Source organism: Mus musculus, chromosome 16, assembly GCF_000001635.26.
Source record: "Mus musculus strain C57BL/6J chromosome 16, GRCm38.p6 C57BL/6J".
Classification (NCBI taxonomy): Eukaryota; Metazoa; Chordata; class Mammalia; order Rodentia; family Muridae; genus Mus; species Mus musculus.
Window position 1 is genome coordinate 18850256 of NC_000082.6, and position 144179 is coordinate 18994434.

The 144179-nt window shown below is 42.8% G+C and overlaps 2 protein-coding genes and 1 pseudogene across 9 annotated transcripts; 2 read left to right on the plus strand and 1 right to left on the minus strand.

Moving 5' to 3' along the window:
* Positions 1-21762: 21762 nt before the first annotated feature.
* Positions 21763-26382, minus strand: Mrpl40 (mitochondrial ribosomal protein L40). The gene is made up of 4 exons (NM_010922.2): positions 26216-26382; positions 25069-25152; positions 23282-23440; positions 21763-22407 (listed from the first exon to the last, which is right to left on the minus strand). Exons 1-4 carry the CDS (start codon positions 26266-26268, stop codon positions 22083-22085), a joined length of 621 nt encoding a protein of 206 aa, NP_035052.2. The 5' UTR covers positions 26269-26382; the 3' UTR covers positions 21763-22082.
* A 112-nt stretch (positions 26383-26494) lies between these two features.
* On the plus strand, positions 26495-120054 carry Hira (histone cell cycle regulator). Of its 7 annotated transcripts, none has more exons than XM_006521799.4 (26): positions 27015-27264; positions 44519-44581; positions 45648-45672; positions 46199-46309; positions 47443-47533; positions 49108-49202; positions 60393-60488; positions 61791-61951; positions 66185-66352; positions 68721-68834; positions 72062-72132; positions 72599-72704; positions 75393-75608; positions 77183-77268; positions 82613-82807; positions 84763-84924; positions 96091-96292; positions 97159-97263; positions 98881-99029; positions 100920-101081; positions 101402-101460; positions 101809-101914; positions 103740-103862; positions 104355-104518; positions 105914-106002; positions 119185-119901. In XM_006521799.4, exons 4-26 carry the CDS (start codon positions 46231-46233, stop codon positions 119299-119301), a joined length of 2916 nt encoding a protein of 971 aa, XP_006521862.1. In that variant the 5' UTR covers positions 27015-27264; positions 44519-44581; positions 45648-45672; positions 46199-46230; the 3' UTR covers positions 119302-119901. The 7 variants fall into 7 exon arrangements, 6 of the variants coding, with proteins under 6 accessions (NP_034565.2, XP_006521862.1, XP_006521863.1 ...); XM_006521800.3 differs by having other exon boundaries at positions 27175-27264; positions 45648-45791; XR_003951761.1 differs by lacking the exons at positions 27015-27264; positions 45648-45672 and adding exons at positions 27508-27608; positions 96889-96987 and having other exon boundaries at positions 119185-120054.
* On the plus strand, positions 93317-95612 carry Gm15798 (predicted gene 15798; annotated as a pseudogene). The gene has a single exon (NR_165271.1). The product of NR_165271.1 is annotated as a predicted gene 15798 (transcript).
* Positions 120055-144179: the final 24125 nt, after the last annotated feature.

A 144179-nucleotide genomic window follows, 5' to 3' on the forward strand; every position in this document is an offset into this window, starting at 1 on the left:
AAAAAAATTCAATCTTTAAAGGCACTTATAATAAAACAATAGTGAAGCCGGGTGTCGTGGCGCACGCCTTTAATTCCAGCACTCGGGAGGCAGAGGCAGGCGGATTTCTGAGTTCGAGGCCAGTCTGGTCTACAAAGTGAGTTCCAGGACTGCCAGGGCTATATAGAGAAACCCTGTCTCAAAAAAAAAAACAAAAACAAAAACAAACAAACAAAAACAATACTGAAAGAGAGCACGTGGATCCATACACCATACTAAAGCAGAGATAGGATTTGAGTATATGGGTTATGAGCATGCCAAAGTTCCAGGAGGCATAGTTTCCTTGAAACTCTTAGCCTCACGAGTGCTTCCAGGCCTCTTGTCCTGTCAAGTGAAAGATTCTCGAATTCCCGGCCAATGCACCAAATGAAAGACCCTCGAGGGGAGACCCTTACTCAGACACTCAAGTCCCGGGACAGCCGCGTACCCAAGAAGACACTGAGACCATACATAAAATGTAGAAGGTAAGATTTAATAAAGTAGCAACATGAAAGCACACAGACCAGAGCTCTGGGGTCGAAATAAAGCAGCAACATGAAAGCACACAGAGCTCTGGGGTCGAAACTCATACACCTTAGCACAGGGTAGAGGAGTCTCGACGACCAGCCAAAATTTTTCACAGGCTTATATAGTAAAACTCAAAGGGGGAGAACTGGGCAGGGAAAGTACAAGTTTACATCACTAGGGAGTTCTGCCAAAGGAATCTACGTAACTAAGGAGTCATGTCCTATCAAGGAATCTACGTAACTAAGGAGTCATGTCTTATCATTTGGCAATGTACCCGGTTCATTTTGAGGTTGTTCCAGGAGGCCTTTATCTCAAAAATGTAGGGTGAGGAGTTTTGGGGTGAAGAAGAGTTCAGTAAAAATTTTTATTCTTCACAAGCAGGCTTCACTGGAGTGATTGTAGCACTCCACTATCTCCTGTGTTGCTCTTACACGATTAATTTTTCATACTGAGATCAAGGCCTAAGTTTCTACTGTCTAAGATACGTTAGGTTTCCTATCCACTGCTTTTTGACCTACAATTTAGGATCAAAGGCCTCAATTATTTATTCCTCTATGTCTGTAACTTTAACTAAATTCCCTCCTACTTACTACCTGAACCTAGTTCCAGGCTCTATTTTTGTCACACCAGGCTGACCAATCCCAGAAATCCCATGTAGACCATGTTTGAAGATCCCGAGAGCTGTCCTGGCATAGACATTTTAATTTTTCTTCTAATTCATTTTTCTCACTCCTAGTCTCCCTCCTTGCCTTTATTTCCTACATTTGAGATCAAAGGCCTTGATTTTTTTTTATTCCATGTATACTTAAGAACATTTTTAAAAATTACCATTATACTCCCTTCTATCCTAAGAAACAATTAAATTAAAATTTATCTCTATTCTTTGATTATTTGCTTGTAGGAAGCAGGCAGTGTCTACTGTCTCTCTCTGCCTTGTGCATCCTGTCTCTGCATAATAGGGGCTCCCAGTACCTCCGAGACCAAACTCTCTAAGGCAGCTAGAAGGGCCCAGCGAAAATCCTGTGTTCCTTTCTTTTACTTTCTCAGGTTTCTTGCACAGGAACCACTTGACTCACCTCCCCTTGCTGAGAAACTAGTTTTCTCCTCCTCCTAATCTTACATCATGGCATGTGTGTATTCCATTCGTGAATCTCCGATTAATTTTTAAAAGTGAGTTCTTGTCTACCATGTTGCATGCCATCTGTAGTGGTTGAATAATTAATTTGCTCTATGCTCCTGCAGGGTCGTATTTCTAGGCACCTGCCAGAGCTCTCTGGATTTGTGAATGAAAACACACACACACACACACACACACACACACACACACAGAGAGAGAGAGAGAGAGAGAGAGAGAGAGAGAGAGAGAATTATTTTTAATGTGCCTTCATAGCTCAATGGTTGGGCACTTCTAAACCTTCCTGTGGCTGCTAGCACACACTCCCCTCTGGTGTTCCTGAGTCAACATTTTCTAAATCTTTTTTTTTTGTTGTTGTTGTTTTAGATTTATTTACTTATTTTATTTATAAGTGCACTGTATGTCTGTCTTCAGACATACCAGAAGAGGGCATCAGAGCCAGGCATGGTGGCACACACCTTTAATCCCAGCGCTGGGGAGGCAAAGGCAGGCAGATTTCTGAGTTCGAGGCCAGCCTGGTCTACAGAGTGAGTTCCAGGACAGCCAGGGCTACACAGAGAAACCCTGTCTCGAAAAAACAACAACAACAACAACAAACAAAACAAAACAAAACAGAAGAGGGCATCAGATTCCATTACAGATGGTTGTGAGCCACCATGTGGTTGCTGGGAATTGAACTCAGCACCTCTGGAAGGGCAGTCAGTGCTCTTAACCACTGAGCCATCTTTCCAGCCCACTAAATCTATTTTTTATCTTTAGTTCCCTAGACCCAGGTTGGGGAGTGGCCCCTGGGATTGCTTCTGAGGATTTTGTTTTTGTTTTTTGTTTTTTGTTTTTTGTTTTTTTTTTTTTTTTTTTGAGATAGGGTTTCTCTGTATAGCCTTGGCTGTCCTGGAACTCACCCTGGAGACCAGGCTGGCCTCGAACTCAGAAATCCGCCTGCCTCTGTCTCCCAAGTGCTGGGATTAAAGGCATATGCCACCACGCCCGGCGCTTCTGAGGATTCTTATATGTTGGTGGGCTTTTAATTCTCATCTCTCTGTTCCTCCATCATGGGGATTCTCTCTGTCCTTCTACCCTTCAGTCCCCTGCCTGTGCAATCTAAAAGTCCCACCTCTATTTCCCTGCTCAGCCATTGCTGTACAACAATTCTTTATTACCAGTCAAAGCCAGCTGGGGTCAGGGACTGTCAGTATCTGGAAGAGTGTTTTTTGGTAGTCGAATTAAGACAAAGTATTAGAACTAATCCCCATCAGGGCCATTATAGCCTTTACCATAATTGTCTGGTGCTGGGAGCCACACCATAAACTTAATTTCTGTCTTTCTCCTGATTTGTGGTTGTTAGCAAGTGAAGAGTCAGGGGCAGGCTTGTAACCTGGAGGTACAGATTTGTTGTGGAATAACCTGGAAACTGGTCCTAGGTACAGGTCTGTTAGTTAACTTGAGTTCAACCTTAGTTCAAGTTCTCTAAGATGGACTCTGAAGTCAAAAGTTCTGGTATCTTAGTACCAGTTTATGGTACAACTTTATTCTGCTGGAATTCAGAGAAAGCCTGTGGAAGGAAGTACAGATGTGGAACCTGGATCTAAGTTATAACGGAAATAAGAGCTAAATCCTTGAGGAAATTTAGATAAAACCATGAATTTGGTTAAAGTTTCTTGCCTTTTTTTTTTTTTTTTTTTTTTTTTTTTTGAGACAGGGTTACTCTACATAGCCCTGGCTGGCTTGGAACTCATTATGTGGGCCAGGCTTGGCTTGAACTCAGAGATCCATCTGATTCTACCTCACAAGTATTGGTATTAAACGTATGTACTGCTATGCCCGTCTCTTCTTGCTTTTTTATAATGCTACTTTGTAGATACTAGCATAAAATTGAGAGAAGCAATCTTTAATTAAAGTGTAGCTGAGTATGGTGGCTCATGCCTTTAATCCCAACAATCAAGAGGCAGAGGCAGGTGGATCTCCTGAGTTTGAGGCCAGACTGGTCTCTAGAGTGAATTCAAGGACAGCCAGGGCTACACAGAGAAATCCTGTCTCAGAACAATGACAACCAAATTAAAGTGTAAATTGTTCCTGGGAAGCCAATCCCTTAATCCCTCTTTTTTGTCTACATATTTAATTTTTGAGTAATTTGTCTTGTTCAGTTATGGTATTTCCTTAGGGTTATAGGTATATCATGAAATATGTGAATTTTCCAAAACTGACAACAGGAGTTAAAAATCTTAGGTGCGCCCGGTGTGGTGGTGCACGCCTTTAATCCCAGCACTCGGGAGGCAGAAGCAGGCAGATTTCTGAGTTCAAGGCCAGCCTGGTCTACAGACTGAGTTCCAGGACATCCAGGGCTACACAGAGGAACCCTGTCTTGAAAACCAAAAAAAAAAAAAAAAAAAGAGTACTGAGATACTCCATAGTTAACCAACTAAGTCTGGAAAGTCATTGAGCCTAAGTTTTGAAGTTATTTTATTTAAGAGATTCAGATAAGTTTGTTTTAAAGCTTGAAGATTTATATCATTAGGAACAACATGCCCATCCAAATATTTCTAAATTGCATCCAAATTTATTCTAAAGCTAGAATGTTTTTCTAAGGTGAAAGGGATCTTTTTCCTATGGCTGGAATGGCCAGGTATCCTCAGTTGAGCTGGTGGAGGCCTGCTATCTGCTGTAACAGCAGGCAGTAGAGATGCTGAACTGTCTGCTGAAGATGGCCTGGAACAAGGAGGCTGCACAGGAATTGTGCATGCATGGTGTGCCCAGAGATGAGTTTACAGGGTTGTTTCAATGATGTCTTAGTTCTAACTTGTTTAAGTAAGGTGCATCATGGTCCTGTATGCTGATGAGATATAGGAGGCAAAGAATCCCTACATTGTGACAGCTGATAAAGAAGGTAAAATGGAAAATTATACACTTTCCTTGTGCCAGAAAAGCAATTCATACTGGACTTGATAGAGAGAGAAGCAGGGAAATAGAAGAGCCAGTATAGGGGAAGAGCTTTCCACACCGCTGCTCATGAGGCTGACAGTTCTTACTGAGAGGAGAGTTAAGAAAGTAGTTTTGTTCTTATCAGAGGAAGAGAATAGGCAATAAACCATTTTATTTTTAAAACACCAGGCTTTGTCATAAGTGTTATTGAGACTGATGTTTTCACTGTCGTCCATTATCAGATGTAAGGTCATTGGCTTGGTGGGGGTAGCATTTGATATTTTCTTTGGCCAGCATAAATTCAGAATCAGTCATCCTCTACTACAGCTTTGTGGGGAACACTGAGACAGTTAATGAGGAAAAATCTTTTAACATGATTAATATGAGTTTTGCTTAGTAAGGTGAAATGTAATAGTATAGTTGTCTGGACCATGCACCAGAGCACTGTGGAAGGAAAAAGGTAACTGTGGCGGTCAGCTATTTCCTTCATCAGAGTCCTATGAAGGAGCAAACACCTGGAAGCTCTGTAAGAGAAGTCAAAGCCCTAGGGCTATAGAGGCAGATTTATTCCTTCTGAGGAACCGCCACACTCACTTACACTCCCACCAGCAGTGAATAAGTGTCCCTGTTTCCCCAGGTCCTCAACAACAGAATGGTCATTTGTTTTACAGATCTTGGTTATTCTGACTTGGATATGATAAAATCTCCAAACAGATTTAATTTGTATTTCTTGATGGCTAGGGATCTTGAACAGTTTTTGTTTTTGTTTTTGGGTTTTTGTTTTTTGTTTTTTGTTTTTTTTCCAGACAGGGCTTTCCCTGTATAGCCCTGGCTGTCCTGGAACTCACTCTGTAGTCCAGGCTGGCCTCGAACTCAGAAATCTGCCTGCCTCTGCCTCCCTAGTGCTGGGATTAAAGGCATATGCCACCACGGCTGGCTTTGAACAGTTACAGTTTTAAAGTGTTTCTCAGCCATTTATTTATTTATTTATTTATTTATCTATTTATTTATTTATTTATTTAATGTGAGTACACTGTTCCTATCTTCAGACACACCAGAAGAGGGCATCAGATCCCATTACAGATGGTTGTGAGCCACCATGTGGTTGCTGGGAATTGAGCTCAGAATCTCTGGAAGAGCAGTCAGTGTTCTTAACCATTGAACTGTCTCTTCAGCCCACTGTGCCCCATTTTTAAATTGGGTTATTTGTTTTCTTGATGTTCAGGGTTTTTTTTTTTTTTAATATTGAATTTCATGTGTATTGCTCTTTTGCTTTGGTGTCTGTGTGAGGGTGTCAGATCTTGGACTTACAGAGAATTGTGAGCTGCCATGTGGGTGCTGAGAATTGAACCCCAGTCCTCTGGAAGAACAGCCAGTGCTTTTATCCACTCCAGCCTTGATGTTAAATTTTTTGTTTTTTGATTTTTTTTTTTAGTTCTTTTGTTTGTTTTGTTGTTCAATACAGGGTTTCTCTGTATAGTCCTGGCTGTCCTACAACTTGCTCTGTAGAGCAGGCTGACCTTGAACTCAGAGATCAGGAGCCTTTGCCTCCAGAGTGCTGGGATTAAAGGCACTGTCAACACTGCCTGGCTATTTTTTGAGATCTTTATGCATTTTATGTATTATTGACCCTCTATAGGATAAGCAATTGGTAAAGACCTTCTCCAATTCTGTAACTTGCCACTTTGTTCAAGTGATGGTGTCCTTTGCCATACAGAAGCATCCCAGTTTCACAAGGTCCCATTGAGAGGCCAAACCTATTCCATCCTGGGACTGGCCTCCATCTTAAAGAAAAGAAAAATAAAAAATAAAAAGAGCCTGAGAACTTGACCTACAGCAGAACCCAAGCTGCATCGAAGTACCAGGAAGGACCCCACAGCTTGTCCCTGGCCAGAGTTACTCCCTAGCTACTTCCTAGCAACAGTTTTTTTTTCCATTTTTTATTAGGTATTTAGCTCATTTACATTTCCAATGCTATACCAAAAGTCCCCCATACCCACCCACCCCCCACCTAGCAACAGTTAATCAAAGATTAGTCTGATTGTTTCAGATGGCTTGTGACTCTATACACTCTTGCTTCAGAGCACCCACCTGTTGGCTTACAGTCATTCTATGAGATGCTTGACAGACTGGACACCACCTCCCTCACCCTCTCACTGTAATATCCAAAATGAATTGAAGACCACCCAGTACCTTCCCCCTTCGAAAAGGACTTTCCAAACTGCACAAGCAGGCCAAGTGCAGAGCCAGATAAGAAAGCTGGCTGACTAAACAAATGTAAAAACATAGTTTTCGCGGTCAAAATGATTAAGCTTGCAACTACCAAAACAATAGCTGTTCTCTGAGAAATAACCATAACAAGATTAGCAATTCTCCTGCCCCCCCCCCACACTGAATTCTCACAAAGACCATAAACCACCCTGACCTTGTTGCAAGAATTCCCCTGATGTTAATAGCTGATCCATAAGTTCAAAATGTACTATTACTTTGCTGACCAAATCATAATAACCCACCATGGGGGCAAGCAAAGTGAGTCATTAGGCCAAAGGGTTACTTAGTCATCCTATACAAACCAACCAACGCCTGAAAGGGTTACTTGCTACACCAATGAGAACCCTGTTGCTCAAATATGCCCCTTACAAAGGTATAAAAAATGTGTTCTTTCTTTGTTCTGGGTCTCTCCTCTGGCCTGTGTGCTGGGAGGGGAGTCCCCAACATGTTGGATCAATAAAAATCCTCATGTGTTTTGCAGCGATGGCGGCTGTCTCTGAGGTCGTTCTGAGTAAGGGTCTTCTGACGAACTCCAACATCACTTGCTCCTATTTTCCTATAAAAACTTGTCTTGTTGAGGGTTCAAGGTGGCTCCACCTTCCCTTCCTGCCCTCTTGTGTCGGGGTTGGGTTGGAAGAGAGCCCAAGCCTGAGCTTGTAATAAAGAGACTCTAATGCTATTATGTCAGAGATGGCTCCTTGGTGGTCTTTTGGATTCATAAACACTTCCTGGCACATCACCATTTATTAATTGTTGATCTTAGTGCCTGTTTAGAAAGTCTTTTCCTGTGTCAATAAGTTCAAGATTATTTCCCCACTTCTCTTCTATCAGGTTTAGTATATCTGCTCTTATGTTAAGGTCCTTGACCCAATTAAAAGTTCAGTTTTGTGCAGGGTGATAAATATGGATCTATTTACATTCTTCTATGCAATTTCTCCTGACTCAAAATGCTCCTGACTCAGCCTTCCAAGGTTAGTGTTAACAGCTGGGTAGTGGTGGCATATGCCTTTAATCCCAACACTTGGGAGACAGAGGCAGGCTGATCTCTGAGTTCAAGGTCGTCTTGGTCTACAGAGTGAATTCCAAACTGGATCCAGCCATCCATTTTGACTAGCACAATTTGTTGAAATACACAGTGTGTATTTTTAGCTTTTTTTGTAAAAAATCAGGTGTCCATAGATATGTGGGTTTATGTCTAGATATTCAATTTGATTCTATTGATCTGCATGTCTGTTTTTATGCCAATACCAAGCTGTTTTTATTACTATACCTCTGTAGAAGAACTTGAAATCTGGATTGGCGATACCCCCAGAAATTCTTTTATTATTCAGTGGCACAAAAGCTTGTGATCTGGGTGGTGCCTAATTTGTCTGAATGTTAGAAACTTTCTGTGAGATCTACAGATCATGACAAACTTGTGTATTATAAATGACTTATGTTGCCATAGTGATTTTTCCAGGTCTGAGTAAATATTTGTGCAGTACTGAGGATTGTTGTTGTTCTGTGTGTGTGTGTGTGAGAGAGTACCATCTTCTGGTTGTTTCTTGTTACTATGGGCTGTATCCCTTTTTTCCAGGTCTGAGTGACCACATTAGTCTTCTGTGAGCACCACCTTCTGGTTGGTTCTTGTTACTACAGGCTATATTTTTTTCTGGTTTTGGTTTTTGTTGCTGGTTGCCTCTGTTCACAGATTGAGTGGCACTACATCCATCTGCTGTGAGTGCCACCTTCTGGTTGGTTTTTGTTACTACTGGCTGTATTTTTTTCCCCCTGGTTTTGGTTGATTTTTGTTTCTGGTTGTACCTTTTTCTGTTCATTGATTCTAAACGGTGTCATATCCTTCTGGGTACAAGGCCTTGAATTTGTTTCTGTGGCAGGTTGCAGTTAGGATAGATGTATCTGAGAGCCATGGCTTATGGTGGGGCCAGGAGACATCCTGAGTCTTGGTCTGGGATAGGTGTGGGCTCAGAGGAGCTGAGAGACTCCCACCAATCAGGTTAATTTTTTGTGGGTGTGCATCACTTTCTGGTTATTTCCCATTTCTGCCTGGTAGAGAGAAAAGGTTGGACTTGTGTTTTGGGTGGCATAGAGAGGTCTTTTTCATGAGTGACACTTTCTGGCTGTTTCTTCTTTCTGCTTGAAAGACAGGAAAGGTTTTATTTGTGTTTTTGTATGTTGTGTTTGTGTCTCTTGTTACATGACTTTGATGAGGTGACTTTGACAAGATGAGCTTGATAAAATGATTTTGACAGGTGACTTTGATGAGATGACTTTGACAAAGTGGCTTTGACGGACATATTAACATGAGACAGGCTATGTCTACCACATTCTACAGGTTCCCTTCACCACAGAATAGGCCAGGAAGCGGGTTCCTGGCCCCACAGAAGACCCCCCCCCAAATGCTTGCTTTCCACTATCTAGCTCAGACTGGTATTTTAACTCTGTTGAAGGTAAGAAGAGGCTCTTAGTCTACTGTCAGGCTTTGCTGGCAGGTCTCAAGGTGGCCACAAGACAGCCCACAAATTTGGCCAGAGTGTATGATATTAGACAGGAATAAAACTTTTTTAGAGAGGGTCATGGGGACATTTTGACAGTACACCCCCATGGACCCTAAACCACCAGAAGCAAAGGCAGCCATCACTCTAGCTTTATTAATCAGGAAGCACCAGATATTTAAGAAAAAGCTCCAGAAGATTGAGAGGTTAGGAAAAAAGAAAAAGTCTGAGAGATCTAATGATAGTGGCAGAGAGAGTATTTAATAGAAGAGAGACTGCAAAGGAGAAGCAGAGGAGAGGACAAAAGGAACAGACTCTAGACCTAGCAAAGATCTGTTAGCAGCCAAAGCCAAACCAGAAGACTGTAAGAGATGCCTAAAACAGAGAAGTAGATAAGAGGGGCCATAAGATCAAAAGTGCCCCCTCTCCAAGGCCAGGGTAACCCTAAAAGTAAAAGGGAAACCTACCAGCCTTTTTGTTGATAATTAATAAAGTTCAACATTATGTCTTGCTAAACCTGAGGATAAAGTCTCTTCATCAGTTTAAAATAACTTCCTAGTGGCAACAGAAATAAAACAAAAACACAAGACCTCTTAGAGGTCTTGGACTATTTGAGGCTCCACTAAGAAGGCTTTACTCTGCCAACTACAGCTGACATTGCTTGGCCCTGAGGATGCATACTCAGACTCCAGACCTTGGCATCAGCCAATGGCCAATGTGTCACTAATTGGCAGAAGCTGACCTGTTTACACATCAGTGCAGCAATGACCTCCTGGTTAAAAATGATGCCAGAATGACTCAGCCCCAGCCTCTCTTCTTGAATGCCCCCAGGATTAGCTGCTCTGCTGCCTGACTCTGAGCTCAATTGATGGGCCTCTGCATGATTGTTCAGATGGATGCAGAGGTAACACGGTTTTCCAATGACAACAGCCTCATTCAGGATGGACAGAGGTATGCTGGGGCAGCAGTGGTCTCAGACTCCAAGATCATATGGGCAGAGCCTGGGAGGAATGCCAGCCTAGAAAGCTGAACTGGCAGCTCTGATCAAGGTGTTAGAGCTGAGAAAAGACAAGAGACATGGATAGCCAATGTGCCTTTGCTACTGTACTGGCTAGTTTTGTGTCAACTTGACACAGCTGGAGTTATCACAGAGAAAGGAGCTTCAGTTGAGGAAATGCCTCCATGAGATGCAATTGTAAGGCATTTTCTCAATTAGTGATCAAGGGGGAAAGGCCCCTTGTGGGTGGGACCATCTCAGGGCTGGTAGTCTTGGTTCTATAAGAAAGCAGGCTGAGCAAGCCAGGTGAGGCAAGCCAGTAAAGAACATCCCTCCATGGCCTCTGCATCAGCTCCTGCTTCCTGACCTGCTTGAGTTCCAGTCCTGGCTTCCTTGGTGATGAACAGCAGTATGGAAGTGTAAGCCGAATAAACCCTTTCCTCCCCAACTTGCTTCTTGGTCATGATGTTTGTGCAGGAATAGAAACCCTGACTAAGGCAAATTGGTACCAGCAGTGTGGGGTATTCCTGTGACAACCTGACCATGTTTTGGGGAGGACTGTGGAAGGACTTTGGAACTTTGGGCTTGAAGATCCATCCGTTGTTAAGAGCTCTGTCGGATGTTGTGTAGGAGCTTGGAAGATAATGTTGAGAACAGTGCAGAAGATGGAGGCCTGGCTTGTGAAGTTTCAGAGGGAAAATTAAAGACTCTTTTCAGGGACATTGCTATTTTGGAGTTTGATTATTCTGTGGTTCTGGTTAGCTGGGGCTGAAGAATCAGCTGTGATTAACAAGATACCAGAACTACTAAAGCAAAACCTTTGCATTACTGGGACTATTGATGCTGGTTAGCTGGAGCTAAGAAATTAGCGGTGATTAAGAAGAGACCAGCATCATTGAGGTGACAACTTCTGGGAAGTGTTTTCTGAAAGCACAAAGAGGCTGTGTTCCAGAGATGGCCAAGGTTGTACTCCTGCTGCAGCAGGACTTGGTAATATGTAAGGGTCACCTAGGTGGTACTGGTTTTGAAGGCATGAAGGGGTCACGCAAAGCAGCTGAGGCTCGGCACTGTGAGAGGCCATGGAAGGCCATTGGTGAGGGTGCAGCCTCAGTTGCAAATGAAGGCCCAGGACTGAAGGGGTCATGCAGTGTTTTGGAGATGCCAGTACCATGAGATGACCACCAAGAGCAGCAGCAGCAGTGGAGTACAGGCATCTGGAGCCTAGAGGACGGCGTGTGTGCTACAAAGGGCCTGGCTGGAGAAGTGACCCAAGCCCTTGGAGGAGCCCAGAAGATTGTGAGTTGGATCCCAGACATTGGACGGTTGGAGATTGACTTTTGCTTTTGATTGTGACTGTGCCCTGATATTTTCCCTCTTGAAGGAAGAAACTGTTTTAGTGGAGCCCACAGTTAAGAGACTTTTAATTGTAAAAAGACTTTGGATTTTAAAAGAGATGGATATTTTAAAGAGATTGAAATTTTAAGAATATGTAAAGACTGTGGGACTTTAAAGTTATTTAGAATGGGGATGAATAAGATTGTAAGGGTTGAGGCTTACTAGTGATGTTTTTGTGTGTCAAGTTGACAAGGGGTCAATTGTACTGGCTAGTTTTGTGTCAACTTGACACAGCTGGAGTTATCACAGAGAAAGGAGCTTCAGTTGAGGAAATGCCTCCATGAGATGCAATTGTAAGGCATTTTCTCAATTAGTGATCAAGGGGGAAAGGCCCCTTGTGGGTGGGACCATCTCAGGGCTGGTAGTCTTGGTTCTATAAGAAAGCAGGCTGAGCAAGCCAGGTGAGGCAAGCCAGTAAAGAACATCCCTCCATGGCCTCTGCATCAGCTCCTGCTTCCTGACCTGCTTGAGTTCCAGTCCTGGCTTCCTTGGTGATGAACAGCAGTATGGAAGTGTAAGCCGAATAAACCCTTTCCTCCCCAACTTGCTTCTTGGTCATGATGTTTGTGCAGGAATAAAAACCCTGACTAAGGCAGCTACCAATCATATCCCTGGGGCTATTTATAAAGAGAGTAGCCTTCTGGTGGCAGAAGAAAAGACTAAACTCATCCCAGAGGACAACATGACAGCCCAGTGGGTGGCCTCTAGATATTGGGCCCCTAATGTCCTTGATTGCACTAGACCCAAGAGATCCCACACTCTCTGATCAGACAGAAGATGTGATCTGCGCCAAAAACATGCCCATGTCTCAGTGTCATAAGAGATGATGGAGGACAGCTGACTGCAAACTAATTGTATCAGAGAAAATGGGACTGCACACACTAAAAAAGATCAATCGTTCTTCACACATGGGATCTCTGTGAATGCAGGACTTAGTCTGCCAGGTCCACATCAAAATTAGAGATGCCAATTTGAAAATAGCTGAAATTGTTAAAGACTGTAAGGCCTGTCAGTTGAGTAATGCAGTTACCAATGAAAAGAACCCCTGTACACAATTCCAGAGCACCAAGCCAAGAGTCTATTAGGAAATACACTTCATGGGGGTAAAATAAAAAAATTAGATACAAATATTTATTGATGTTTATAAATACCTTTTTAGGATGGATTGAGACTTTCCCAATTAAACATGAGACTGCAGATGATAACAACAACAACAACAACAACAACAAAAACTACTAAAAGAAATTCTTCCAAGGTTTGGTTTTTCTAAGTTTATAGGATCAGACAATGGACCTACATTCATGTCCCAGGTAAGTTAGAGATTAGCTAATATTCTGGAGATTGATTGGAAACTTTATTGTGCTTACAGAACCCAGAGTTCAAGATACGTTAAAAAAAACCCTAAAAAGAGGCTGTAACTAAATTAACTTTAGAGACTGATGGTGACTGGGTGACTCTTCTCTTCATCCTTTATAGAGTACAGAACTCCCCATACCAGATGGGATTCACCCCTTTTAAAGTTATGTTTGGTTCACCTACTGATAGAAGTTATTACAAAAGCAGATGACTGCTAATTGTTACACAATTTCAAGGGTGTCCAATGGGTATATAAATGTGTTTGGCTTAAACTTTGTGCTTCCATAAAACAGATCCATCTCCAGAGCTCTACCAACTTTAGTCTGGAGATTGGGTCCTAGTCAAGAGACACTGCAGGAGGAGAATTCAACTTCAAGACTCCTTCCTGTCTCCCACCTATGGGTCTCTATCCATGCCCCAGGGACACCACAAAGACATAGCCCTATTACTGCTTTCATGAAACTTTAAAAAGTCTGATGATTGGGACTTCTAGTCACAAGAGAAAGGGGGGGGGATCTTCTAAATTCAGACTCCATTTTAGAGAACCTGACTTAAGTTTAAATTTAGGTAAACAAACAGGCTGGTACCTAGCATTAGTTTACAAGTTGGCCCCCAACAAAACCTGAGCCTAGGTCCAGTCTCTAGGCTAATCCCCAACAAGACCAGCGTTTCCAGGTTACACCCTCAACAAGACCAGTGTCTCCAGGTTATTCTCTCAACAAACCTGCACCCCAGGATACAAGTCCACACCTTCCCTAATACCACCAATGCAGAGGGGAACAAAAGTTAAGTTTATGATATGACTCCCAGCACCAGCCAATTATGTTAAAGGTCACAATAAATTTCTAATTAGGCCGGGACCTAGCAAACACAGAAGTGGATGCTCACAGTCAGCTCTTGGATGGATCACAGGGCCCCCAATGGAGGAGCTAGAGAAAGTACCCAAGGAGCTAAAGGGATCTGCAACCCTATAGGTGGAACAACATTATGAACTAACCAGTACCCAGAGCTCTTGACTCTAGCTGCATATGTATCAAAAGATGGCCTAGTCAGCCATCACTGGAAAGAGAGGCCCATTGGACTTGCAAACTTTATATGCCCCAGTACAGGGGAATGCCAGGGCCAAAAAGTGGGAGTGGGTGGGTAGGGGCGTGGGGGGGAGGTATGGGGGGACTTTTGGGATAGCATTGGAAATGTAAATGAGGAAAATACCTAATAAAAAATATTAAAAAAATATCAAAAAAAATTTAATTAGAAGCTTGTACATGTATTCCCTGCTTGTTGCTTACTATAAAGCCTTGCCCCATAGACATTCTGGGCTCCCCCACTACCACCAAAAACTCTCCTGTGTGACGGTGGTGCATTGAGTGTGGGGAGCAGAGCTAGCTCAAATAGAATAAAGACCCTGCTATGAGTTGCATCAGATTGGCTCCTGTCTGTTTTTTTTTTTTTTGGGGGGGGGATCACTAACCTTTCCCTGGCACAACAAGGACACAGGGTGTCATTATTACAGGTGTAAGAAGTGCTCTTCTAGAAAGAAATATTGTTACCAGGAAGAGAATCATTACTTAGAAACCGTTGTCCAAATAATGCCTTATATGGTTAAGTAATGTCTAAGGACCGTTAAAGAAACATACATGTAGGTGCCAAAATTAATCATTTTTACTGTCAGGGCCAGTTGAAGATCTGGTCCCCAGGGGTCACATAGGAGGGGATCTCTAGAGCCTCTAATTTGTCTTTTGCCTCTTAGTCCTATGTGAGTGTGGAGAACTTTTATTCCTCTTTGTTAGCTTTCTTCTTTTCAGACTGAACACTGCTTAGTGTCTATTCAGTGAGGGTCTCCATAGAACAAGAGAAAAGGTGGTTTTCCATAGTTATGGACATTTTGAGAGATGTCCCACAGTTTTCCAGGACTTAGTTGATCTTGGAAGACAAGGGGGAAATACTTTCCATTTTAATTCCTCTGACCACATCAGTGTAGGCCTCCAAGTGGTTACTGAACACTCGGTGGACCAACTGCACCAGTTTGGTATTTTTTTGTTGTTGTTTGTTTTTTGAGACAGGGTTTCTCTGTATAACCCTGGCTGTCCTGGAATTCATTTTGTAGACCAGGCTGGCCTCAAACTCAAAAATCCGCCTGCCTCTGCCTCTCGAGTGCTGGAATTAAAGGTGTGTGCCATCACCACCCAGCCAGTTTGGTATTCTTAACTAATATACATTGTTAAGTGAAGCTTGAGTGGAAACTAAACACTTTAAAATAAGCCTTGATTAGACATACCTAACTGTACTATTGCTTGACCCTCTGGAAGCACTCATGGTGATTTTCTATTAAGAAGAAAGTACTATCTAAATTAGGAGATCCTATTCACAATTCATCATATGTAAATTAGGTTTAAGTCCCTATAATCTAGAGGGTAGTCAATTAAAAACAAGCAGAACAAAAACATTTAAAAACATTTAGAAGGTGATTGTATAAACTGAGGAAAACTATACTCCATGGTATAGCTTATTGTAGATATGAGAGAGAGACAGACAGAGACAGACAAAGACAGAGACAGAGAACGAACAGCCAGAGGCATCTAGAAGAGTCCGGAGCAGAGAGAGAAAATAGTAGACTAAAAATGGCCAGCAAACTGGGCTTGGCCATGAGAGAAGCCAGGAGCAACGCACAGAGAAGGAAAGAAAGTTGGGGAGAGCAAGAGATGAAGACAAAGAGAGTGGCATAGCCAGAATAGCAGGGTTACAAGGAAAATGAGCAGCTGGGGGGAGGGAAGCCTATGAGCTGGAGAAGTTTAGGATAGGGAAGGAGGTGTGAAAATCTAGGATGCTAGCATGAGTTTTGAAAAGTATAACGTACTTGTGATACTTAGGGACTCTGGAGGCCACCATGCACTTTGGTTTGCTAATAGGCACCATAGATAGATAGCCACTTATCCCTTCTGTCAGTAAGTAGAGAAATGGCTCCTTTTGGTAGAGGAGAAGAAACTTTACAAGTAATATACCCAAGTGAAGAATGTGCCATTTCAGCCGGGCGTGGTGGTGCATGCCTTTAATCCCAGAACTTGGGAGGCAGAGACAGGCGGATTTCTGAGTTCGAGGCCAGCCTGGTCTACAAAGTGAGTTCCAAGACAGTCAGGGCTATACAGAGAAACCCTGCCATTTCCAGAAACCAAATAGGCCCACAAAGTGTTGTGCTTCTGTCTTGGTGGTGGGAGGAGCTAGGTGTAATAACTTATCCTTCATCTTAGAAGGAATATCTCTCCTTACCCCATACCACTAAACTAAGAATTTTCCCAAGTTGAAATTTTTACCCTCTGGCCCTTGAATTTGGTTGGATTTATTTCCCATCCTCAGATGTGCATGCATGTTACCAACAAGTCCTACCTGGTTGCTACCTCCTGCTCACTTGGTCTAGTCAGCATAATTTCATCAGTATAGTAAGTAAATCAATGTACTATTTTGGAAGAGACACTAAGTTATGCCACAAGGATTGAGAGTTAATATATCCTTGAGGTAAAATTGTAGGTATACCGCTGGCCTTTCCAACTGAAAGCAAATTGCTTCTGGTGATTCTTATGGATAGATACTGAGAAAAAGGCATTTGCTAGATCTACAGCTGCATACCATGTACCAAGAGATGTGTTAGCCTGTTTAAGTAAAGATACTACTTGATTGAGTTTTCAACAGTCAAGTGTCATTCTCTATGATTCATCTGTCTGCTGCACTGGTCAGACAGGAGAGTTAAAGGGAGATGTGGTGGGAACCACCACCCCTACATTTCTCAAGTCCTTGATGGTGGCACTAACTTCTGCAGTGTCTTTGATTCACTAGTTTCCCTGGAAGAGACAATTCCAATGGTTTCCATTTGGCCTTTCCAACCATAATACTACTCCATATAGGATGGAAAAACCAATGTGGGAATTCTGCCAACTTATTTATTTAGTTAGGTTTCTCTGTATATCCTGGAACTCATTCTGTAGACCAGGTTGATTTGTAACTCAGAGACCTGCCTCTGCCTCCTAAGCGCTGGGAACTAGAGGCAGGTACCTCATAGCTTCTGCCAAATTCTAGCTATATTTATCCCAATTATACATTCTTCAACTGGTAAAATAACTACAGATTGAATTTGTTGACCCACTGGATCTACGGTGAATTAGATATCAGCCAAAATTCCATTAGTCACTTGACCTCCACAAGTTCCTACTTTAACTACAGGGCCTGTTAAATGCTTCTTCAGGTCTCATATAATCAGTGTAAATTCTGAACCAGTATCTAGTAGACTCCAGAATGTCTGATTGTTTCCTTCTCCCAGTGTTGCAGTTACCCTTGTGAAAGGTTATAGGCTGTAGGTCTACTTGGGGAAGTACTGGATAAAGACTTAGTAAAACAGGGTCCTTCATTAAAAGGGCTCTGGGTGTGCAAACTGGTTCAAGTCTGGAAACTGGTTCTTGTTTGTCAAGATCCAATATAGTCTTTCTTTCATTTGAGAATTTTTTCAAACAGAAATGCTGGTAAAAACATGATTGATTAGCCAGTAACGGAAGTTTTACGGAAGTCATGCTACCATAAAATTAATTGTACCTGTGCTGCCCATTATGGGTCAGGACATTATGGACTGTTTTCCCTATGCTGTCTATTAAGAAAACAATCACCTTGACTTTGGACACTCACTGATGCCACTTGACCCTGCAACTTCAGGGCCCAACTAAACCTATCACATTGAATTCATCCAACTGAGAAGCAGCATGCCTGACCCTACTGGACCAAAGATGACAATAAAGCCCTTCAGATGTGCTGTTACCTCTCTCACCATTTTGTGTTTTATAGGATTAGTGAAGGGCACGTCTTCTGGGCTTTGCCTTTGTGGAGGATTAGGGTTTACACAGCATACCCATGCTAGCATTGCAGTTTCCCTTAACCTTAAAATCCCTTCATCAACACCTTAGTGTTAGCTAAGGGATATCAAGCATCACCAAGTCCTTTTTAGCATGCCCTTTTTTGACAAATGTTTCAGCTAACCCTTCAAACAAACTTTTGGCAATCTCGTCTCTGCTCCGGCTTTTTTGTTTTTTTAACTGTGTGAGCTTCCATATTAAATCTAGAATTTCTACTCAGTGGGTCCATATCAACATACTTAGCCTGATCAAGTGCCGAGTCTTACATGGCTGCAGAAAGGACAGCATGACACAGTTTCTGCCCCTGGAGCAGGGCCAGCAGGGTATGGGCCTCCACAAGAGTTAACAGTTGCTGTAGGCATAAGGCTTGTTTGCATAATAATGTATTTATTTATTTCACTTTATGTTCCTCCTTTGGGAAATGTTAATGACTCCCAAGGTTAATGACTCAATGATAATTAGAAACAGCATGAATCTGGGAGGGGAGACTGTGTTCCTCAGCAAAATGGTAATGCTGTGACATTCAAGACAGCCCTTTAGGCTGTGGGAAAGAACTCTGAAAACATGGGATCAGAATATATAATTTCTCAACTATGCAAAATATAAAGATGCATTATGAATTGCATGAGGGGCTTCATGGACCTGAAAAAAACAAAGGCAGCTGCACTAGTGAGTTGACAAAGAAATATTAACTATTTTTTTTTTTAAACAAAACAAGGTTCATAGTTTAAGTAATAGAGAGGCACCAGGAGATAAAGGAGTAGTGATCTTAGGGCAAGATTCCACCCAGCTAAGCTTATTGTTTGTTCTTACAAAGGCAAATAGATTTCTGAGTTCAAGGTCAGCCTGGGACAGATTTAATTTAGGTTAGAATACAGACAGAAAACCCAAGAATTTTTCTAGCAGATTTTCTGCTTTTGGTCGGAAAACCTATGAACTATCTAGAGACCTTTTAGAATTTTTCTAGCAGGTGGTCTGACTTTGGTTGGAAAGTCACTACTGGTTTAGCAGACAATGAAGGAGTAATTTCCTCAGTCAAAGGGAGAAAAGGCAAGATTTCAGGTGGTGGAAATGGGTGGAGGGGTACTTCCTCCATTGATATAAACACTTGAGAATCTGGGGTTTCAAAGTTCTCAGCCTAAGTAGGGTCCTCCCATACATCGGTATCCCAAGGTACAGGATCCCATTTGTCTTTGTCAATGCTCTATTGCTGTGAAGAGACACCATGACCACAATGACTCTTATAAAGGAAATATATAATTAGGGCTGGCTTACAGTTTCAGAGGCTTAGTCCATTATTGTCATGGCAGGAAGAATAATGGTGTGCAGACAAGTGCTGGAAAAGGAGCTGAGAGTTCCACATCTGGATTGGCAGGCAGCAGGAATAGAGAGTGAGCCACTAAGTCTTGAGCTTCTGAGACCTCAAAGCCCACACTGCCAGTGACACATGTGGTCTAACAAAGCCATACCTTCAACAAAGCCACACAACCAAAGAGAGCCATTCCCTAGGGGCCTATGAGGACCATTTTTATTCAAACCACCACACCATTCTTTACCAATTAATGATATTACTTCGACTGCAAACACTGTCTGGGGCTGGAACTTGAATTTTCATTGTAATTCAGACAATGTTACAATGAGGACTTCAGTTTGATTTTCCACAATTTAAACTCCTTAAATTCTCTTCCAGAGCACACTTAGAAACTTATAGACTGTCCATGTACATCTAGAGCCTAGTTTTATCACTGGTTTCATTATTGTCCTTCATTGCCTTATCCTGAGATTCTAGATCTTGGCTAATTTTTTATCACAGTGCTCATTCTTTTTTTAAGATATATTTATTTATCATATATAAGTGCACTGTAGCTATCTTCAGACATACCAGAAGGAGGCATCAGATCCTGTTACAGATGGTTGTGAGCCACCATGTGGTTGCTGGGAACTAAACTCAGGATCTCTGGAAGAGCAGTCAGTGCTCTTAACCACTGAGCCATCTTTCCAGCCCCACAGTGCTCATTCTTTTTCTTTCTTTCTTTCTTTTTTTTTTTTTTTTTTGCTTTTTTGAGCCAGGTTGCCCTGGCTGTCCTGGAACTCACTCTGTAGACCAGGCTGGCCTCAAACTCAGAAATCTGCCTCCCAAGTGCTGGGATTAAAGGTGTGTGCCACTACTGCTTGGCCAGCAGAAGTTATTAGGTAGTTTTCCATTTCACAATAGAAAGTCCTAGAAATACTCAAATGGTAGCATTGTATTTTAAATATGCTTTCAATATACTATACACTATAGACACATACCACTCACTCAGTTAGAAATGGTCAAATGAGTAAAATTTGTCTTTAGCCACAATAAAAAGAGGTTTTTTTTTTTTGGTATGTGATGCTGGGAGTCAAAGTCAGAGACTCGAACATGCTAGATTATTCTATCACCAGCTGTGATGGTTTGTATATTCTTGGACCAGGGAGTGGCACCATCTGGAGGTGTGGCCTTCTTGGAATAGGTGTGTCACTGTGGGTGTGGGCTTAAGACTCTCACCCTAGTTGCCAGGAAGTCAGTCTTCCACCAGTAGCCTTTGGATGAAGATGTAGAACTCTCAGCTCTGCCTGTGCCATGCCTGCCTGGATACTGCCATGCTCCCACCTTGATGATAATGGACTGAACTTTTGAACCTTAACCAGCCCCAATTAAATTTTTGTTTTTTCAAGACAGGGTTTCTCTGTATAGCCCTGGCTGTCCTGGAACTCACTTTGTAGACCAGGCTGGCTTCGAACTTATAACACTTGCCTTGGTCATGGTGTCTGTTCACAGCAGTAAAACCCTAAGACACCAGCCCTCAATAATCTAAGTTCATGGTGAGACTAAAATTTCTCCTGGCTTGTTTGCACCAAAGAACTTAGGAAGCCAAAGCCTTTCTAAAGTTGTACCTCAAATCACTAGGAAAAATGGCACTATATTGCCACTGGGCCAAACCCTCCTCACTAAAATTCACATGTTGAAGTCCTAGCCCTCAGCATCCCAGAATGGGGAAGCAGGGTGTTTAAGGAGGTAATCAGGCTACAGTGAGACCATTACATTTGTTGTACACTAACATGAATGTACCAGAAGATGAGAAAACAAAGACTGATAAGCAACCTCTCTGGACCTGTAAACCAAAGGGGTAGCTTTGGAGAAATGAAGCATGCTAAAATCTCAGCTTGGGGAGTGCTAGAAAGCCTTGCAGGTGTTAGGTAAGGTGCCCACGCTATGGTATTTTGTTATGGCAGAATACTATACTCACTACTTCAGAGTTTTGGTTTTGTTTCAGAGACAGGGTCTCAAACTGTACCTTAGGGGATAGCCTTAAAACTCCTGGCAGTCTTTTTGCTTCAGTCTTCCAGGCACTGGGATTTCAGTAATTGTTTCAGATTAATTGTAGCAAATGCAAGTCTTGGGCCTGACTCGTCCTCTTCTGGAGGCCACAGCAGATTTCTGGCTTGTCCCACTCTCGAAAGGCCCTCTTCATCTTGACAATCCAAGGGGAAATTTTGCAGCTGCCTCCCAGCAAAGGTCCAGTTTCCTGTCACACTTACCCAGCATGCTTTTCACCTTTGGGTTATTACATGCCTTCTGCAAATTGTTTAGAATATAACTGAAATCTTTAGTTTCCAGCCACATCCCAACTGGAAGGTTCTTCTTGTTTTTCTGTCACTGTTTTACCAGCATCTGAAAACCTCAGTCAAACTTAGGTGAATTCATATTGATTAAAATAAACGACAGATACTTTTGATTACCCTTTATTTGTTGATTACAATAAATGACAGCCGGGCATGGTGGCGAATGCCTTTATTCCCAGCACTTGGGAGGCAGAGGCAGGTGAATTTCCGAGTTCGAGGCCAGCCTGGTCTACAGAGTGAGTTCCAGGACAGCCAGGACTACACAGAGAAACCCTGACTTGAAAAAAACAAAACAAAAGACAGATACTCTTGATTACCCTTTATTTGTTCCTAGGATGACTCACTTGTCTGTGGAAAGTAGACTTTAGATCTCTACTCCAGACTCCTAGGGCCAGCATGTTCCCAGGACAGCAGTTTTCAGTCTCTTATCTTTTGAATTCTACTTGTGTGTACACCTTGGTGATATCATTGTACCTGCCTTCAGGGGCCTGGTAGTTAGAGATAGGTGGTGTGTAATGTGGCCCTTCTTTCTCGAAGGGGAATAGGCTGGTATCCCGCTTTATGGCCTCGGCATAGAGCTCTGCAGATTCAAGTTTCAGCTCCTCCAGGGCTTCCTGCTGGGCTTCTAGCATGGATCTGATGGCGTCCCTCTCCATCTCATGCTCCTGCTGCTTAAACAGTGCCCACCTCTTCAGCAGAAGAGCTCTCCGTTCACTCTCCTCAGGTGAATGCTCCTCCTGAGGTCGCTGTCTGTGAACAAACACATAGAGCAAACATGGGAGGCCAAAGAGTACTGACACTATTGCAGAGGGACCCTTGTGACTGCACATGACTTAAGTGCCCTACTACCAGCACGGCCAGGCATAACCAGGGCTCAGGAAAATAGTAAATTTGAGGATATATTAAGAATGTAATGTCAGGGCTGGGGGGAGGATTCAGAGGTTAAGAGCATTTACTGTTCTTAGACACCAGAATTTCTTCTTAGCACTAGAATTATGTGGCTCAAAACTGCTTATAACTCAAGCCAAGAGCATCTGCTGCCTGTAAGGGTACTTGCATTCATATGAACATACTCCCAACACACAATTACATATTACAAAAAAAAAGAAAAAAAAAAAACCGCTCAGCATAGAACATGGCAGCAGCTGCTTTCCTCCGGCAGAAGGAGCCTGCTTGCCTGCTTGGAGAGAACTATACTGTTTCTGCCCCAGGCAAATTATCCTTTTGGTGAGCTGGGGGTACAGTAGAAAAATGAAACAAACACCAACTAGAGACAAGAGCTTGTTTAGTCCTAGAACACTAGAAAAACACTGGTGCTTCCCAACTTGTACGGTTTTATAAACTGTGCACTTTTGATAGGATGAGGGCTACAGAGCTAGGGTCTATGTCAAGGGTCAGAGCCAAGGCTCATGGAAATAAATAACACGAACCCTGGAGCAAAGCTGATCTAAACTCCCTGAGAATCTCCCCCCAAAATCCCCAAAAGCACAATCAAAATGAAAAGGATTCAGGTCAGGGCCAAGTCAAACCTACTCACTTGTTCCTACCACAGACATGAACTTCAGTTAGAACTACTTGAGGAACTCCTTTGCATTAAAGATGTCTCCCAGAGGAGAACTCTTACCTTGATTTATCCAAGAACCTCACAGGGGTAATAAAATCTTCAATAGGAATCAGTTCTTGGGAGGCTTTTTCCAGTTTTCGGATCCTCTTTTTCAAGCGATCCTTTGCTGCTTGATCCTTTCTGGGGTCTACCTTCTTCTTCTTCCGCAGAGGTTCTGCTCTAGTGGGTACAAGCACTCAACCTCAGGACGGATAGGATGCTAAATAAAGTATCTCATACTTGTGCTATATGCTAACAAGAAAGCTGTCCGCAGCCCTAACTCCACGAGCTTAGTCCACTGTCTTCCCGAGGACGGTATGGGTCCTATCAATTCCAGGAAGGACAGGGATCTACTAAGAGGAACTGTTGATTCTTTCTTTTTGTTGGTGGGGTGGGGTGGGTGGTTCTGAGACAGGGTTTCTCTGTAGCCCTGGCTGTCCTGAACTCACTCTGTAGACCAGGCTGGCCTTGTCAAACTGTCTCTGCCTCCCAAGTGTTGATATTAAAGGGGTGTGCAACCACTGCCCAACTTTTTTTTTTTTTTTAACTTTTATTCTTACACAGTCCTAGCTTGCCTTTAACTGGCTATGTTGTCAAGGATGTCCTTGAACTCTGATCCTACTGTCTCTACCTCCAGACTTCCAGCCTAGTTATTTTCTACTACTCCCAGTATTCTGGTGCTGGGGATTAACTTAAGGCTTTGTGCATGCTAGGCAAGGATCCAATAAACCAAGCTACATTCTTAGCTTGGAAGTGCCAGTCTGTGATTCAGGTGTATCTTAAAGCTGCCCTGAGAAGTGAACGTGCTGAACTAAGGGAGTAAAAGCTCATTCACATTTGAAATGAATTTGTGATTTACAAAATGCTTCAAGACTAAAAGAGACAGGACAGTAAAAATGACTGCCAGATTTTTTTTTTTTTAAATCAGTTTCTGGGGTGTTGAGAGGGCTCCGTGGTTAAGAACACTTGCTGCTCTTGCCGAGGATCTAGGTTTTGTTCCCAGCACTCACATGGCAGCTTACAACCATCATTGATTCTGGTTCCAAGGGATCTGGGACCCTCTTCTGGCCTTTGTGGGCACCATGCATGTAGACATAACACATTACAAAATTAGCCATGTCCTAAAGCTTTGGCAAGTATCTGATTTACTTTTAGGAACACACTTCCCAGGCTAAATGTGGCATTAGGAATAATCAAATTTGAAGCTGGAGAGATGACTTAGGAGTTACAAGGAGTGCTTGCAGATCTTAAACACTGGAGTTTGGTTCCCAGAACCCACATCAGGGGCTCACAACTGTTTGTAACTAGGAGAGCTATAACCCCTGACTGGCTTTGGGCACCCCAAACACATGTGTATACATATGTCAGGAACATAAACATTAAAAAAAAAAAACCCTTAAAGCAAACCTTTTAGCAATAAACTAAATAAAGCCCCAAGAAAGCATCCAAAGTTCCTAGAGTAACTATTATTAGTCTTTGAACCTTTCTCCCACTCAGTGAATCAGAATGAGCAGGGAAGAGCAAGGCCTATGGAAATACAGAAGTTAAGATATGCCCTTTGAAACACATAAGACTCCTTAAATCTAGCTGCTACTTATTTAAACTACTCAAGTAGCAATACATATATGCTATGCTATCATAGTACAGAGCTCCTTCAAAGGACAGAGGCATCCACTTAAATTTAACTATTAGTTCCACAGACTGAAATCTGCTTGCTAACCCAAGGTTGGGCACTCTTGCTTTGTTTTGGTCATATGCATACACGTGTTTCTCATACCCCAAGAGCTAAGGGTTATGCTGGATTTTACCTCATGGGGATGAGATCCCAGAAGGCCAGTAAGGAAGCTCTCTGGTGGGTGTGTCTGACGTGTGCCTGGCAGGTTCCAGGGATCCTGAAGGAGAGAAGGGTATGTATAAAGATCTGGGGAAAGAGAAGGCACATACACATAACTATAGGTCTTCCTAAAACCCGGAGGATGTTTGTAAGTATCTATTTTGTATTTTTTTCAGACAAAAGTCTCCCTAATTCGGGCTATCTTGCAACTTGAGACAATTTTCTTGCCTCAGCTGCTCCACCATGTCTAGTTCATTTGTATTAGGCCAGCAAGGTCAAAGTGAGGAATTTACAGAACTCTGTTTCTCACTGGGGCAGAGCCTTTACTTGCTCTGGCAGGATCTTCTTCTTCTTCTCCTTCTTCTTCCGTCTCTCTGTTTCTTTCTGTCTCTCTCTCTCTCCCCTTCTCTGTCCCCTCTCTTTCTCTGCCTCTACTCTCTTCTCAATTCCCCTTCCCATACCCACAAATAAACTCTATTCTATACTAGACCTGTCTAGTATATGACTGGTACCTCGAGGAAGGAAGGAGGGATGCTTCAGTGTGGACCACTGAGTAAAGTACCCCCTCCCACTGTACTATACGTCCCTTCTATAAAACATATCCTTGGATTTTTAAAAACACATTGCTCTTCTTCCTTTTTTTTTTTTTTTTTTTTTTTTTGGGTTTTTTTGAGACAGAGTTTCTCTGTAAAGCCCTGGCTGTCCTGGAACTCCCTTTGTAGACTGGGCTGACCTCGAACTCAGAAATCCGCCTGCCTTTGCCTCCCAAGTGCTGGGTTTAAAGGCGTGCTCCACCACGCCCGGCGTCTTTTTCTTCTTTTTAAAAATGGGGTGTAATATAGCCAGGTTTGTATGCAGCTGTTACGACCTTGACTTTCTGACCTAGCCTCCACCTCCATAGTGCTGGGGTTGCAGGAGTAGGCCACCACTTAAGCACGACTTAGGCTTCACACTTGTTAGGCAAATAGCCTGTTAAGTGAGTACACTTCCAGTTCGGATTTTCATCCGCAACAGATGCGGTAGGCTCATGCCCAGAAATAATCTGCGAGCACTAGCGAGCAGCTACGGGGCAAAGCCCGCGCACGCGCCCTGGGTATTCTGCCACCCGCGGCTACACTCACCAGCTCCGAGGCCGCAGAGCCCGCGCAGCACACAGCATCACCCCGGTAGCCATAGTTTTTCACGCCACCCGCTGGCGGGCAGCTTCCGGGAGCACGCCCCTGGGCGGTCCGACCTGAGGTACCCGGTCGGGTCTGGCAGGCCTCGGCCCGGAACTCGCGGGTCTGGGATTCCGAGAGGCGGGCCCGCAGCTGGCCCCGCCCCCGACGCAGCCCCGCCCCGGGCAAGCAACGGTGGCTTCGCCGCGCCCTTTTGCGGGCGTCCCGCCTTCTGTGGATGCTGCGGTGTTTTCCTGCTCTCTGCTCCGCCTGGCCTATGTGTTTACATCTATGAAAACGCCCCGCTCTTCTAATAAATGCGCCCGTCTGGCCCCCTATCCTTCACCAGCCTAGTTCTTTTATGCATGCAATCGAGCTCAGGGCCCGCTGCCGTCTGCCGCTAGATGCATGCTGGCGCCCGCCCGGCTGGCGCTCGCGAGATGCCCAATAGCGCGAATTGATGGATGGCGGAAGCTAGTTACTAAGCTGGACTCGGAGCCGCGGAGGTAGAACTAGAGATCTGCACACCACCCTGGTTCTGCATCGCCGGGCGGGATCTCAAGGCTTTGCCAGCCTGCTCACACCGACCCTCATCGGCGACCACATCAGTGGCAGCGGAGTATCCCCGTCCTCCCCCCCCTGTCTACCGAAGAACCGAGGCGGCCCGGTCCGCGTAGGGAGCGGTTTCCCGCCGGGGCGATTTGGCAGGTGCGCGCCGTGACTTCCGGCGTTGCCCGGGAGCCGCCGGAGGAGGAGCGGCGCAGGGGATGCGGCTGTGGCGGCGGCGGCGGCGGCCGAGCGCAGGAGGCGGCTGTGGCGGCGGCTGGGGGCACGGGCCGGCGATGGCGCGGCGGCGCTGAGGGCAAGGGTGGGCGGCGGCCGGAGGGCGGGCGGCGCGGGAGGAAGCTGCGGCAGCTCCATGGCCCAGGCGTGCTGAGGGACACGGCTCTGGCTTCAGCCCGGCAGCGGCCGAACAATGAAGCTCTTGAAGCCAACCTGGGTCAACCACAATGGTGAGTGCACGCAGGAGTCGTGGGCGGCCGAACCTGCATCGGGGTGGGGTCTGGGATTGGCTTGCGGCGGTGCTCAAGTCCTGCCCACCTTGTCCAGACGCTGGTGCCGGGTGCTGGAGCTGCAGAACGGGCAGGAGCAGACTTTGTCCCCGGCTCTGGGACACCGGCGAGCCCGGGCACGTGCTTCGGGCTGGTTGCAGCGAAGTCCGCCTTTGCCTCAGGCAATGGCGCTGTGTCCTGCGCCGCCCACCCTTAATCTGGGATGCCTGGCTCTGGTGAGCCGGCTTGGGTACCGACCTGGTGCTGCCATCCGGCTTCACCATCCAGTATGTGCTCAGATGGTTGTGAGTATGAAACTGGGGCGACATCCCCCTTGTGGCCTTTCAGCGGCTCGGTGAATCTGCATGAGATACTTACTGGCTGTATTGCCCTTTCTGAGGCCTGGAGTTTGTGACAGTGCCCCCACTCGGGCTATTGCGATCCTGGAATGGGAAGGGCCTGGGCTCAGGTCCTACGGAGGACCACGAAAGAACCACGTTTAATGTAAGGATTGGGGCTTCAGATGACTAAGATTGGGGCCAGTGGTGCACAGGAGACAAGCGACTTTGGATCCGTGATAGTGACTTCAAATAGCAGATTCCTACACCCTGGTGGAGAAAGCAGCCGGTGGCATCCAGTTTTGTCGAGAACTACTGCAGGAGGTTGTTTGCTCTCTGCCGAGCGAGTGAGGAAGAGCTAGAGCCTTTCCCCCCAGCTAGTACTTGAGTCTCTGGAAGGACCCGAAGGAAGCACGAGGAAGCAGCCAAGCTCTGCTGAAAGAGGAAGGGTCTTTCCTCCTTTCTACTTTGTATTGCATCTAGAGGGAGCTACAGTTGTGTGTGTGTTTTTGTGTGTGTGTGCGCGCGCCCGCGTAAAAGAAGGCAAGTAGATGCATTTTTCTCTTTTTAAAAATCCACGTGGCCAAATTTAAAAAAAAATTGGTCCTGGGTGCTTTTTATTCACAGCCGAACTTTTTTTTTTTTTTTTTTTTTTTTTTTGGAGGGGGAGGGGGCGTTCACAAGGAAGATCGTAGACGTAGACTGGGTACGACATGCTCTCTACATTAAACAGTATGATTCTGAAGTTCAGCTAAGAACAGATTTTAAAGTTTGGAGCCTAGTCCGAGCAGTGGTGGAGCACACCTTTAATCCCAGCACTCAGGAGGCAGAGGCAGGCGGATCTCTGAGTTCAAGGCCAGCCTGGTTTACAGAGTGAGTTCCAGGACAGCCCGGGCTACACAGAGAAACCCAGTCTCGAAAACACACACACACACACACACACACACACACACACACAAGTTTGGAGGCAAGAAGGTTCAAAGTTCATTTGAAATCTAGGTGATGGGGAGGGGAAAGAATATGATAGAACCATACTGTATGAAAAAATTTTTTTTGTTTTTGTTTTTTTGTTTTTTGTTTTTTTTTGAGCCAGGGTTTCTCTGTATAGCCCTGGCTGTCCTGGAACTCACTCTGTAGACCAGGCTGGCCTCGAACTCAGAGATCAACCTGCCTCTGCCTCCCAAGTCCTAGGATTAAAGGCATGCACCACCACCACCTGGCATGAAAATTTTTTTAAGTAAAAAAATCTAAGTGATGATTATTCATGATAAAAGATGTTGAGACTTAAGCAAACTTCTCTTTTTTTTTTTTTTAATTTAAAGGCACCCTCTTTCTCTATATTGCCTTTACCTTGGAGATGGTGTTATTACATGTCACTGCCAAGCATGCCTTTAAAGATGATGGTAATGAGAGGTGGGGAGTGGCTTCCTAGCCAGGTCCTGAAGAGTAGTAGCTGGTAGAGTCAAGTTTCCTTTGGATGAATAAATAGAAGCCCTACTGCACTGGAGGGGATCGTACTTCCTGGCTTTCTCACTCAGCATTTCCTGTCTCCTTATATATACAGCATGAACTCTTGGGGTCTGAGAGTTCAGAGAGGGGAGGAAAAGAGAACAAGGCAAGGTAGGCAACTAGAAGAGTTAAAAGCAGAAAGAGAGGTGTTTGTTGGTCTTCAGATTTTGGCCCAGTACTAGAGAAACCTCTCAGAAAGGATATCTCAGCCCCAGCATGATTGCCATTTTTAGTCACAACTGTTTTAGGGGCTGTCCTGTGTATTGTGTGATCTTTACTTAGATGTCAGCAGTATCTACCACCATAACTGTCCATTTACCTCTACCAAAAATATCTGGATATTGCTGATGCTCATTGATAGGCCATATCATCTCCAGCTGAAATGTTCTGGTTATCAGCATTTTTGTTTGTTTGTTTTTTTTCGAGATAGGGTTTCTCTGCATAGTCCTGGCTGTCCTGGACCTCACTCTGTAGACCAAGCTGGCCTTGAACTCAGAAATCCACCTGCCTCTGCCTCCCAAGTGCTGGGATTAAAGGTGTGTGCCACCATGCCTGGTCTATAAGATGCAATCTTATTGACTATATTTTACTTATTTATTTTTTGAGACAAGATCTCACTGTCTAGCCCTGGTTTTCTTGGAACTCTCCCAGTAGACCATGCTGGCCTAGAACTCACAGAGATCCTCCTGCCTCTGTCTTTCAGTTGCAGAGATTAAAGGCATGCACCATCATACCTGGCCATACACATTTACTTTAATCATGGCCAAAATAAGTTTCACTGCTAAGTAAGCTTATATCCTGGGCTCTAGTTATGGTGGCATACACCTATAGTTATGGTACTTGGGGCAGGCTGAGGCAGAAAGATTGAACTACAAAGGGCTTATCTCCAAGTGTAGATGAGTCTCTGCAGAGAATGTTAATAACAGAGATGGTGTTCTTGGACAGTCAGGATCAAAAAGCTCAAGCATTCCATTTGGAGACATAGTGTATGCTGCATAAGGTAAGCTGAGGAAGGAGAGGAAGAGAATGTGGCTGAGGGATGCATGGAATCTTGAACACCTTGTGGGGACTTGAACTTTCCTTTTTGGGTTTTGGGAGGGGTGCATTGAAGTTTCTGAGGGGTTTGGACACCTAAAATGTGTTTTAGGAAGTCCTTGGACTTAGAAGGTGAACTCCGGATCTTGGTAAGATGTGCTAAGAGAGTGAGGAAAGGTGGTGGCAGAGATGAGAAAGAGGAGGAAGCACTGTAGATAAAGGAAGAACTAGTGGGACTTGGCCATTACATGCAGGAAGTGTAGATTTATATCATTTTTTGAGTTTATAAGTGTGCTGGAGAAAGAATACAGATGAGAGATGGGCAGTGCTGTTTTCTTGTGTATGTGTGTGTGTGTGTGTGTGTGTTTGGGGTGTATGTACACATGTATGCCTACACACATTTGGAGACTAGGAGAGGTTTGCAAGTGCTCTGCTTTATCATCATTCTGTTCTGTATATCCCTGAGACAGATCTACCCTGGCAATCAGGAAGTGATTCCCTTCTTGCCCATCTCACTCAAGCTGGAGTTAGAGGTGGAGGAATAGACATTGTTGGGTTTTTATATGGGTGCTGGGGGTTAGTAGGTTCTCATGTTTGTGTTGCAGACTCTCTACTCACTGAGCTATCTCCTGAGCTCCTAGTGGAATTCTCTCAGACATTTACATATTTGTTTGTTTGCTCATTATTTCTATGTCTATGCCTGTGTGTACGTGTGCCAGAGATGAATGTCAAGTTTCTTCTGTTGCCCTCTCCCTTTTTGAAACAGTGTTTCTTACTGAACCTGGAATTCATTGACTGGCCAGTGATCCCTCAAGATACTCCTGTCTTTTGCATCCCAAGTGCTGGGATTACTGGTGTGGTGTTACACCTGGCTTTTTGTGTAGGTGCCAGAGACAGAATTCAGGTCAGTTTACCAACCCCTGACCCCCAACATTTAATCAATCAGCTGTCCATGATGGTCCATGACTGTAAATCCAGAACCCAAGAGGCAGAAGTTTGAGGCCAGCTGGGCTATAGATTGAGATCCTTTCCCATATATCACATACACACATTTTTTTTTTCATTTTAGAATTTTAATCTAGTAAGTGGTTGAACATACACTTTCAGCTTATGAGGAGATTCATGTTATACAGCTGGGAGGCACACTTGCGTAGTCCCTGGCTCTGACCAGTGAAGCCAAGTGGAGGGCCTGGTGTTATCATCCCAATCTTGGGTCTTGTGGGTATCCATAGAAGGTATATGAGCTGTCTTCATTGACCCAGATTTGTTTACCCAGATATTGCTAGTGTAACCTAATTACTTTAGTATTTGCTTATAGACTAAGAGAAGCCTAGCAAATGACAAATCTGGATCAAGACTTGGGGTCTAAAAATTGTGGCAAACATATTTTATGATCTTGGCAAGACCAGCAACTGCACCCAGAGGACTGGGTGAGGCTGTTAAATATCAGGAAAAGGTGCTGCTGATCCTCTGGGTTGCCTGCCCTTTTTGCTAGCAGAATTCCAGGGTTTCTTTGGTTTTCTGTCCACCTTTTTCTGTAGGCAATCTCTTGGTAGGGGCATGTGTGCTGATGTTCCTAACCTGGTCTGCATGTGAGTGTGAGTTTTTAAATTATTGCCGATGTATTACTACCTCTACCTAGCAAGATGTTTGCTGGGGGCTTCTGGGTCCAGTTTCTTCTGTAAGACTAAACTGGGTCTGAATGTGGCAGCCAATTTGTAATGAAAGGACAGGCTCACAGTGAGGATGACAAGAGAGGAAGATAGAGGGTTTTCAGCTCTTTAAGTTGCTAAATTACATTAGTATACCCAGAAGAAGATCTATTTCAGGACTTGTCCTGTGAGCTAGTGACCCACTCTTAAGATTCTATGTAACTTGGATCAGGAGAGAACATCTGTAGTAGCGCAGTTTGCTGCTGGAAACTGAGGCTGAGTTTGTGGTCCTCTCCAAGATGTTACAAGCTATGAAGGATCTTAGGTGGTAATCATACCTAGACTAGCTTGGGGATTTCTAACTTGACAAATAGTGGTCTCAGAGTTGCCTCTGACCACCTCTGTCTTCCTGGAGGAGAGCTTGAGGACCATTCTCTTCTTCAGAAGGACACCTTTCGCAAACCGCTTGACACTTGGAACAACAAGTATTATTATGCTTGGAGATTGGTACCTTGGAATTTCTGATCTAGTAGATTTCATTTGAGTTGCTTGGAGAAACTTCTGGTATTTGGTATTTGAGAATTCTCTGGTCACGGGGGAATCAAAGCCCTGCTTTCTGGGAGGAACACGAAAGAGGGACCTGTACTCTAGCCTTGTGACTTGAGTCTTCCCTGTTAGCCTGATTGGACCATCTGGGTTATATGCCTTCTCCTGCACTGGTTACTGTTGCCTACTGGCTTATATGAATGAGAATAGATCCCCCCCTTACCTCGGGACAGGGTGTGTAGCCCTGGCTGTCCAGGCTGGCCTCGAACTCAGAAATCCTCCTGCCTCTGCCTCCCGAGTGCTAGGATTAAAGGCGTGTGCTACCACGCCCGGCTTGAGAATAGATACTTTAGTAAATTAAACTGGAGTCCCACTAGAACCTGTCTACAGAAAGGTATCTCCTAAAGACAGAGGCTTTGCCTTTGCTAGTGCCTTATTCTCAAAGAGAAAATGGTGCCTGGAATATACTAACCACTGAGTGAACACCTATGTGTACAGAGGAGGAGATAAAGGGTAACTGGTGGGTGGGTAACACTACCCTTGACTTGCTTCTTGTTTTTGTTTGTCCTAGCTATGTCTTTTTACAGATCAGATTTTCTGGTGGAATCTGCTGGAGATTGCTGTAATAAGAAACATTATCAGGGCTTCTTAATGAATTTGAGTGTGTCTGTCTGTCTGTGTATGTTGGGGGGCCGAGTTACAGGCACAGGATAACTTTTTTTTTTCCTAGCCCGGGTTTCTCTGTGTAGTCCTGGTTGTCCTGGAACTCATTCTGTAGACCAGGCTGGCCTCAAACTCTATAGAGATCTGCCTGCCTTTGCCTTCTGAGTGCTGGGATCAAAGGTGTGTGCCAGTTGGCACACTACACTTGGCAACTTTTCCACTTTTGACTACTTTATACCCAGAAATCTTTTTAAATGTGATTTTGGCTATATAAATATATAACATTTACTGATAATAATAAATTTTATTTTCAAACAATCTTACGATAAATAATTTTGCCATTTATTGAAGACAAGCAAATTTACATACTGAGATGGTTATTTTTTTTTTTTTATTTCTTTTTCTTTTCTTTTTTTTTTTTTTTTTTTTTTGGGTTTTCGAGACAGGGTTTCTCTGTATAGCTCTGGCTGTCCTGGAACTCACTTTGTAGACCAGGCTGTTCTCCAACTCAGAAATCTGCCTGCCTCTGCCTCCCAAGTGCTGGGATTAAAGGCGTGCGCCACCATGCCTGGCTGGTTATGTTTATTTTTACATGAAGAATTGAATCAGCTGAATAGTTGATATTGTGTAAAGAATCTTAGACTTTTTAGAGTTGTTGTTTTGATTTTATAATTGCCAGTGCTGAAAACTACTTTCTATAAATACATACTGCAGAATACATAGTGCAAAAGTATGTTTAAGGACATTTTAGGAATTGTTGGAAATACTATATTAATGCCAAGCCAAAACTGCTTGAATTGTTTTTTGTGAAACTGAAATTAGAAACTCAAATAACAACTTTAAAGTCAAACATTCTAATACAACACAGTCCAAACCAGTATGTTTCTATAAGCCAGAAACTGTCTGCACAGTAAAAGCACTGTGGTTCATAATTGAGTAATCTTGAGTGTGTGCTGAGATATTTCAAGCAGTGCTGCTTTGCATTATTGCATGTGCAGTGAAAAGTATGCATGTTGTATGTTTAGAAGCTAGACTGTGGGCTGGTGAGATGGCTCAGTGGGTAAGAGCCTTCTTCTGAAGACTGCTCTTCTGAAGGCCCTGAGTTCAAATCCTAGCAACCACATGGTGGCTCACAAACATCCATAACGAGATCTGACGCCCTCTTCTGGAGTGTCTGAAGACAGCTACAGTGTACTTACATATAAAAAAAGAAGCTAGACTGTAGTGAAGTTGTGCAGTGCAACACAGGCAGGAACTGCCAGAAACATGCAGAACCGCTACAGGGTTGGTTCTGAGCCATTGAGCCATCAGAAACTCTTCATTGTTGCTGTCACACACGGGGCTGTGACCCACAGCTTAAAACCCTGAAGCTGGGTCATATCCTTGTAGCTTCCTTTCCTTTCCTTTCCTTTCCTTTCCTTTCCTTTCCTTTCCTTTCTTTCTTTCTTTCTTTCTTTCTTTCTTTTTAATTCTTTTCCTTTTTTTTTAATGGATATTTTCTTTATTTACATTTCAAATGTTTTCACCTTTCCAGGTCTCCCCTTTGGAAACCTATCACATCCCCTCTCCCTTGCTTCTATGAGGGTGCTCCCCCACCCACCCACCCACCCACTTCCGTCTTCCCTCCCTGGCATTCCCCTTCACTGGGGCATTGAACATCCTCAGGCCCAAGGGCTTCTTGTAGTTTTCTATTTTTAAGAAGGGAAATAGAATAAATAGAACAGATAGGAAGGAACTGACAAACACCCCTCCCACAACAAAAAGAAACTAATATCTGCCTGATGTATTAGCCAACATAAGACAGACTAAGGTTATAGGAAGGTTGCCCTGGAAAACAGCGTGTATGGGGGTAGACAAAAGGGGCAGCAAGTCTCCTTTGAGGACCGAGGATAGATCTTTGTTGGAGCAGACTTCAGGGCTATGGCACTTTCCAAAAGACCATCTTGCAGAGAATATAATAAATCTACCCATTTGAAAAATACCAAGGGCTAGCTATGTGCCAGGGTCTGAGCTAAAAGCTAGAAACAGTATGAAACTAAACAGCTCCCCAGACTGAAGCCATCCATCTAGAGAGCTGGAGTGGGTTTCTTGTTCACAGGAAAGAGGTGATATAGTGGGAAAGCTTCCAGAGTAATTGCTTAGCAAGTGACAACTGGGAAAAGGATGGAAAGCCACCAGTATGTGTGTCCCTGGCAAGTTTGATGATAGCAAATATGTTGTAGTGTGAAAATGGCAAGGACAACAGCATTGCAGGTAAGGCCAGAGAGCAAAGAAACATCCTGAGCAGGAACCATCAACAGAGAGCAGGTAGGTCAATATGGACAGGAGCAACCGACAGAGACTAAGCAATACTATGGAGAGATAGGTATAGGAGAATCTCAGTTATTTTCTTTAGGCTAATTGGGTTTTTATTTTGTTTTGAGACAAGGTCTTGGTCTTATACTAAGGCTGGTCTTGAACTTTGTAAATTCAAGAGATCCTCCTGCCTCCCATGTTTCTGGGGGGAAATTTATAGTGTGTGTGTGTGTGTGTGTGTGTGTGTGTGTGTGTGTGTGACTGTAACCTCCTAGAGTAGGACAGTTGTAAATAAAACATGCTTTGAGAAGCCTGAACATATACTTTGCTACAAAAGTTGCCTACTTGAGAGTTTTGTACACAGGAGGATTATTGGGGGGGTACTTTTGGGAGTAGCCCAGTATGAATTTGAGACAGATGATGAACTAGAGTGGAGGTGGAGCAAGAGCCACATATTGCCTTGTGAGAAGGAAATAGCTATACCAAAACAGGAGGAAATAGGAGCTGGGAGACTCTCATGAAGCTGTTAAGGTGATCCAGGCAAGAGATGATTATATCTGATTGAGCTGGTAATGGCCCTGATAAATTACAGATGGTTTCATGTGGGTATGTATGGAGCTGAATGGTTCTAAATCGGACTGAGGGGTTAATGCCTTTGTAGTCCCATGCATTGGATTCTCTAGGCTGGAATTATAGATGCCTGTGAGCCACCATGTGGATGCTGGGAACTAAACCCCAGTCCTCTAGAAGAGCAGCTAGTGCTCTTAACTGCTGAGCCATTGCTCCAGCACTCCCTTTTGTTTGTTTTTGGGACAGAGTCTTGCTTTATAACTCAGGCTGGCTTTTTCTCAAGACTCAGTTTTCAGCTTAATTTAGTAGGTTCTCAGAAGTAGAATTGCTGGATCATAATATTCTATTTCTTTTTTTTTAAAGATTTATTTATTTATTTATTATATGTAAGTACATTGTAGCTGTCTTCAGACACTCCAGAAGAGGGAGTCAGATCTCGTTACGGATGGTTGTGAGCCACCATGTGGTTGCTGGGATTTGAACTCTGGACCTTCGGAAGAGCAGTCGGGTGCTCTAACCCACTGAGCCACCTCACCAGCCCAATATTCTATTTCTAATTAGCCCTCAAACTTTCATGTCATGGTGATACCATGTTTTACATTTTGAGATCCCAACAAAGTTTTGATTTTCTCCATATTCTTGCCAATATTTGTCATTTCATTTCATTGCTGGCTAGTAACCTTCATTTGACTAAAGTGATGTGATTTGGATTTCAGGATTGAAGAGAAAGAATCTTTTCATTGCTTCCTGGCTATTCATGTTTTCATAGGAAAAATGTGTACTTAAGTCCTGTGTCTATTTTTTATTTATTTATTTATTTATTTATTTATTTATTTATTTTCTAGACAGGGTTTCTCTGTGTAGTTCTGGCTGTCGTGGAACTCACTCTGTAGACCAGGCTGGCCTCGAACTCAGAAATTTGCCTGCCTCTGCCTCCCAAGTGCTGGAATTAAAGGTGTGTGCCACCACTGCCTGACCTTATTATTTAATTTTTAAAAAGTTTGTTTTTAAATTATGTGTAGGCATGTGTCTGCATGAAGGGAGGTGTGTGTGGATGAAGATCTCCGGGGTGCTCTTACAGTTGGTTATGAGTTGCCTGACATGGGTGGTGAGAATTGAATTCAAGTTCTCTCAAAGAACAGCAAGTGCTCTTAACCACTGAACCATCTCTTCGGGTGTCTGTCCATTTTTTTGTTGTTGTTTTGTTTTAAATGTTTTAATTCTTATTTCTGTGTATATGGTTGTTTGCCTACATGTATGTCTGTACACCACATGTGTGTTGCTGCCCACAGAAACCAGGTGTCAGATTCCCTGAGACTAGAGTTATAGACAGTTGGGACCTGCCATGTGGGTGCTGAGAATTGAACCTGGGTCCCCCAGAAGAGCAGCCAGTGCTCTTAGGGACTGAACTACCTTTCCAACCTTCCCATGTCCATTTTTTTTGAGGTTTTTGTTTCTTTGTTTGTTTAGTTTTAGGATTTCTCTATACATTTTGGATATCAGTCTCTTATATCATTTTCAAATGCTTCTCTCATGTCTTTTCCTTCATCCCTTGATGCACATACACACATTTTTAATGAGGCCCAATTTGTTGTTTTTGTATATTAGTTTTATCCTTATTACATTTTTGTGGGTAGAGGTGTGCATGTATGTTTACCATGGGGTGCACTGAAGGTCAGAGGACAACTTGTTGGATTCAGTTCTCTTCTATCATGTGGCTGTTTGACACTATTCCCTGGAGAAGTGAACAAATTATCTACTTACCCCAGCTAGGGAATCAACAACAGACCACAGTAGGTGTTCCACCAGAGTCCACCTTGGTAAATCAGTGAGTTTATTGGTGCTACTTAAAGGGGTATAGATGAAGGGTTGCATATTTGGAGCAGGAATGACTGAAAGACTGCTTAGTTTTCAGAAGCCTGTGCTAGGCGAGTGCCAGCTCTCAAAAGCCTAGGAGCTAACTCACGGCAGTTCTTACCTATTTAGTTGTTTGGTTTCAGGGACTTGCTGAAACTTAGACATTTTTACTTCCTGAAGTTTTTTTTTTGGTTTTTCGAGACAGGGCTTTTCTGTAGCCCTGGCTGTCCTGGAACTCATTTTGTAGACCAGGTTGGTCTCAAACTCAGAAATCCACCTGCCTCTGCCTCTCAAGTGCTGGGATTAAAGGCGTGCTACACCACACCCGGCACTTCCCGAGTTTTAAGGAGTCTACCTTTATAGCATACAGCTCATTCTCCATCACTTTTTCAGAACTGTTAAGTTCACACTATCATATCTAGCTTACTGGGAAGATTAGACTGAAAACATGGTGTAAATGTCCTGGGAACTGGACTTTGGGTAAGTTTAAGGCCTTCACTCATTGCACTTTGCCTCAGGAACTGCCCAATAGAGCTTGGCTCAATAAATACTGATACATTTAGAATTAAGTGATGATAAGCTAGGAGTGGTAGTACAACTATAATTCTTGCACCCAGGACACAGAGGCAGGCAGAGCTCTGTGGTTCAAGGCCAGACTACTCTACAAAGTTTCAGACCCACCTGAGCTACATAGTGAGACCCTGCTAACCAACCAACCAACCCACCCCCAATCAACCAAACAAAAAACTACCCAAAACTACTTTAGTCTAATTTCTTATTAAAACTTTGAGTGTTTTCTGCTAGGAGAAAGAGCCATTTCTAAAAGTTCTGAAAGAATTTTAAGGATTTCCTTTTTTCTTCTTTTTCTTTCTTTGTTTTGGCCTGGAACTCAGAGATCTGCCTGCCTCTGCCTCCTAAGTGCTGGAATTAAAGGTGAGCTCCACCACCTTCCAGCCCTAAGGATATCTTAATAAAATAACCTTAAAAGAATAAAGTTGGCAGTCTCATACTTTTTGATGGAAATAAAACAAAGCGGTATGGGCTTGGCTGGCATAGACAGGCACAGAGAATAATGGAATAAAGTGAGGAGCCTAGGGGATATGCTCAGTGATTTATTACATTTGTTGTTGGCACTGGGGATTGAACCCAGAGCATTGCTCATGTTCAAGTGCCCTTTACCTCCTGAGCTACATGTGTGTTTTAGTCAAGTGACTGCTGACCAGCTGGTCTCAAATTTACAGCTACCTGTCTACCCCCAAAATCTGAGATGAAAGGTGTGTGTGATCTGTGCCAGGCTAGTCAGTAGGTTCTTGTGTGGGCTGAAGAACAAATTCTTGGAGAAGAAATTGACCATTATGGGTGTGTGGAAGTATCTGGTTCAGGCTGATTTGAAGGAAAGATACTGCCCAACATTGTTAGAGTTCAGGGTGTATGCTGACTTATCTTTTGTCTGCCTCTATACAAATGCCTAAGGTTGGAGGTAGTTGGGAATTTATCATTATCTTGCTGTGCCAAAGGAAAAGTTCTTTAGCCAGCCAAACTGGTAAGACCATTTGCTTAGCTTCACTCATGAAAGCTTCCTTAAGGTCCTTCCTGTTGACAAGGGCTGTAGTGATGTCTTTCCTGGGGCTGAGAGGCCTAGGCGATAGGGAGTTGGGAGCTAGCACTTCACTAGCAGTGCTGTGTAGGTCCACCCCATACTTCATCTAAATCGTTGTGCATCAAGTATCACTTAGGAAGAAAAAGTGGTGTCAGATAACCCAGTCATACCTTTTATTAAAGTGTATCCTGGTCTGAGAAATGTTAAATTAAGTAGATGCATTTTAGAAACACTGTTACAGTATCTTGATCGGTCCAAAAGGAGCGGGTGGGTATAAGGTAAGCTTCTCCTCACCACTTCTGCTGATTAGGAAACTAGAGTTTAGGAAAATTAAACAATTAGTCAAGGTTGTATAGCAGATCAGAGGCAGGACTGAAGAGACAGTCCAAAAAAGGGCACCATTAAAGTCTAAACCTGTTACTAGTCTTTATTTTATCTTCCTTTGGAGCCTTGAGATCCCCCTTTTTTCCACACAGCACTTGTTGGGCCAGAATGTGAATGTGTCCCTTTCAAATGAGTCTAAGCTCCTGGGTGGAGCATCTTCTGAGCATGCTTACCTCATGAACTCTGGAGCAGTACATCACGCTGCTTCTTGATTCAGTGCTGTGTGTCCTCTGGCTGATTTTACCCCTATCCATCTGGCTGACTTGCCCTCAGTGCCACGGTTGAGCTTTATTTAATTCAGTTGTTATTTTAGAAGGAAGCTTCAGGCTAGGTGAAGGTTTGTCTTTTTTTTTTTTTTTTAAACTGTGTAGCTGTATATTGCTGTATCTTTCTACTTAGATATCTGTATGATTATCTTTAATTCTGGGGCTCCCTATAGGTAGGACTATGCTATCATACTATGTGTATTTTTGTATTAGACACATGGTAGATATTTATTTATTTATATATATATTTTTGGTTTTTTGAGGCAGGGTTTCTCTGTGTAGCCCTGGCTATCCTGGAACTCCCTTTGTAGACCAGGCTGGCCTTGAAATCTGCCTGCCTCTGCTTCCCGAGTGCTGGGATTAAAGGTGTGCACCACCACGCCCGGTGGTAGATATTTATTAATGTAGATTGGGTGAGAAAGTTTCTAGGTGATGGATGCTTCAAACGTATGATGTGAGGACATGAGCTGTGATTGGTATCTGTGCAGTTGACTTGTTGGGTAAAAAGAATAGCTTGAAGGTAAATGTTCTGACAAGCTTTGTAAGAAGGCCAATTTGCAATTCACAGACTTACAGAACAGAAATATATTCTTCCCTGATGGCTACCACAAGTCAGCTTTTTTAAAAAAAAATTAAACTGACAAATACTTATCCTAAGCTATCTGAAGCCAAAAGGTAGATGAATTGTCATTTTTAGATATCCCTTCTGTGATATACTACCCTCTAGCTTTATTGATGTAAAACAGCCATTTTTATCCTTAGCTTATGATTCCATTCATTGACAAGGCTCATCAGGTTGCAGTTAACCTCAGATTCACTGAGTCTGTTGGGATGGTTTCAGCAGCATGCAGCTAGAATAACTCAGTCTCTGTGCTCAGAGCCTTGATTCTCACTGCTGTGTGTCCTTAATAGTCCTCTTTCTGTGGACAGCTGAGGCTTCTTCAAAGCATGGTAGTTGAACTGGGAACTAGATTTCTCCAGACAAAAAAGCTGAGATACTCAACCTTTGTGAGGTTTACCCTAGCACAGAAACTTGTTGGTTAAAACAGGTAATGGGCCAGTCCCAACTCAAGGCAAAGAAGGCACATAGGAGTAGTAGCCTAAGGAGATGTATTTTACTGGAGCCTGCTGAAGTAGCCCACAGGCCTGAAGTAATATGTCCGGTATAGCAGGTGTAAGGCTTACATTGTGTCACAAGGACACATTCACACTCTGGCCCACTCTCCTACCCTTCTTTGCTTCCTTCCTATTCACAGCCACGGTAGATTATGTTGCTTAGCTAGGTACCATACCACAGTGTTAATAGCTTCAGGCTTTCGAGCTGGGTGCTGTATGGCTCTGGACAATTTTCTGAACCTAGTTCTGTGTGCCTTCGTGTCTTCCTAGTGTAAAATGGGAATGTCGGAAGTATTTATTCGCTATAAGAAACGCTATAAGATTTAGAAAATGCCTGGGCTGAGCCCCCCTACACAGTTTGAGGGGCAGATCAGATGCGCAAAAGCATGTTTTGCTACTGAGGCTTGATGCTAGAGGTAGCATTCATGAGGTGTGCCTCGCATGGCTCTGGCTCTTCATCCCCAGAAAGCCTTCCAATAGAGGTGGCTGTTGCTCTTCTTACCAATTGGGGGAGAAGTCTTCTGTCTTGAATACCACAGGACTTACTGGTGCCAATTTTGCCACTGTTCCTTGGTACCTGGCAGGACTCACTGTTGGTTTAGTGCTGGCTGCCACAGCCACTGGAAACAAGTACCTGCATGACTTGAGGCTGGGCTCACAGCCCTAAATGTCCTTCCTGTGAGGACTATTCTTGGATTGGGTGGGCAAGAAAACTACTGTCTTTTAGTTTCTCCTGTATTTTAGCCTTTGGGTAAGTGTGATGCCAAAGAGAGCATGGGCATGCCAGTGTGGTCCTGAGTGGAAGCAGTGACAAGAAGGAACCAGGCAGAGCCTTCTGCTCATCTTCACTGTGCTTTCAGGATGTACCTTCCTTTATGCCACTGTAATTTCTGGATCCTTTTCTTTTTCTTAATTTTTCTTTTTTTTTTAAACATGTGTTTGTATGCATGGTCTCCTGTACCACAGTGTATCTGTGGAGGTCAGAGGACAACTTGTAGAAGTTTTTTCTTCCACCATGTGAGTTCTAGAGATTGAATTTAGGTTGTCAGACTTGGTGGAAAATACTTATGTGAGCTGTCTTGCCAGTTCATGGGTTCTTTTCTTGACGACTAAGACAAAACTAATTAAGATCTGCTGTGTTTAGAATGTGAGGGGGAAGATGGACTTGCAGGCCCTCTCATGTCTCATCTCTAAGTACCCATTACCAGGTCTTCAGAGCTATCTAGAATGTAAGCTGTGTTGGGCTTTATCTCTTGAAGCCCAGGAAAAAAAGGATAAAATATGCCAGAGAAAATGAAGACTGAGTCTGTACATACATACATACATACATACATACACACACACAGAGAGAGAGAGAGAGAGAGAGAGAGAGAGGGAGAGAGAGAGAGAGAGAGAAAGAGAAAGGCACCAAGCAGCTGCTTATCTAGACTTGACTAGTTTGGCTCTTGATTAGCCTGGAGATCACTGAAAGGACTTGGGGATCAGGCAAAGGCTGCCGGTATAATGACAGGGTAAGTGTTAGCTATTGTTAATTTGAATACAGGAGACCATAGAACACGTAGTGATTGCTAAACTTTCCAAAGGTTTCTATCTGTATTTGGCACACCTGTTTCATGTTTCTCCTACTACCTGCCACCCAGTGACCAGTAAGAATGAAAAGATATTTCACTGTTATGCTTGATTTGATCACACAGATAAGACTCTGGAAGATGATGCCAGGGCGCATCACCAAGGACCCATATTGATTACTGCCTTTGGGTACCTGCACTGGATTTTCCACATGGTGTGGGGTCCCTGGCAGGGTTTACAGCTTCCCTCAGGTAGACACCAGGAGCTCTAATAAGTGATAAGTAATCACCTTATCACTTGTGAAATTCTAGAGCTTATGACGTTTTGTCCCTGTCTGCAACAGTAGTTGCTGATGTTTAGTTGACTGTCATACTTCTAACCTGTCACTCACAGGCTGATGATATAGTTTAAATTCAGTAGCAGTTAATATGAAACCTGCAGCTTTTGTTGCTTTGGTCTTGGAAACAGACCAGGGACATGAACAGATACCAACTAGGCCCAGGGTCCTTAGATTACCTTGCACAAACTACTCGGTGTTGGTTTCATTGCCTGACTTGGTCTGTCCTGCAAGCCAATTGCCTCAGCCAAGCCTGGATGCAGAGGGGCCCTTGGTTGTTTCTAAGAGCCTGCTTTAGCTGTTTACCCTTAGGAACTGATTATTGAATGTAGTTGAGTATATGCTTAAACAGAGGTCCAGGCAGGGGATGCTGAGAGAGTAGACTTTCTATACTACTCCAGGGGAGATGTGAACCAATGGCCAACCAAAGGATATCATCAAAGTCCAACCTGGTGAGCCCTTTTTTTTTTTTTTTTTTTTGATTACTTGCAGGAGTATGCATGAGGGGTTACATACAGGAGTATGTAACTCAAAGACAGCTGCATCTCCGAAAGCCCACCCTAGCATGGGTGACAGCTCCTGAAAGCTGGAACTTGAAGTGTACCACACAGCCTGCATGCAGCTTGATAGACTAGAGAGTATCTCTTCCAGCATGCTCAGTTGGTCTAGCCTTTTCTAGGCAACTCAGCTGCTCTGAAAGTCTCTCAGTAGGCTTTACTGCTTAGACACTCTTGGAGAGGAAGGGAACGAGTATGTCCTGTGACTAAGTAAGGTTAAGTCGGTTTCAGGTTTCTTGAGGTTTTTGTTGTTTACTTTCTAGTTTTAAGGAGCTTCAGTGAGTATGGAATGTTTTACCTCCCTTCAGAACATTATGAGTGTTCCAAGCTTCCCTCCAAGATTGAGTGCTTTATCTTGGAATTGCTACACACCATGTGTGTAACTATAGACTTTCAGGACCGTTGTCAGGAACTAAAATCTTAACAAGAGAAGGGAGGGCCCTTGGCTATAATACATCATTAGACCTGCTTATGACAGCCAGCCAGTCAGAAAAGGATGGAGAGTCCTTCTTCCCAAGCTGTCAGCCAAGTGAGACTCACACTGAGGGAGATGTCATCAGGTAGAGATATGGTCCTTTCACAGGAGCTTGTGACTTGAGCTTTTATTACAGTTTATTGCCTTTATATATTCAGGTCCCCAGGAAGTACCCAGCAATGCTGTAGTCTCTTGCTTTCAGTGATGACATACTTAGTCTCTGTTGGGTTTTCAGCTATTTAATGTTGCTTGGAGAGTCTAACAGTTTTGACTAACTAAAGCTGTTAGATCTCCCCATTCTTACAGGTAATTTCATCTGCAGCCTGCTGCTTTGTCCTTGATGTAAATTTAGAGATGTTATTTGAGTAATCAATATTTTAAAAATAAAAGTTTATTGTTTTCTAGTGAATAAAAGCCAAGCTTGATATGTTTTTCTTTGTTTCCAGGGAAGCCAATTTTTTCAGTTGATATTCACCCTGATGGGACCAAGTTTGCAACTGGAGGACAAGGTATGTTTGTAGAGTGAATACCACTTCCCTGTTGCCGTACTCTGCTTCTTTTGGATCCATGGTTAGCTGTAATGAGACAACTTGTTGCTTTGTAATATGACTGTGACTCAGTTTAAAGTGCACAGTTTGAACAGGTTAGTTAAATCACAACCTTTTTTTTTTTGAGCTGGATATGGTTGCATAGGCCTGTGATCTCAGCACTTGGAAGACAGGTAGATAGAAATTCTAGGTAGCCTAGATTACAAAGTGAAGTCCGACTTGAAGATGAACATTTTTTGGGGTCTGTAGGGTGATCTTAGAAATATTGTGCAGCTGACTTATCATTCTAATTAAAGCTTTTTATTAAGCTAAAGCTAGAATGAAATTGGTGCACCCCTGGTATTAGATATAAATCAGCAGGAGGGTGTCCTCCCCCCCCCCAAAGTCCAGTTACAGAGAGGCAAGGATTCTGTCAGTGTTTTCATTTGAATGCATGACTACACTGTGATTTTTCTGGACAAAGGAATTTGACTGTGTTAATGAGAAAATAAGAATGTCTAGAGCATTTGAAAATAGCATCCATAGTATCAGTGTGTTCCATTCAGCATCTACTGTGGTATTGAGATAACATAGCTCTGTTTGGAAAGACGTAAAACAACTTCCTTTTTTTTTTTTAAATGCCAGAAAACAAAGTTTTTATTTATAGTGATAAGAAGTAGCATTTGCTCAAGGCCACGCCCCCACCTTCCAGGTGCTACAGGGGGCGGGGCTCACAGTAGGCAATTTGCACAGAGGCAGGAGTGAAGGCAGTTGTGGTTGAAAAAGTTTTTCCCCCTGGTCTAAGAGGGATAATTAGGAAATATTTTTACATATCGGCTGAAGAAGAGGTTTAAATCATTTTGTCATTACTTTGGAACATCCATTTCAGACATTCATTTTTTTTTCATGACTTGTGTTAACTATAGTGATGGAAAGCAAGCAAACAAACAAAAATAATTAGTATAATGTATAGATAGACTTTTCAGTACAGCTGGCATCAATTTATGACCCTCCTAAATTCCCTCTTTTGGTTGATCTCCATCTATAGGTGACTGCAAAGGGCAGATAAGAAGGTAATGAGCCCTTTTTCCTGTGTTCAGGGCACATTTCAAATTTGGGTCTCAAAGCGTCCAGTCAATTCTGGAAACAGCCATCGGATCCAGGCAGCACCTTGAAGGGGAGGGAAACCCTGGTAGGGACTGCACTTTTCTCCTTTTCCTCAGTGCACATGCAGACCTGAAGGGGCCTGACAGTGACTTTCCTTCCTCTTTGTTTTGTAGATGAGGAGTCTGTGTGTTCTGGATAGGAATGAGGACCTCAGAGGCCAGACAGGCTCTCTCTCTTCCTAATTTGTAGTTCAGTCAGTATTCTTTTTATAAAGACAGGCTGGCCTCAGCTACTATTAAATTCACTCTCTTTTGGGTCCCTGTTATTTTTTTCCCTCACCTTTTGTGTCATTTACATTAGTAATTCAAGATAAGTCTGCTTAGATCTAGTCAAGTATGATTTAAGAAACTAAATGAGCATTTTCTATAGTTACTGTTATCATTGTCGTTTCCACTTCTTGCATATTGAGCTTTTCTTGCTCCTTCATTCCAGGGCAGGATTCTGGGAAGGTTGTGATCTGGAATATGTCTCCAGTCCTCCAGGAGGATGACGAGAAGGATGAAAATATTCCCAAGATGCTTTGCCAGATGGACAATCACTTAGGTATTACAGAGTGGCCCTTTGCAGGCTTTGCGTGTTGGCAGAGTGCCCAAGGTTAGCACATGTGTTTGTAATTAGAAAGATAAGGCCCCGTGCGGCGTTAACTCCCCTCGGCCTGCTGTCTGAAGGCACAGATGTTGGCTGCACACCTGGGTGAGTTATTCGGCAGAAGACTCGGCCCGCCCACAGAACCATCTTTGGACAGTCTGCAGGTACCTCTGGTGATTTCCTGCTCATGAGTCGTTACTGCCTGATTCCATGGGGCTTTGGGACCAGTGACCTGGACACAGTAGGGTTCTGGGGAAGGGTACATAAGAGACAGCTCAACACATGTCTCAGATTGGTGCTGTGTCAGTAAGAGTCTCTCTGCCAGGACCTTTTAGAATGTGGAACAATTTCATGTTTTCCTTCCCTGTTGTATGTAATGCCTTAGTGACCATTGACAGTTACTAGTGTTTGGTATTAGTTCCTTCCTCTGCTTTGTTTGTTCTTCCAAGCCTCTCAGTGTCACTGGGTCTAGAGCATAAGTTGCTCATGGGCCATGTATCAACTTCAACATTGTTAGGGTCCATCATATTTCATATCTCCAAAGACTGAGCTGTGTGCTCCTGGAGGCTGTAACCTAGAAGAAGCATGAGTGGATTTCTGCTGGACTAAGCTTAGCTAGACACAGACTCTGTCAGTCTCCTATGCTGATGAGTTTGGGAAATCTAAATTTAAAGGGATGGCTCTGGTTAATTGAGGTTATTTAGAGCTATGTGTTATTTAGAACTTCTTGGAAAGTTCTGGGAAAGACATCCTGTTTTATTTTGAGAATAATTCCTATTGAAATTCATCTCCTCCATAGACAACCTTTTGGAACTAATGAAGTTTATTGCTGTTCATAGGAATAAACTTCCTGTTGTCTCATTCAGAACAATTCTCAGATTAGGCATATTTTCCCTTTAGACTATTCTGGTTATTTGTTATAGCACAAGATTAGTGTTTAACTGAATTGTTTCTCTGCGACTCATACACAGTAAATGCTTTAAATAGATTAGGTAGTTTTATAAACCTTTTACTTCTTGCCAGATTCTACATAATGCAAATGGGCATGCCTATTGGATTTTCATCACCTTATTTTTTTTTCTTCCCAGCATGTGTGAACTGTGTGCGGTGGTCAAACAGTGGGATGTATTTAGCTTCTGGGGGAGATGACAAACTGATTATGGTGTGGAAGCGGGCTACGTAAGCATCATTTTCCTTTTTCACATTTAATTTTTAGAAGCTTCTTTGCTGGTCTTTATCAAAGTCACCTTTCCCACCCTGGCATAGAAGTCCTAACTTCATAAGTAGCAAGAAGTTGCCATAGGTCAGAAGTGGATGAAGCCTGACAAGTGACTCGGAGGCTTCCATTCTGCCTGCTGACCAGGCCAGCTATCCTCTTGTAGGAACACAGTACTTAGCTGAGAAGGAAGGGTTAATCCTTACAGCCACTGACATTGTGGCTTCCTTTGTTTGTTATTCAAATAAAATTTCACATGAAACCCTTACATACAAAATGACTAAGATCTGAATCAGGGCTGGGAATCCGGAGCCCACCTTCCTTGCCTCATTTTGTGGCAGCCTTGCCTTGCAGTAAACTAAGGGTCAACTGTGGACATTTTTTTCTTTATCCTTGAGCGTAATGGGTCCTGATACTGTGTACCATAATAAGCTTTCCATGTGGCTCTCGGTCACACTGTGTCCCAGACCTGGCATCATTGTTTAGCCAGAGTAACTGGAGGCATAGCTTTGAGAGCTGAGTGATGCCATCTTCTGTGCTCACTTGGCTGCCTCAGGAGCTCTCTGGGTAAGTGTATAGCTTTACAAGAGCAAAGGGTGTTTGTAGAGGCTCTGGACATGGTGCCATCTTCCATGTAATTCTACCTGGAAGGAGTCAGTCCTGTGACTCTTGTATTTTTCTTCCTTATTTTTTAAAGCAGGAATATTGAATCCATTATAAAGGGGCTTAAATTATTGTTTTTTTTTTTTTTTTTTTGAGTTAGGCATAGTGGCTCCTACCTGTGGACCCAGCTACTCAGGAGGGACTGGCTTGAACCCAGGAGTTTGAGATTATTCTGGGCAATATAGTGAGTGAGACCCTGCCTTCAAATAAAAATGTAGTTAATATTCTTCTTCTTCTTCTTTTTTTAATTAAAAAAAGACAGGGGTCTCATGTAGCCCAGACCCTTGGATGACCTTGAACTTCTGATCCGTCTGTCCCTACATCCTGAGTGCTGAGATTACCAGTGTGCATCACATGCCTGGGTGCTTATATTTACTTATTTATTTATTTATTTATTTATTTATGATACCCTACTTTAAATAACCAACACAAATACTATGTTTAGTATGCACTTTAGAAATGTAAAAATAGCTCATAGTCCTACAACCTAAAGAAAGCCATGGTTAAGCTTTTGTTTTTTCTGGTGTGTATTTCTTTGCTCTATTCCATGTGTAGAGTGTCTGTGCTACATGTAGTTTTTAAGTCATGTAAATGGTATCATACTGTATGTAGATGGTGGCCCGTGGTCTGCTTTTCTCTCACTTTGTCTTGAAAATTTTCCTGTTGAAGATTTGTAGTGGCTGAGGATTATTTCACAAGTGCATGGATTGATCCTAAGTTACCACTTCTGCCACATCTTTTGTTTAACTGGTGCTTTTAGCTGCTATCTGGTTTTGCCTTTTCTGTTTGCTATGATAAGCTGTGCCACAGGGAGCACCTTTAAACAGTATCTAGAACACTCCTTGAGTGCATATCTCATGCCTCTTTCACACAGGTACATTGGGCCCAGCACTGTGTTTGGTTCCAGTGGTAAGCTTGCCAATGTGGAGCAATGGCGGTGTGTCTCCATCCTCCGGAGTCACTCAGGCGGTAAGTAGGCTCCTTTGTTTGGGTGAGTGGATCCCTTTTTTTTTTTTTTTTTTTCGAGACAGGGTTTCTCTGTGTAGCCCTGGCTGTCCTGGAACTCACTTTGTAGACCAGGCTGGCCTCGAATTCAGAAATCCGCCTGCCTCTGCCTCCTGAGTGCTGGGATTAAAGGCGTGCACCACCGCGCCCGGCGTGGATCCCTTTTGATTGCCTTAGATAACAATTAACACCCCTATGTACTGTTTGGTCCTTAAAGTACTACCTGGGATTTCCCTATCATCGCTTGTCCTTGCTTAAGGTTTATGTAGTCACTGGCTCCTTCACCTGCCTTCACTTGCATTCAATTACCAACACATACTGTTAAAACATGTAAATGTATGTGTTTAGCATGGAGCTCCCAGCCTTTCATTGCTTATTCTGCAGGAGTACTTTCATTCTTAGATCATAAACACATTCGATCTACTCCTGAGATACAAGCCTGTAGGTACTTACTAGAAAATTTCTTTCTTTCTTTTTTTTCTTTTTCATTCATTCATTCTTTTTACATACATACATATATACCATACATAAATTAATTTGTGTGTATGAGCATGTCTACTACATGAACATGTAGAGGTGAGATGACACTTGCCTGAGTCAGTTCCCTTGCTCTACCATGTGGGTTCTGAGGATCAAAGTTAGTTTGCCAGGCTTAGTAGCAAGCCACTGAGCCATCTCACCGGTCCTATTGGAAACTCTCTTAACTTGACCTTGACTATGTTTATAAAGTGGTTCAAATAGGCTTAGTTTGCAAAGAGTCTCATTTTACAGATTTAAGCCAGGAGGAAGATGACTGGCCTGTATAAAGCCGATGCCCTTGGTTTCTAATAAAGCCCAAGTACTTTAGTTACCAAATACCATGATCTACATGTATACAGTTCAGACTTTGGAGAAGGCTGTGATGCTGCAAGGAAGAAACTCCTTAAAAAAACAAAACAAAATAAAACAAGAATATACAAATATCCGTTAGGATTGAGCCTGGAACTCTAGGAGAATACAAGGTCATAGGGATAGATTTCAATTCACTAGTAGTATATACTCAACAGATTCTTTTAACTTTAAGTGAATAAACTAATTTCTTAAAAATATTTTTGGAGATTATATTGTTGTGTGAGTGAATGTCTTTGGGTATATATCTGTGTACTACATGTATGTGGTGCCTGTGGAGGTCAGAAGAGGAATGTTGGATCTTTTTGAACTGGTGTCTAAGGTGATTGCTAGCCACAATATAGGTGCTGGAAATTGAACTGGAGTTCTTTGGAATTGCAGCCTGTGTTTTTAACTGCTGACCCATCTCTTCAGCCTGCCTTGCCCCCTCTCTAAAAGATACTTCATTATAAATTATGTGTTCAGGCTGGGAAGGTGGTACATGCTTTTAATCTTAGTACTCATGAAGTAGAGGCAGGCAGATCTCTCAGCCAGCTTGGTCCACATAATGAATTCCAGGCCAGCCAAGGCTAAACAGTGAGACCCTGTACCCCAAAACAAAAGAAAAACAAACAAGCAACACCTAATCAACCAATCAAATAAACAAACAAACAAACAAACAGCAACAAAAAAGCCCAAAATAAAATAAAATAAAATAAAATAATGTGTCCATGTGGATATGTTTATGTGAGTGCAGATGCCCTTGGAAGTGTCAGAAGAGGGCATCAGATCCTCTGTATCTGGACTTATAGGCAGTTGTGAGCTGCCCAGTGTGATGCAATGAACTGAATTTGGGTTCTGTATAAGAGCTGTCTGAAGCTGGGCATGGTGGCGCATGCCTTTAATCCCAGCACTCGGAAGGCAGAGGCAGGCGGATTTCTGAGTTCGAGGCCAGCCTGGTCCACAGAGTTCCAGCACCGCCAGGGCTATACAGAGAAACCCTGTCTCAAAAACCATAAACCAACCAACTAACCAAACAACAACAAAAAAGAGCTGTCTGGATATGCTCCTAACTATTGAGTCATCTCATCGGCCTCTAAAAGGAGAAACGAATCTTTTTGTTTTATCTTGTCTTGTTTTCTTCTGAGACAAGGGTCTCCCTATGTAGCCTGGCTGTCCTGGAACTTATTATATAGTCTGAGGTTGGCCTCAGACTCAGACCTCTATTGGCTTCTGCTTCCTGTGTTCTGGGATTAAAGGTGTATATCACCATGTCAGCTAAATTCCTCTCTTAAGAACCAAAGTTAGAACCTTAGTGAAAACTTCATTGAGAAAGCTAAAGCAGGAGCTTTGTGTTGATGTTTGATAACAACAAGCATGTATAATTTGCCCTTTTCACTATCTTTCTTTTTTTTCCCTTTTGTTTTTTTGAGACAGGGTTTCTCTGTATAGCCCTGGCTGTCCTGGAACTCACTTTGTAGACCAGGCTGGCCTCGAACTCAGAAATCCGCCTGCCTCTGCCTTCCGAGTGCTGGGATTAAAGGCGTGGCTTCCCTTCTCACTTTCATAGCAACTTACAGGGAGTCTAGTTGGGCCTCACTGGAGCTTGCCACAAGTATCTAAGAGGGTATTTAAGATTAGGTAGGGTGTCAAGTGAGGAGTGTTATGGGACCCTAACCTGAGACTTGGGCTGAACTATAATGTGAGATCTCTCCTGTGCCACCTTCTCTGAGAGTCACTTCCCAGGTAAGTTGGTTGGCTGCTTTCTAGTGGCTGATTTCATGCTTCGGTTCACTGGTTCTGGTAGCAGGTCTGTGTAGAACTGTCCATGAAGAAATGTGAGGAGCAGATAGATGAGTAAGAAGCCACTGGGTCTTTGAAAAGCAAAAGATTAAAAAAAAAAAATCTGACAGATTTAACTAGAGGTGAAAGAAAAAAAAAAGGACAGAATAGGAAGTGATGATCTAGAAAAATATTTAAGCTTTAAGCATTAAGCTAAAAACAAAATCAAAAGCAAGAAACCAACTCCAAGTTCTTAATTGATCCTAAAGGGAAACATTAGAATCTTTGAGTGGAAAAAGTTGGAAACCAGGGAGCTTCAAAATGGGTACCAGTTCTGATTCCCTTCAGTAAATTCTGATCTACGGCCTCAGACACATTCCCTCATGTTGTAATCCCTAGCCTTTTTACTTTTGATTTTGAGATAGGGTCTCATAGTGGTTCCCACACTGGGCGTGGGTACATTAAATTCAGATCAGCCTTGAACATTATGTCTTCTTGCCTTAGTGGATTTTTAGACTACTCAGTAGTCTCAGCTCTAAATTATTTATTGATATATTATTTCAAGTTTTGAGAAACATTCTACAGAACATAAAAATATTTATTCTTCAAAGCAAGATAGAACCCTTGGTTTCCAAACTCCAATAGAAAAGTAAAGGAAACAAACACCTGAATAAAAAAAAGACAAAAAACAAAAACAAATAAACAAACAAACAAAAAAACCAGCCAGGCATGGTGGCACACACCTTTAATCCCAGCACTCGGGAGGCAGAGGCAGGCGGATTTCTGAGTTCCAGGCCAGCCTGGTCTACAGAGTGAGTTCCAGAACAGCCAGAGCTACACAGAGAAACCCTGTCTTGAAAAACAAACAAACAAAAAAAACCAAAAAACAAACAGACAAAAAACAAACAAACAAAAAAAACCAAAGGAAACATTAATAGCAATGCTAGAGAATAAAATATTTAAAAAGTTAACTTAGAATAATTAAATTTGAATCATGCAGAAGAGATTGAAGTATATTATAATCCTACTAGTAGATTTAAATTACGTATGCTTCATATTCATCTTAGGTATTCTAACAAGAATACTAGCTAATTAGTCATTATTCTCTCATAATTATACCTTTAAAAAGATGCTCACAGAGAGCTTTGTTCTTTAACATGGCAAAACCCTGTGTCTTTAAAGCTAATGACAAACTGAGTTTGGTGACACATCCCTATTCCCAGCATTCAGGAAACTGCAACAGAACTGTGAGTTTGAGGTCAGTTGGGAGTGCATAGCCAGATAGTGATGGCACCCCCCGCCCCCCTTTTTAAAGATTTATTTTTATGCACATGAGTATACTATTGCTCTCTTCAGACACACAGAAGAGGGCATTAGATCCCATTACAGATGGTTGCGAGCTACCATGTGGTTGCTGGGAATTGAATTCAGGACCTCTGGAAGAGCAGTCAAGTGCTTTTAACTGCTGAGCCGTCTCTCCAGCCCAAGGTGGTGCACACCATTAACTCCAGCACTCTAGAGTCAGAGGCAGATATATGTATCTCTGGGAGTTCAAGACCAGCACCATGAGAGTTTCAGAACAGCCAAAGCTACATAGTGAAACCATATTTAACAACAACAAAAACAACAACAATAACGTGACGAAACCCAACAACAACAACAACAACAACAATGTGACAAAGCCCAAAAGAAGACAATGAGCGTGCAGATATTGCAGTTCACAGTTAAGTCTATTTTTCTTTTATACTGAGAAAAGATAGAATGAGTTAAGCTGTGTATTTTGTTGCTTGAAAGGTTTAGTAGTACAGTTACATAGACTACAGGAGAGGGTAGAGGACATATTGGAAACACAGAAGTAAAGCATTGTGTCATATCCAGCAAAAGCAAAGCAATAACAAAGCACTGAAGAAAACACTTAGAACTACTGAAGTAAGCCATTCAGTTAGCCTCATATGAAAGCATGTATCTTTTATTAGTGATAGCCAAATAGAATATCTAATGATTATAAAAGAAGCCTCATGACCAATAACGTAAAAAGTTGTGAATACCTAGGAATAATATTACCAAGAAATACATGACATCTGACTTAAAGTGTAGACTTATTCAAAAAACGTTTACAATGCTGGGGATTTGACTCAGGGTCTTGCATATTAGACAAGCACCCTGCCCTTGAACTACAACTCCAGCTGTCCTTCTTTTCTCTTCTCGTTTTAGAAATTGAGTCTTGCCCTGATTGCCTAGACCCAAGTCCTACTTCAGCTTTCTAAACAGCTTTCCCAAATTTGAGTAGGAAAATAGGTATATATTATCATCACAAACTTTTATTAAGTATGAGGCAAACTCTTTGCACATAGCTCATGGTGATGTGTAACTTGGTGTATCTCCAAGGCTGGGCTCAAGTTCATGATCTTCCTGCCATAGTTTCCTGAATATTGGTATTATAGGCAGGAACCATTGTGCTTGGCTTCACAGTCTTTTTTGAGAGATATATAATTCATTAACCAAATAAGATTTATTGTTTATTCCCAACTTTATTACTCATCCATGTAACAGTTACTTGATCACATGTCTTCCAAGCCCAGTGCTTCCCTCAATGAGTGCTTGTAAAAAGGACAGATCTAGCTAGACCCAGCAACAGAGAACTGTAATTGGCTTCTTAGGAGGCATGAGGCAGGAAGATCAAATTTCAAGTCTAGCCTAGGTAGTTTAGTGAGACCCTGTCTCAAAAAGAGGGCTAAGGATGTAACTCACTGGTTATGTGGTATGTGGTTCTAGGTTTAATTGTCATACCGGAAGAAAACTAAAAAGGATGGACAGGAAGCTAATTATGTAGTAAGAGATGTGACAAGCACCAGGGAAGGAGCCATGGAAGTAATTGGCAAGACTAGGAAGCAATGAGGAGAGGGAGGATGCTGTTGTGAGCATCTTCCAGTTTGGTGAACTCTGAGGAGAGAGGCGAGAGAAGAGCAGGAGCAGAGGTCCTGGAGTATGGGCCTGGGCTTGATGTATGGAGAGCCACAAGAAGGTAGAGGGAGTGGGTTGAGGCTTTGAGATCATTCTGCTTTTGGTTGAGTGAACAGTAAGGTCAGGAGGTTTTGCAGTGAGAATTTGAAGCCTGCGGCAACCTCTCATGATCAAGTTAAAGGTGGCACTGGAGAGACCTGAAAAAGGAAGCTGATCAAAGTGAGAGGCAATGCTAGCCCCGCCCTGGGTGCTAACTCAGAAGTGATCAGAGGAGGAGTTCCTGGTGTATCTAATACAAGTTCTGAAATACACAGAAGAATTTAGAGAAGATCATGTTAGTTACACTGAACATGAAAAGAATATCCATGTTTTATGTCCATCCTGAACAATAGGAAATATGTCATTTTCAGAATTCTGAGATGTTTGCAAGGAGAAAGGTTTCAAAGTTTGGTTCTGGACATGCTAGTGAGAATTTGGAAGAAGGAGTCCTAAATACAAATAAGAGATGGAATAAGTGAAGGATTGAAATGATAAGACTAAGAGAGGATAAGAGGAGCTCTGTGTGTGTGTTTGTTTATTCCTGTGTGTCTGTGAACCTTTCTTAGTAAAGGAGAGCAACACATTGAGATCCCCAAATGTGCACACGAACACTAGCTATGTTGTTTCAAATGCTGGTTGATCTTCCTTCTTTCTTTTCTAACCATGTCCTGTCCCCTGACTACCTAAAGATGTTACTTTCACTTTGAGTCATTGTAATAGTCATTCATTATGCATTTTTCTTCATCATTAAGGATATACCACTTTTGGAATAAAGCTTAAAACAAACAAACAAACCAACTAATCAGAAAGCCTGTATTGCAGGACTGGAGAGATGGGTCAGTGATTATAAGTGTTTACTGCTCTTCTAGGGGGCACTGGTTCAGTTCCCAGCACCCACATAGTGGCTCATAGCTGTCTGTAACTCCAGCTCCAAGAGGCAAACATACATACCTACAACCAGCCAACCAACCAGCCAACCAACCAACCTGTCAGTCAACTAGTCAGTCAATCAATCAATCAATCAATCAATCAATCAATCAATATTTTAAAATCCCTTAGTTACAAAGTGTGCTATACTAAACCCAGGTCTGCTGTGTGGTGGTTGGAAGAGTTTCTCTGCAAGTTTCATACTCACTTCTGAGTTACAGTGGTAATACCTAACCCACATTTTTATGTATGAGATAACATACATAGAATATCTTCATAATGGCAACGTAAAAGTAAAAATTCAGGAGGAATCAGTTTAGATATTCCAAGTAACTCTTCAGGATAGCAGGAGTCATGAATGATTTAATGATATAGGTCATCAGAATGCCTTTTTGTAGAGTGCTAATTCAATGCATTTTTTGAGTCGTGATGGTCTTCAGACTTTTGTACTTTTTTTTAAAAAAGATTTATTTATATGAGTACATTGTAGCTGTCTTCAGACACACCAGAAGAGGACATTGGATCCCATTACAGATGATAGTGAGACACCAAGTGGTTGCTGGGAATTAACTCAGGACCTCTGGAAGAGCAGTCAGTGCTCTTAACTGCTGAGTCATCTCTCCAGCCCAGACTTTTGTACTTTTATGTGAATTTTATAGTCATTCTGTTTCTGCAAAGAACGAAATTGGTAGCTGAGCATGGTAGTGTATACCTTTAATCCTAGCCCTTGGTAGGCAGAGGCCTCTGAGTTAGAGGCCACCCTGGTCTTCAGAGTGAGTTTCAGGACATCCAGGTCTATATGGAGAAAGGAGAAATCCTTTCTCCAAAACCAACCAACCACCATCACCAACAAAAAGAATGACTTTGTGATTTTGATGCAGGCAGCATTGAATTGGTAGGTATTCTGGGTAACGCGGCTATTTTCATAGTATCTTCTAATCCACAGCACAGGCAGTCTATCCTCCGTTATCTTCTTCTATTTCTTTTTCCCTCAGTGTTTTCAATCTTTTATTGTATGGGTCTTTCCTATCCGCAGGTTTGTTATCAGGGTTTTGTTGTTTGCATGTTTGTGGCAATCGTGAATGAGATTGTTTTTCTGATTTATTTCTTAACATGTTTGTTATTGATATATAGGAAGACTACTGATATAGGAAATTTATTTTTGTACCCCGTTACTTTCCTGAAAGTAATCAGATCTTAAAGTTTACTGGTGAAGAATTTAAAATCTCATATATAGAATAATATAATCTGTAAATAAAGATGCTTTGACCTCTAAGAAAAAAAGTGTGTGTGTGTCTGTATGTGTCTGTGTGTATATGTGTACAGAGGAACAATTGAGCAGACTGTTTCCCTAGATTAAATGAGAATTGATTTGGACCTAACAACATGGAAGCCACTGGTGGTCTTAGCAGTTTTAAGTCTTGTTGGTAACATTGAATGAGCTCAATGAAGTCAGGATAGAGCTGGATTGAAGCAGGCTGACTTGTTGGGTACCTATGAAGACAGGGGAAGACCGGGGAAACTAGTAGAAGGAATGCATTCTTATTGGAAGGCAGCCTGCATTGCTCTGATGAGTTGAAAATAACCTGGATTGCTAATTGGAATTGGCAGACTGGAATCGAGATCAGAGGTATTTCAGTAATCTATTTTGGAAGATTTGTTGGCGTTGCTGTGGGTATGACTATGGCAGAAAACAAGGGGACCAAGGAGTGCAAGCAACCTAGAGCCCCGCGCCATGTTTTGGAAGAATTGTCTTCTTGGAATTGCTAGAATGATTGTGGGAATAATAACAACCAGAAATTACATCGTAAAGGGTTGGGTTAGGGGTGGTAGCTCAAGTATGCTGATCTTTTTTTTTTTTCTTGAGACAGGGTTTCTCTGTGTAGCCCTGGCTGTCCTGGAACTCACTGTGTAGACCAGGCTGGCCTCAAACGCAGAGATCCGCCTGCCTCTGCCTCCCAAGCACTTTAAATGGATTAAAGGTGTGCACCACCACTGCCTGGTGAAGTATGCTGATCTTAGCCAGAGGGAACAGAGCTGTGTAACAGTTTAAAGACAAGCTCCAAGTCTGGAGTTCAGAGAAAATTATTACGGGTGTAGATTCTCTGAGAAGCCAGGCACAAATGTTAGACTGTCCAGTGGATAAACTATGTTACAGTAAATATTATTCACAGTATCTGTGGTGTCTGACACACTGTAAGCTTTGGGTAAAACAGCACTGAAGAAGGCTCTACTGTATGGAAGAACTTTGTGTACTATATGGACTCATCAATGGATTCTCTTCACATGTCCCATAGTAACCATTAAGCCGTTCATGAAGTTAATTTTAAGAAAGCCTCAAGAAATACAATGTATAACCAAATACACAGGAGATAAACACTAGATAATTAAGATAGAAGTGAATATTTATCAGCTCTCTAGCCAAGGTGACATTTTCAAGGTTAACGTGTTCCATTTAGCTTTGCTTGCAGGAATAGAAGAAATTATGATGGGTAGTAACAGTCTACTTTATTAAGCTTCTATACAGTATGGGAACTGACTAGTTGATGTTGATGGATAATATATGACATTAGTCTGCAAATTGCTAAGAAAATGATGCCTTCTACTTTCTGGGTTTTATTTGACCACATCAGTTTCTAGACCAGGTTATCTTTGAACACACAGAGATGTGCCTGGCTCTACCTCCTGAGTGCTGGGATTAAAGGGGTATACTCCCATGCCTGACTCCTGACGGCATCTTTTCTGCTGTAGACTTGGCATTATAAATTTTGGGGCTTATATGCCTACTCCTGCAGAATTGTAAGCTCTTGTTTTCTTCATCAAGTAGACACTGTGTTTAGTTATGTTAACATCCACTGCTCAGAATGATTTCACAGTAGACAGTCCTAAAACATGAGAAAATTAATCTAAAAAGACTACTTTAGATTTCCTTTTACTAGTAATCTAATTAAGGCTTATATTGAAAATTGTGCCTAATGCACTAGAAGTAATAATGGTCACAATCCTCATTGTTAATAAGGGAGTATGTAGAAGTGTAAAGGCACAGAAGTTTTGTTTTCCTTATTTTGAGATAGGGTCTTGATATGTAGCCTAGTCTTGCTGTACCCACTATAAGGGTACACATAGAAGGCTTTGAAAAGTAGTTTACAGAGCCATGGGCAGTGACAAATGTCTGTTATCCTAGCAGCATATTGAGTTCAAGACCAGCATGGGTTACAAAGCAAGACCCCATCTCAACAAAACAATAGAACTCTGGTAGTTAGTGTTCAGTATTAATTTAGGTCTATTTATAATAGTGAATGGTTTCCATGTTGAATATAGAGTAAAACAAAGGAAGCTATGAAGATGTCCTAGACAGAGTATGAAGTGAAGCATGCTGGTATATATGAATTGTGTGCCATCAAACACAGTGCAATGGGGAAGGAAGATCTAGCATGCTGTCATTAAAAATTCTTGAAAAAGTTGCAGTTTAAACTTTGAATATCTTCTATTTTAAAAAAAAAGTTCCTGCAGGGAAAAGACTAGGTGACAATTAACTGTGCCAGGTATCGGTGTTATAAAAATATATGAAACCACATTTCTTTTTTTTTTTTTTTCCCTTGGTTTTTCCAAGACAGGGTTTCTTACACCAGGGCAAGAATGGTCATTGTCACTAACACAGCTGATGGTTGTTAGTGCTGGGACATACCTGGTAGGGTTCTACTGCAGCTTCTCACTTTCCTTCCTCACAGTGCTCTTAGGAAGGTAGGAAGTTAAAAAGATGCTGTTACAGGTAATAAAGCTGGGCCACAAACAAATGAGGGTTAATAAGCTGGTCCTGAAAGCTCATACTCATACTCTTAGCGCATGGGAGGTGGAGGCAGACCGATCAGGAGTTCAAGGTCATGTCATCTTTGACTATATATCTAGGCCAGCCTGAGCTATGTGACACCTTATCTCAAAAACAAAACAAAACAAAACAAAACACCAAAAAACCCCCCAAAAAACCAGAAAGGAGGGAAGGAGAAGAAAGAAAGGAAAGCAAAAAACAATGGTGCTTGCTTTTGTGGGGGTTCAACAGAGAAGGGATGCTCCTGGAAGATTAGTAGTGGGGACAAGCCTCAATGACACTCAGACAGTAATGCTCTTGATTTGCCTGTGTATTCTGCTGCATGCTTTTTTCCCACTGTCTCTTCTCGAGGTGTGAAGGTTCTGGAGAAGGCCCAGCAGGGACTGGAGAATAAGGTAGCAGGCAGCAGAGCATCTTTGAGGCCACAGAAGCAGGAAACCCCAGGTTGTGGTTGTAATATGTGCGCTTGAAGCCACATGACCTAAAAGTTCTTACAGGCTGTGTCCTCAGTGGCTTTGTCTGTAAGCAGCGTGGAGGCACTGTGGCCAATTTAGTGCTTGAAATTTAGTGCTCACTGGAAAATGACAAAATAAAAGTAGTTGTTAGGGTTTCTAACTAGGTATACTCATGAGTAAAAGCTGTAGTCAGTTGACCTGGCCTACAGAAAAGGCTGCTCCCGCATGCCCACCATCACCCAAGTGCATACCAGGTAAAAGGTCTTACCCTCACACCCTGTTTTCTTCCAGATGTGATGGATGTAGCATGGTCTCCCCACGACGCCTGGCTGGCCTCATGCAGCGTGGATAACACTGTTGTCATTTGGAATGCCGTGAAGTTCCCAGGTCTGGGGTTCCCCTTACTGTGTAGCAACTGAAGAGGCCTGCTGCCAACAGTACTGCTAGTCAATGTGGAGCAGGGTGGGGAAGGGGAATGGGTGGTCTGTCTTTTTAATCTTAGTCACAGAAAGTTAGGTGGTCAAGGACTTGAGTGTCTTGTTAGCATCCCAGTTTTGCTGTTCCTTACCAACTATATTTGTTTAAGGTTTAAAAAGTGATTTATGCTAAAGAAAAACTAGCCGAGCACTAGCTTGAGTGTTTCATAGTTCATGAAGGTGGCATGTGGACAATTGGCTCTGAGAGATGCTGGCACTTCACATATAATATGTGTACCTTCTGCCTTTGGACTCTGGCCTCAGCTCAGCGGCCATCTCAGCTGAAACCATCCAGCAGTTGTGGGGTACCAAACACAGTTTTACAAGAGAGTAGCTTTTCTTCTTACATATTTAAAATTATGAGAGATTGTACAGTTTGGTATAGTGTTACAGTTAATAACTAGTAAAATATTGTTAGAGCTGGGCATGGTGGCATATGCCTTTAGTCCCAGCATTAAGAAGCAGAGGCAGGTTGATCTCTGGGTTTGAAGCCAGCCTGGTCCACAAAGGGTGTTCCAGGACAGCCAGGGCTCTACACATCCTCTGAGGATCTTGAGCCCATTTTTCTCACTGGCTAAAACACATCAACCATTGTGTGGATTTAAGTCATTTTGGTTCCTTCTGAAGCTACTACTGGCATGTGTGGGGACACTTGTTTCAGCTTTAGGAGGGGGCAGTTTTAGAGACTGGTATAGCATTGACTACAGATCTGAATGAGGTGACTCAGTCACATTGTGTCTTCAGCATTAACTTCCAGTTTAACTCACTTAAAAGACCCCTAAATGTTGGTCGTCTTGAACTGTGAGCCTCTGGGGGCTGTCTAGGAGGCTCGCCTCACAATTGCTGAGGTACCTTCCAGGCTACAAATATCTGCGCCTGCTGCAGATAAGATTTGGGGTAAGAGTTAGCAGCTGTGGCTCCAGCTTGTACCCTTGTTACTGTTCCTCTGGGTCTTGTGTGGCCCCCACATGTGTTAGCTTATGCTGGCCTGCATGATGTAGCCGTTTCTTCAGTTTTCTTTTGCCTTGGTGGAGGTGAAATACGGGGCTCTTCTGCTTGCATTTAGGAGTGGGATTAGTTAAGTTAGACTGCTCAGGTCCCTTCGGGTCCATTCAATCGGCCATTACAACTTATGTTTCTATGTGGTGGCTATTTTCTTTTTCTTATAGATAACACCTGTTCATATTTTATTTTATTTTATTTTCCTTCACAGAAATTCTTGCAACTCTGAGAGGTCATTCTGGCTTAGTAAAAGGTTTGACTTGGGATCCCGTTGGTAAATATATTGCCTCTCAAGCTGATGATCGAAGTTTGAAGGTATGGAGGACGCTGGACTGGCAGCTAGAGACTAGCATCACCAAGCCTTTTGATGAGGTAACGGAAACAGTCTAGAGCTTGGCCTCTACCCCTGCTATACTTCTTGAACAGTGAGGGAACTAGCCGTGGTGCAGGCCCTGCGGCATGCAGTTTAGGGGTCTCTAGTTTTATGAGTTAGGTGATAAAATCTTTTCTTTCCGATGAGGTGTTCATGGTCAACTTTGAAATGAAAAATATTTTATTATATTTTTATTTTTAGTATTTTTAAGTAGCATATAGTCTTTTAGGGTTCATTATAGCATTTTGAAACATGATTTATTGTTTTTGCTCTTCCTCCTACCTCATCCCTGAATTCCATTCCCTCTCTCATATCCTCCTCCGTTGGTAACCTCCTTCCCACTTGCCATGTTGTATGCTTTGACGAGTGCTGCACTTCCTCAACTGTTCTCTTCCTGTCTTGTGATCCCTTTCTAGTCTCATGACCTACACACACTCACACCCGCACACCCTAAGCCAGGAGACAATGTGTACAACTTTTGAGTGTAGCTTACCTTGGTGAGTATAGTAATTTCTAGATCTAGCAATTTTCCTGGTAATTTCAAAATTTTGATTTTTTTTTCTGGATGGCTGAATAAAGTTGTTCTTTGTGTAAGTATGCCATACTTTTATAATTCATGCTTTTGTTCATGGGCATCTGGGGATTAAGTAATGCAGCTGTAATAAACATGGGTGTCTAGGCATTTCTGTGGTAGGGCACAGAGTTGGGCACATGTCCAGGAGTGATAAAGGTGCATTATACAGTGTTGTATTTCTCTCTCTCTCTCTCTCTCTCTCTCTCTCTCTCTCTTTCTTTCTCTCTCTCTTCCTTCCTTCCTTCCTTCCTTCCTTCCTTCCTTCCTTCCTTCCTTCCTTCCAATAGTGTCTTCAAACATAATAATATGGGTAGTGAGGAAATGTTTGTAAACACAGCAGAGCATTCTTTTTTTTTTTTTATTAGATATTTCTCTTTTTTTTTTTTGTATTAGGTATTTTCCTCATTTACATTTCCAATGCTATCCCAACAGTCCCCCATACCCTCCCCCCGACTCCCCTACCCACCCACTCCCACTTTTTGGTCCTGGCGTTCCCCTGTACTGGGGCATATAAAGTTTGCAAGTCCAATGGGCCTCTCTTTCCAGTGATGGCTGACTATATCATCTTTTGATACCCATGCAGCTAGAGTCAAGAACTCCGGGTACTGGTTAGTTCATAATGTTGTTCCACCTATAGGGTTGCAGATCCCTTTAGCTCCTTGGGTACTTTCTCTAGCTCCTCCATTGGGGGCCCTGTGATCCATCCAATAGCTGACTGTGAGCATCCACTTCTGTGTTTGCTAGGCCCCGGCTGTCTCACAAGAGAGAGCTCTATCTGGGTCCTTTCAGCAAAATCTTGCTAGTGTATGCAATGGTGACAGCTTGGGATGGATCCCTGGATATGGCAATCTCTTCATCCTTTTGTCTCAGCTCCAAACTTTGTCTCTGTAACTTCTTCCATGGGTGTTTTGTTCCCAATTCTAGGAAGGGGCAAAGTGTCCACACTTTGGTCTTCGTTCTTCTTGAGTTTCATGTGTTTTGCAAATTGTAACTTATATCTTGGGTATTCTCAGTTTCTGAGCTAATATCCACTTATCAGTGAGTACATATCGTGGGAGTTCTTTTGTGATTGGGTTACCTCATATTAGATATTTCTTAATGTACTGATTTCTATACTGGCTGCACTGTTTGCACCCTTATCATTCCTCTCCTTCACATTCCTATCAGCAATGTTACTGCCTCTGATCTTGATTGATATTCCTATCAGCATGTGTTACTGCCTCTGATCTTGATTGATATTCCTATCACCAGTGTTACTGCCTCTGATCTTGATTGATATTCTGATTGGGGTGAGGTAGAATCTCATAGTAGTTTTAATTTGCCTTTTACACATGGCTAAGGATAGTAAATACTTTTAAAAGTATATAAAGAAGTTATTTTGAGGGCTTTCATTTTTAGCCCATTCATTGCCAGTTTGACTTTTTGCGGGGAGATTAATTTTCACTGTTCCTTTTAAAAACATTTTTAAAATTTATTCTTTGACAGCTCTATACACATGTATATTTTATTCATATTTATTTATCTCCTCTTGCCTTCTCTGGAAGCCTTTCTAAATTCTCTTCCTCTTCTTCTTTTTCTGGATTTTTTTTCTTTTTTCTTTTTTTTTTTTTTGAGAGACAGCGTTTTTCTCTGTAAACCCTGGCTGTCCTTGGAACTTGGTCAGTAGAAGTAGATCAGGCCAGTCTCTGCCTCCTGAGTACTGGGATTAAAGGTGTACTCTACCACTGTCTGGCTTTCCTCTCCTTCTCCCTCTCCCTCTCCCTCTCCCTCTCCCTCTCCCTCTCCCTCTCCCTCTCCCTCTCCCTCTCCCTCTCCCTCTCCCTCTCCCTCTCCCTCTCCCTCTCCCTCTCCCTCTCCCCTTCTTTTTTAAGTAGACTTGAGTTTAATTTGGGTTGTTTACCCGTACATGGGTGTTGGGTTATTTACTGGCTCCTGGGTACCAGTGGCTATACTCCTAAAGAAAATTGGTCCCCCTTTCTCCAGCAGCCATTTGCAGTTCTTTATATGCTCTGGATATTAATATCCTCTTTGAATAATAGGTGGCAAAGACTCCCGTTCTGTAGGCTGTCTTTTGTTGTGCTGATAGTTTCCTTTGCAGAAGCTTCTTGATCCCATTGGTTAATTCTTGGTTCCATTTCCTGTTTTGTTAGAGTATTTAGTGACAGGTATTAAAGCTCAAGAAAACCTCTGAGTTGTCCCTGTAACATTATGTGCTTGACTTGGGGGTGAACTGCTTTCTTACCTTGGGGAGTTTTCACAAGTGTTCACAAGTAGAAGAGGCTCTCTTAGGTTATTGGTTGTGCTTTTGCTTTGTTTACTGACAGTCCCACTGTAGGCCAGCTGACCTCTCTGTTGGGAAGAATTCAGTTTATACAACATGGAGGGAGATCAGACTGTAGTAGTTTCTGCAGTATTTTACTGTCTGCTTGCGTTCTGATTTCATGTGGAATCTGAGTTGACTGTCATTGATTAGACATCTGTTAAGTATCTTGTGTTATATAAAGCAGTACTGGGTATAGACAAGTAGAAATGGATTGTGATGTGCTCTCTCCCCTTGATACTCATTGCCCAGTGGGAAATATAGACATTCATGTGAATTGTGCATATGGTGAAGACAGTGTCCAGACTACAGAAACTGTCTAGGTAAGGGGGCTTTGTCAGAGAAGGCTTCAAAAAGCATGGGACACACGAGTGGATATTTTCAGACAGTTAAGTGTTTGGTTACTGGCCAGGGTCAGTTGCAGTATGCCAAATTTACCTTACCTCCCCTACCTTTTTTGCCACAGCTGTCTGGTGTAGAGGATGTGGCTACTGCACCTATCACATCTACGTTGAGGCTTGGACTGCCAGGCACAGGGCTTCTGTGGTTCCTAGACCTTGGCACCCTCCCACACTGGGGTGAGGAGGCAGTACTGGGTCTTGTTCTACTACTCTGGAACCAGGAAATAAGGCTGACCCAAGCTGATCTTGGCTTTGGTCCTATTTCTTTTCATCATTATTATTATTTCCTCCTCCTCTTCCTCCTCACTATCCTCCTCCTCCTCCTTCTGTTTTTTTTGGGAGAGGTCTGTGAAAGGATACCTGCATCAACCTTCAGGCCAGTATAGGACTAGTGCCTTTATGCTATGCCTCTTTACAGTATATTAGGACTATATAAATCTCTTCTCTGCAGGTGTCCTCACCAGTTGAAAGTGTAGAGACAACTTCAAGGGAGTGGGTAGCACAGTAATGACACCTCCTGTACTACAGGCACATGTTCCAGTTTGGCTTGTGGGTGGATGGGTGTCTGTAGCACTTTTTTTTTTTCCATTTTTTTTTTTTCTTTTAGTGGATACCCTCTGTTGGGACTAACAGGTCCTGTACAGAAGCAGATAGATTTGGCCCATGCAGAGCTGGTAACCTAAAGGAATGGTCTTTGAATATTCTGTCTTCTGATATTTTATGTTCAGTCATGTGGGTAAGCGGGGAGTGGATGATGTCACAGTTTCCATACTCATTTGACAGAAAGCTCTTACTGGTGTGCCACCTGGAGAGACTATAAGGTTCAGGCAGAAGTATGGTGCATGTCCCATGAACGTACATTTGTAAATCACAGTTTGATTTATCTTTGAGGTGAGAATTTTCTTGAACTTCTTTCAAGCTTATATTTTATTTACAGTGTGGAGGAACGACGCATGTTCTCCGGCTTAGTTGGTCACCTGATGGCCATTACCTGGTATCTGCCCATGCCATGAATAATTCTGGCCCCACTGCTCAGATCATCGAAAGAGAGGGCTGGAAGACCAACATGGACTTTGTGGGTCACCGGAAAGCTGTGACTGTTGTGGTGAGTGTCCCTCACCTCAGAAATCCTAGCTATCAGTACCATCCTGAGCCATCTGCAGTGACCTACATTTGTCTTTAGAGCTTAGGGAGTGTCAGCTTCCCAAAGACATCTTTCTAAGACTGTGTCTCATGGAGACTGAGCTCTGGGCTCTCAGAGTCAGCACATTATGGTGCATCTTTTTTTTTGTAAAATGGAATATGTATGTAGGATTGTTTTATATTTGTTAAATTCTAAAATAGTAAATCTCTTTGGATCGGTCTTAGGAATATTGTAGCTCTATGCTAGGCTTTATGTCTGCCCATAGGTGCTCCCTTGCCCAGTTCCTGTGAACAAAGAGCATTCTGGGTACCCTTGGAATGGTATACATCTCCCTACACCCAGCAGCAGCCTATTTTGAGAATACTAGTGTGTGCGTCCAGTCTTTGTTGTTTAATGTTGTTGGAGCCCAGAGCTTTGTTCATGTTAGGCAAGTGCTCTATCACCACGTTATAGCTAAGCCCATGTATCCAGAGAGCCTTTGCTTATCTTTTAGACTTTCGAGAATGAGCTCAACACGGGGTGACTTTAATTAGAATGTCTTGAGACTGTCCAAAGCAGGCTATTAAGGAGTTACAAATAACCTCTTAGAATGTGGATTTTTCATTTTTTAATGTAGAATAACCAAATATAAGAGATTGATGGCTAGGTTGATCATGAAGGTCCATCCAGAACCTGATCAAAATGGGCTTTGATCGCGTGTTGTTTAAATTGATTATAAGTGAGTGTAGTACATTGTACCTTAAACGTTTTCTAGGAGTAAAATAAAATGCTGCGTCTTTAAAACTGTGTTGGGAGTCCATGTTGGATTTTGTCGAGACTAGGGCCTTCTTGACATATGTTTGAAATCATTGTGTCTCTTCTTTTATGTGGTACTCAACTGCTCTGTAAGAAAGTAACACTCACCTTATCAGGACCTACAAAACTTTGCAAGCCTAACTAGTGGTAATAGAAGATGAAGCTCAGAACACACACATTAATTTGCCATCGTGTCCAGTATCTGGTCATTTCCCTGGAGAGAAAGCCTCTCTGTACATCTGACACCAGGTTCTTAGAAGCTGCCTTTTCTCTACTTGTAGATGTATTCCTCTATGATTTTAAGAGCTCCACCCTCTTGATCCATTTGTGTGCCTTGTCTTTTTTAAAGCATCTGTGAGATACCTCAGGGAATCAGCTCTCCATGCCAGCAGACAGTTAAGGAGGTCATTGTCCATCAGTAAGATAAACAGATATAGCCAGGGGAGAAAGAAGAAGACCTCCTGCTAGTTTTTTTGACTTCCCTTATGTGGCAGCTCACTCCAGTTTAGGGGCTCCAACACCATCTTCTGGCCCTCACAGGCACTGCAAGTTGTGCAGCAACATATATATACAAAACACTAATTTAAAGAAAAAAAGGATGCAGGGAGCAGGCTATGGTGACCCCTGGCAAGCTCAACTTGTCCTCAGGTCCTAATGTTGCTGACTTTGCCAGGCAAGGATGAACTGAGGGCTGGAGAGATGGCTCAGTGGTTAAGAGCACTGACTGCTCTTTCAGAGGTCCTGAGTTCAATTCCTAGCAGCCACATGGTGACTCACAACAGTCTGTGATAGGATCTGATGCCCTCTTCTGGTGTGTCTGAAGACAGCTACAGTGCACTCATATAAAATAAATCAATAAATAAATCTTTAAAAATAAATAAATAAAAAAGGATGAAGTGAAAAGGGCAGTTCCAGTAACTTTTATTCCCCTGACCTGTCTGCTGGCTTCATAAATAGAGCATGTGATAGTGTTGTCTTCAGTCCTCACTTTGCCATTCTATGCGTTTATTTTCTGACCGTCTTGAGCTTTCATTTGCATCATCAGTAAAGTATCTCATTGTGCTTTTCAAGACTGAATCATGCATGCTCAGGGCTGAGCTTGGAGTCTGAGTGACTATCTGTGGGCGGAGATTTGGTGTTTCTGATGCTTGGTGTTCTCGTTTGCTTTCTGCTGCTCTAATAAGCACCATGACCAAAGCAGCTTGGATAGCAAAGGATTTATTTGGATTACACATCCTGATTATAGTCAATCATTGAGCGAAGTCAGGGCAGGAGTGTCCTTACAGGATTTCTTTCTTATACAACTCAGGACCACTTGCCCAGGTGTGGGCAAGGCCCTCCCACATCAATCATTAATCAAGAAAATGCCCCACAGACATATCTAAAAGCCAGTCTGATGGAGGCTGTTCCTTCTTCCCAGCAGACTCTAGTTTGTGTCAAGTTGACAAAAACTACCCAGTATACTTGGGTACTTGTACTTGTAGGACATCTTGGTATTTGATTACTTATTTTAACTGTGGTTATTTGACTTCAGAAATTCAACCCAAAAATCTTCAAGAAGAAGCAGAAGAATGGGAGCTCTACAAAGCCCAGCTGCCCATACTGCTGCTGTGCTGTTGGCAGCAAGGACCGCTCACTCTCTGTCTGGGTAAGTGCCTGAGCTTTGGCTGTACGGTAGGTTAAGAACTGGGAAGACAGAGACTCTGGAAGACTTCAAGGAAAGAGATCCATTGTTTTTGATGGTGCACAGTGTATTCCTCATCTTGTGCCTCAGGTCAGCTCCTTTTCAGAAGCATGCAGAAAGACTTTCCTCTTATTTAGGAAGAAGCACTGAGGCTGGGCCTGGCTGAGAGATGGACGACACCCTGACCCCACCTAGACCATCTCCTTCAGCTGTCAGTGTCATAGCTGGCATGCTGTGTTGTTTTCTGCTAGGAAGTTCTTTGTGTCTATATATACCATATATCAAGTGAATTGTCTGTGTATGTTTGTGCTGTGTCACTACTACCTGGAACACTTCCTGTTCCCGCCTTTATGAAAGCAGTGATGAGTTTGGCTTGTTCTTGAACTTAATGTAAAAGCCATTATTTATTTATTTATTTATTTATTTATTTATCTATTTATTTATTTATTTATTTTATGTTGTTGTTATTTCTTTCACTTAACATACTGGGTTTTGAAAATCTGTGTGGTGTATTTACCAATAACCCTCCTCTCCCCCAACATTGGGTAGAGTTTAACTTTATAAACATAAATGAACTGTTCAAGTGCTTTCCTGTGTGCAGATATTAAGGTTGTTTTAGTTGAGACAAGGTTTTTTTGTGAGGCCCAGGTTGAGTTCCACCTGCCATCCTGGCCTGCCCATGTTGACTTGTTTATGTAATTAGTTAGTACCTACATTTATTTGTCCATTTGACACTTCAGAAAACACTGATGGTTAAGGCTGTATATCCTGGTCTCCCTGTTAGACTGCTAAACAGTAATGCTGGAGGGGAGGTGCTGTCTTAAGCCTCTTTGGACCCAACTCAGTGTCCATTGTGCAGATTCTCAGCATGTATTCTGTGATGGACTGAGAGTGAACTGTGACAGTTTTCTAAGTTAGGGCTTTGAAAGGTTAAATTTCTTATCAGAGGCTGATGTTCTGTGACCTGACATAATTCCACATGCATTGCAGACTGTGGTCCTAGCCACTGAGTATATGCCAGCGTGCTGAAAGTCTGACACACACACGCACACAGACATGAGTTTAACAAAAATTCAAACTGTTTCTTCAAAAGCAGAGTATATTTGAGGTTTTGTATTGGATATTACCCCCAGGCTATATGCATTATAATTTGTAAAGAGAAATATGTTGCTGGAAGGGACCCAGCTTGCATTCTCTTTACATTCACTCTGGGTCTTTGCTCACAGTGAGCAGTTCATGGCATGCTCTTTTTGGAGTTGTGTTCCCCCTTGTCCCAGGCCATTAAAGGTGCTGCCTTAGTTTGATAAAATTCTGAGATCAGGTGGGTGTACATACTCCAGATTTTCATGGGAAAATGGACAAAGTTGTGTTAGTGCAAATTTAAAAGTGGCTAACCTGGCTAGCTCCCAGATAATTAAGACAGAGACTATTTGAGTTATTCAACAAGCTTTAAGTCACAGTAACTAATCCTCTAAACTAATCTAGCTACTTTCCAGTCAAAATCTCTAAGATACTTGCATTTTAAACATTGATCTGGCTCTCTCTGCTCATTGTGTGTTCTCATGGTGGTTCCTGGTTTTTCACCTCATGGTAAAAACTCTTCTTCTCCCTCTTTCTTTCTCCTGCCTGGCATCAGAAGTTCAGCCCTATTATCTCCTTTGCCCAGTCATTGGCTGATCTGCTTTTTATTAACCAATCAGAGATAATTGGGGAGCAATGTTCACACAACTTTGAGACAGAAGATTCTTAGAATACATATTACAATGCCATGTCCAGATTATAACCAGATGAAAACCAGCATTTGAATAACACAAGGATAATCATTGCACAGTGGACAATATCATTATGCCAGCAAAGTGGTTGTTCTTTGGGAGTAGAATTATGGTGGACCAAGATACTTAATATAGGATCCAGTTTTCTCCTCCAGTCTCAGGTGGCTGTATCTCTTCTGTTCTCACATTCCAGGCTACAGGTGCAAGACAGAATAAGTAAGTCAGCTTCCCATAATCTGCCATGGCACAAGGGAGACCCCCATCATATGAATAAGTGCATTCTTACCAAATCTATGGGATTTGGCTCTGCCCGTCTTCAAAGTAGTCATGCACTGGGTATGAGAGATGGTGGTTGTTATAATATTAAAATACTAACTGGTGAACATGCATCTGCTGAATATTATAGAATCATCTGTAAAATATTTTCATAGAATATTCAATGACATGTTTATGGTATGAGGAATATAAAGATATCCACAATATGCTTTGTTTTGAAGACTAAAGTAAATATTTACAAGTTCATCAGTTTTAAAAAAATATTTATTTTTATTTTATGTATATGAATTTTTTGAATGTATGTATGTATGCATGCATGTATGTGTATCATGTGTGTGACTGGTTGCCTGTGAAGTCCAGAAGAGGCGTCTGTTCCCTGGAACTGAAATTATAGTTGTTAGTTTCCATGTGGGTGCTGGAAACCAATCTTGTGTGTTCTCTAAGACATTAATTGCTCTTAACCACTGAGCCATTTCTCCAGACCCCTTCTCCCTTTTTATGTGTATATCTGTACGTGTGAGTTTGTGTATGTGGACACACACAAGCAAGTGTGAGCACACCATGCCAGAAGAAAGTGGTGGATCTCCTGGGAACTGGAGTTAGAGGTGGTTGTGAACTGCCTGATGTGGGTGCTAGAACTGAACTCAGGTCCTCTGGAAGAATAGCAGAGTTCTCTTGACTCTTGCTGAGTCATCTCTCCAGCTTTCATTTGTGTTTGGACTAAGAGAAATTTATACTGGTGTGTGTTTGGGACCTATCTGACACACAGGAGTGAGCCTGAGTGACTTATGTAACTATTTGCAGGAGCCTTGAGTAATGTGGACCAGAGGTCAGTGCCTAGAGAAAGTGAGCTGGGTTCTTTCTGAGACCATCTCATCCTGCTCCGTAGATCTCTGCTTTTGCAATTGCTGAACGAATACAAAGCTGTTCCCCTGCCAGACTTTAGCTTCTTCAGTGTGTGAATTTCTGTCAGGCCTTGGTCTCCCCAGCTTGTGGTTTTGGCAGTTGTATCTCGATTGAGTTGACTATGCCTTGTATGTTAGTGGAGATCATCAAAGCTCCTGGGCTTATAAAGATGGTTAAATTTAGTGCACAGACTGGTTCTCAGTGATTTCATTAATTTCAACTTTTTTCCCCTTGTAGCTCACATGTTTGAAACGGCCTCTGGTTGTCATCCATGAACTGTTTGACAAGTCCATCATGGATATTTCCTGGTAAGATGGATTCTTACTACACTGCATTGGCTACTCCAACCTGAGACCTCTTGGCTACTTTACAGCCATGCAGCCTGGTCACTTTCCTCTGGCAAACCCCAAGGTGCAGTTTGCACTCTACTCAGGTAGCAACATCTCTGCCTTGCTCCTGTGTGAATTTTACACCATCTCTGCCTGTTCCTGTGAGAGTGTCATCACGAGTAGGGTTTGTTACAGGGAAATGTCTGCTTGGACAAACTGGGCATTCTGTAGGTTTATAGCAGAAAACAGAAATTGAAAACTAAGAAAATTTGGTAAGATTCTCTGCACGTACCTAGCTCTAAAGGGCACCAAAGGCTGCCCCTATCTTTAGGTCACAGAAGGGAGCTTTAGGTTTCTAGCATCCATCAGAGTATTCTTTGAGCCTCCCCATGTGGCAACTTCAGGTACATTGTCCACCTAGGCTCCTGACAGCTGTCTCTTTCAGGACTCTGAATGGGTTGGGTATCCTGGTGTGCTCCATGGACGGCTCTGTGGCGTTCCTTGATTTCTCTCAGGATGAACTCGGAGACCCCCTGAGTGAGGAGGAAAAGGTAGGCTTGTGGCCTATGTGCTATGATACTGGCTCTGAGAACCTATTCAATTGGGTCCTCTTCTTGTGGAAGACATTTCTTAACTATTCTAAATAGTTTGCTTTTTATAGATTATGTTAATCCTTTTTGAAAAAGAATAGATTAATAATAAATACTCATGTCAGAAATAAGTATTGGAGCAAAGAATAAATTGGGCATCTGTGCTTGCTGAGAGAGCACTGGCTATAAGGAAGTTTCACCCCTGGGAGAGAGTTGGAGTCACTTCCATGGGGTTCTTATTTATGTCATGTCCTTCATCCTCTTGTTTCATGCTAGCATAGCAGCAGTTATGTGACAGTTAATACTGGTCACTGTTAGCCACTGTGGCAGGTCCTTGCCCACGTACAGGTTTTGCACATATTTATCATTTAAACTTCATATAATTACTGGGTGCAGTGGCATATACCTTTAATCCCAAAGAGGCTGAAGAGAATTTAGGGTCAGCTTGGGCTACATAGTAAGACTGGTTTAAAATGAATAAACTAACAAACACTAATCTGCAAAGTAAGGCTTGTAGATGCTGGGAATCAAACCTGGGGCCTCCTCCCACATAATGAACAAATGCTGTGGTCACTTAGCAATTCACAGTTCATGCTGTTTTAAAGTCCACCTGTAAGGGATTCTTGAGGACAACCAATGGAGAACCATTTTTTGTTTGTTTGTTTTTTTTCAAGACACAGTTTTTCTGTGTAGCTCTTGTTATTCTGTAACTCAACAGACTAGGCTGACCTCAAACTCACAGAGGTCCTCTTGCCTTTGCCTTCTGAATGCTGGGATTAATGGCATGAGTCACCACTGCCTGGCCATTTTTTCTTTTTTAAAAAATGTTAAAAAAATTAAGATAAAGTTAAAAACTTGGCAGAAATCTTGCCAAGAGAGTCTTTGTACCAAGAGACCAAACCCAGTATTGAAAAGTAGGAGCTGGACTAGAAGATCTGCTTGTTGTTCCTTCTTAGCTTTGTGTTTGATCTATGCCCTCTTTCATGGTTTGTGTTTTTTTTCTCCTTTCCTCCTTCAGTTTTCTCTGCAAACCTTTTCTCCCTAGATACCATAAGAAAGGACTTGAGTTATTTTATAACAGTAACATTTATAAAGCAGGTCTCATCTATTTCATCAGTGAGGTACCCAAGCCTAAGAAAATAGCATGGCCCTTTGTGAGAACCACTTTGCCTTTAAGTATAAAAGTGGATGTGTGAGCTAGGCCTGCTGCCTCTGAGTCAGGCTCCCTCATCTCTGTCTCTTCTCAGAGCATGGGGCCTTCCTGGACTTCTGTATGGGCTTTGGGAAAGGCTCTGCTTTACCTGCTGTAGACACAGAAACTGTTCTTTCTACCGACAGACTTTTGCCAACCGTTAATGGGGTATTATATCCATTTGTCTGAATGGAGCTCTGTGGAAGCCCAGAGCAGGTCAGCAGCTATCCACTTAGTGATGCTGTTGCTGGGGGTAAGCTACCTCTTAATCTACTGTGCGACACCACCACCCTCAACTAAGATGTAAATCCCTTGGGGTGGAGTCTACCTTATGCACTGTGCTTGGAATGGGGGGCAGCCTGCCAGTGTTTTTTTAAAAGAAGGAGTAAATTTCTGAGTGACCTAGAATCTTCATTCTGCCTTACCCTGTCATCAAGGACCATTGGGCCCTTCTCTGCCTCTTGGAGAGTCAGTATGACAGCTTATGGAAGAGTCCCGTGTATTTTATCATCTCCCAGATCATTGACAGTGACTCTGTGTTTAAGGAACTCTAGAAAAGTCTTGGCCAAGATCAAAATTTGGCTTGAGATTACAGAGGTTGGGTTTGGGAGAGGGCACAGGACACAGGACAGTAGAAGGGGAAGATTCCTGGGGCTGCTTAGGTACTAACAGGAGTGAGACTTAAAAGTCCTTGTCGTAGAAGAAGGCTGCCTACTGACTTAACTAGACATCATCTATGAGCCAGATACCAGATACTGATTAACTCTAGGCCCTGTTTCCTGGGCAGGATACAGCACTGTCATTTGCACATCTTTTTGTGGATCTGCTTCTTGGCATGTTTTTATGAAAACTGCTTAAATGGTGTTGTGGGATGCTGCCCCTCTTCTCCTGAGGTCCTTGTCTTGCTTGTTATGGCAGAGGATTAACAAGCCCTGGGGCTGGGAGGAGATCCTGCACAGAAGGAACCATGATGGGGGAGCTGAGAAACCTCCAGTGCTCTTTAGAGGCAATGCTAGTTGCATGAGATCTCCTGCCATGGTGGCTGGCATCCATAAGAGAAGAGAGAGTATGTTGGTTCTGTGAGAGTGCTTAGGGTTCTTGGTATAACAAAAGAACCTTAACTTACTAATTTGGGAATCTGCATTTCAGTTGAGACAGTATTCACGGCTATATGTTTTGCACTAGTCAATGTAAAAGGTGATTTATTGTCAGTGTCTCACTGTCTTCCCAACAGTAGATGTACAGGAGGTTGTAACATCTTGTGAGAGATGAGGGATGTTAACAGACATGTCTAGTCAGCGACTGGCGGTCGAGTGGGAGCTGATGGTGAGCTGGCCTCCTGAGCTATTCTGCTCTTAGAGCCAGAAGAGTCAGCAGTATATTGCACCTGCTGGTTAGCAACTTCAGCCATGATGATACTCAAACCCATGTATCAAACCTCTCCCTGCTTCCTACAGAGCCGAATTCACCAGTCTACCTATGGCAAGAGCCTGGCAATAATGACTGAGGCCCAGCTTTCCACAGCTGTTATTGAGAACCCTGAGATGCTCAAGTACCAGCGGAGACAGCAACAGCAGCAGCTGGATCAGAAGAATGCCACTACTAGGGAGACAAGCTCAGCATCCTCAGTCACGGGTGTGGTCAATGGGGAAAGTCTAGAAGATATCAGAAAGGTGAGGGCATGGTCCAGTGGCACTAAAAGACTTGAGCACATGCCCAGAGACAGGGCAAAGGGGGTGAACAGATGGAACATGAACCAGGAGGTCTGCACAGGACACAGAGATCGGGCCGGGGCATGAGTGATGGTGATGAGGGTATTTGGTGAGTATGAGGCTGGACCCTAGCCAGCTGGAGCCCATGCTAATAGACCTTTATCATAGGACTCTATTCCCCAGGGAGCAATAGAAGAGGTAATCCTTTGCAGAAACTGCCAAGTCTTCACTACTTATCTCTCTAGGAAATTGTAGATTCTGCCGGGCGTGGTGGCGCACGCCTTGAATCCTAGTACTTGGGAGGCAGAGGCAGGTGGATTTCTGTGTTTGAGGCCAGCCTGGTGGTCTACAGAGTGAGTTCTAGGACAGCCAGGGCTACACAGAGAAAACTCTGTCTTGAAAAAACCAAAAAAAAAAAAAAAAGAATATGTAGATTCTGAGAAATTTGATTACTTGTCTTTAGGGGAAGTTTGGGTTCCCCTTCTTCTGGAAGCCTGTATTTTACTGGTAGACAGGGATAATGGGGCAAGGCAGCATCAGAGGCATGGATCTCACTGAGAACTGAGAAAGCAGTCTTGTTCAGGAGCTTGTAGAGGCCAGCAAGCCTCTCTAGGTCAATTTGTCAGAATGTTTGATTGGGAACAACAGTTATATGCCTTTTATGGCAGAAGGAAACCATGATAAAAGTCAGTTTGGAAGCCAGGCACGATGGGTCGTATTTATAAACCTAGCACCTGGCAGACTGAGGCAGGATGATCACTGCAAGTTTGAACCCAGCCTGGGCTATATATAGAATATGTTCTAGTTCAGCCTGTGTTACAGAGTGACATGTTTGTTTGTTTTTTATTTATTATAAATAAAGTTGACTTGCAAGTCACTACTTTGTGAGAAGAGTACGGCTCACAAGTTCATACCTTTATCCTAAGGTCCCTGAATTACCTAATGGCTGTTAGATGTCATGTGCGTACAGCCTAACTTTGGTCATGCCTGGTACTGATGACAGGGAAGAAGGCTCTTTTAGCCAGTTCAGCTGGGAGCTTTCTATTTTTGATGCTTCTCTGTATCAAATAAAAAACATGCCTTGTAAACGTGTCTAAGTTTGGCAGCAGGTTGGCTTTCTTTGTACCAACAAGGCTGTGGAAAGGAGAATTAGAATGCATTTCCTTACCAGCCTTTATTTTTCATCACCATAGTGAGATATACATGACATATGCACATTTAATGCTTACACCCTAACAGCGAAACAGAGACAGAAGCACAAGTGCTGCCTGATGAGAAGAGATGTAGTCAAATTCATAGGAGCGGAGAGGAGAGTGATGGGTGCCAGGGCCTCGGAAGGCAACATGAGCACCAAGTCCTAGAGTTGTGTTGTGCAGCATGGGGACTGCAGCTACCCATACTATAGTTCATGCTTGTTTCCTAGAAGAGCTAAATGTTCTCATCATAAGGGAAAAGAGAGGACAGCTTGAGTTTTTGATATTTGGATGTGGTTAGCTGAAACTTTTGTATTCACTTATTTGACTCTACTTTGCCAGAATCTTTTGAAGAAACAAGTGGAAACTCGGACAGCAGATGGTCGGAGGAGAATCACGCCTCTTTGCATAGCACAGCTGGACACTGGGTACTCACTCCTTCACCAAGCTTTCTGTGGCCTTGTCTGGGGAGGTCTTCTTTTCTTCTGTTGTCAGTTAGCCAGTTAGGATCTTGAAGACTGGGGCCAACCCCCATACTCTAAAAGCCTTATGGTCCCCATAGGGCTCTCCATATACTCTCCACACATGTGGAAGGGTAGAAACTGAGTGACCCAAGGCCAGAATGTCTCCACTTGTTGGCCCTCTACTCTGCCTAGCTGCTGGCAAGGCAAGGTACTGTAGGGCAAAAAAGGAAGTTATGCTTTCTTCCTTTTGTAACAGTTTTTCCCTCCCTCCCACTCCCATTATGAAAGACATATAGTTGAAAATTTAGAAAGATAGTGAAAGTCCCAAGAAGAGGATAAATATCATTCATAATCCAGCCTCTGTTATCATTTTGATATCTGTATTTCCAGTCTTTCCCCACTTGCTACTGTATCTTGACTTTCATCCACTAAATAAATAGTCCTCTGAAGCATTGCTTGCTGATTATCCAGATTCCTGTGTCTGAATGCAACATAAGTTAATGAACCAGCTCCTCAACTGTGGACTTCTATTTTGTATCCAGTTCTTATGCATGCTAATCTTTGAACACACACTTGACTGTCCTCATGGGCAGTTCCTGAAGTGGAATTGCTGGACAGAGGGTAGGGCTCTGAGATGCATTACGCACACTGTGGAGGCAGGGAGTGGGGGTATGACCTCTTTACATTTGCTGTTATCTGCATATCTGCAGTCAGATGTGTGTTTGTAGTGATTGTTCTCTAGAAATGACAGGTTGGTGAAAGCAGCCATTGTCAGGTGTCTCTCTGGGTTTTAGACCCACACAGTGATCAGCTCAGAGCATCAGGAAGCCCCGCACAGAGACTGCCCTTTACATTTCTCAGTTGCTCATCCGTGAGCTGTTCTAGGTCTTCCTTGTTTCCCTTGATAACTAGTGAGGCTTCATGCATAAGATGTGCTAACCTCACTTATCTGCTAGGTGTACTAGACACATGTTCAGAACTTGCTTGTCTCTCCTCAGACAGGCGACTCACTCTTCTACCCCCCCCCCCCCCATTATAGGGTAAGGCCACTTTCTAACTTTTATTAGAATCCGGTATGGACATGTAGACCTGTAGCAGGGAAGGAGGTGGTGTTGGTGCACAGTGATCCATTGAATCTTCCCATGCTTTACCTAGTGAGGAGGCAGAGGACATAGGGTCTTCCTTGCTGGTCTTGAGTCACCTACCTTTCTACTACTGGGCACTTTTCTGGTATCAGAACTTGATATTTATGTTAATAAATATGTTATGTTTTACTTCCTGGTTCCTATATTAAACAAATAGCTATATATCAAAATATCAGCTAATCAAAACCAAATATGCAAGTTAATTATGAGTGGGAGATATTCACAGATAAAAAAATGAATCAAAAGTATGAGACAAACACACACACACACATGCAATTACTAAAAGTGATATATTGCTGGACAAGAAATTGTGTGTTTGCTTTCCTTAAAGCTCCCAGATTAGGAAGCCTTCGCAGGGGAATTGTAATAACACGTCACACAGTCTAGTACGTAGATGAAAGGGAAACTTAAATCTAAATGATGGTGCTTGACGATATTACATCATACAGTCCCAGCTATTCAGGAGACTGAGGCAAGGTGAACACTGGAGCTAAGGCCTGGACAACATAGACTTTATCACCACAAAGAACATAATGAATTTCAGACCTATGTGGTTTCTAGATGTCAGTGCAAACTCCTAAATAATACAGTTATATGGAGAACCTTATAGCATGTTGAGATGCTAATGTCAGGGCTGGGCATGGTGCTACATTCCTTTGATTCCAGCATGTGAGAGACAGAAAAAGGCAGAAATCTGTGAGTGTCAGGCCTGTCTTATCTACATAGGCAGTTCCAAGCCAGCCAGGGCAGCATACTTATCTCAAAAAACAAAACAAACAAACAAACAAACAAACAAAACCCAAAATCTAATTTAACAGTCAAATAAGGTGTATTTTAGGTAAATAAGGATGTTCAAAATTATGGAATATAATTTAAGCTACATGTCAGCTGATCAAAACAAATGGTATAGCTACACACACACACACACACCTGGGTTCCATAGTTGCTTAAGGGGCATTTTCATAAAATTCAACATTGTTTTGACATCAAAAATCAATGAAATGAAAATAGAGGTTTCTTTAGCTGGTAATTTACTATTTTTTTCATATCACATTTAGAAATAAAATAACTTCATATCACTTATAGAAATAAAATGACATTTTACTCCCCTGATTATAATTTAATGTTCCTCTTTGAGGCTTTTTGTAATTAGTCAACACTGAGTTCACAGGAGACCATGAAATATGTCATTATTCAAGGCTCTCTGATCTAGAGGGACATCACTGGGGTTGCTGTAGACAGCAACAGAAAAGAATAAAGCTTATTGTGCTGCTCCTCCGGCATTTCGGATGGAGAAGCAGGAGGGTTACGTGTTTGTGGCGATCTTGGCTACATAGCAGGATCCTGTCCTGGAGAAATCCGTGAGTGAGTGCATGCACTGGATACAAGTGAGATCAAGCAATGCCTTCAGCAGCAGCTCCTTTAGATGATACAAAGGAGGAAATCACATTCACAGATGATTTTTTTTTTTTAAAAAATAGCATCTTATATGTTGTGCAGGCTGATGTTGAACTTGGAGGTACAAGTAACCTTTGCACCTTATCCTCTTGAGTAGCAGGACTTACAGGTGTATACTACCAGGTTGAACTAAGAAATGCAAAATTGTGAAGAAAAATTCAAGGATTGGGCTGGGGAGATGGCTCAGTGGGTAGAATTCTTGCTGCACAAACATGAGGACCTGAGTTCCTGTCCCTAGCATCAGGTTAGAACCCAGATACTGGTGTGTGTGTGTGTGTGTGTGTGTGTGTGTGTGTGTGTGTGTGTGTGTGTGTGTGTGTGTGTGTCTGGTGTGTGTCTGGTGTGTGTCTGGTGTGTCTGGTGTGTCTGTGTGTGAGTGTGTGTGTGTGTGTGTGTGTGTGTGTGTGTGTGTGTGTGTAGATAGCCAGATCTTTGGGGCTTATACAAAAGATGTGCTAGAAATTAGCTAAGATAATTCATATCAAGAATAATTCTTAAGTTATATGAAGAAGCAGTAATATTTGAGATATTTCAGAAGGAAAAAAAAGCAAAGGGGTTGATTAGGGACAACTAACTCTACCAGAAAATAAAATGCAAACAAGTTTTAAAGAGGGAGGGACTGGAGATGAGTAGACAGGCCAATAGCATATAAATGAATTTCCACAAAAGGCTCAAATTTTCAAGGAAGTGTGTGTGTGTGTGTATAGGCAGTTGTTATAGTGTGTCTTCCTCAATTGCTGCTACTGTATTTTTTGAGATAGGATCTTTTTGTGGACCTGGAGCTTATTAGTTCAGCTGGACTGACTGGCCAACAAGCACCAACTTTTCTGTCTTCACCTCCCTAGCACTGGGATTATAGGCACATGGCATTGTGTTTGGCTTTTTATGTGATTGTTGGAGATCAAAACTCAGGTCTTCATGATTTTGTGGGAAGTAGTTTGTCAACCAAGTCTTCTCACTACCCCGTTCAAGGGAGTTTTAAAAATGGTTTGCCATGTAGCTCCTGCTAGCCAGCCTGTAACTCGTCCTGTAGACCAGGTTGGCTTTGCACTCACAGAGCTCCACTTGCCTCTGGTTCCTGATTGCTGGTATTAAAGGTGTGCACCACCATGCCTGCCTTAAGGGAATTTTAAAGATAGTGTCTCAATTAGTAATGAGGCATTGGCCAGTTCCGCAAATGAGAAATGGGATGACTTCTAGAAACCACATTGGCTCTCACCCTCTTTACCAATTTCAAAGTAGAAACCTCTACAAGCTTAGCAGCTTTTTGCTTGTTTTATTAATGTGATCACTTAAAACTTTTGTTTGTAAAGACAGGGTCTCACTCACTATGTAGCCATGGCTGGCCAGGACCCTGCTGGCTTTGAACTCATAGAGTTCAAACTCCTGATTTCTGTTAAAGATGTGAACTACCATGCCTGGCCTTAATACATGTTTGCTTACAGTTTTATAAGATTCCATGGAAAAATACTTTTATAGTCTCAGAGATAAAAGATATTTTCCATACATGAATGCCAGGCTATAATCTATAGTAAATTCCCCCCCCCCCCTTTTTTTTTCTCATTTGTTCCCTTGGAGCAAAACTGTAGTAAAATACTATTTATTATCCATCAAATTGACTGATAGCAAGAAATTTTATAAAACTGTAAGGGTGGTCTTTGCAGGGTAGACATGTAATCCTACCCATTCAGGAGGTCTATCTAGGCTACAGAATGAGTTCATTGTCCACCTACTAAAAAACCTTTTATCAAAGTAAATGGAAGTATGGGTACATGGCTCAGTAATATTACAGTTATCGTACACGTGTAAGGCTTGGATTCTATCCCGGTACCATAAATGCAACCACCAGCAGCAGCAGCAGCAGCAGCAGCAGGAGCAGGAGCAGGAGCAGGAGCACAAAAAGCAAAACACTTTTTAGTTGTGGTGAAATAGGCACTCCCCTAAGTGACTTGTGTCTTAACCACTAAGGAGGGAGCTTTAGAAATGCTTACCCGAACCATATGTAAAACAACATTACATTTGCTACACTAACTACATTTCTCTGAATATGTCCCACATTATACAGGAATTGGTTAGTACAAGACAATTTAATTCCATATATGTTTCAGTGGCTACTATGTGCCCTATATATGTATTACACAATATTCTTTAATTGGGATTTAATTCTAACCCATTGGAGAGAGTCTAAGCACTTGACAGATGAGAACTGTCAGGTGAGGCACGATGAAAAGTGACTGAGAGGCACAAGTGTGGGAGCTTGCCGTTGGCAAGGGAGTTGCCCTGGCTGCTCTACCCCAGGTCCCTCAGCCTTAACACTTACATCATACCTCCTGTTGGGATAGTATGTCACAGGAGCAGGGAGGTAGACCTACTTCTTAGAGGCTGTGTTAAGTAAATTACATGCCCTTCTAGTAAGAAAGCCTACAGTCCCTCAAAAGGGAGGCCACTATAGATGCTACAGGGTGCATGGTAGGCTCAGCAGCATGTAATAATAACCAGATAGCAGCCTGGTTGACTTCAGCAGTTTACTGTATTACTAGTTTACTTTAGAGTCAATTAAACAGTATATTAAGTGTTTCAGTTTTTTAAACTCTTAACTTTGCAAATTACCCTTGCCTTAAGACTCAGGGAAATGTTCTTTAGAAGTTATAAAATAACTACATGTGACATTTTTGTGCTGATTTACTTTTCCTTGTTAATGACAGGGACTTCTCCACGGCATTCTTCAACAGCATCCCACTCTCCAGCTCCCTAGCAGGCACCATGCTCTCCTCTCCTAGTGGTCAGCAGCTACTACCACTGGACTCCAGTACCCCCTCCTTCGGCGCCTCAAAGCCTTGCACAGAACCAGTGGCAGCCACCAGTGCCAGGCCTACAGGCGAATCTGTCAGTAAGGACAGGTTAGTAAACACCAAGGACCAGCCATGCCCTTGGGGAAAGTTTAGGTTCCAGGGATAAGAGTTTCATTCTAGGGGCTGGAGAGGTGGTTCAGCAGTTGAAAGTTCTGGCTGCTCTTCTAGAGGACCTGGGCTCAATTCCCAGCACCCACATCACAGCTCACAACTGGCTGAAATCCAGCTCCAAGTGATTTGACACCCTCACACAGACATCAGGCAAGCAAAACACCAATGCACGTAAAATAAAAACAAGTCATTGAAAAAAGAAAAGAGTTTCATTCTCTTATTAGTTCATGAACACTTTACTAAAACAGAGAAGAAATGCTTACAATGAGGGTCTTCCTTAAATGGGAGGATTTGTTTGATGTTTTTAAGTTAGTCTCTGAGGCTGTGTCGACTTGACAGAAGCTGGCTGAGATTAAAGCTACAAAGATTTAGGGACCTGCCAGTGAGATACTTCCTGCAACAGGATCAGCCTACTTTCTAGCAGACCTAGACCTGCGATGGCCTGATATTTCTGAGTTTCACGCTCCATCCCTGCCGGATGATCCTGTGAGCATGTAGGTTCCCCATCACACTTAGAATCAAATTTCCTGAGTCCATGTTTTCACTGTCCATCATCTAGTCAGGGCTCGGGGAGAGTCAGAGTGAACATGGGCCACATTCCTACTGTTGACTAGACACTGTAAGGACCAAGTATATACAAGGCCCTGATTGCCAGGTGCTTGTCCTCCAATAAGAGTCATCTACAGGGTTGCAGGGTAACTCTTGGGGTCCTTTTGCAGACAAGGCAATTTGTCCATTGGGAGGCTTAGCAAGCAGATTTCATCGATATTATAGAAAGTGCTCCTCTTAGAGCCCATGCAAGACAATCAAGGGAAACTGAGAGCCGGGACAATGGCAAAAGCAGAGCTTTAAGTCCCTTAGGTGGGTTGGGAAAAGAGGAGGGAAGGCAGGGTTCCTATTCTAAGCTAGGTACCCTGGGCTTTTCTTAGAGGGGAGACAGAGGCTTTGGGACTTGCATTTTAGGAAGTTGGTTCTAATAGGCAATGGAACCCAAATGTAAATATCATAACTGATAAGTACAAGTGTTTCTCTGTCAGTGAAACAAATCTTGGGTTACTGCAGCCTCCTTCTGGTCTCTGGCATGATGTCACTGCTCATCAGACAATGAGTGCACCTCAGAGAGGAGGTGTTGCAGCATGGTATTCAGGAAGCAAGCAAGGGGTTTTGGGGAAAGGCAGGTGCCACCAGAGGTGAGCAATGTTTTGTGACTTGCAACTAAAGATCACGGAGGAGGAAAACAGTGCCATTGGAGATGATTGCCAGGCATCTGGTATGGGAATGTGATGTAGGCAGAAGGAAGTAGAGCAGTCTACATGAGGTAAACCAAGACCTAGTAGCTTTGCTCAGGAATTGGGGTAGGTTTGAGCAGGAGGAAAGCTAGATAAGCTGTTCCAGAAAGTGCGAAGACTTTGCCATTATTCCAGTGAGCAATGGGTGAACCCACTTAGGACCAAGGGGACTAGACTGAAGATGAAGGGCAGGAAGGATGAGGTCATGACTTCAAGACCTAGTGAGGGCTTCCACTATAGTTCACCGTGGAAGTGGCAGAGCCCGTGTTAGTATCACTTGAGTGGACATGCTGTGTTGAGGTTATGGAGACCCAGTATATTGTCTAACCCTCAAAATTGTTCAAAAAACACAAAAGGGAAAATGTGAATACATTTGCCCTTGAACTTCTCAGACTTTCAGAATCTTAATGCATGAACATTAAAAAACAAACAAACAAACAAACAAACAAAAAACACCCCAAAACAGTAGACTATATTTTGGAGTTTTCTTGTATCCGTAGAAAGAAGGTTGATACTTCTTTAGATGAGCTCCAAGTTATGTAAGTCCTAGACCATCAGGTGCTTTGTTGCTTGTGTTTGACGAATCTCCCATCTTTCCCCCAGTATGAATGCTACCTCTACTCCTGCTGCATCGTCACCCTCTGTGTTAACAACCCCATCCAAGATTGAACCCATGAAAGCATTTGATTCCCGGTTCACAGAACGGTCCAAAGCCACACCAGGTGCTCCTTCCTTGACCAGTGTGATTCCAACAGCTGTTGAAAGGTAGGTGGTAGCTACTGTATCTCCTCGGGACTTCACCATGCATCCTGCCTCCTTTAGGAGAGCAAGGCTCCAGGGGCTTCTGTGACTGAAAGAAACAGTGCCTGCTGAAAGTGGAGAGGTGGCTGGAAGGTGCTGTGGGGAGGGTGCTGTGGTCTGAGGATACAAAGGGAAGAGGCACAAGAGCTGACATTCTAGCCACCTGCCAAGAATACTCTCCAACTCTGGATCTCAGAGTTTGCTGAGAAATGGAGCAAATGTGTGGTTGGGAAAATAGAAGGCTCTGCTGTTGTTACACTGAGTCTGCTGAGAGGTGACCGAAGACACAGGGCATTTAAGTTAGGTCTTGGTAGGACACATGGCCCTCTAAACTCTGCAGACTTGATGCAACATAACTATTTCTTCTATCTTCTTAACATATAGAGTAGACACTAGGCCAGCCAGGGCCGCAGAGGACTACCCCTGTCTCCAAACAAGCAAAAAGCAAGCAAGTAAACAAACAAACCCAGATCTCTAAAATAAGTGATATTTTACAGCACCCACGACCTAAAAAACTGTGGGTGAGTGAAAATAAAATCCAGAGCAGTGGGCTTAATTATACTGTAAATATTAGGTGACAGGCTAGCAAAGGACCTTGAGTATTGATGGCCACATCAGTTCAAGACAAAAAGTCTTTGTTCTGAGACATGGAGGTGTTGTAACTGAGTCACTTTTAAGGTCAAACCACTTGGAAAAGATGGGCTTCATTGAGAATTGAGTGCTAGCACAAAACCCAACTGGTATCTCAGAAACATGGCAGAGAAGTTGGGAGCGTCTGAGCTTGTCCCAGGGTTAGGTATCCTTGGAGTCAATGTAACTTTACATGTGCCAGCTACAAGTCACTATACTAGGAAATGAGCTCAAAAGAGGATTTTGTTTGTGTTAATATCTGGAAGCCTTTGTTAAAGATGTAAATCTGGAGACATTCTTCTGTTTCCAAAGGATAAAGTATTGCTGCCAACAAACCAGTACCTGGATATGTAAAACACTCAAAGTAGTCCAACTTGCCATGGTAGAGCACACCTATAATCACAACATGCTGGGAACTGAGACAGAAGAACCATGAGGGTGGGAGAAAAAAGGGGGATGTGAGGGAGAGGGAGGGAAAGAGAAAGAGAGTCTGTTGTGTAGAAATGTCAGGGATGTCAAGCACGTAAACATTAGGCCTTGATAAATTGGATCATAGAATTGTTAAAAGGAGATTATAAAGTAGATATTCTTAAAGTCTTAAAAGATACAGTTACTCACAACTAAGTCAATATGGATCAAAGAACTACGTATAAGAACTAAAAGTGTGAAACTCTTGAGAAGAAACCATATATATGTATATGTATGTATATATACATATACATATATATACCATTGGGTTAGACATCTGTTTCTTAGATTTGCTATTAAAAGTACAGGCATCTAAAAATAGATTACTGAAAAGTCCTTGAAATTTAAAACTTAGGAGAGGACACACACATTTGCAGGAAATCCCCCAGAGGATATTCTGTAGGACAGTTGTTAAGGAGTTCCCATGCTTATTTGAAGGTACTGAAGTCTGTTTGGAAGAATGGAGAGAATTCTGGATTGAATGAGCTAAATGCTGATTGGAGAGAGTGGTGAAGCACTATAGCTGGAAAGACCTTGTGCTCCTTGAGGCCTGTCATGAGTGGCTTATTGGTTCTAATGGCCAATCACCATTTTCTTCAGTAGTATACTTGCTGACTCAGAAGCTGAGGCCAACTTGAATTGGCAGTTTTATTGAACATGAGGGTTGGTCTCTCCTCAGTAGCTTTGTCCCCAAGGTCTCGCACGATCTTCCAGCTGTACACATACAAGAAGGGTATGATTAATTTATGGATGAGCATTCAACATTCACTTTTACTCAGTATTTTGACCAATTATACTTCCTGCTGCCCAATACAAGAAGAGTCTTTGATAAGGCTGGCAGCAGCACTGATCTATGAACATAAGTGTAAGTATTTAGAAGGCAGTTTGGTAGGCACATCATATCCATTTAGCTTCTAGAGTGGGGTTGATGATCTCACAGGCTTTTGCTGAGGTTTACAGTACCCATCAGGAGAGTTTCTTCCTGGTGAGTGGGCCTCAGTTCTGATAAGAACCGTGACAGGGGTTCTCCCACCGCCTCCCCTATGGATAGCAGCAGTTTGTGTGGTGGCAGCTAGGCAGTGCGGCTCTGACAGATCTGGCATCCTATGCATCTCCCACCCTGCCCTCCCATGATGCCCAAGATGCTCTGCGAGGCTGTTGACCAAGTCTGCCCCTGCCAAGGTGGATACAAGGCCAAAAAAGGCTGTGGGAAAGGATAAAGCATCAGACAAAAAAGTGCAGATAAAAGGGAAGAGGGGAGAGGAGGGCAAACAGACTGAAGTGGCTGACCAGCAAACCACAGATCTGCCTGTAGACAAAGGAGAGACAGAAAACCAGAGTCCAGACTCTGAAGAAGAGAAAGAAGCCAAGGCTGACTAAGCATCTGTCATGTCTGTCAGTGGTCCCTGCCTCCCTTATTGTACAATCCAGAGGAATATTTTTGTCAACCATTTTGTAATGCGAGTTTTTTAGTAGCTCTAGAAACATTTTTTACAAGGTGAGGGAATCACACCTCATCCCATTTAAAAAAAAAGATTTATTTTTATTAATTTATTTATTATATGTGTGTACACTGTAGCTGTCTTCAGACACTCCAGAAGAGGGCATCAGATTTTTGTGATGGTTGTGAGCCACCATGTGGTTGCTGGGATTTGAACTCAGGAACTTTGGAAGAGCAGTCAGTGCTCTTAACCGCTGAGCCATCTCATCAGCCCCCATTTTTTAAGTGTAAATGTTTTTTTTTTTTTTAAGAGGTTAAATCATTTGCTGGTTGTTTATTTTTTGATACAAGCAGAAAATAGCTGGATACTGAATCAGGAGAGGCTGTGACTATCTTTGGGGTCACCGTGACATTCCTTAGAGGGGGCTAGTTTTATATCCTGCAATACAAAGCATACTAAAATACCAATTTGGAGTCTCAGTTGTGCATTTGTGTCTGGAATATTTTCAGTTCTATCTGGTCCCGTGTTTGTAGTAGAACCATTTCGTAAGAAAGCCAGTCCTCGTCCTGTCAGACCTGTGATGCCTGAGGTCATGGCAGTCCGTCCATTTTCCTAACAATTCTGATAATGTGCTGTGAAAGATGGAGATTTTTGAATATGTTTTGTGTGTGGCATGAAATTGTGAATTGGTGGAATTGAGGATTAATGAGCATTTGGTTGTTATGAGAGGTCTTAGGGAAACTTGCCAAGTTCGAGGCTGGATACCATTGGAATAAGTTCAAAGAAAAACAATACATAGTAGCTCTTCATTCACATGTATAAACACAATTTGACTCTTCAGAGTTTGGGTATGTGAACACAATATATGGCTCTTTTTGGGTATCTGTGGTAAGAATTGGAATGTGTATATCCTCTGCTCCTCAACCAATCAAATCTGTTGTGAAACAGTGAAAAAGAAAAAAAAAAACCGTGACAGGCTTGCCACTGTTGTACCAATGGGCACATCCTGCTCGATCAGTCAGTTTACATGCAGCATGAAGGTTCGCAGCCTAGTAAGATTGTTGATGACAGTCCTGGCCCATCCTCCTGGCACTGTGAGGACTAGCCAGCAAGGAAAACAGGGCCATTCCAGTTCTAGCTTGATTTTTCCATGTCTTCAGAGCATGTGGTATCTTTGGCAATAGGGCTTTACCATCCAGCTCTAGTGGGCAATCAACCTTAGTGCAATTGCTTATATTGTTTTGGGACTTCCAAGGCTCCCTAAACAATGTCTTGTAAGGAAGTAGTCCTGACATGAAGACTTTTTATTTAATAACTTGTGGCTTCTGGGAACAGTTCATCCACTCTTGCCTGGCACTTCCATTTACTCTTCTTTTTAACTTTATTAGTTTACCAAGTATCAGGTCTCCTTAAGGCTTTTTCATACACCCTTAATTTTGATTGGTCCTGCACCTCTTTTCTCTCCTGTCTCTGCTTGTGTTTTACTTAACCTTTTGACTCCTAGTATCCCTCTTCTACATTCCTGTCACATGGATTGTACTTCCCTCCTCCTACCTTTATACCTTTATTTCTCCTTCCATGGTCTTCTGTCTTAGACTCCACACTCATTCTCGCATAAATACAGATATGTAAAAATTAAAACCTAGGATCTGCATTTGAGAGAGAAGTGGTTACTGTGAGCCTACCTTGTGTCATTTAATATATACTATTTTCTAGTTCCATTTTCTTGTAAATTTCGTAATTTCATTTTTCTTTACAGTTGGGTAAAATGCCATTGTGTATATGAAGCAGGATTCATCTGTCCTTGAATATCTAGGTTGATCTCTTTTTATCACAGAGCATAAGTAAACATGGATGTGTAAGCCTTCCTGTGGTCCTTTCGGTCTGTGCCCAAGAGTAGTATATCTGAGTTATGTGGTAGTTTACTGATTTTCATAGTGGCTGTACCAGTTTACACTCACACAAACAGAGAAAAAGGTTACTTTTTTTCATATTCTCACCATTTTATCTTATTATTTGTTTTCCTGATATCTGACTAGGGTGATGTCGAGTCTCAGGGTAGTTTATTGTAGTGATTTATTTATCTAGTGTAGTATGACTTAGTATGGACATGTGTCTGCTTCCTTATGCATGTAAAGTTCAGGAATAGGTTCTCTTTGTATCCTGTGAGTGTCAGGGGATTGAATTCAGGATTTCAGGATTGGTGACAAGTACTTTTTACCTGTTGATCCAAATTGTTAGCCCTGTGTCTGGTATAATTGTGCAGAACTGTGAAAATTTCTCTGTGCCTGGACTTTCATTATTATTTGGGAGATTTATTTTTATTACTGCTTTAATCTCATTGCTTATCATTGATCTGTTTATTTGGCTCATCTTGGCTTATGTAGCTAGAAATTCATCTATTTCTATGAGATTTTCCAGTTTTCTGTCCTAGTGCCTCTCTGGATTTCGTTGGCATCTGTTGCCATGGCTCCCTGCTCTCCCTTTCACTGATTGGGTATTCTCTTATTGGTTTAGCTGAGAGTTTGTCAATCTTGTTTGTCTTTAGTTTTTTCCTGTATTTTCTTTTCATTACTTACTGCTATGATGATACTAATTATTTTTGTCTGCTGATTTGGGAGTTTGCCCATGCTCATTTTTCCCCAAGCCCTGAGGCACATTGTCAATCATTTGAGGTTTCTTTTATTTTTTATAATGTAGGTACTTGTTGCTATAAACTTTCCTCTAAGTAATACTGTTATTTATGTAGGTTTTGGTATGCTGTGATTTCATTTTCATTAAAAGCTATGAATTTTTTTATGGACCCACTTGCCACTTAATAATAATAATTTTGTTAATATCGATGAGTTTGTGTATTTTTGTAGTTCCTTGATTTCTCGATTTATCTGTTTGTGGTCAGATCAATATAAGAGGTTGTTTCAGTTTTCTGATATTTACCTAACTTTTCTTTTTTGTCCCAGCTCATGATCTGTTTAGTAAAAACTTGAGGGGAAGCTAAGAAGAATGTGCACTCGACACTTGTTTTATTTCTGTTGCTGGAACAAATGCTCTGAGGAAACAACTTAGGCGAGAACGTTTATTTGTCTTAGGTAACTCTAGGTTACAGCCCATTCCTGAGGTAAAGACAAGGCAGGAGGTTAAGTTAGCACAGTCACAGTCAAGAGGAGAAAGTGAAGAAACGCACATATCCTTGCTTGCTCTCTGCTAACCTTTCTTCTCTCACACTCAGTCCTGCCTAGGGAATGCTGCCCCCCACACCAGCACACACAGTGGTCCATACAACGAAGACAGCCTCCTACCAACGTGCTCTCATGCCATGATCTAGACAGTTACAATTAAACAGCACAGAGGTGTTGGTGTGGAAGATTCTATAGATGTTTTTAGGTACGTTTGATCCTCGATGTCTGAATGAAAAAAAGAAATAAGAAAGACAGCTCTTCCGTGTGGTGGAGGAGAAAGTTTATTATGTGGATGTGGGAAAGCACAGCCAGAGGCAGACACTTCTGGGAGAGCCCAGAGTGGTCAGTACCCTGAGCCTTGTGGGCATAGGGGGAGGGGAAAAGAGAGAGGGGAACCAGGTGCTGCAGCCAGGAGGCCAAAAGTACAAAAAGAAGCAGGTAACCAAAATGTCTGGATTATTTATGGAAGAACCTCTAGGGGAAGGGCAGCCCAGCCCCTGGGTTGGAGAGTTCAGGGAAGAGGGTGGGGTCCGAGGGTCAGATTGATGCTGGGAGAAGAACCTGGAGGCCAGGTCTGCTTTGATAATGTTAAATAGGCACCTAAGCTGCTTGTCTGGGGTTTGAAACTTAACAGTGTCATTTAATTTTGGTGTTTTTCTGTGAGTTTTTCATGTGCTTGTTTATGGTCTGGGTGATCTATCTGTCTTGGTAATCTTTGTTAGATTGGGATTGATGGATAGAAGACGACAGACAGGAAACAGAATTGTTCTTTAATCGGGACAACTGAAGTGGAGACTGCACATTTGGTGTGGGGGCCTTGGGGTTTTTTAGGGTAGAAAGGGGGGTACTTTGGGTATGGAAGATTACATCTGCAGTTCAGTTCTGCTACAGTCTTGAAATGGTAGACACCAGTGGGTTTGGTGTGTGAATTTTCTTACCTGAAGCTTCTACAGGTGCTATTAGTCAAGTCAGCTTTCCTGTCAGGAGGGCCTCAGTTTACCTGGGCTTTCAGGTTATTGAGTACACCTGTATTTGGTGTGTGCATGCTTAAAATTGTAAAGTCCTCTTGATAGCTTGTCTCCCTAATCAATATGAAGAAATTGCTTTATCACTTTTGACTAGGTTTCATTTGCAGTCTGTTTTGTCAGTTGTTAGAGTAGTGATGCCTTGTGTTGTCTAGCTCCAGTTTTTGGAATCACTTACCCTCTGTACAAGGATACTATAGGGCTTAGTGCTCACAAATTCCTTAAGCTTTTATCATGGAACATTTTTCTTTCTCCTTTCGTTGTGACAGTTTAGCTGGATGTAGTAATCTTTGTTGGTATACTTTTCTTTTAGAACTAACTGGAAAATGTCTTTTCAAGACCTTCTGTCATTTAAAATTTCTGTTAAGATATCTTTTGTTATTCTGTTAAGAGAATTTGTTATAAATGTGGGCCTGCCTACATTTATATGTGACAAGGCACTCCTCCTTTGCAGCTTTTAGTACACTTTCTATTATCTCTGTACTCAGTGTTTCAGTTATAATGTGGTGTGGGATTTTCTTTTCTGTTCTTGTCTGTTCGGTGTTCTCTATGTCTTATGTATCTGGATAGGTATCTCTTGAAGTATGGTGAATTTTCTGCTATAAATATATTGAAAATATTTTTTAAATGCTTCTGGCATGGAATTCTATGCTTATAATTAAGCATTTTCACAGTGTCCAAACATCTTGTGTATTCCATTGGGCATTTTTATTAGTTTGTCTTAGGTCTGAGTGAGTGTTCATTTCTCTTTATATCCTGATACTATATTCCTAATAATTCCTTCTGTTGAAGAGGCTTTCTACTGCTATTTTTGGAATTAAATAAGAAAATTTCATTACTTATTGTACTCAGGATTCTCTAAAGGAGCAGAACTGATATAATGGATTATATCATTAGTGGATATATATGTGTATATTGCCATGTCTGTCTCATGCCAAGAATCTGGTAGCTCTGTCCATGAGGTTGCAGGTCTGGTGCTGGAGTCCTGGAGGACTCTTGAGAACTGCCTGTCTTCAGTCTCCATTGGAATCCTGAAGAATCCTCTTTTACACATTGTTTTGGATAGGCTGACTGACCAGGGAACTCTCAGGATCCATCTGTTTCCAAGTCCTGTCCCCCATCCCAGTTCTGGGCATCTCATGTGGGTTCAGAGGACTCAGACCAGGTCTTGTGCTTACACAGAAAGCACTCTTACCTTCCGTGCTGTCTTCCCAAGGAACCCCTGGGTGCATAGTAAATTATAGTGACTGATCTCTCCAGCCCTCTTATTTTTCTTTTTTGTCTTGTGGAATGGGGTTTAGCTGGCCTGGAACTCCCTGTCGTCTTGCCTCAGCCTCTTGAAGACTGGCATCACAGTTAAGTACCGCCATACACAGCTCTGGATTCCTAGATTGTATATTGTTTGTTTTAGATGGCATGTTCTTTATTTTCCGAGTTGGTTCCATACTCCTAGATTCATGCAGTACTTTTGCTCAAGCCCTCCACAGCACCTGTGTTCTTTTCTTTTCTTTTCTTTTCTTTCTTTCTTTCTTTCTTTCTTTCTTTCTTTCTTTCTTTCTTTCTTTCTTTCTTTCTTTCTTTCTTTCTTTCTTTCTTTTAGTACTTTTGAGTATTTCCATTCACCTAAGAAGTTCAGTAGGAAGGGTAATGCCCTTTTCTACTATAAGTGAGATGAGTTTTTGATGGGGACTGCTTTTTAAGAAAGGCATGATTTATTTGGGCTCACAGTTGGAGAGTTCTCACTGAACTGTGCTAGAGTAGCCTGGAAGGAGCTGGAAAAAAATTATTCTGGTGTACCAACAAGAACAAAGCAGAGTAGTCTGACATGGCATTTTATTCTTGATTAAAGGATGTGCCACGTTAGTGGGTACTTCATCTAGCAGTTTGGCCCCACCCAGGTAGGTTTTGGCACCAGATGAATGAAAAAAAAAATAAAAAGGAAAGGATGCGGCCGCTTCCAGTTATGGTGGAGGAGGAGGTTGTCTGTAGCTAAAGCATAACTAGAGGTAGAAGCATCCTCAAGAGTTCAGAGTGACATGATCCTGAGCCAAGTGAGGAGAGGTGGGGGGTGGGAAGGGAGGGCGTAGAGAGGGGAACTAGGGAGCAGCTGAGAAGCAAAGGTAAAAGACTGGCAGGTAACCAATATGGCTAGATTAATAGAGGAGGGCAGCTGTGGGGAGGGAAGCCTACCTGACCGTGGCAAATGATCGTTTTGATGTATTCTTGGATTCAGTTTGTGAGAATTTTTTTTTTTTCATGGAAAATGTTAGCATTTAATTAACCTCCGTGGTGGCTTTTAAGCCACCAGAACACAGGCACCTCCAACACCCTTAATCTTCTCTTCAGCTCTCCTGCTGAAGAATTTGGCCCTCATGATAACAGGTTGCTTAGGGAGCTTTCCCTTGCCCAGAACTTTGTAGTAGCCTGATTGAACAACATCAATGATGGGAGCAGCTCCAGGCTTGGTTTTTGCTGCATTGACCCGCGTCTGCTCGCTGACCAACGTCCACAATTTATCCAGGCTGACAGTTGGGCAGAAGCTCTGGTTCCTCTGCAAGTGGTAATGCCGCATACCAACCTTCCTAAAGTAACCTGGGTGATATTTGTCAAAGTTGACCCTGTGATTATGCATGCCTCCAGCATTCTCGCTGTCCGTGGCTCATGTGGCCCCCAAGGTTCTGGCTCTTCTCCAGTCTGGATGGCATGGCGGTGGCAGAAAGGAAAGAGGCAAGAAAATTTTATTGAGTATTTTTGCATCGATATTCATAAGGGAAATTGGTCTGAAGTTCTCATTCTTTATTGAGTATTGTGTGGTTTAGGTATCAGAGTAAATAACTGTGGCTTCATAGAATGAATTAGGTAGTGTTTCTTCTGTTTCTATTTTGTGGAATAGTTTGAAGAATATTGGTATTAGGTTTTCTTTGAAGGTCTGATAGAATTCTGCATAAAACCATTTGGCCCTGGGTTTATTTTGGTTAGGAGACTTTTTTTTTTTTTCCGAGACAGGGTTTCTCTGTATATCCCTGGCTGTCCTGGAACTCACTTTCGTAGACCAGGCTGGCCTCGAACTCAGAAATCCGCCTGCCTCTGCCTCCCGAGTGTTGGGATTAAAGGCGTGCACCACCACACCCGGCTGGTTAGGAGACTTTTAATGACTGCTTTTAGACAGATTCATTAGTGCAAGACTCAGAGATGGAATCCACCTTTATCTGGAAAAATCAGACGTTCTGTGTGTTTAGTGGTAGGTTGGATCCCCCCAATTGGCTGGTTTGGGCTATTTCAGGGAATTGGATAGTTCAGACAAAGAAAGGAAAACTGATTGCTTCCTGACATCGGAGCTGTGCCTTACACTTTAAGATTTGAAAGTCTCTCCAAAGAGTTCTGTCTGTTGAAGAAAAGGCCCTCTGAGATTTTATTTTATCTTGGAGAAGGAAAAGAAGCAGGAACTTGACCTTCTGAAATGGTTAAGCAAAAAAGGCACATGGATATCCATCCCTAGAGCCTCTTTCCCTGTCTGCCCAGTGGGAGCTAGCTGCCTGGCTGCTGTGCTCCTTCTATAATCTTGGGATTCCTTTTCCCCTTTGTTATTGCATTAGAATCCCTAGTACAATCCATGGGATTATGGATCCTCTAAATGAGTTCCATAGTATGGGCAACAGGCACTAGAGGAGCCTGGAGATGGTTACTTGCTTGTCCCACTGGCAGTGAGCAAGGCCCTGGTAGAGTAGTTTTTCTGAGGGCAGAACATTGTTTTGGAGAAGGGAAGAACCATGTTTCAAACTGGTTGCTTTCCCCTAAGCCATGGGAAATTTCTCTGTCTTTGACTGAAAACCTAGAAGGGGTTCTTGGAAGTAAAAACTGAATGTATGGGAACCCTTCTGTCACTAGCTCCAACAGTTTTAACTCAAGCTCGCCCATACGCAGTGTCTACCACATACATACCTGACACTTTCAGTTTTTCAGGTATCTTTTGTTATTTAACATCACCAGTCATGCTCATTGTTGGAGTAGAAACCAGAACCCCTCTCTTTACACTGTTTATAAACTCATGAGAAGAGTGGATTTTTAAAAAAGCATAGGGGTTAGAGAGATGGCTTAGGGTTAAGCTCTTGTTATTATATAGGACCTATGTTCAATTCCCAGCACCTACAGGATGGCTTCTTACAACTCCTAACTCCAGTTCTAGGGAGTCTGGTACTCTCTTCTGACCTGGAGGGCACCAGGCACACACATGATACATAGATACACATGTAGGCTAAATACCCATACACATTATTTATATATATATATAGCGAGAGAGAGAGAGAGAGAGAGAGAGAGAGAGAGAGAGAGAAATCATAGAATGAATGGCTTTGTAGACAGAGTTACAGATGTCTTTGATTTCAGGTTGAAAGAGCAGAACCTCGTCAAGGAGCTGAGGTCCCGGGAACTGGAGAGCAGCAGTGACAGCGATGAGAAGGTCCACCTAGCCAAGCCCTCTTCACTGTCCAAGCGCAAACTTGAGCTTGAGGTAGAGACGGTGGAAAAGAAGAAGAAAGGTCGCCCTAGGAAGGATTCACGTCTTTTACCCATGTCTCTGTCCGTCCAGGTGAGGCCTATGGACTGTCTTGCCTGTCCCACCCTGCCTCCTTGGGAGGCCCTTGTGTGTGGAGGGTGTCTTATTAGTGTGAGAAGCTTACACACCATTCACTTTATAGGCTATGTTCCTTCAGACCTGCCTGCCACTCAGAGACCTTGAGTAGACCTGTTAGGACTTTTTCTGGGAGGCAAAAACGAAGTGCCCATTTCCTTCATACAGGGTACTAACAAATCAAAGAAATGATTCCATCTGAGTCCAGTTTGGGTTACTTAAGGAGCATGAGCAAAGAGTGTATATATTCAGAAGCACTCCACTGGAAAGTCCCACCGGAGCATAGGTGACAGATTATATAAACTGTATTACTGGAGTCCCACCCTCAGTCAAGCTTCTGCCTCCTAGTACTCTAACCCATTTCTTAAGACCACGTGCATCCTGGTGGTGGGAGGGAATGTTGTCTGGAATGTCAGGTGAGAGTCTAGTAGCCTCCCTCCCCCAACTTCATCGAGGGAATGTTTGCAGCCCTATTTTTGGTACCGTAGACCCAGCTATCACTGTATTGTTTTGCTTATTTCGTTGCCATGACGTGGGGCCAACATATTCTGTAGGTCACCACAGCAGTCTCTGCTCCATGATGGCGAGATGGCACTCAGAGGAAATAGCTACACCAGAACTGGTCCCCTGATGTCAGCCCCCTCATCTGTCAGGTGGGGATCCTTGTAGCATTCCCCTGTGCTTTCTGCCTTCCAGAGTAGGTGGACATGCCTTGGGAACAGGCCTAGCCTCACCTTAGGTCCTTACCTCTGGGTCACTTACTTTCCCTAATGCTACCCCTGTAGTGTTTAGGTGGAGCTCAGGGTTATTTCTGGCTCTTTTAGTCTCCAGCTGCCCTGTCTACAGAGAAGGAGGCCATGTGTCTGTCTGCACCAGCACTTGCACTGAAGCTGCCAATTCCAGGCCCACAGAGAGCGTTCACCCTCCAGGTGAGGACTGAGACCCCTACCACTCCCTCACAAGAGCATATATTCTCTCTCCCCTAATATAGGCTCCATCTTGCCACACCTCGGGGACTCATTTCCAGTGGCTCTCCATCTTCTTCTAGCTGACTGGGGTGGACTGCTAGCCTCCTATCTCTACTCTCATGTCTCTTCCTCTCTCTCTAGTTTGCTTCTAAGTCTCAACAGTCAGGGCTGCCCTTACCATCAATTCTGGATACCAGCTCTTTCAAGACCTGACTCATGCGTCCTCTGAGAAGCCTCTTGCATGTCTTCCACCCCTTTGACAGTGTCAGGCTGGGTGCCCATGGCACATGTGTCTGTGTTCTGCCCTAGTCTCTCTGTCCTTATCAGGCTCTCAGGACCTGGCTTATAATAATACATTCTTTCTTATGTTTCTTTTTAATTTATTTTATTTTCATTTTATGTATATGGATATTTTACCTGTACCTATGCATGCATACCACATGCATTGTTGCCCTCAGAGGTCAGAAGAAAGCATTGAGTCCTCCGGACTTGAAGTTACACATGGTTGTGAGCTGCAATGTGGGTGCTAGGAATTGAACCAGGTCCTCTGTAAGAGCAACACGTGCTTTAAACCACTGAGCCATCTTTGTAGTCCCAAGAGTAGAGTCTTAGAACCATAAAATTATTCAGTGTTAGACTAAATAATCCCTTATATGCAAGTGCCCAGCATCTGTGCCCATGCTTCTCCCATTATGAGGACTTTTCACTCAACTATCATTTCACTGCACACCTCTGCATCTTGCTTGGTGCATCTCTTTAGATAGCCTTTGTGGACTCTGTATATATCGTTTTCTTCTGGCCATATGGTGTGAGAGGCCTGAGCTGGTGTTGGGGTGCTTGAGGGTAGACACCATCTCTTCCAGCCATAAGTGTGTGTGGATCATGCTGAGGAAGGGTTGGGCAGCTTGAAGGGAAGAGTAGCACTCACGTGGTGGTTTGCTCATGTGTGCATGTGCGTGTGTGTCCCCAGGTGTCTTCAACTCTCAGTACCACATGGAGCCATCCTTGGTTTCTGGTGTCTAGAGAGAATGGAGCTCCTTGCTTTTAACCAACCTCCTCTCTAGTTCACCACTTGCACTCATGAAAAGTTGTCAACTGTTCTGTTTGGGTTTCCATACAGAAACCTAGCTTCTACAGATCAGATCTGTAGATATGTATAAGACTGAATCCATTTCATGCCAGGCATTGAACTAGACATGATAATGTGAGTTATGTAATGCCATAGTATTACATAGGGAAGTTTGTTAATGTGGAGAGCACATTGTGGGGTTTTTTTTTTTTTTTTTTTTATACTTTCCTCTCTTATCAAATATAGCAGTCTTTGGTAATCTTTCAAGTCTGAGGCTTACTCCCAAGTCCAAGGCTGTATTCTTGGGCATGTTACAACTCTGTGAGATGACATCCCCCAGGCCCTGTTACCCTTCTCTGGTGGCCAGTGAGCTAGTCTGCCTCTTTGCTGTCTTTGCCCCACCTCAGAGCTCAGGTTGTCATACAGTTCCTGAGTGTCCTACAACTCCAGGAGCTACCACATAACAGGCCCACTGCTACTGAGGTCATGTGTTGCTTTCCTCCATCCAGGTGAGCTCTGACCCCTCCATGTACATTGAGGTGGAGAATGAAGTGACCACCGTTGGGGGGATAAGGCTGAGTCGCCTGAAGTGCAACCGTGAAGGGAAGGAGTGGGAGACAGTGCTCAGCAGTCGCGTCCTCACTGCTGCCGGCAGCTGGTAAGGGCCGTGATGGACAGTACCGGCAGTTATGGAACGTAACCTTTGAGAAGAGAACAGCTCCAGGCGAGGCTCCTTGGGGCCTTCTAAACATTGATCCACCTCTCAGTCCCTATCTTGTCAGTGTCCTGTCGCAGGCCGACTTTAAGTCTTGGGTTACCCAGTCTAGCAAGATCCCTGCCTCAGGTCTGCCTGCTTTTCCCTGGCCTGCGCAGGTGCTTTCCCTGGACCCTGGATTTTCACCCAATGTCCTGGGAAGGATGGACAGATGGTGATGCAAGTCCTAGCCCTGCTGGCTAGGGAGGTGGAATTGTGGGTGGGGATTGTCTTAATTCAGTGCAATCACCCAGTGCCGCCTTATAGCAGCACAAGGGTTCTATCCTTGGCTTACTCAAAAAAGACAACCAGCGCTTTCTCTCAGGTACTCAGTGGTCTCTTGTTTACAACTGCCTATTTTCAAAGTATGAATACAGGAAAACGTTGGATGGGAGCCAGGAGCAGGGAGGGAGCTCTCTTTGATGATGTGACTGGGTTCTGTCTGATCATTTCTCAAGACCATCCATATAGCAGATATTTCTTCTAGGGCTCTGCAACAATGATTGCTCAGAAAACAATTTTGGTTAGATCCTTAGTTGTCTGCCTTGAGGGCATGTGTGAATGCCTCTCACCTATCTGGCTGGGTAGATCTTCAGATTCCCTTGGACCCAAGTGAGTTTATAGTATTAGGTCCTGAAAGATCCCACAGTTCTGTTCCTCCTTGGGATTTTCCCTTGGCACAAGATCACTGAGTTTTAAGTCCTAGCTTCCTGTGTTTGGTACAACAGTTGGTACCAATTGTACGTCTCTGTTCCTAAGGTAAGTGGCATGTCCCAGCAGGAGTCCAAGGATGTCAGCACAGACTCTCCTGTAGCAGTATAGCTGCAGGAATGGGAGCCTCTCCTGTGTAGGCTGAGCCTACAAAGATTCCTGTGCAATGTTGCAGCCCATGTCACAGCTTCATTCCTGGGAGCTGGCTAAAGGAAGGCCCTGAACATGAGAGATGATCAGATAGATCACTGTCAAATCAGAGAACTACCTCCCTGCAACTAGGTCCTGTTCAAAGCTTTTCTCTGTTCATACTTTAGACATTTGTAAACATGAATATCTTGCTTGTGTTCTGTCCTTAGAGTGGAAGAGTTGGGAGTGCTCTTAAGCAGGGGAAATTGCCCATACAGATATGTACCCTGACTCATTGGGTTAGTCATAAGGAAGGGGGCCCATATGTCTTGCTAGGGTGTGAGTAACCCATGCTCCAGTGGCCTGGTCTTGGAAGCCATACTTGAAAGACAGTGGCCTCCTTGTAGTAGGCTTCCTAGAGGGCCACATCTAGATCAGGGCGCTCTTCTAAAGCATTCCTTGCTCATGGAGTGACGCCTCTTCTGTCCTGCCCTGATAACCTGGAGTGCTCAGCTGGTGCTCCTGTAGCAGCTGGTACTAGTTAGTGCGCTACCCCTCTCCCAGCCTGTTCCCCGAGGCCTTGTCTAGACTTTCCTGACTAGTTGTAGCCGGGAGTCTGTCACCTAGGCACTCTGGTTTTATCTGATGAGTTAGGCACATATTTTGAGCGACCATCATGTTGAGTAGCTTTGTGACGTACCAGCACTCCTTGGTCACTATCAGTGTGAGCAGCTCTTTGGGTGAACAAGGGAAAACAGAAGCCTGTTTGTAAGTGCTCAAGCAGGCTGTCTGCCTTTCCCCCTGCCCTGGTCCTTGCATTGTCCTTTCCTTGCCATCCCAGTAGCAGCACCTGCTCATAGCAAATGTATGAGGCTCCCCAAGGCCCTGGAGGAAGGCAGGCTCTGCGTCATTCACCTGGCTCCTGTGACGCCTTCCCCTCCTCTTCCCTTGCAGTGATGTGGTATGTGTTGCCTGTGAAAAGAGGATGCTGTCGGTGTTCTCTACCTGTGGTCGCCGTCTCCTCCCTCCCATCCTCCTTCCATCTCCAATCTCTACTTTGCACTGCACGGGCCCCTACGTCATGGCACTCACCGCTGCAGCCACACTGTCTGTCTGGTGAGAGGCAGGCACAGGCTGGGGCCACCGGTCTATATAGGGGCTGGGTGGAGACCCAGCAGAGAAGTAACCAGTGGGCCCAAGAGCAGTTAGCAGTGTTCACTGGTAATGAGATGTCCTTAAGCAGAGGGTGGCTACACTCCTGTTTTTCTCAGGGTGGGTGTGGGTGTTGGGAGTCGCTCAGTGGATCTGCTGCCTGGAATTTCCTGTGTAGCTTTGGGCAAAATAGGGTGGGGAAATAGGCAGGGACCAGGATGTTGAGTGAAGACATTCTGATGCCTTGACTTGGGTGTAGAGTAAGCTGTTCCCTGTCTCTTTAGGGATGTTCACAGACAGGTGGTTGTGGTGAAAGAAGAATCTCTACACTCCATCTTGTCAGGTAACCCTTATGGGTGGGCACTCCTCTTCCCTTGGGGCCAGATCCACTCTAGCCCCCTTAGCCCATACAGAGAACCAGGCTTAGAGCACAGCTTACAGTGAGCTAGAGCTATACTTACATAGCAGGGAGACATGCTTTCTGGACGGATGATTAAATGGGTCCCTAAAATGGGTTACAGAGATCCTGATGGTTATCAGAATGGCTTGGCTAAAGCACCAAGCAGCAGTATAGAGATCATATATCAGTAGTCCAGAGGCTTAGTATTGGGATCATGTGAGCTAGGGTTTAAATTTCTCCATTAGTGAATTCATGATTACTGATTAGAACTTATTCCTGTGTATCCTCCAGGAAGTGATATGACGGTGTCACAGATCTTGCTAACACAGCATGGAATCCCAGTGATGAATTTGTCTGATGGGAAAGCATACTGCTTTAATCCATCCCTCTCCACATGGTAAGAAGGTATCCCTCTGTCCTTTTCCCTGGGAGTGTTTCTATACTGGGCACCAGGACATAGGAGGTCATTCCTGCTTATCCTTGCTTCTTTTGAACTCTCACCAACTCCTGTATATGCACTACCATCCCTGTAGGGTTCTGTGAATCTAGGCTACCCTCCCTTCAAAGTCTGTGGATAAGGGCACTGGCCTTTTATATTATTTCCTGGAGCCAGCTTTATCAGAACAGATACTGAAACATTTGTGGTTCTTGATAGATAGGCCTCCTTAACCACCACCAACATGGTAGCCTTGTCAGTAGTCAATTCTGTGGGCTTAACTGTACCAAAATGGTCTTTCAGACTTACTGAGAAAATCAAGCTGGTGATGTGATTTCTCTATTTCCTTTGACTAGCGTGGAATTTGGAGCCACTTCTGTATTTGTAAAATTTCTGTATACATTAGATTTAAAAAAAAAATGTGTGTGTGTGGTGTGTGTGCATATACATATGTGTGTGTGTGTGTATATATATATACACACACATGTACATATATGTATATACGTATTCATGTGTGGATATGTGTATTTGCGTGTGTGTGGGTAGATATGTGTATAGGTATATGTTGATGTCTGGTGTCTTCCTCTATTGCTCTCCCTCTTATTTACCAAGACAGGGATGCTCATTGAACCTGGAATTTACTGATTTGGCTAGTTTAGCTAGTTCTCTCCCTCTGTCTCTTCTTTTGAACACTGGGATTATGAGCAGGTTGTCATACCTGGCTTTTGTGTGGGTGCTAGAGATCCAAATGTCAGTGCTGCTCATGCAGCAAGCATTTTATCCATTTGAGTCATCTTCCTAGCCCACATTAGAGATTCTGACCCAGATACATGCAGTATATGAGCTGTATGCCAGCCATTCCTTCAGAAACAAAGCATGCTACTTTCTAGGTCCTTTTCTCTTAAGAGTTGCCAGGCATAAGTTTATATTCAACACTGAGATTTATTTTTCAGTTAAAAAAAACCAAAAAACAAAAAACAAATTTCTGCTACCCTTTTTTTCAATTTGTAAATAATTATATATTAATGTGTGCTTATAGCGAGGCAAACATCATTTAAGGTCATTTAAGAAAAGGCAAGCCAGGCATGCAGGTACATGCTTGTAACAATAGCACTTACTTAAGAAATAGAGACAAGAGGATCCCAAGTTTGACTTTTCAGAGACTCAGAAAAAGGAAAAGACATCAACTTTTTGTTTTGAATATATTCATAAAGATAGCCCTCTGTTTTATGGAGAATATTTTCTTAACAGTTACATAGAGGGTCCTGAAATGGTGGGAGAAATGGTGGGTGTTGCTCAGCAGATGGAACATGGCCAGTTCACACAGCATTATGTGAGCCAGCCATTCAGAGTACATTTCATACAGGAGTCATTAAGACATTAAGAACCAAGACTATGGGGTTGGTGAGATGGCTCAGTGGGTAGAAGCACTGACTGCTTTTCTGAAGTTCATGAGTTCAAATCTCAGCAACCACATGGTGGCTTACAACTATCTGTAGTGAGATCTGACGCCCTCTTCTGGTATGTCTAAAGACAGCTACAGTGTACTTACATAAAATAAATAAATCTTAAAAAACTAAAAAAAGGAACCAAGACTTTGTAGCTAAAATGTTCAGTGACACTCCTCATTTATCAGACTTCTGACTAGAAAACCTGCCAGTAATGGGCACCTGTCTTGGAGGACAGTGGCTTCACTGGTGAGCTACAGTGTGGTGGGCAGGGTTTGTTTTCCTGACTTTCTGTCTTCTAGTTTTCCTAACATCTGTTTCTTTCTTTGCTTTCTTAGGAACCTGGTTTCTGACAAGCAAGATTCATTGGCCCAGTGTGCAGACTTCAGGAACAGCCTGCCGTCCCAGGATGCCATGCTTTGTTCAGGACCGTTAGCCATAATTCAGGGCCGCACCTCCAAGTATGTGAGCTGAGAGTCTTGGCACTGTCAGCAATGCTCTACTGGGAGGGACCTGGGTCTGGTCCCTGCTTGTTTCCTGTGTCCTAACTGTTGCTTGGTGCAGAAGAGTTGTCAGTTTTAATTTTTGTCAAGTGTGTTATAGGGACAGCTAAAACCCTGGCCCCATCACTTTAAGGGCCCAGGTGACAGTCAGTGAGGGTCTTAAGGGTCATAAATACCTATGTGGCACAGGGTTTGGGAGTGGGTAGGGCTGTCATTTCAAGACCCCATACAGCAGGTACTGAGCATGGATGCTACCATGCAGCCTGCCTTTTGATGAGGAATACAGAGGTTGATGGTAAATTAATCAACTGATGGTTGGGAGGCCTTGGACAACTTATTTGCCCTCCACCCTTCTGTCTCCTCTCTGGTACACTGGGACACACAGAGCAGCCCCTCTACACCATTGTAGCACACCCTGTCTTACTGTGCTTGCCTTGCTGGTCTCTGTAGCTCTGGAAGGCAAGCTGCCCGGCTCTTCTCCGTGCCTCATGTGGTACAGCAGGAGACCACACTGGCCTACCTAGAGAACCAGGTTGCTGCGGCACTTACCCTGCAGTCAAGCCACGAGTATCGTCACTGGCTCCTCCTTTATGCTCGGTACCTTGTGAATGAAGGTAAGATTACTCCAAGGAAGGGTGTCTATTGACAATATTTTTCTTTCTTCTTTGAACCCCTCTTGCTAGAACATCATGCATGCCCCCTACTGCCTCCCTGGACTCTCCAGTCTACGCCTATCCCATCAGGGCTCTCAAAGTGTCTGTGCTCTTAGCAGCTCCCCTGGCAGGGAGCAAGGTATTCTGGAAGAGGACTGTGCAGTGACCTCCAGCACCTCTCAATCCTTGGTGGGCAAGTTCTCATTCTGTTTTACTAGCCTTTCCTATACCATGAGCTTGATTCCCAGTGTATGGCACAGGACTGGTCCCTCCAAAGCTCTCCTGTGACCCACATAGTCCCAACTCGCCCCCAGGGCTTCTCCAATGTCCTTTGCTTTGTCCTTTATCACCTCCCCCATTTTGATAAGATTTAAAAGTGTACCAAGTGTCTACAAGGTGACTTGAAGAGCTAGTCTCTCATGCTTATCTCTGACACTGTGTAAAGGTGCATGTTATAAAGCCCTGTTTTCACAGTAGACTTTACTCTCTTTGCTCTTTGACTCTTTCTGTGCTTAGTTTGTGGTCACTGGCCTTCCTAAACAGGTTGGACTCCCAGGTCCGCATACCTGGGATATGTCAGTCATATCTTTGTCTTTAGGTCATGCACCCTATTCCTCAAAAATGGTTTGCCCCCTCCCGAGTGTTGAGCAGAACTCACCCTTATGGATCACAGAGGCTCTGCCTCGTCTGGACTCTTCACTTACACGTGCCTATTCATTGTCCCTGAGCAGTACATTAGTGTCCAATCTTTTCCCCTTGTTTTGTTGTCTGTGAGAAGAACCATGTGTTTAACTACATGAGACACTATTTATTTCTCCGAGTTTTCAGATTCTAGCTTCATCCTATTCATTTTTTCCAGTCCCTATGGCATTAGCTGTCCAAGCGCTGCTCAAAACTCTGTGTATAGTTTTTCTGGTAGCACCACTGTGGTGCTGGTGTCCCTTGATCTTGCCGTATTCAGTTGTCATTCTGTAGTTAGCTTCCCAGTCAGCTCCCTTCCTTTTGAAGTTGCCTCAGCTGCAGAGTCTCTTCTCTCAAACACTGCTAACCCTGTTAGCCCACTCCTTCTACCAGTTCCCCATGTTTTCCAGTGATTTTTTTCATCATAGAGCTGCCTGTGTCTTATTTACATGTGCCCAGAAGACGGGGAGGAGGTCGCCTATTGTCCAGGGGCTGATGAATGAGTGAGGAACTATTCATGGTTCTCTAGGCCTCAAGTAGAAAGAGACATGTTTTGTCCATAGTAGGCAATAGAATATTTGTTCATTCAGCTTGAATGTGTATACAACTTAGCATATTCTTGATTTTCATTTCTTTTAATAATGTGTTCCTGTTTTTGTTGTTTTCTATGACTAGGGTTTGAATACCGCCTCCGTGAAATATGCAAGGACTTGCTGGGTCCAGTTCACTGCTCCACTGGAAGTCAGTGGGAGTCAACAGTAGTGGTAGGTGCTTTTTTCATTCTTGCTACAAGAATTATATCACAATCATGGTGGTAGAATTTAAAAAGTAAGATCATCTTTCCCTGTCTCAAAGAATGCTTTGAGAGTTCTTGTCATGAGGTATCCAACTGCCTACCTGAACCACGGTGTCAGTGGGGTACTGGCCTACTGGCACTGCATACTCGGGCAGGAGTTCAGTATGTACTAGTCACACCTGTGCTGAGAGAAGTGGCTTGCCAGCACTTTTGGTATGGTAGTAAGAGTGACAGATCATGCCAGGCATAGTGGCCCATGCCTTTGATCCCTGTACTTGAGAGACAGATGCAGGCAGATCTCTGTAAGTTTGAGACCAGCCTGGTGTACATATAAAGTTCCAGGCCAGAGCAGCCGATAGTTACATAGTAAGATCTACCTCTGGAAAGGAAAGAGTCATGTCCTATCTTTGTGAGGATCAGTGTCTTTGGTAAGGTGGCACACTTAGGCCAGAAGGTTAACAAGCTGCTTTGAGACTGAATTGTTTCAGAGGGGTGGCAAGATTGCAAAGAAGGACATTATAGATGAAACCCAAGGATGAGGAGAAGCAGCCCTGTAGCCGTGGACCATCATTTTGGTGGAAGTAATGAGGAAGGCAGAAAAGACATGCTACATGCATGAGGTTTCTTTGATTGACACAGGGAGCAGATGAGAAGGTGGTGTGGGGTGATGGGGAGAGACACATACAGAAAGTAGACCTTTAAGGTCTCCTGAGGACCCAGAGTCGATGGTAAGTTGGATCAATGTGGTGGCAGTAGAGCTGGGCAAGGAGACAGATCCAGTATGTATAGTAGTAGACCAACAAGACTTGGTAGACAGGGGAATTATGGGGAGGGAAGGGAGTGATGAACTTTTCACTTCATAGTTTTGGGCCTGGCAAAGGTGGATGGATGGGCGTACTATTGAGTGAGTTGGAAAAGGAACCAGTTGCCAGAGGATAAGAGAAACTTTTGCATCCAAGAGTTAGCTCACAGGTAGCACCTGCTCTGACCAGGTACATTCCAGGCATGATGCAGCATCAGTGTACCAGACTGACCTAGTTCCCTTCTTGTAGAGAGGGATGGACTTAGCATGTATAATATCTTGGGTGTTGGAAAAAAAAGAAAAGATAAAGAGCTTAAATAGATAAAGAGCGGGTGATAGGATGTTACTCTGTACTGAGTGGTCTAAAAGGCCCGACTTCCGAGAAGAAACCAGAATAGGAGAAGGACAAAGTCATGCATATGTTTGAAGGAAAAATGTCTAGGCAGAGGGGAAAGCAGGTTCAAAGGTCCTGAGGTGGGAGTACTTGGAGTGCAGAGGAACAGCTGTGCAGAGTAGTGAGCAAAAGGCAATAGGAAGTGAGATGGCAGAGCTTGGAAGGCCAGTACCACAGACTCTGGAGGCACTCCTGTGTATAGTGGCCAGTTCTGTATCTCATTTGTTAACTTTCATTGCAGTACTTTCAGTTGGGTAATGAAATTCTGGGTTCAGAATCTTTCTTTTAAGGGCTCTGTTGATAATTTTCTTCTTCAGACTTCTAGCATTGAGGGTTGTTGCTAGAAGATCTGGGATAATGTGATTTCCATGGCTTTGCAGATACTTTTGGGACCTGGTCTTGAGGGTTTTCTTGTAGAAAAGAGTATATAGTTGTATAAAGATATATTTATTGGTTGACTTTATCAGCACAGTAGAACAGTAACTAATATAGTGAGAATTATGAATGGGGTTGTTCTCTGTGTGTTTGCCATTGATATGATATCTCTGTGTTAATTTTCTATCCTGTCACTGTTTATCAGGTCTAAGAGCTTTTTTTTTTTTCCATTTTTTATTAGGTATTTAGCTCATTTACATTTCCAATGCTATACCAAAAGTCCCCCATACCCACCCACCCCCACTCCCCTACCCACCCACTCCCCCTTTTTGGCCCTGGCGGTCCCCTGTACTGGGGCATACAAAGTTTGCGTGTCCAATGGGCCTCTCTTTCCAGTGATGGCCGATTAGGCCATCTTTTGATGCGTATGCAGCTAGAGTCAAGAGCTCCGGGGTACTGGTTAGTTCATAATGTTGTTCCACCTATAGGGTTGCAGATCCCTTTAGCTCCTTGGGTTCTTTCTCTAGCTCCTCCATTGGGAGCCCTGTGATCCATCCATTAGCTGACTGTGAGCATCCACTTCTGTGTTTGCTAGGCCCCGGCATAGTCTCACAAGAGATAGCTACTTCTGGGTCCTTTCAATAAAATCTTGCTAGGGTATGCAATGGTGTCAGCGTTTGGATGCTGATTATGGGGTGGATCCCTGGATATGGCAGTCTCTACATGGTCCATCCTTTCATCTCAGCTCCAAACTTTGTCTCTGTAACTCCTTCCATGGGTGTTTTGTTCCCACTTCTAAGGAGGGGCATAGTGTCCACACTTCAGTCTTCATTCTTCTTGAGTTTCATGTGTTTAGCAAATTGTACCTTATATCTTGGGAATCCTAGGTTTGGGGCTAATATCCACTTATCAGTGAGTACATATTGTGTGAGTTCCTTTGTGAATGTGTTACCTCACTCAGGATGATGCTCTCCAGGTCCATCCATTTGGCTAGGAATTTCATAAATTCATTCTTTTTAATAGCTGAGTAGTACTCCATTGTGTAGATGTACCACATTTTCTGTATCCATTCCTCTGTTGAGGGGCATCTGGGTTCTTTCCAGCTTCTGGCTATTATAAATAAGGCTGCTATGAACATAGTGGAGCATGTGTCCTTCTTACCAGTTGGGGCATCTTCTGGATAAATGCCCAGGAGAGGTATTGCTGGATCCTCCGGTAGTACTATGTCCAGTTTTCTGAGGAACCGCCAGACTGATTTCCAGAGTGGTTGTACAAGCCTGCAATCCCACCAACAATGGAGGAGTGTTCCTCTTTCTCCACATCCACGCCAGCATCTGCTGTCACCTGAATTTTTGATCTTAGCCATTCTGACTGGTGTGAGGTGGAATCTCTGGGTTGTTTTGATTTGCATTTCCCTGATGATTAAGGATGTTGAACATGTTGAACATTTTTTCAGGTGCTTCTCTGCCATTCGGTATTCCGAATGCAGCTTTTGAAGTCTGTAGTGTGTCATGTATAAAGTCAAGTTCTACGCAAATAAGAATACTTCAGCTGCTTTACCTATTTGTATCCCTTTTATTTCCTCCTCTTGTCTTACTGTTCTGGCTAAGGATTCAAGTACTATATTGAGTGAGAATGAAGATATTAGATACTCTTGCCTTGTTCCTCATCACACTGGGAATTTTTTGAGTGTTTTTTTTTTCCATTTGGTATAATGTTGCTAGTGGTCTGCTGAGCATAGTCTTTATTATGTTGAAATATGCTCCCTCTACTTTTATCATGTAGCCACATTGGATTTTGTCAGTCTTTGTCTATGTCTATTGAAATAATTTTTGTTTTCAGTCTAGGTGATGGGTAATGTCTGTTGGTTTATGTTTGTTGAACCAGCTAAATTAATTTTGCAAGTATTTCATTGAGAATTTTTATATATATTTTTTAGCTTTTTATTGGTTCTTTGTGAGTTTCACATCATGCATCCCAATCCCACTCATATCTCCCTACCCTTGGTACCCACCCTCCACCCTTGCAGCCTTCCCCACAACAGAGAAAAAATTTCATTGTGGATATACCACATTGTGTCCCACAGTCTACCCTTTTGTCCACACTTCTTTACTTGCAGTTGTTCATTGCAATAACTTGTTGGTCAGATATGAGGCCTCTGGCTACTCTTATGAATACTGGAACCTCATTGGGACTCCTCTCAGACATCCCTCTAATTTTGGATCTGTAGGATCGGCCCCTTCATGTACTCCAGCAGTCTATTGATGGGGTAGATGTTGGAGTGGGCCAATTCAAAACTCTGGAATTGGACCAGCTGGCCAGCCAGTGGCCTTTCCTGCTCTCACACCCTCAGGCCAGCTCACCAGCAACCCCTGCAACCAGGGTCGGCTCTGTCATGCACTTGTCTATATTATTCTACACGGCAGCTGGTGATTGTCTGGAGAGAAAGACTTCTCACAGGGCAGCCTTAATGCGTTTTACAGGAGCTTTTAAAGGCAAAGACACAGAAACTACATCCTGGTTGGCAGTTCCAGGGAAAATAAAGCAAGCCTTGGTATCGAGAGGCAGTGACACTCAACTGCGAATAGGAATTCTCGAGCCTGTCTCTTGGCCTTTGGGGCTGGGATCTAAAGAATCCCAGCCAGCAATCCTACTTTGAGACCAGCTCCTTTTGCCTCTCTGGTAGCTAAGATAGGTAGCTGCTGATGTAAGAACTTGGACCTTTTTAGACTTTGTAACCCCAGCTCTGTAACTCTTGCAGCAGTTTCTCAGTGGCCCTTAGTCTCTTTCAGTTTCAGAGAGGCTAGGAGGAGGTTGTGTATTATAAGAATTCATAGATCATATTGTAAGAATATGATCCTGGGAAACCAGACAGAAGGGCAGGAGGTTGGCACTTAGTGCCTCATCAAACAGGCTTGCAGAAGTTTTAAATCCTTGGGGCAACCTGGTCCAGGTAAGTTGCCCACTGTATCATCCCTGTGGTTCTGTGCATTCCAACACAAAGGTGAGTTGACTGTTGACTCACTTCTGGCAGTGGGGGTTGAAGAATGTATCTTTCAGATCCAAGGCATGTATACCTGTTCATCTGGAGGAATCAGACTTAAAAAAGTGTCTGAGTTTGGGACCATGGGATGATGGTCTTGATCCTTTTATTTACTTCGCTCAGATCTTGACAGGTCTATAATCAGAGGTCCCAGGTTTCTTCACAGGCAGGAGCAAAAGGTTCCAGGGTGACCAATAGGGCACCAGGATGCCTATCTCTCTAAGCCAGTCAGTATAGATTGCAATTCTCCCCATTGCTTCCAGGGCCATTGGGTGGCTTTGCCTTATTGATTGATTGATTGTATATGAGTACTCTGTAGCCATCTTTAGACACACCAGAAGAGGGCATCAGATCCCATTACAGATGGTTATAAGCCACCATGTGGTTGATGGGAATTGAATTCAGGACACCTGGAAGGGAGGTCAGTGCTCTAAAGTGCTGAGCCATCTCTCCAGCCCATAGGTAACCACCTATGGTTTGTATATGCTTGGCCCAGGTAGTGGTACTATTAGAAAGTGTGGTCCTGTTGGAGTAGGTGTGTCAGTCACTGTGGGTGTGAGCTATCAGATTCTTACCCTAGCTGCCTGGAAGTCAGTCTTCTGCTAGCAGCCTTCAGATGAAGATGTTGCACTCCTCAGCTCTGCCTGTACCATGCCTGCCTGGACACTCCTGTGCTCCTGTATTGATGATAATGGACTGAACCTCTGAACCTATAAGCCAGCCCCAATTAAATGTTGTCCTTATAAGAGTTGCCTTGGTCATAATGTCTGTTCACAGAAGTAAAATCCTAAGATAGGTGGTATTATTTAATCTGGACAGGGTTAGCTGAACTGGTTAATTGAACAATTAAAGAGACTTGATGTAGGGCCAGTTCTGGGGTTAGTGGGTAGTTTCTGCCTATTCCCCCAGGAATTTTTGTCGTCAAATTAAAAAAAAAAAAAAAAAAAGAAAAGAAAAAGAGAAAGAAAAAGGTAGTCCAACAACTGTCCATTTTGTTTGAGGACAGGACTTTCAGCTAGGGGATATTCTTCTGACAGAGGGTAAGGCATCAGAATTTTGCTGGGTATCTCTAAGTCTGTGTCTCATCATCAGAGAAGGTGGTAGTAACTTTCAGTTTATGTAAAATGTCTCTTCCTATTGGGGTAGGGACAATCAGGTAAGAACTGAGTATGCTGCCCCAGTACTAAGAAGTCAACTGCTTTGCCCCCTAACTGTTAAGTGTTAACCTAGGCTCCAAGGGAACCCCTAAAGCATAGGAGCCTGGGCTGCATCACTGTTTTTCTTCCTGTTAGAACACTCATCTTTCTTGTGTCCTTTGTCCTTGCAGTAGGCTCATTGGTGGCCTACTTGTCTCCTGCACTGGACTAGTTTATATATGGTTTTCTCACAGGGCCACCACTAGGCTTGTTCCTAGACTCTTAACAGGCTCTTTGTTATTAGCAACTTTTGAGTTGCCTCTAGAACCTGGAACCTGCTTACACCTGCAAATCCCTCTAACTTTTGTAGCTTCTTTCTAATGTTCCGGCTGGCTGGGTGATAGGTGTTAAATGCCCACCTGTTCTCCAGTGCATCAGAACCCATGGGCTTGTAGGTACGGTAAGCCTCTAGGAGGTACTCTAGGAATGCAGTACTTTGCTTTGAGGTCTCCTGTATGACCTCATTTACCTTAACAGGTCTGTGGGCTTCCTTGCTGCTGCTCAGAGCCCAGCCAGCCAGGAAAGTCTAGCTTGTGACTCATGCCCCCATACCTTGTTGGTGTTAGGATCCCAGTAGGGTTGGTTGGGCCAGAATACACTCTCAATGTGATAAGCATTATCAGCCAGAGATCCCGTCTGGACCCAGAACTACTTTCTTAGCTCCAACCTTATGCAGTCCTTTCTGATGTGAACAGGGTGGCCAGTAACTGTTAACAGTCATCCCCAGTGGGCTGGTTCGTATACGAAGCAGTCTCTAGGAAAGAGTTGAGCGCCTGTGTTTTTTCAGAAAAAAGGGGGGAGAGACTTTCAGTTGTACAGGTCACTGATGAAGGGAGTATACACTATAAATGGGTAGAGCTTCTCACTCAGTTCCTTTTAAAAGGAGTCTAGATGTTTGCCAGAGGGAAAGAACAGCAGGAGCTGTCAGGATCTGGGTTGAGCCAGGAGACTGCAGAGAATTAGGGGTGGTAATTGAGATACCTGCTGGGTTCTGATAGGGGACATAATGGGAGCTACTGTGGATATGCAGGGGAGACACAAACTTAGGGGGAGCTTTTGTAGAAGGAGAAGAGTAAAGGGTCTCTGGGGCCTAGGCCTGGAATAGAGTCACTCTTTACTCAGGGACAAAGGATGGGTAGTTCTTCTTTCTCTGGGTCACTGGGTAGAAATTTTGGTGCTTTTTCCCTTTAGGGTTTTGGTACCAGAATCTTGATAACTAGCTTTAAGGGAACAAACAGGCACCAAGTCACAGAGGAGGCTGTTTTAAGAGACTTAGCCAAACATCCATGTAGAGAAATATATGGGTTTTCTCACAGGGCCACCACTAGGCTTGTTCCTTGACTCTTAACAGGCTCTTTGTTATTAGCAACTTTTGAGTTGCCTCCAGAACCTGGAACCTGCTTACACCTGCAAGATCAGGGTGCCAGGATTTGCTGTGATCATCAGCTATACTGCTTGAACCTTTTGATGTCATATGTTCCTGTAGATTGCCATTCAATCTCAAAAGAGGGCCACTCTAATTCCCAAAGGGTCCAAAGGAGTCCACCTTTCTGTCTTTGTACACCTCCTAAAAATAGTGGAGGAAACAGTTAAAGAAGTGATCTGTGAAGCAGAACTGCCTACAGTTTCACTTCTGGATCTCAATTCATGATGACAAGTAAGAGACTGACCAGAAGAGACAGAGACAGACAGGACAGGTGCAAAGAGTAACAACATGAAGACCAATTAGGGGTGGCCACCATGCATTCAAATACCTTTAACAGTCCTCACACTCACTAGCAGCTGCGAATCTGACCTCCCCTATGTATCCTTAGGCACACAGAAGGCACCTTAGACTTCTCTCTGGAGGTGACAAACCAGGTGACTTTCACTGAAGGGAATTTATACAGGGGCGTTGGAGAGGCCTGGCCGCTTGGAAGTAATAAGTTCTCTCCTGAAGCCCTGGAACATCTCAGGTTGTGTATCCCCTAACAGCTGTGGCCTGCACTAAGACCTTGGGATTGGTCAAACTGGTAAAGGTCAAGAAAGGATTTTGGTAGGACCTCCAAATGTTAAGAGATAGAGACCTAAAGTCCACTCAACACAACCCAAAGTCTGAGTGAGAGTCTGTGTTAGGCTGACTGGCAGCTGGCAACTGCCTAGAGAGAAACCCCATAGAGCAGTCTCAATGCATCTTACAGGAGCGTTTAAAGCAAAGAACACAGAAAAACTACATCCTGGTTGGCAGTTGCACAGGAAAATAAAGCAGCAAGCAGTGTAACAGAAGCCAAAAGCAAGCAGCTAGCTGTAGCTGGGGCATTTTGACCCTGAGTTTCTAGAACAGGGTTGGATGCTTTCCCATGGGACTTTTCATGGTGGGGATAGAAAAAGTAGAGGATCAATTTCAAGATAAACCAAAGATGCCTCCAGCTGAGAGGAGACAGAGGAACCTCTGTCCAGTACAGTTGTTGATGGTTTGCCAATCTCGTTAATCCTTTGAAAGAACCCGCTCTTCCTTTCACTGATTATTTGGATTATATTATATTATATTATATTATATATTTATTTAAATTTCAGCCCTGGTTGTGGGTATCACTGTTTTTGGCTTGATTTGTCCTTGCTTTTTTCCCCCCCCCCCACATATTTTATTTATTAAACTATCTTGTTTCTAATAGTCTAACTCCACAAATTCTATTGCAATTAAAATGTCATACTACTTTGTAAGTTTGCTTTTTCGAGTCTCTAAGGAACATTATTTATTAAGTTATTGATTTGAAGTCTCATTTTTTTTGATGAGCTAAATGCATTTAACACATGGAATGAATATATGACTATTAAAAATGATATCTACCCACATCACATTCTTGGGGTCCACACAACCCAGGAAACAACCCTGAGGTCTCTAAACCCCTATGGAAACTAAATCTTGAGCAGGAAGGGGTCAGTTCAGTATATGTACATGGAGGTTGGCACTGATACAGATGGTAACTGAGAGATATCTCAGGGACCCCAAGTACCCCACATTCTGAGTTCCTGACAAAGGCAGGCATGACCCATCCTTAACAATAGAGTCCCATGGGGCAAGGGTTCTCTGGTGCTTGTAGTTCTTGGAGGGATCCCCCAAAGGACCTCACTAGGGCTGTGTTCTTGTTGAGAGTCAGGCTTACCTGGTGAGAGCCTCATTTCTAAGGGGCCTTTGTTTTAAGGGGTCTGTCACATTGGGTGATATGTAGTCCTGAAACACTGATTTTTTTAGTTTCTCCTTCAATATTTGTTGATTGTTTTGCTGGGTCTGTATAGGCATTTGTGGTATTTTACAACTTGGAATATATCTTTCCAGTCCTTTCCGGCTTTTAATTTTTTTCTGTGGAAGTTATTATTCTGATGGTTCTCCTGTAATTTCACCTCTTTCTTTTGTGGCTTGTAATTCTCTTTCTTTATTTTATGTTTTTATTGTTTTATCTATAATATGTTGTGAAGATCTTTTTTGTGGTCCTACCCATTTGAGCTTCTGTAAGCTTCTTGTACCTGCAGGTTGTACCCCTCTTCATCTAATGAGAATCACATACCTTCATGGTCCTCTGCTCTGCTGCCTTCTGGTGCATCTTGCCTCTCCATGTCTGCTTTTCTTACTTTATAAGCTCTGGCCAACTGGCAGTTAGAGGGAAGAGATCTTAGGAATTAATCAGGAGGACTGTTAGGTTCAGGGAGTCAGGGCCTATCTGGGAGTGCTGAGAAGTGAGATCCCAGGGGAACAAGTGGCTCATAGGGTGGGAAGAAGCAGGCCTAGTCTGGGAGGCAGGGGGTGGAGTAGGGTTGGAAAATCGAGAAGTAGCCCCCTGTCAACATTTGGAGGAACTCTTGGGCCTGTGGAGTGAGACAGTGATGGGAGATGGCAGAGTTTACCTTGTGGATATGGAAGAGAAGTCCTGGAATTGTGCAGGTCTGTGAGGTACATTGGAATAGAGCCTGTCTGGTGGTGTGGGGAAGGCAAGTCCTAGAGCAGCTGAGAGGCATTTATCTCCCCACTACCTCCCAAGTTTGTTTATGGTCTGTAATTGGAGCATGCTGTATATGCATGGACATGAGTTTCAGGTTTATGCTTTGAGTTTGTAACTTGCTGTAATCTCTTCATGTCATAGGATAGATATTACCTCACCTATTATAAGATTCCTTGTGGTGATTTGAATAGGTTTGGCCCCTATAGATTCAGGTGCTTGAATGCTTGGCCATAGGGAGTGACATCATTTATGGGTGTGGCCTTGTTGGAAGAAGTATGTCATTGTGTAGGTGGGATTTGGTGTCTCCCCCTGGCTGCCTGTGGGGGACAGTCTTCTCCTGGCTGCTTTCAGATCAAGATTCAAGCTCTTGGCTCTTCCAGCGCCATATCTGCATGACACCATTCTTCCCATGCCCACCATGATGGTAATGGACTAAACCTCTGAACCGTTAGGCCAGCCCCAATTAAATGCTGTCCTTTATAAGAGTTGCCTTGGTCATGGCATCTTTTCACAGCAATAAAATCCAAACTAAGACACTCCCAAATTATGTTTTAGATCTCTATGTAGGTGTTTTGCCTGTATGTATGCCTGCACACAGTAGAGGGCATGAGACTACAGTTATAGACGGTTGTGATATGTTGTCATGTGGGGACCTCAGGAAAACCAAGTGCTCTTAACTGTCTAGTGGTCTCTGTTCCCCAAGAACTGATAAAGTAATACTTTCATTCATATCCTACTGATCTCATGACATATGGTTTTCTTATACTTAGAGTTCACAGACTGTGGTTTCATTATCTTGCTTTACAAAGCAGGTATTTTTGATGGTTTAGATTTGTTTTAACGTTTAATTTCTTAACCCTTTGGAAAAGTGCAGTATGTTGAGCAGCTGCCTTTTCTTTATCTTATTTGGATACCTAAGTTTTTAGTAGCACTTACTGACTAGCTCCCCTTTTCTTTCCCACTTTATCTCCTTTATAGTTTCGATTATCAAAGTGTGGCTCTGTTTACAGGATCTGTTTAGGTTACCATTGCTAGAGTAATAAGCTCCCTGCCAGTGGGAATATTGATTGGCTCTTTAATTGTATCCTTGGTCTGAGTTCTTTCCTTCTGCTGACTTGGGGTTTGGTTCGTTCTTATCTTACAATGCTTTATTTGGTTTTCAATATGAGCACTTAGAGATATAAATTCCTCTCTTGGGACTACCTTCAATGTATCCCATACATTTTGGTAAGTTGTATGTTCATTTTTATTCATTCCTTGGATTTAAAAATAATTCTTTCTTGAGTTGGTCCAGCCATCATTCAAGTATGTACTTTAATCTTTGTTATTCTATATTTTCTGTAATTTCTCCTATTAATTTTTAGTCTTACTCAATTTTGATCAGAATACAAGGAATGTTTTTGAAATTTCATATATTTGTTGAGACTTGCTTTGTATTCTCATGCACTGTGATCTGCTGTAGAAAAAGTTCTGTGGGCTGCTGAGAAGAATGCTTTAGTGTAGGTAGAATGTCCTGTAGATGACTTTTAGGTCTGTTTGATTTATAGTGCCACTTAATTTTAGTTTTTGTCTTTTTTTCCCCCCCCTGGTTGATCTGTTTTTGTTTTGAGACAGGGTCTTATGAAATGGTCTCTCTGTATACCTCTGGGCCCAGAGAATATGCAGTCCTCCTGCCCCACCCGCCAAATGCTGAGATTACAGACATATCACAATACCCAACTATATCTGCTATTTTTATTTAGCCTGTCCCCAGTGCTTTGCTTTTGTTTTTGACATGGATTTAAAAAAAAGAAATCACCTTTTAAATAAGCATTTTCTATTTTCCAGTTCTACCTTTCTCATCTGTCTTATTTTTGCTAAGCATTTCAGTGCAGTTTTGAAATCTTTTAATATAATAAGTTACACATATTTTGATTAACTCCCTTTTTTTTTGATTAAACCCAACTTGGTTATAGTTCCATTAGAAAATATTGTTAATAATTTATAAGGGATTTGTTGGGCATGTGGTCTTACAGTGACATCATCAGTCCAGAATCTATTTCATTTCTATACTGGTCTTGTTTGGTTTAAGGCTAGCTTGAGTTATTTGCAAATAGAGTTGGTGTTCTTCATTTTTTGTTGTCTAGGTTTGTTGGACAGTCCTGGTCTTTGGGTGTTCCTTAGATGACATCTTACAAACCTAGCACTTTCTTTTGTAAGTGTTTCTTTCGGAGTGAAACATGTTACTAGCAAGCTGTTGCCCCAGTACCTTGTCAAGTTTTCATAACATCTTTTTCTGTTTTTAACTTTCAACTTCCTATGTTCGTGGTTATGTGTTGTTTTCTTTTGCAGACTGCTGGGTTTGGAGCCTGGAGTCTTGTACATTCAAGGCAAATGTTCTTCAATTGAGCCTGATTCCTGGTTCTAGGAGTCTTTACTATATATATATAACACACACTCATATTTTAGATTGAACTTTGGGTATATTTGGTATATTTAAAGAAATCTATATTATAGGGTTGAGGCTGTAGCTCTGGTGTCATGGTAAATCCTAGTGCCTGGGTGACAGGCCAGAGGACAAGATGTTTAAGGTCATCCTTGGCAACATAGGGAGATTAAGGCTGTCTTGGTTGCATGAGACTCTGTTTCAAAAATAAAATTTAGGGTATGTTATGGGATTTTTTTTTTTTTTTATATATGTATTTGGTGGGGATTGAACTTAGGTCCCCAAATACTCTGTGGTGTGTCCTTCACTCAAGCCCAGCCATTAACTCACGCAGCTTCTCATCCCTTTGCCTCATCAGCTGGGGTAGTTCCTGCCTCTGTGTTGCCTCCCTGATCTGACTGGCCTCTGCCTAAGTGCTGGACTTTCTCTGCCCTCGCTGGGTACATGCCATCTGCTTGACTGGTTTCCATTTGATATTTTTCTAGACTTACTCTGTGGCCTGTAATGGAGCCTACCTAGTAATGGCAGTTGCAGACTGTCAGCAGGAGCAGGGGAAGAAATACAGGCAGAACACCAGAAACCACCACTGTCCCTATGTGCCTTATTGACCCAGGATTGCCCTACAGGATTACCCTGCCTGGAATAGGAAAATATTTCTCTGCAGCCTTCCCCACCCTACAAGGTTAAATCTCTAAGAATCCTACCTGGAAAGTTTTGTGGTGACTCTTAGCAAATGTAGGTCTGGACAGAGCCTGGTCTTTCCTCCTTCCCTGCACTACATTGTCTCTTCTAGCCACTCTTTCTTCATATGCACTCACCTGGTCCTGCCTTTTAGCTTTGCACTTAAGTTGCAGAGTTTCTGCCAAGCCAGAAAAGGCCCCAGAGTCTGGACCTCCCTGGAATATATCCCTCAACTGTAGCTTTTGTGTTCACAGGGTCTGCGGAAAAGGGAGCTGCTGAAGGAACTGTTGCCAGTCATTGGGCAGAATCTTCGATTCCAGCGCCTCTTTACTGAGTGCCAGGAACAACTGGACATCCTGAGAGACAAGTAGTCTGTCCTGGCTTGCCTCAGCTGCTGCAAGGGCAGGACCACACTATTGCCACTGGCAGGTTGCCCAGGGCTAGCCCCACCTGTCAGGGCGGTAGTAGGAAGAGAGACCTTGGCAGAAGATGTGTTGTCCTGCACCAGCACTAGCCCAGTTCCCTGGGTGGACATGGACTATATCCCAAGCCTCCATGACTCCAAAAGGGGGCAGCTTGTCCCTCCATGTAGGCCCAGCTGTGGACTTGGGGCTGGGACTGGGGCTCTGCCTTGCTGCCAGCAGGGATCTCTTGAGCCTGTCTCCAGCTTGACCCCAAGGTAGACACTGGCATCTGCCACTGCAGGTGCTGTGCTGCTTCAGCTGTAACGAATGAGCCATTTGTGAGAGCAGGAGCCGGGGAGTGTTAGGGATGATGCAGTCGGCAGACGGACCCGAAGCCTGTGTGAATGCTAAGCTGTTCTGACACATGGACTATTTTTGTACTAGAATTTGCTAACTTGGAATATGGAGTTTCTGTTGGTTGATCAGGATATCCCTATAAGTTACTTGGACATTGGTCACTTGTAGGAAATTTAAACTCTAATTATGACAGCTACACTGAAAAAAAAATAATTGTACTGAAATTAACTTGTCTATCTTCATTTGGTTTAATTTTTAAATGTTTGTAAAAAGAGACACTTTGTGTGGGGGGTGGGGTGGGACAGAGGGGAGGGCAATTTCTTTTCTAAGTGTAAAATAAATGAACATGCATTGGATACCAAACCATTTGCCTTCCCTGCCTTTTCCTTCTCATGCCCTCTCCTCCCTCAACCTGAGTCTTTTTCCTGCTGTGGCAGTGACAGCATTGGAGCCTGAAAGGATCTGGAATCATCTGATTACTGCTGCTGCCTTTCCCCTGTAGAAGTTCATCTTTGATGTGTGGGAACCACTCATCTCAGGCTGGCCTGGGGGCAGCAAACAGGCTTCCCATGGCATCCCCCAGGTGAGGCAGTATGACCTTCAGTGCCTCAGCTATTGTCATTTTCAGCTTCAGTTGAAGGACACAGACAGAATCCTCAGGAGTTATCAAAAGCCTGGTGTGGTGACAAATGTCTCTTATATTAGTATTTGGGAGGCTGAGGCAAGAGGTTTGAGTACAAGGCTGTAGTAGGCCTAGGCTATTCAGAAACACTTTGTTTAAGGGAAAAAAAATGGAGAAGGAAACGCTTATCAGGAAGCTGTAATTTTCCCAGAAAGTAAGCAAGAGATCAATCAAGAAGCACAGGCACAGACTGAGAGCACACACTGCCCCTGTTTCCCTTGGACTGTCCTGGAACCCTGTTAAAGTCAGGATCCCTGAACTTGGAATCCAAAGGCCTGAGAAACTGACTTGTCTGTCTACCTTGAGTTCTTCTCACTCTTTTTCTTAGGCCTCATTCCTAGATAAGACCCTGGAATGTATGCATGCCGCACAGAGACAGCATGAAGAGCCAGCCTGTAAGTGGAGGCTTTAACTCACAAAGTAAACAGCTAAGGAATGTCAGTCAGGCAGCTCCCCTCCGCTGCAGCAAGAGTTTCACCAAAATGTCCTTGGGACTATCAGGCCTGTCTGAGATGCAAACCAGTGTCACTTCAGTCTTCCCTTTTCTAAATCGGCTCTCAAGCAGAGGTGAAGGTAAGTTGGTCAGTATGGTTATGAGGACCTGAGTCATGGGAAAACCTGGCAACTTGAAACCACTTGCCCGAAGGAAACATTAGCAATTATCCCTGTTGTTTTTATATTTACTTGTGTGTGTGGGGTGCATATGGTACTTCTGGGGGTCAGAGGACAACTTTGGGTTGTTGGGTGTTAGTTCTTTCCACTGTGTGAGCTTTGGGGATTGAACAATGGTTGTCAGACTTGGTGGCGCTACCTTGCCACAGTTTAGCAAATCTATTTTTACTACCACTGTTTGCAGTTGATAGAGGCCGGGGCTGCCATTTCTAGTCAAGGCGGAATAATACAGATGGAATTTACCCTCCTGCCTGAGACAAGCAATGAACCAATCAAAACTCATAAGGCAATGGCTTTAAGACACTGAGTATAAGAAAAATTTGGGGCCTGGAGTACAAGACCCTAAGTTTGAACTTAAGCATCATGAACACAAAAGATGGAAAGTGTTGAGCTTCAAAGTGCTGAACTTTCAAGGAGAGAGTAAAGACAGAGTTCCTGCTAACAGTCATATGGTTTGTAGCAAGGAACATGGACTGTCTAAATTGAGGAAATACAATGGAGAGAAGAGACAGCTAGAGTTAATGGAACAGAACACCAGAGAGCTACATGGAGAGCTAGAGAGTTCAGGGGCATTTGCCCAGCTGAATACTGCCTAGTGCATGTATGTGAGGAGGCTCCCACATGGGAAGACCACTGAGATCTGTGGGAAGAACAGTGAAAATTGCCAGGCTCTCAGCTGGGAAAAGCGCCTGGTCCTAGCCACCAGAAAAAAAAAAAAAAACATACCTCACAGGCTTGGAGACATGCCTCATTATTGGAGAATAATTGGAACAGTACAGCCAATTAAAAAAATAAGACTGGAAAGGATCCAAAGCCAAATTCAAGAATTAAAGTGAATTAAAGTAGACCAAGGCCATATGACAACTAGCAAAGGTTTGGGAAGATGCTCTGAAAAGACAAAATTTCACAGCCTGTATTGGCCGAGAACTTACACCACAATGAAGACGGCAGAAAAAAAATTAAGGTGGTTCTAGTATATTTATATTCAAGAAGTTAAGTAGATCTGGGGATGAAGTTGAGTAGGTAGGATGTTTGCTTGGCATGCACAACACCTGGCACCATGTAAACAGGACACGGTGGCACACACCTGTAATTCTAGTGCATGGGAGGTAGAGGCAAGGGAATCAGATGATCATGGTCATCTTTGCCTACATAGGAAGTTTGAGGCCAGCCTGAGCTGCAGGAGACCCCATCTCAAAAGAAAAGGAGAAACAAAGGAAAAAAAGAAAAAGATCAGCCATGTGATGTGTAGCAATTTTCCTCTGTAATAAAGGTTTCCATCCTGGACGGAAGCTGTTAAATTGAGGAAGTAAACAACTCAATAGCTTCAAGAATTTTCTGAAACTGACCAGATGCAATAACCCTACCCCCAAACTTACAGAAACAGTAAGGACTGCTGACAGGCACTCTCAGGTGAGATCCGCTACCTGTAGGGTGTGCAGTGTGCTTCAGGTTTCCAGTTTTTGTAAGCTCTTATCCATGCTGGGGTAGGGTTTGATGATGCAGCAGTTCTGAATTTGTTTCTGCTCCTATAAATAATCCACTTAAACTCCTTGATTCCGCTAAGTTGAACTTTGGTGGTATCCTTGCTTTTCGCTGTTATCAGTTTCCTATTTGGGGTAAGTAGACTTTGTTAATGTCTTGCCAGGAAGTGTCACAGAATACGTGGTGACATATATCTGTGTTTCAAGAGGCTGGAGCAGTGAGGCAGGAGGATCTCGGGTTCAAGATCAACCGAGGTTTGGTAGTAAAACCCTATCTGAGAGAGACAGAGACAGATAGGAAGGGAAGAGTGTAAATGTATCTTACTTACCTGAAGTAATGTTGTTTTGGAGGCTTAGTCCTTTAGTCTGCTAACCTAGGCCTAGTCCTGGAAACTCCCTACAATCTAATCTAGCCCTAGAATGTTTTCTGCCTCTGAGACTTAGTGCTGAATAAGCTCACCCCTTCATCGTTCTTTCTGAACTCTGGCTGGTTCGTTCAACATAGCGTTCTGGCTCAAACTCCTCTCCAAGCTAACTGATTCAATCTGACTTCTTTCTTGGCCTCTGACCAAATAGCTTTGCTTGTCTTTATACTCACTTTGGCAATATGTTCAAATCTGGCTCCTCATTCTGGGTTTGCTCTGTCTTCACTGGTATCTCTTCAACCTGTCTCTGTAAAATTCTCTTTGTAACTACCTCTTCCTTCTCCCTCTCCCTCCCTCCCTTCCTCCCTCCCTCCCCCCATCCTCTGCATTGCTGCCTTGTGTAGTTTCCCTTCTCTTATTGTGAGAGTAGGGCATATCCTAGTCTGTCAAATCTTCCTCTGATTCACCACTTTATTTGCTCCTCAGTCAGCTGTCACTTTCCAACATGTGTGTTTCTTTCTACAAACTAACTTTACCTTCATTATTTGGGATTTTAAAGGAGAGTACTAAGGGTGCGTCTGTATTCCAGCTAGAGGCAGTAAAGGTGTGTGCTAAGGGCTAAGCCATACCACAACTAGAAACAGTTTTTTTTTCCTTCCAGTAAAAACCACAATTCTGGGGTTCACAGTGTGATAAAATATCCCACAACAGACAAGAGGTTGAGCATCATAACAACAACAACAACAACAACAACAACAACAACAACAACAACCAAACCAAACCAAAGAGTCTTGGCTGGCAAGAGGATGCTCCGTAAAAGTAAACCTAAAGACCCAAGTTTGATCCTTAAGTCTCATTGAAGGTGAGAATTGACTCCCCAAAATGATTATCTCGTCTCCACATTTGCACAATTCCATGTGTGCGCACATACAAATTTCAAAAAAACAAAACAAAACAAAACCAAAACCAAAAAACCCACAACCCCCCTAATTTGTAAATAGAGCTGGACAAGAAAATAATTCCCAGATAAAAATATTTGGAATAGAATTGTGACATGTTAGATATAGGAGCACCACCTATAGAAATGTTGAGAGAGAGAGAGAGAGAGAGAGAGAGAGAGAGAGAGAGAGAGAGATCAACAAAAACAAAGCCAACATCACAAAGCCCCAGAACAACTCTAAATAACTGAATCTACAAGGCACTGAAGTCATCAAGGAAGAGGCGATGGACAGAAAAATATTTCAAGAAACAACAGACTTGCCATCCCTCCCTAGCTGTCTCTTGGTCTCCTGCAACTAATTCTGGTGCTATGTTCCTCTCTTTTGTACAGCCAATGGCTATCCCCGTGTCTTCTCTGCTGACTCGCAGACCCTGTTCCTATAGATTCTGCCCTGGATTTTGTTTTTAGGCAAGCCTATGGATGCTTGTATCTTCCTGAGCAGACTGCCTCTTAGTTCTAGTCTGATATCCTTGGACAGCTCCTAGCATGCATTACCAGATCCTATGTGAGTAATCCAGGCTTTAGAACACAGTAGCTGGGTATTGAAGGAAGTTAGGTGTACACACACTGAGAATCTATTAGGATTCTATCCCTGGCATCTCATGTACGTGGTAAATGTTTCAATAGAATGTCTTCATCTTTAAGTTCTGGGTGTATATTCATGCAAACTTTTAATTTTGTTTAATTTTTTTTACTATGTCTTTTATTATTTTAACATGAATATTTTAATAAAGATACAGATAGCTGGCAAATAAAATTAGCATAGCAAAAGGAATTTAGACTGAAAATACAAACCAAGCCATAGTGATGCCTGGTAAAGCATCTTTAAAATGAAGGGAGTAGTGCCCAAATGGCACTCACTGCTAGGGAGACAAGCCAACACATTCACTTTGTTTTATGCTGTTTAACTGTTCTTTATAAAGATACATCTTCATACAATCTAGAGATTTCAGGGTTATTGTTTGTTTTCAAGTTAGCATAACCATCACAATGATTCTTTTTATTATTTTATTTATTTACATTTCAAATGTCCCCCTTCCCAGTTTCTACTCCGAACCCCCTCATACCCCTTCTCCTTTGTCTCTATGAGGATGCTCCCCCACCCCCACTCATCACACCCCTATAGCATCCCCCTTTGTTGGGGCAACAAGAGTCCACGGGACCAGTGCCTCCCGTCCTATTGATGCCAGATAAGGCAATCCATAGCAGGAGCCATGGACCTATGTATACTCTTTGGTTGGTGGTTTAGTTACTGGGAGTTGATACTGTTGTTCTTCCTATGGGGTTGCAATCCTCTTCAGCTCTTTCAGTCCTTCCCCTTACTCTTTCATTGGAGTCCTGGGCTCAATCAGATGATTGGATGTGGATATCTGCATTTGTCCTAGTCAGATGCTGGCAGAGCCTCTCAGAGGACACCTATACCAGCCTCCTGTCTGCAAGCACTTCTTGGCATCAAAAATAATGTCAGGGTTTGGTGTCTGCCCATGGGATGGATGCTAAAGTGGGGCAGTCTCTGGTTGGCCTTTCCTTCAGTCTCTCTTTGTGGAGAGCCGCGATAACATTTGCCATCACAAGATGGCGCCGGCTTCCGCAGTGCCTTATGCCACCTAAACAAAGAACAAGTTATGGTGCACATGCGCTAGGAGTAATGCGCGCCAAGTCTTAGCCCACCCCGGGGCGTGTCAATGAGATCATGGGTAAGCGACCAGTCAGGCGTGGACACGCCATGCTAGGGGGTATATAAGCAGCACCTTTCTGGGGCTCTTTGTCTTCCTCATCAATATGCAATAAAGATTGGCTGCAGAAGGATCCTTGTGTCCCGTGTGCGTTCTTGCTAGCGAGGAAACAGCGCAGGGCACTTGGCGCCGAATCCCGGGACAAACGCCTCACCATCGCTGGGCACCGAGGAGACCCTCCCCCATGGAGAGGATTCAGAACTGCAGGACGAAGGTTAGCTCTGAGAGGCACGTACAGCATGTCAGAAACAGAGTGGGGTAAAAGATTAAGAGCTCAGAGAAAAAAGGGTATACCTAAGAAAAAAGGCCCTTCCAAGGACCTTGGATCCGAGGAAGTGAGAGAATGGGGAAAGGACGCCTAGGGAGAGAAGAGAGGAGCGGGGGAAAAGAGGCCCCCCCCCCCAAAAGAAGAGTCTTTATCCAGTAAAAGAACTTGAGGCTCTGGGACTCGATAGCTCAGATTTCAGATACTGGGCTCAGTCCCTCAGAAGAGGAAGATTTAGAGGAGGAGGAGGAGCGGAGCGAGGCGGCGCCAACCCTGAGCTCCCGCCGGTGCCCACCTCCGGGGGCTTGGCTGTCCTACTCCGGCTTGCTCCGGTCCCCCAGCCTCGAGGCCACACCGTGCCACAGAGGCTGCAGAACCCCCCTCCCCAACCCCTCCCCTGCTCTGCCCTGTTACTACACGGCCCGACCGTCACAGCCACAGCTACTGCCACCCCTGGGGAGCTCGGGAGACTTGGAGGCGAGCAGCAGGGTGCGCGGCATCACCTCAATGTATCGGGTAGTCGCCTCCGCACCCCAGCCCCGCTGAGCAGCCTCTGGTGTGTTGCTATCGGCTGGAGGGCATGAGCCAGGAGGCGCAGCGAGCCCCAGAGCCGCCGACCAGCGAGTGAGTGAGTAAGCCCCGGAGCAAGTTCAGGGAGCAGACACCATGCCGGGCTGGAAGAAGAACATCCCCATCTGCTTACAAGCAGAGGAGCAAGAGAGAGACTGCTGAGAAGGATCCGACTGCGTGGATTCAGAACTCTTCAGCTGGGGAACTGTGGTACCGTAGGTCCGGTAATTGTTGCTGGGTTTGTGTGGGACCAGCTGTTAAGGAAGGGCAGCGACTTTGCAGAAGTACCAGGAAGTATATCAGAAACAGAGAAAAATGAAAAAGAAGGCGCACACAGAAAAATAAGTAAGAAATGCAAAAAAAAAAAAAAAAAAAAAAAAAAAAAGAAGCTATTTCAGAGCTCTCCTAGGGACAGAAGGAAAACGGGAGATGTCCTGCTTCCTCTCTGGCTCCTATGGAGATATTCTTTTTTTTTTTTTTTTTTTTTTTTTTCTTTTTTTTTTCCATTTTTTATTAGGTATTTAACTCATTTACATTTCCAATGCTATACCAAAAGTCCCCCATATCCACCCACCCCCACTCCCCTGCCCACCCACTCCCCCTTTTTGGCCCTGGTGTTCCCCTGTACTGGGGCATATAAAGTTTGCAAGTCCAATGGGCCTCTCTTTCCAGTGATGGCCGACTAGGCCATCTTTTGATATATATGCAGCTAGAGTCAAGAGCTCCGGGGTACTGGTTAGCTCATAATGTTGTTCCACCTATAGGGTTGCAGATCCCTTTAGCTCCTTGGCTACTTTCTCTAGCTCCTCCATTGGGAGCCCTATGATCCATCCATTAGCTGACTGTGAGCATCCACTTCTGTGTTTGCTGGGCCCCGGCATAGTCTCACAAGAGACAGCTACATCTGCGTCCTTTCAATAAAATCTTGCTAGTGTATGCAATGGTGTCAGCGTTTGGATGCTGATTATGGGGTGGATCCCTGGCTATGGCAGTCTCTACATGGTCCATCCTTTCATCTCAGCTCCAAACTCCGTCTCTGTAACTCCTTCCATGGGTGTTTTGTTCCCAAATCTAAGGAGGGGCATAGTGTCCACACTTCAGTCTTCATTCTTCTTGAGTTTCATGTGTTTAGCAAATTATATCTTATATCTTGGGTATCCTAGGTTTGGGGCTAATATCCACTTATCAGTGAATACATATTGTGTGAGTTTCTTTGTGAATGTGTTACCTCACTCAGGATGATGCCCTCCAGGTCCATCCATTTGGCTAGGAATTTCATAAATTCATTCTTTTTAATAGCTGAGTAGTACTCCATTGTGTAGATGTACCACATTTTCTGTATCCATTCCTCTGTTGAGGGGCATCTAGGTTCTTTCCAGCTTCTGGCTATTATAAATAAGGCTGCTATGAACATAGTGGAGCATGTGTCCTTCTTACCTGTTGGGGCATCTTCTGGATATATGCCCAGGAGAGGTATTGCTGGATCCTCCGGTAGTACTATGTCCAGTTTTCTGAGGAACCGCCAGACTGATTTCCAGAGTGGTTGTCCAAGCCTGCACTCCCACCAACAATGGAGGAGTGTTCCTCTTTCTCCACATCCTCGCCAGCATCTGCTGTCACCTGAGTTTTTGATCTTAGCCATTCTGACTGGTGTGAGGTGGAATCTCTGGGTTGTTTTGATTTGCATTTCCCTGATGATTAAGGATGTTGAACATTTTTTCAAGTGCTTCTCTGCCATTCGGTATTCCTCAGGTGAGAATTCTTTGTTCAGTTCTGAGCCCCATTTTTTAATGGGGTTATTTGATTTTCTGAAGTCCACCTTCTTGAGTTCTTTATATATGTTGGATATTAGTCCCCTATCTGATTTAGGATAGGTAAAGATCCTTTCCCAATCTGTTGGTGGTCTTTTTGTCTTATTGACGGTGTCTTTTGCCTTGCAGAAACTTTGGAGTTTCATTAGGTCCCATTTGTCAATTCTCGATCTTACAGCACAAGCCATTGCTGTTCTGTTCAGGAATTTTTCCCCTGTGCCCATATCTTCAAGGCTTTTCCCCACTTTCTCCTCTATAAGTTTCAGTGTCTCTGGTTTTATGTGAAGTCTATGGAGATATTCTTAGCTCTGGTTAAGATATCTGTGTCCCTTTGAGACACCAAGTTATATTCCCTGTCTGTCTATTATCTGTTTTTGGTGTACCAAATTGTCCATATGTCTGTCAATTCATGTTTGTTTTTGTTTTGTTGTTTGAATGATTGTTGTTCTGTGTTTCATGTTGAAAAATATAATTGGTTAAAACTTTATCTGCTGGCTGTACATCCTTTAACTTGTTTAAAAAGCAGTCTCAATTTACACAGCAGAAAGTGATATAAGCACTGTGGCTGGGAGTCAGGTACAGCTGAAAAAGCTCTGCTGAGGGCCGATTGCAAATGGAGCTCTTAAAGGGGCAGGCAGCCTTTTACTTGTAACAGAAAGTTAGCTTAAAATTGGGAACTCAGGATTGGAGTCATTCTAAAACAACATGAACAAACACAAGAAAACAGGTCATGTGCATAAGCAGTGTACAAAGGATGGAAAGAATAGGTTTAAAAAAGAAATTACCAGGCATTTGCTCAAAATGTGAGAGAAAAAAGACATTGGGTAAATGAATGCAGACCTCAGTTTAAAGTGCAACAGCCAAAAACCCAAATGTATGGGGCACTTCAGACCACAGTGCCCATGAGGCCACCTAAAGACCGAGGAGAGCCACTCCGGGTTCAGCAGGATTGGACATCTGTGCCAACTCCAGAGTAATTCTTACACCACAAATAGGGTGCCCTCAGATTTTAGAGGTCCCTTACCAAAGGATACAGTGGGCCTACTAGTAGTTGGGTAGGTCCTCTTCTGCTTTGAAAGGATTGGTAATACATCCCAGAGTTATAGACTCAGATTATGAGGCAAGTTAAGATTATGTGTTCTGCACCCCGAGGTATTGTGGCCATTTCTCCTAGAGATCACATTGCTCAATTGTTGGTTCTTCCTAGTTTGCATAAGAAATAAGGACAGGGCTTTTTCAACTTTATACTGACTAATGATTACTCTCAGAAAAGCAAGGAAATGATGAAAGGAATGGGATATATACCTGGACTAGGTCTTGGAAACAATTTACAAGGTAGAGTTTCTCCAGTTAAAGCCACATAAAAAGCAGATAGGAAAGGGCTGGGTTTTTTCTAGGGGCCACTGAGGAGCCTTTGCCCATTCTGTGGCATACGGAGGATGAGGTGTGGGTGCCTCAGTGGCCTTTACCCTCTGAGAAGTTAAAAGCAGCTAAAGAATTAGTAAAAGAACAACTAGACCTGGGGCATGTGGAACCCACGCAATCACCTTGGAATACCCCTATTTTCGTTGTAAAGAAGAAGTCAGGTAAATGGAGATTGTTACATGACCTAAGAGCCATTAATGCACAAATGCAAGTTATGGGTCCTGTACAAAGAGTATTCCCCCTACTCTCAGCTCTACCTAAGGATTGGAGAATTATAGTGGTGGATGTTGAGGATTGTTTCTTTTCCATTCCATTAAGTGGGAAAGATGAACCTAGATTTGCATTTACCTTGCCTTCTATTAATCATGCGGAGCCTGATGAAGGGTATCAATGGTGGGTATTGCCCCAAGGAATGGCGGGTGGCCCTGCCATATGTCAGTTATATGTGGGAAAGGCTTTGCAGCCAGTTAGAGATGCTTTCCCCTCTTTAAAGGTATGTCACTATATGAATGATATTGTAATTTGTGGACCTAAAAAAGAAAGTATACAGCAAGCTTATGGCTTGCTTAATGAAACTTTAAAAATAATGGCTTGATTATTGCACCAGAAAAGGTACAGCAGTCTAATATTAGTCATTTTTTTCGGAGCCACTATTACTTCACGATGTGTTTCCCCACAAAAGATTAGTATAAGAAAAGATCATTTAAAGACATTGGATGATTTTCAAAAATTATTAAGAGATATAAATTGGATTAGGCCTTATTTAAGGATCCCTACTTCGGAATTAAAACCTTTATTTCAAGTTTTAGAAGAATCACATATTACCTCATTGAGACAACTAACACCTGAGGCTTCTGAAACTCTTAGGAAGGTAGAATCAGCTATCCAAAAGGCACAGTTGAATTGTATAAATGAGCCCATATACTGCTGCATAAATGCAAATATTGTGTGCTATTATAGATGAATGGGCCATTCTTAGATGTGCTTATTCTGGTTTAATTAATAATCATTATCCTAAACATCCTTTATTACATTTTATGCTATTGCATCCAGTGATCTTTCCAAAGGTGATGGCTAATACCCCTATAAAGGGAGCTATTGATATTTATACAGATGGATCCAAAACAGTAATTGGAAGTTATGTAATCAATGAAAAGGCTGTAAGGTTGCAATTTACACCAGGAGCCCCTCAATTGGTAGAATGTTTGCTGGTTTTAGAAGTTTTTAAAAGGTTCCTTATGCTCATAAATATTATCTCTGATTCTGTTTATGTAGTTAATGCTGTATTAGCATTAGAGACTGCCAGAAATTTTAAGCAGTCTAGTTCAGTATCTAAAATTTTGATGAAAATACAAGATTGTATTTTAATGCGTGAGCATCCCTTTTATATTCAACATATTAGAGCACATACATCTTTACCTAAACCTATGGTTAAGGGAAATGCAATTGCGGATTCAGCCACCAGAGATATGGTTTTCCTATCACAAAGTTCTATCGAAGGTGCTAAAAATTTTCATCAACTTTATCATGTCTATGCTTCTACACTGCGACAGAAGTTTAAGCTCACACGAACAGAAGCTCGAGATATTGTCCTACAGTGTGGTAAATGTGTAGAATTTATTAATGCACCTTCCGTGGGCATTAATCCTTGTGGATTGTGACCCCTAGATGTTTGGCAGATGGATGTGACGCATATCCCAGCTTTTGGTAAATTACAGTATGTACATGTGTCCATTGATACCAGCTATGATGCCCTATATGCCTCTCCCTTGACAGGGGAAAAGGCAGTTCATGTCATATCCCACTGCTTAGAGGCTTGGGCTGCATGGGGAAAGCCCCTAGTGCTGAAGACAGACAATGGTCCTGCATATACCTCTTCTAAATTTAGTCAATTTTGCAAACAAATGCAAGTGAAACATATTACTGGATTGCCCTATAATCCACAGGGCCAAGACATCACTAAAAGAGCTCATCGTACTTTGAAACAATATTTGCAAAAACAAAGAGGGGGAATAGAGGCTATGACACCAAAGATGGCTCTATCCCTTGCAATATTTACTCTTAATTTCTTAAAATTGGATGATGCTGGGAGATCACCAGCTGAAAGGCACGGACAATGGCCTCAATTGCCCAATGAAATGGTCAAATGGAAAAATGTCCTTGATAATAAATGGTATGGGCTGGATCCTATCTTAATCAGATCCCGGGGAGCTATTTGTGTTTTTCCACAGGGTGAAGAAAATCCACTTTGGGTCCCAACGCGACTGACAAGGACCGTGAAAGAGCAAGATGAACCCCAAGATGATCCTCTTACTCCTGATGATTGAGACTGGGATAAGTATACCCTTGTGGGCCATAGTAAGATCATGGCCAGTACCTTTACCGGTACATTCCAATTCTTGTACCTAGCCTTTGTTTTTTGCAAAGGAATGTGTTTTGGATGTGCCTTATGCACGACAAACTCCTCAAGAGCCACAGGTGTATAAGAGTACTAGTTTTCATTTAAATTATGCTTTGTGCATAATGTGGATAAACCTTTTACACCCTGTATATTTTTAAAGAAAAAAATTATCTCTAATCGGGCAGATCCCATTATCCAAAATAAAGTGAGCTCTGGAGTGTTATTTAATGCTTTAACGCAAATTGCTCAAGGAGCACAATCAGGCTCAGGTGATGTTGGAAATAAAGTAACTTCACCTATAAGCATCACCACTATCATGATAAAGGGAAATGTGACTATTCCCACAAGATCACGATGGCCTGTTGGCAATGCTACTGCTATACGCAGCATGCCTTAGTGCCATCCAGACCTCGCATTTTCTATAGTTTTTTCACCTTGTCAATCAAATGTTTTTCCTCGGAAAGAATTAGCAAAGGGTTTTGTTTTGTCACCACCATTAGATTATGCTGTAATGTATGATAAAGGAGATGCTACAGGGAAAGAAAATATTTGGCCATATTACCAATGGATTTTAAGTAATGAGGCAGGTGCTCATACCAGTTTGTCAGCCTTTGCACTGCTGACTGGAACCATTCATGAGATATTGAATGTTTCTGCCACACTTTCCAATATCTCTACTCATTTGGATAATGTGACATCTAATAGAGTTATCAGAAATATGACTACTTCTCTAGTAGAAGTCTGTGTGAATCCTCCATTTTTCTTTATATTGGCTGAATTTCAAAATAATACAGAATGGTTAGATTGTACAAATATCACTTGTTTTTTGACACAATGCTGGAATGGAACTAATTTCTTAGCCTTAGTGGTACATTTACCAACCTTTGTCCCTGTGCCTGTTGAGGCAGATCCAGAGAAGTTCCCAATCATGAGTCTTGTCCGGTGGAAGAGAGATTTTGGAATCACAGCCGCCATTGTTACTGCCATTGCAGTGTCCGCAGCATCCGCGGTTACTGCAGGAATTGCTATGGCCTATCAAGTCAATACTGCTGATACCATAAGTCAGATAACAGAAAAAACGCATTGCTTACCCTGCAAAGGGTGGATTCTCATATTGCCTCAGGACTAATGTTAGTGAATCAAAGAGTAGATATTTTACAACATAAAATGGAACAGATGATGGATGTCATACAAATGAGTTGTGTGGCATCGACTCTGCATATGTGCATTACTCCTGCTAGGTATATTAATAATTCTTTTATTAAAAGTACAGATTTATCGAATTATCTGAAGAGGAACTGGTCGCAGGAGCTGGAAAGGTTGCAGACGAAGCTGCAGATACAGATCCTGAACCTTAATGGAACCAGAGTGGAACCAGTGACCCTTGGAGACTTCACCTCTTGGCTTACCTCTGCATTTTTCTTTTTTAAAGAATGGGTGGGAGTAGTTTTGTTTGGCGCAGCTTTATGTTGTGGCCTAGTGTTCATGCTTTGGTTGGTCTGCAAGCTCAGATCTCAACAGAAATGTGACAAGGTCGTGATCACTCAAGCACTTGTGGCCATTGAACAAGGGGCCTCCCCTGAAATTTGGCTATCTATGCTTAAGACTTAATTGGCATCTGAGTTCTCTGCTCTTGCACCCCACGGATCTGCGGATCCATTGCACTGGGATGAGAGACACTCAATGATCATTTATCAGCCCTTGCACATGGCTGAGGTTTCTTCATTGCACGCGACAGGGTGATCATGATTTCTCCGCTAAAATTTTTTCTTAAAACCTGGCTGGCCTCGCTTGTAGAGTTCACCCTAGGCCATCTAGCAGTTATTGTCACGCAGCACTGTGGTATCCAGAGACGGGCAACTTTCCTCATGCACAGACCAACCTAAGACATGGGGCCCGGTGGTGATAGGGTTACCCTATAACGGGTAAGGCTGTGACATTAGAGGAACGACCTAAAACAGGAGCCACAGCAGATGGACGTAACTGCAGAGGCCTAGACCAGCCTTGTTTTAATAAAACATAAAGGGGGAGATGTGGAGAGCCGTGATAACATTTGCCATCACAAGATGGCGCCGGCTTCCGCAGTGCCTTATGCCACCTAAACAAAGAACAAGTTATGGTGCACATGTGCTAGGAGTAATGTGCGCCAAGTCTTAGCCCACCTCGGGGCGTGTCAATGAGATCGTGGGTAAGCGACCAGTCAGGTGTGGACACACCATGCTAAGGGGTATATAAGCAGCGCCTTTCTGAGGCTCTTTGTCTTCCTCATCAATATGCAATAAAGATTGGCTGCAGAAGGATCCTTGCGTCCCTTGTGCATTCTTGCTAGTGAGGAAACAGCAAGGGACATCTCTCCATTTTTGTCCCTGCATTTCCTTAGATAGGAACAATTCTGGGTTAAAGATATTGAGATGGGCAGGTGGCCCCATCCCTGAACTGCAGATAGTCTACTGGAGGTGGTCTCTTCAGGTTCTATCTCCTGCTGTTGGCTAATGTTATCACCATTGGGTTCTGAAGTCCTCTGGTGTCTGAGACTTTCTAGTGGTTCCCATCCCCACCCCGTTCCCCACCTCCCACTGCTACTTATTTCTGTTCATTCTCCTGGCCTTGTGGACTTCTCTCCTGTCTCTTCCTATACATGATCCTGCCTTCCCTTTCCTTCCATCTCTTCTCCCCAGGCCCCTCCCTTCCTCTGCCTCCAGTGATTATTTTGTTCCCCCTTCTAGGTGAGATTGAGACATCTAAACTTTGGCCTTCCTTCTTGAAAGCTTCATATGGTCTGCGAGGTGTATTGGGGGTATTCTGAGCTAATATCTACTTATTAGTGAGTATATACCAGGTATGTCCTTTTGGGTCTGGGTTACCTCACTCAGGATAATATTTCCTAGTTCCATCCATTTGCCTGCAAAGTTCATGAAGTTGTCATTTTTAATAGGTGAGTAGTATTCCATTGTGTAAATGTACTACATTTTCTGTATCTTCTTCTGCTGAAGGACATCTGGGTTGTTTCCAGCTTCTGGCTTTTATAAATAAGGCTGCTATGAACATAGTGGAGCATCTTTTGGGTATATGTCCAGGAGTGGTATAGCTGGGTTTTCAAGTAGAACTTATTTCCAATTTTTTGAGGAACTGTTAGATTGATTCCCAAAATGGGTGTACAAGCTTGCAATCCCATCAGCAATGGAGGAGTGTTTTTCTTTCACCACATCCTTATCAGCATATGCTATTACCATCCTGATTGGTGTAAGGTAGAATGGGGTCATTTTGATTTGCATTTCCCTGATGACTAAGGGTAGTAAATATTTCTTAAGGTTTTTCACATGGCCATTTGAGATTCCTCAGTTGAGAATTCTCTGTTTAGCTCTGTAGCCCATTTTTAAAATTGAGTTATCTGGTTTTCTGGAGTTTAACTTCTTGAGTTCTTTGTATATTTTAGATAGTAGCCCTCTATCAGATGTAGGGTTGGTAAAAGATCTTTTCCAAATCTGTAGGTTCCTGTGATGGTTTGTATATCCTTGGACCAGGGAGAGGCATCATCTGGAGGTGTGGCCTTGTTGGAATAGGTGTGACCTGGTTGGAATGGGTGTGTCACTGTGGGTGTGGGCATAAGATCCTCACCCTAGTTGCCTGGAAGTCAGTCTTCCACTAGCAGCCTTTGGATGAAGATGTAGAACTCTCTGCTCTGCCTGTGCCATGCCTGCCTGGATACTGCCATGCTCCCACATTGATGATAATGGACTGAACCTCTGAACCTGTAAGCCAGCCCCAAATAAAAGTTGTTTTTATAAGACTTGCCTTGATCATGGTGTCTGTTCACAGCAGTAAAACCCTAACTAAGACAGTTCCCATTTTGTCCTGTTGACAGTGTCCTTTGCCTTACAGAAACTTTTCAGTTTCATGAGGTCCCTTATCTACTGTGGACCTTAGAGCTGAGCCATTGGTGTTTTGCTCAGGAAAATTACCCTTATGCCAATGTGTTTGATGCTCTTTCCCACTTTCTCTTCTATTAGAGTCAGTATATCTGGTTTTATGTGGAGGTCCTTGATCTACTTGAACTTGAACTTGGTAAAAGGAGATAAAAATGGATCAATTTGCATTCTTCTACATGCAGACCATCAGTTAGACCAACACTGTCACAAGATTTTCCCTGTCCAGTTACATTAGTGCAGAGGAGGTCTGTAATTGGACAGGGAAAAGTGAGGCGGAACTAAGAGTTGCAGAGAGAAGGAGTGTCTCAGGGTAGGAGAAGAAGGAAGGTGAATCTGCATGGCGATTACCAGCTACAAGTAGCTGTAGTATCCTAAGGTTAGATTAATTGGGATAAAGCGTTTATCATTATCAATTGGCTCTGAAATTATTATATTGGTATCTTGTAAATGGTGATATTATTGATACATGAATCTGATTGGTTAATTAAGCTTTAAGAGACTTAATTTTACTGGGTTACTGGGTATTGTGATATGCAACTGTGAGGTTGGAGGTTCCATTTAGTTACTGGAATGTGGGATCGCTGACTACATGGGTTTACGGCCGAGGAAGAACCAGGAACAAGCGAACAAGAGCTGGGAAGAAAGCAATTGGGTGCAGTGGGGGCTAGCTGGAGAGAGTTGACAGCAGGAGTGTGGTCTGGCTCTGTAGATAGTTGGTGGGTTCCTATTTTAATATTTCCTGCAACACAGCACCATTTTTTGAAGATGCTTTCTTTTTTTCCACTTTAGGGTTTCGGCTTCTTTGAGGTCAGGGATGGTGATTCCCCAGAAATTCTTTTGTTATTGAAAATTGTTTTAACTGTCCTGGGTTTTTTGTTATTCAATATGAAGTTGAGATTTGGTCTTTCAATCTCTGTGAAGAATTGAGTTGGAATTTTGATGAGGATTGTACTGAATCTTGTAGATTGGTTTTAGTAAGATGGCCATTTTTACTATGTTAATCCTATTGATTCAAGAGCATAGGAGATCTTACCATCTTCTGAGGTCTTTTTTGATTTCTTCAGAGACTTGAAGTTCTTATCATCTTTCACTTTCTTGGTTAGAGTTACGCCAAGATAACTCTATATTATTTGTGACTATTGTGAAGGGTGTTGTTTCCTTAATTTCTTTCTCAGCCCATTTATCCTTTGTAGAGAAAGGCTACTGATTTGTTTGAGTTAATTTTGTATCCAGCCACTTTGCTGAAGTTTTTGTCAGCTGTAGGAGATCTCTGGTAGAAGTTTTGGGGTCGCTTATGTATGCTATCTTATCATCCACAAAGAGTGGACACCTTGACTTCTTCCTTTCTGACTTGTATCCCTTTGATCTCCTTTTGTTGTCTAATTCCTCTGGCTAGAACCTCAGGTACTATATTGAATAAATAGGGAGAGAATGGGCAGCCTTGTTTAGTCCCTGATTTTAGTGGGATTGCTTCAGATTTCTCTCCATTTATTTTAATGTTGGCTGTTGGTTTTCTGCATATTTCTTTTAATTATGTTTAGGTATGTGCCTTGAATTCCTGATTGATCCAAGACTTTTAACATGAAAGGGTGTTGTATTTTGTTGAAGGCTTTAGCAGCATCTAATGAGATGATCATGTGAAATTTTTTCTTTGAGTTTGTTTATAAAGTGGATTATGCTGATGGACTTTTCATATATTGAACCATCCCTGCATCCTTGGGATGAAGCCTACTTGACTGTGGTGAATGATTGTTTCGATGTATTCTTGGATCAGTTTGAGAGAATTATATTGAGTATTTTCACATTGATATTCATGAGGGAAATTGATTTGAAGTTCTCATTCTTTATTGAGAATTTTTGTGTGCATTAGGTATCAGAGTGACTGTGGCTTCATAAAATGAATTGGGTTTTGTTCCTTCTGTCTCTATTTTGTGGGATAGTTTGAGGAGTATTGATTTTAGGTCTTCTTTGAAGGTCTGATAGAATTCTGCACAAAACCATCTGGCCCTGGGCTTTTTTGGTTGGGAGACTTTTAATGATTTATTAGGGGTTATAAGATTGTTTAGATAGTTTTTATTAAAAATAATTGTTTATTTTATGTATATGAGTACACTGTAGCTGTCTTCAGACACACCAGAAGAGGGCATTGGATCTCATCACAGATGGTTGTAAGCCACAATGTGATTGCTTGGAATTGAACTTAGGACCTCTGGAAGAGCAGTCTTAACTACTGAGACATCTCTCTAGCCCCCTGTTTAGATAGTTTATTTGGTCCTTATTTAACTTTGGTACCTGGGATCTGTCTAGAAAATCATCCATTTTATCCAGATTTTCCAGTTTTGTTGAGTTAGTCCAAGAGCAGCTTGGGACTCAGTATATAGAAGAATCCACAAGCCCTTGGAATTCTCTGGTATTTGTCTTTAAAAAGAAGTCTGGAAAATGGAGGATATTGACAGATTTCAGAGCAATTAGTAAAAACATTCAGCCAGTGGGTTTCTTACATCCTGGAATCCTATTGTTTTCCATTTTACCTAAATAATAGCATATCATAGTGATTGTTATAAAAGATTGCTTTTTCACAAATTCCTCTGCATAAACATGATAAAGAAAGGGTTGCTTTCTCAGCACCCACTTTTAATAGAAGCTGTCCAATAAAATACCAAGGAATGTTAAACAGTACTACCTTGTGCCAGTATTTTGTCAAACAACCATTAGAGATAATTTCCTCAATCCATAATTTACCAGTATATGGATGGTATCTTATTGATTGGTTCAGATACAAATAACTTGGAAAGAATATTTGATGAAATAAAGAAAACCTTGTCTCACTGGGTATTACAAATTGCCTCTGATAAAAAACAGAGAGGATATTCTATTAATTACATAGGATATTAAATAAGTCTATGAAATATTAGAGAACAAATGCTACAAATTAGGAGAGCCCAATTAAGGACTCCTAATGGTTTCTGGAAATGATTGGGAGATATTAACTGATTTACGCTTACAATTGGCTTGACTACTCAAGAACTAAGTATTTTTTTCAAGCTTTGCACATGGTAAAGACTTAAATAGCCAAACAAAATTACCCACTGAGGCTGAAAAGGAGTTGGCTCTGATAGAAAAGAGACTACAGGATACACATCTATACTGTGTATCAGTCCAAAGATAGCCTGAGTCTTAGTTATCTTGCCTTCTAGTCAGTCTACCACAGGAATTATTATACAGAGGGAATATTATATCTTAGAATTTTTAGTACTGAAACAGAGTAAAAAAAATTAAAAATCTCTATAGGAAAAGCTTATGAATTGATACTAAAAGGAAAAATGAGACATCCAATTAGCTAGAATGGATCCAACTGAGGTTGCAATACTGTTTATTAATGTTGAGATTGATCCATTATGGGCACAAGATGAACACTGAATGACCTTGCAATGATTTCTTTCCAGGAGAAATGAAAAAAAAATACCCATAAAGCAAGCGACTTTGGTTTATTAAAAGAACTAATTAGATTCCCTCATATAGTCAAAAGAACTCCAATTACTAGAGCCCCTACATTTTATAATTATGCAAATAAATCAAGAAAGGCAGGGTATTGAAGTGGGAATTTCTGATTTCTTTGGAGATTCAGTTGTGTCATATAATATTTTTCTGGAAACTGTCCTATGAGAGGATGCTTTGCTGAGGCAGACACGTGAGAATGTGTTTTTACTGAGAATAGACACATGGTGTTTTTCTGGAAACTGCCTGGGAAGGGGTCATGTGATGTTTCTCTAGAGGGGACATTTGAGAGAGCACATGGATATAAGTATAACCTAACAGACAGTGGATGATGCTGTGGTATTGGTTTGCCTTGCCAATCTTTGCTGGTCTTCATTAGGCTATGCTGACATTGGTCTTCTCTGACAGCACTGTGGTTTTGGTTCACTTTGCCTTCTTTGCTATTCATTACTTGTTATGATTTCATAGAGAGAAATGCACCAGAGAGCTTCTCATTGTATTCCAGTGACTTCTGGCTGTTTCCACTGACTTGGGCTGATTGACAGAGACTCTTCTGTTTGTTCTGGATGAACTGCCATTGCTGATTCATAGAGAGAATCTACAAGTGACTTGAGGTACTGCTGCTGATCTGTGTGAACTGAACTGTAAATATTCTGACAAGGAAGATTGGAATTGCCCCAAAGAAATATTTCTAAACAGGTCCACATCCTCCTTTGTTCTGTTAACCTTTCCTTTTCACTACTTCTGGTGGGTGATGGGTTACAAAGAAGGTTAAAGTTATAAGTACAATACTTGTAAGTTCTTATAATTCAGTTTAAAAATCAGAATTATATACAATACTTATGGTGTTACTAGAGTTTCAAGAATCTCTTAATATAGTAACTGACTCTCAATTTTCAGAAAGAGTTGGTTTGCAAATAGAAACTGCTGAACTAATTCAGGATGATTCTTAATTGACTTCATTGTTTTATTTAACTGTAAAAAGTGATTAGAATCATCCATTATATATAACACATATAAGACCTCATACAGGTCTACCAGGCCCTATAGCACAAGGTAATGATAAAGTTTATCAGCTATCGATAGGGAATGTGCTGGCAGCCTCAGAGTTTCATAAAAAAAAAAAACCCAAAAAAAACCCAACATGTTAATAGCAAAGGGTTAAAGAAAGAATTCTCTATCACTTGGCAACAAGGTAAAGAAATTATAAGGAACTGTCCTACTTATTCCTTACATAACCAGACTCCACTTCCTGTATTAAGAAACCCTAAAGGTACTCAAAGAAAGGAAATTTGGCAAAGGGATATGTTTTATTTTACAGAATTTGGTAAATTGAAATATGTGGACCATACTATAGACACATAATTAGGATTTTTATGAGCAACCTCTTTGAGCTCTGAAAGGCCTGATTCTGTTATTACTCATTCATTAGAAGTTATAGAAATTATGAGTATACCTTGAAAATTAAGACTGACAATGCTCCATCATATGTTTCTAAAAATATAAAATTTTATACATGTTATATAGAAAGCGTATTACCAGTGTACTACCCAATCCTACAAGACAAGCAGTCATTGTAAAATTAAATTGTGCTTTAAAAGAAATGTTTAATATACAAAGAGGAGAATCCAACCCCCAGAGATAGATTACATAATGCTTTACTGACTTTAAATTTCTTAAATGCTAATGAACAAAAAATAACTGCCCCTGACAGACATCAGACTATAGTAGAAAAACTGCTGAATTATATCAGCCTGTTTCATTAAAAAATTCATTAAGTTTAGAATGCAAGCAGAAAATGTGTTATGCCGGCAAATGACTTTGTGTATGTTTATATGGGAGAAGAAAAATTATGGATTCCCTGTTAACTGATAAAAATCAGTTTTGATAGTGAAAGATCCTTTGTAGATCTTGGCTGTAGATAGAAACAAATAGACCAAACAGGTCAGTTACCATGATTTGATGATCCATCTACCTGGGAACAACCCTGAAACTGGCTGAGACATAAAATATTTCTAGCCAGAACTTCATTTGTACACAGCTAATGAATTCATCATGCCATCTTTTCATATGGCATGAATGGAGACATATACTACTGTTTGGTTATATTATCAAACTAACTCCTAAGTAAAGACAGCTGTTTTATCACCTGGCCAAACAAATAGCAAAAGTTGATCTTTAACTGATTGTGCACATTACACATTTCATATATTATGTTAATATTATGTTAATATAGAAATATATATTATCTGCTGTCAGCATGTGCTTCTTGACATCAGCAAAATTGACTGGGTTTGGTGGCTGCATAAGGGATGAATCCCCAGGTGGAGCAGTCTTTGGATGCCCTTTCTTTCAGTCTGTGCTCCAATCTTTGTCCCTATATTTCCTTTAGGCAGCAGCAGTTCTGGGTTAAAATCTTTAAGAAGGGTGGGTGGCCCCATCCTTCAAGTGGGGGATGTGGCTAACCTCTCCATATGGCTTCTACAGGTTCTGTCTCCCCTTTGTAGGGTATTTCAGCTATGTTATTCCCGTTGGGTACTGGAGGCATCTTGCTTTCCTGGCATCTGGGACTCTCTGATGGCTACCTGTGTTCCCCATCCCCTATTGCTACACACCTCTGTTCAATTTCCTGATCCTCTCTGCATCTCCTCTGTTTCCTCCCACACCTAATCCTGCCCCCTTTTACCTCTCCCCCTCCTCCCTTCCTCCAAAGTCCCTTTCATCCTCTAATTCCAGTGAGTATTTTGTTCTCCTTTCTAAGTGGTACTGAAGTATCCAGACTTTGGTCTTGCTTCTTCTTGAGCTTCATATGGTTTGTAAGTTGTACTGTGGGTATTCTGAGGTTTTTTTTACTAATATACACTTACCAGTGAGTACATAACATGTATGGTTTTTTTGTGACCGGGTTATCTCCAGACCTCACTGAGAATGATATTTTCTAGTTCCATCCATTTGCTTGCGAATTGCATGAAGTTATTGGTTTATTTTAAATGTTTTTTTATTAGATATTTTCTTTATTTACATTTCAAATGTTATCCCCTTTCCTAATTTCCCCTCCAAAAATCCCCTATTCCCTCTCCCCTCCCCCTGCCCCCCAACCCACCCACTCCTATTCCTGGTCTTGGCATTCCCCTGTACTAGGACATTGAGCCTTCACAGGACCAAAGGCCTCTCCTCCCACTGATGATTGACTAGGCTATCCTCTGCTACATATATAGCTAGAGCCACAGGTTCCACCATGTGTTTTTTGATTGGTGGTATACTTCCAAGGTGCTCTGGGGGGGTACTGGTTAGTGCATACTTATGTTCCTCCTATGGGGCTTCAGTCCCCTTCAGCTCCCTGGGTATTTCTCTGGCTCCTTCATTGGGGACCTTGTGCTCCGTCCAATGGATGACTGTGAGCATCCAATTCTGTATTGTATCCAAGGCACTGGCAGAGCCTTGCAGAAGACAGCTATATCAGACTCATGTCAGCAGGCTCTTGTTGGCATCTTCTTAGTGAATGGGTTTGGTGGTTGTTTTTTGGGTGGATCCCTGGGTGGGGCAGTCTCTGGATGGTCCTTCTTTCTGACTCAGCTCCAAACATTGTCTCTGTAACTCCCTCCATAGGTATTTTGTTCCCAATTCTAAGGAGGAATGAAGTATCCATACTTGGTCTCCCTTCTTCTTGAGTTTCATGTATTTTGCAATTGTATCTTGGGTAGTCTAAGTTTCTGGGCTAATATCTACTTATCAGTGAGTACATATCATGTGAGTTCTTCTGTGATTGGGTTAGCTCACTCAGGATGATATCCTCCAGATCCATCCATTTGCCTAAGAATTTCATAAATTTATTGTTTTTAATAGCTGAATAGCACTCCATTGTGTAAATGTACCACATTTTCTGTATCCATTCCTCTGTTGAGAGACATCTGTGTTCTTTCCAGCTTCTGGCTATTACAAATAAGGCTGCTATGAACATAGTGTAGCATGTGTCCTTATTGGAAGTTGGAACATCTTCTGGGTATATTACCAGGAGAGGTATTGCTGGATCTTCTGGTAGTACTATGTCCAATTTTCTGAGGAATTGCCAGACTGATTTCCAGAGTGGTTGTACCAGCTTGCAATCCCACCAACCACGGAGGAGTGTTCCTCTTTCTCCACATCCTTGCCAGCATCTGCTGTCACCTGAATTTTTGATCTTAGCCATTCTGACTGGTGTGAGGTGGAATCTCAGGGTGATCTTGATTTGCATTTCCCTGATGATTAAGGATGTTGAACATTTTTTTAGGTGCTTCTCAGCCATTCAGTATTCCTCAGTGGAGAATTGTTTGTTTAGATCTGTACCCCATTTTTAAATGGGGTTATTTGGTTTTCTAGAGTCCATCTTCTTTAGTTCTTTATATATATTGGATATTAGTCCTCTATTGGATTTAGGATTGGTAAAGATCCTTTCCCAATCTGTTGGTGGCCTTTTTGTCTTATTGACAGTATCTTTAGTATCTTTTGCAATTTTATGAAGTCTCATTTGTCGATTCTTGATCTTACAGCACAAGCCATTGCTATTCTGTGCAGGAATTCCCCTCATGCCCCCCCCCCCGTGCTCATATCTTCGAGGCTTTTCCCTACTTTCTCCTCTATACGTTTTAGTGTCTCTGGTTTTATGTGGAG

What these genes read in the sequence shown, in the direction of transcription:
- Mrpl40 (NM_010922.2), bottom strand. Translation starts at nt 26,268, where the DNA reads ATGGCTACCGGGGTGATGCTGTGTGCTGCGCGGGCTCTGCGGCCTCGG. An exon ending in GCTCTGCGGCCTCGGAGCTG is followed by an intron (nt 25,153 to 26,215) that starts GTGAGTGTAGCC and finishes TCTCTCCTTCAG; the next exon opens with GATCCCTGGAACCTGCCAGG. An exon ending in AGGTTCTTGGATAAATCAAG is followed by an intron (nt 22,408 to 23,281) that starts GTAAGAGTTCTC and finishes GTTTGTTCACAG; the next exon opens with ACAGCGACCTCAGGAGGAGC.
- Hira (NM_010435.2), top strand. Translation starts at nt 27,228, where the DNA reads ATGAAGCTCTTGAAGCCAACCTGGGTCAACCACAATG. An exon ending in GGAAAGCTGTGACTGTTGTG is followed by an intron (nt 66,353 to 68,720) that starts GTGAGTGTCCCT and finishes ATTTGACTTCAG; the next exon opens with AAATTCAACCCAAAAATCTT. An exon ending in AATCCATCCCTCTCCACATG is followed by an intron (nt 101,915 to 103,739) that starts GTAAGAAGGTAT and finishes TTGCTTTCTTAG; the next exon opens with GAACCTGGTTTCTGACAAGC.